General features: G+C 32.7%; 2 protein-coding genes across 3 annotated transcripts; one reads left to right on the top strand and one right to left on the bottom strand.

Annotated features, from left to right (window-relative positions):
- The first annotated feature begins 4,182 nt into the window (after nt 1-4,182).
- Nucleotides 4,183-83,671, top strand: LOC143915142 (ankyrin repeat and sterile alpha motif domain-containing protein 1B-like). 2 transcript variants are annotated; one of them, XM_077436769.1, is made up of 19 exons: nt 4,212-4,507; nt 16,531-16,611; nt 20,473-20,629; nt 20,704-20,849; nt 20,929-21,045; nt 23,273-23,499; nt 26,657-26,843; nt 30,691-30,970; nt 31,933-32,091; nt 32,345-32,836; nt 37,134-37,266; nt 70,777-71,069; nt 71,144-71,392; nt 71,965-72,190; nt 72,273-72,472; nt 75,783-76,136; nt 76,212-76,370; nt 81,572-81,709; nt 81,784-83,671. In XM_077436769.1, exons 1-19 carry the CDS (start codon nt 4,404-4,406, stop codon nt 82,186-82,188), a joined length of 4,107 nt encoding a protein of 1,368 aa, XP_077292895.1. In that variant the 5' UTR covers nt 4,212-4,403; the 3' UTR covers nt 82,189-83,671. The 2 variants fall into 2 exon arrangements, with proteins under 2 accessions (XP_077292141.1, XP_077292895.1); XM_077436015.1 differs by lacking the exons at nt 37,134-37,266; nt 70,777-71,069; nt 71,144-71,392; ... (4 more) ...; nt 81,572-81,709; nt 81,784-83,671 and having other exon boundaries at nt 4,183-4,507; nt 28,276-30,970; nt 32,345-33,553.
- On the bottom strand, nt 76,429-80,595 carry LOC143909262 (uncharacterized). The gene is made up of 3 exons (XM_077427171.1): nt 80,348-80,595; nt 79,924-80,269; nt 76,429-76,503 (listed from the first exon to the last, which is right to left on the bottom strand). Exons 1-3 carry the CDS (start codon nt 80,593-80,595, stop codon nt 76,429-76,431), a joined length of 669 nt encoding a protein of 222 aa, XP_077283297.1.
- Nucleotides 83,672-120,320: the final 36,649 nt, after the last annotated feature.

Genomic DNA, 120,320 nt, shown 5'->3' with positions numbered 1-120,320 from the left:
GTAAATTAAAAAGAAATAAGCGATATGAGTTGTAAGTGATTTATACGAATTGACAATTTTAGAAAAAAAATGTGCCAAAAATTGAATTATTTAAATTATATTACATATTAACATAATAAAAAAAACAAAAAAAAAACAAAGTGATTGATTGATATTTCACATTACTCTTACGATAATATTGTAAATAAACCAATAAAAATAACATAATAAACTGTGTGTTATATTAACTACATACATATGTATGTATATGTATATTCATGAAAATGATTGTGAGAATTCGTTTATAATTAAGGCAATAGAGCATACGAAACATGTACAAATTTGTATTACATTGATTGATAATCCAACATTATATAATTTATTATGTGTTGATACAAACCAAAAGTTTGAGCGGGCTCGAGAGATTTTGAAATAGTAATTTAGGTGCATATAAATGTACATTTGCATTGATTTAAAAATAGGTATTTGTTATTCAATATCACAAAATAATAAAACAGAAATATTTGTCGTAATGCGTGTGTGATGCAAAATTTTTTAAATGTTCTCTTGAGCAAGCTATAACAAATTCAAATTTTGTGAGGTTTTATTCAGTGATGGAAGTAAATAGATAGATAAATGAAGTCCCGATAATCTGTATCTATCAGTAGAACGCGTTGTAAGATTTCATCAGATTTAGGTGGATCCATATTAAATGATGTAATTATATTAAAACTTTCATTTTTATAACTACTATGGCCAATGGGTTACCGTTAATCTAAATTAACAAAAAGATTTATACAAGTTAAATTTCAACACGGTGAAAATTCATAATTTATTTTGTTAGCAAATGTGTTCATCGGACATATACATACATACATAAAAACAAAAGATTATGAATTTAATCTCACAACTTTGTAGATAGACAAAAACAACCATTCAAATTTCAGCCCCGATAATGATCAACAATGAATAACGACATTCAATTCTTATTGGTGTATTCAAGTAAGTTACCAAATCATCATACATATTATTGTAGGGTTGCTAAGCACGGATTAATTAAATTATGTTATTATTTCTTTAAAATTCTAACGAAAACAAATTAAAGGTCAATTAAAAAAAAAATTGGAAAAATAATGTGTATCAGAAATTAATAACTTCTTACCATTTTTTAATTATCATATGATAACTTGACAACTAATCGAATAACTTTTTCTTCACTTAAATGCAAATAGTTTTAACACACATACAATAGCCAGATACATAGTAGGAAATAGTCAAATTTATAAAATGTTCATCTGTAAATTATCATTTTATGTTAAAAGATAATATTTTCAATGTTGTGATTGATGTAATTATTTTTAATAATGACCGATTTTCATCGCTGTGATTAAAATTTAACAATTGAGTAGTCGAAGAATATAATTTTACTTTGTATTAGTAGAAAATTTTCAAAAGGAAGTGAAAACTATCATTTTCTTATTAATTTTTATTAAACGATCAGGGAAATTAAAATTATTGTTTATATACATTGAAAATTTACCATGTTTGAGTTTTAAAAATTGATAAATATCTATATATATGTATATGAGAAGAAAAATAATTAATTCGACGAAAAATGTTAAAATATGCACTAATTAATTTCATGTGTAATATTATACTAAGGAATAATATAAGTTATTAACAAATAAAGAAATATTATTGATTCAAATTGTGTTATCATTATTATTTACAGAGTATATTTGCAAACGAAATGTCAAAATCGATTTTTTATCGGTGTTACTCATTCAACTAATCATGTTCGTAATTTCTGAGCTACTTTATGTTTTTACTGTGTTTTCAATATAATATAAAACCTTGCAGCATTTTTTATCAAAAATCCCAATGATAAAATTTTGTATAAATTTAAGTATGAAAAAATAAAAACTTTGTGGTAAAAAAATATTTTCACACATGAATAGCATTACACATGTCAGTTTGAGGGGGGTGCCACTTTCTATTCATACAAGTTGGGGTGGGTTTAAAGCCCCCCCTTTTTTCTGCAACACAAAAGGGATTAAATAGGCACATCACATATATTTCCCTTCCACTTAGTCACTGAATAGCGTAACATTTCATCACAATACATTCGGAATAGACGGTAATACTTTAATTCAGTGTTGGGGAAAAATAAGTAATATCCTATATTGAACACTTAAAGAGAATTTTAGATAAACATCTTTCAACGAAAATTTGAATGGCATATTGTACAATCCACATATTTAATGTTATTAAAAAAATTAAATACCAAAAATTTCCGTATAGTAGAAAAACTTGTGATTTTACTAATTTTGAGAGGAATTATTGTAAATTGAATTCGTCTTCTTAAAATCTGAAAAACAAAGAAATGTCAATTACGGCAGATCGGAAATATTTTGTATTATTTCCAGACTACTAAATATATAATATAATATAGTATATACTATTCACACTTCTAAATGAATATAATAATACATAACAGTAGAGTGAATAAAGAATAATTCATTGGAAGTCTATTGAATTTAATCATTAAAAAAAAAACATTAACAAAACCTTTGAGGTTAGAATTTACATGTCAGAAAAAAAGACAATAAGGAATGTTTATAATAATCAAGTCTGAAACTTTTAAAAATGTTGGAGTTCTAAAATTAGATGAAGAGCTGTGTTATCCAGGCACTGACAGTTCAACATATTGAAGGTGTTGCCATAGTGGAAAATAATGAGAGGAATCAAATGAGACGAAGCCGTCGCACTAAGAAAATTGGTTTGGTGATTATTCCGCAAAAAGCAATCTCGCGCAAGTCACTAAAATCTCGATCACGGAACATCTGGCACCCAAAAATTACATCAATCGAAAGCTACGCATGCGAAATATTGTACTAACGAAAACTCGAGTGCCAGATATTCCGTATTCACGATTTTTATGTGAAATAAATTGACACCGTAAGTAAATTTTTAAATCACTCTTAAATGTTAGCTTAAAGCATTGTAAGAAATTATCATAAGTATTACTCCTCCTCCCCACTTGATTGTCATATTTCAACATCAAAACAAATCTTAGTCCAGTGGTGTATCTGAAACAAAAAGAAACTGCAAAAACTGCTAAAAACAACGAATTGGATACTAAATGTATTGTTCGTGTACGGCCATTGACGTCCCTAGACTATATGCCACCCTTAGGCAAAATTCAAAATGCCGCCATTTCTAAAAATATGTCAAGATAAAAAATGTTTATGGTTGTAATATATATTTAAAGGTTTCATATTATATTGTGTGTTTAAATAAAAGTAACTAGAATCCACTCACTTCAGATCAGTTAATACCGGGTTGACACGATACGAGTAATCTAGACCGAGTAGCTCGGATGTGACTGTTTTTGGAAGCTGACATTCAACTTGAGTATGTAGGATAGCTTCTCGGTCTAGGTTACTTGTATTGTATCAACTCGGTATAAAGATTGGCGGTAAATATAGATGGAATACAGACATTTCAATTAACAATTAAAATAATTTGTGATATTTTTTCCTTCTTTGATTGCCACCCTTCCAAATATGCTGCTTTTAACCACTTAATCGCCAAGCGCGCACCAGTGCGCGCTCTTTCGTGTTTAAGACTATGATTCGAAATTCATTTTGGTTTCTTCACAGTGACATCTAAAAATATCTTGTGATACTAATGAAATTGAAAAAATTCAATATTTTTCCTTAGTTTGTTATATATTCGAGGTAGCGTCAAGGGTTGACATAAACATAAAATAATTGAATCGGTGTCTAAAAACGCGTGGTGATTAATTGGAGTTTAAGGGACGTATCCATAGAAGTAGAATGCATAGAATCGCTCTCAGCCTCCAAAAATGTTGCTACAAAAACTCTGCGCGGCAGAGTTTGTTCATTGTTTGCTAAACTTCGTTTCTCTCTCACTTGTCTCTCTTCTGACTTTCCGTCTCTCTCTTCGATGGCTCGCTTTTAGACGATACTTTTGTTAACAATGACCATTCTATGTATTCTACTTCTATGGACGTATCTGATAATTGATTAGTTTCCATTTTAAAATTGTCGTTTTGCAGTGCATCTTTCAAAAATTTCAGCCGTATTATTTTTTATGTAAAAAATAAGATGTGAAATTGATATATTTGTATGAAATAAAGAAGGAAAATGCATATGAAAGGGATATTCAAGGGTGCCCAGTAGCGGTGGAAGTTGGCAACGCGTAATGTCAGTGTGGCAGCTGGGCGCTGGGAAAGGATGGGTTGGCTGCAGTGCGTGTGATGGCTGGTGGTTGTGGGCCCGTTGACAGGCCCGGGGCCGCACATCCGAAAGGCGCCACCGCCACTGCGCGACACGCAGCTCTCCCCCGCCCCCGCCCCCGCCCCCGCCCCCGCCCCTCGCCCTCGGAGCGCCCCCGCAGACATGGGCAAGGAGCACGACCTGCTCGAGGCGGCCCGCGCCGGCAACTTGCCTCTGGCCGAGAGGATTTTGGCCGCCAGAGCCAGGCTATCGGGACCGCTCGCCAGGTGAATAGTAAACATTGAGGCCCCCGCCCCAAGTGTACAGGGGTAAGGGGGCAGAGCCGTCGAGCCTGCGCCCCCCCCGCCCCGCCCCGCCCCTGCCCCGCGCTCGCACATGACAATCTCGCTACTCGCCAGTGGGGTTATCGATCGCCGCCCCCGCGCCTCAGCCTCTCGCCCTCCCCGCCCCGCCCTCGCTATCATCTGTTCGTTAACCTACAAAATACTACCAATTCAATTGTACACATTTCGTATTGCCTCTGTATATATGTATGTATATGATATTTTACCACGAACTGTCAACCGTGACAACTTATCGCATGATCCGAGCATACCAAATTGCAGCCATGTACTTACATATATACATACATCTTATTATTGTATAAAAAAAAACAATTGAATCTTTTATTTTAAAAATGTGTGTTTTGTTTATTTCGTGGGTTTTTGCGACATCATCAACGATTAAAAATTTAAGTGTGGGCTGGGCGAAGCCCAGTACTCGAGAGATAATTAAAGCGATAATGTGATTTCGACGAATGATTTAACAGCTGACGAATTGTTTTGATTGATTAGAAAATATAAATTGATTGTCATTTCCGGTCGTTTTAAAAATTCCAATTAAAAAACTGTACTCTCATTGAAAATTTCATGTATTTATTTATTTCAGTTTTTGATGTTTCGTAAATTGTGCACGTGTATACGTGTGTTTTTGTGTATGCATGTGTGCTAACAAATCAATCGATATGAGAGCAGATAACGGATGTTTGTGTGTGTGAGTGTGTTTTGCTACGAAAGTGTGATCCGTGAAAATTCGCTATATCGCGTGTGCGCCATTCTCGACTTTACGACTCGTATGCATAAGGGTTACTTTCGTCTGCAGCGCTGTTCGATCGTTTTCGATGCTATGCCGTTTACGTGGCCACGTGACACGCCCCATTATTATTGGCAGCTGTCATATTTTGCGTAATTAAACAATACCGAGTTGTTGTTATTTCTTAGTTTCGTTGTATTTTGCGATTGCTGTATGAATTGATTAATGGTTTTATTTGTAGTTGCCTACGTGCATATATATATATATATATATATATATATATATATATATATATATGTATATATGTATGTATGTATGTATGTATGTATGTATATATATATATATATATATATATATATATATATATATACATACATATATGTACATATTCATCAGTGGCGTGCGGTGTAAATTTCTCTATTTCTATCGCACAGTTTTATTTCCATTTGCGCGAGTAGGATACAAGAGGATGCTGTGACGTCATACCGCATCCTCTTGTGTCCTGCTCGCACACACGTATGTAAGGCTGTGCGATGAAAACAGGGAGAATTAGACTGCACGCCACTGATATACAAATATATATATAAAAAAAAATATATATATATATATATATATATATATATATATATATATATATATATATATATATATATATATATATATGTATATATATATATATATATATATATATATATATATATATATATATATATATATATATATTTATATATATATATATATATATATATATATATATATATATATATATATATATATATATATATATATATAAATATATATATATATATACAGCAGCAGTCACATAAAACGGAACGCTTAAGCGAAACATGTTTTTGCGTGAAATTTCGGTAATCTTATATAAAACCAAAACCGAAAGTCATTTAAATGATAGGTTGTATCATAGTGCATTCGTGTAACACCAAACGTGAAAATAAAAGGTGATAAAGATGAGTTGGGGAGAAATTTAATGGAGGGCAGATTTTACGACCGTGCGTTGACTTCACGGTTAAATGAAATTTGAAATGAAAATAGCACTATACATATACATTTTTAATTTTATTACAGTCCCATATTATTATTTACAACTTATAAAAAAGAAATTAATATTTTGTAGCGGCTCCTTTCGATTTTATAACTTCTTTTATTCGGTTTGGCATAGAATCTACTAAAGTTTTTAAATTTTCGATTGGGAGGTCTTCGTACCATATCTTTTCTATTATTTCTTTCAACGATTTAAGAGTAGAAACATTGTTCTTCCTTATCCTGTACTCGATACACATCCACAAATTTTCGATTGGATTTAAATCGGGACTATTGCCAGGTCATGGTAGTGTCTTTACACCCATTTCTTGTAAATAGTCTCGAAATTAAAAAAAAGTAAAAAAAAAAATTCAGTTTTTTGATTGAAATTTTATAATTTATATTCAATGCTATCAAATAAAATGAATACTCACCAATTTAGCTCGATGACAAGGGGCAGAGTCATCTTGAAAAATTATATCATCGGAATATGAAAGGTGGTTTTCCATCGATGGGACAAAGCTTTCTTCTAAAATTTTTTTATATTTTTTTCCATCGATGGCACCTTGTAGAAACTCCAATTGTCCAATGTTATGGTACGAAAAGCATCCCCAGACCATTTGACTTGGAAGATCCTTAACAGTTTTAAGGGTACAATTTTCATTATACCTTTCGCCAACTTTCCTTCGGACATACGGAAAACCATCAGGACTATAGAGGTTAAACTTTGATTCGTCGGAAAGTATCACTCGTTGCCAATCTGATGGACTCCAATTTTCATGTGCTTTCGCCCATTCCAATCGATTGTTTTTCATTCTCTTGGTTAGTTATGGGTTTTTTGCAGCTTTCCGACCGTACAGTCCAGCTTCTCTGAGTCGCCTTCTTACTGTTGAGTCGCTGATTTCCATGGAAAATTGTGAAGATACATCTGTTCTTAATTCTACAGCAGTTTTGAATCGCTGCTGTAAAGATAATCTGGTTATTACACGGTCTTGCCTCTCCGATGTGCATCTTTTCAGTCCGGTCCCCTTCTTACGATCAAAACTTCCAGATTCTCTTTTTTTTTCCAGTAATCTCGAAACAGTCGATATAGAACATCCCATTTTCTTGGAAATTGACCGAAAGGAAAATCCTGAACTCGCCAATGTCGCGATTTTTACACTCTCCTGCAATGATAACTGAGCTCGTTTTTTCATGTTGACGTGTTAAAATTCGAAATTGATGCTTTCTCCTCAAAAACCCACACTAAACTGAACTCAAATCTTAGAAAACAATCACATTTAGAATATTTGGTCGTTAAAAACCCTACACATAAAGGGATAATCCTTTAATGGCCTCGAAGTCGTAAAATTCACAAGCGTTCCGTTTTATGTGACTGCCGGTGTATATATATATATATATATATATATATATATATATATATATATATATATATATATATATATATATATATATATATATTTCCGAATTAAGGTCAACTGAAGTTACGCAACAGGAGTGGTAAACTTTAAAGAAGTAATTGCAACAAGTCGCCCATTAAGTAGTTGAATATTTATTGCTTAGTACAGCGGTTCCCAACCCGTAGTACACGTACCACTAGGTGGTACGCGATAAAAAGTCGGGTAAAAAAAAGTAGTAATTAATAAACATTATCTTAATTAATCATAGTCGATGTCAATATGTATGTATATAATACAGTATATGTATAAAATACAGTCGATGATCGAAAATCCGGCAAACGATACCGTTATCGTTTCATCCAGAAAATGGTCAAGGAGGGGGCCATATTGGAATTGATAATGGCCTAATTCAGAGCATCGTCACCTCTGGATATTCGCGACACACATTGTTTACGGCACACATTGTTTACTACTACGTACAGACATATTGGCCGTCGCTAGTTATTCCGTATATGCATAGGGACAAAACGCTAACTAACATCGGTTTTCTCCCTCACACGCGATCTCACTCGCACGCATTAGACCGAAGTGTTGTTCGGGGAACAAATATTGCCGCGGTACACAGGTTAAGATGCTCTGGCCTAATTGAACATAATAAATGAAAAAATATGTGATTTTAAATTAACATTGTTATGACAATAATAAATAATAGTAAACATGATACAAACTTATATACTTGTGTATTTTTTAAAGAAAAAACTATTCTAGTGTAAAAAGTATTATATTAATAAATTAGAAGAATCTTGTCTCGATTTTATTTCAATTTAATTACATAAAATATACTATTTTTTACCTATATCAGTTATTTCTTGTATATTAGATAGATTTATATACACTTTATATTATAATTACGTAAAAATGATTAGAATAGAGTGAATACTCGGAGAAGAATTAACTGAAATGAAAAGTTTTACAAAAAGAGAATATAAGTATGAATTGACTATCATTTTGTCGATAGAATTAAAAACACATTTAACATTTTTTTGTTGTAAATTACAAACTATATTCTAATTTTGTTTTACGATGCGAATCGATTCAAGATCTGTTCAGGATCTAGGTCTATTTCCTAATAAATGTGTAACAAAGCCGTGCAATTGTTTTTGTTGCTTTCCAAATTTCAAACAAACCTTCTTTTGCTAAAAACACTGCCATAAATGATGAGAATCTTAACAGTACGAATGGTTAATTTCATCTTGCGTTAAACTTAGCCCGCCTACCTGAAAGTAGAGGTTGTGATTTCTCGACTTTTTTTGATTCTCGAGATTCGAGAATCTCCTTTTCTCGGAATATTTGAATCTCGAGATTTGAGAATCTTATTTTCTCGAAATATTTGAATCTCGAGAATTCGAGATTTTCTTTTTTTGTTTCTCGAGATTCTCGAGAATTGATATAAACTTGACAACATACAAAAATCAAAAGGACACAAACACTACATATGTGTATTATATCAGGGGCTTACAACTTTATTAAAGACATGACGAAAGAAAGATAAAGAGAGATGCAATAGAACATTGAATAGAAAAAAAAATAAAATTATATAAAAAAAATATTTTAAAAGAAGGCATGAAAAGAAAATAAAAATATACAAAAGTAATTTAAAATAGAAAAAATAACAATATGTAAAAAATAATTTTATAAAATTCCCAGTGTTACTACCCGGCTTTGCAAAAATATTGACCATCTATGCATATTAAAATACTGACTATAAATTGATTAATATCTAAGTGTGATTTCGTTGTAACATGTGTATATGTACTTATATGATGACCGAATAATAACTTACCGGACAAATAATAAAAATACTGACCATCTATACATATTACAATACTTCACAAAATTATTTACGAGTTAACAAGTATACAAATCAGTCAGTTTATTGAACAAAAACATGTAGATAAATTAAGAATATTCTCGATATTTTCGAGATTCTAATAAACGATTTCTCGAGATACGAGAATCTCGAATTTTCATAATAAAATATTCTCGAGAAACGAGAATCAAAATTTCTCGAGAAATCTCGAGACGAGATTTCTCGATCACAACCTCTACCTGAAAGGGACGTGCAGATATGCGATCCTTAATGTTGCGGATAACATTGAAATTATGATTAGAAATTTAGATTTTTGGAAGCTTTGTATTGAAAATGATCAACCTGAAGTATTTGAAACCTTACATAATTTCTTATCTGAAAACAAGATTCAATTGTTTCGGAATATATGAAAAAATGATTGAACATTTTAATAGGGCCGAAAATGTCTTTTAGGCAGTACTTCCCCAAACCTGAAGAAGCATATAATTGGATTTTAAACCTTTTTGATAATGAAAATCAATCAAGGAAAAGGAGAACTTGATTGAACTTTCAAGTAATAGCATTTTAAAAGCTGAATTAAAAACGCTCATTCATTTTTGGCTAGATATTAGTGAAGAATATGAACAGCTTGCTGATAAAGCGCTTAAATTTCTGTTGCCGTTTACTACCACTGAACTGGTTGAGAGAGCTTTCTATTCATATATTTTTATAAAAGACTATTGAATGCAGCTCCAGACTTAAGAGTATATCTCGCATAATTTGAACGGAATTTTAAAAAACTATGTTCCTATAAACACTAGAATATCATTAAATTTATTTTTTAAGGAGATTTAATTAATAAAATAAATATATTATATGTACTTTGTAATTTTGTGTTTTTATTAAAACCATTTATCGGTAATAGAAGTATGACGAAATAGTAGATAAATATATTAAACTTTGAGTATATTATAATTTATTGTGACTCCGCAAATAAATTTTTTCCACAAAATTTCTTAACGAAACGAATTCATTGCGTCTACACTCATCTTCACATTCCTTATCATGCAAATACTATATACTAATTGCACTTGCAATAACAATTTTCATGAAATATTTTTATATGGTGGTACAATTTAGCGTAATGTACTACCACGCAGTACTCGAGTCAAAAGAAGGTTGGGAACCGCTGGCTTAGTACATTGTACATACATATGTACAACTGTGTACGTAATGAGCGTATTCGTTTGAATACGCTCATTTTGTGCTATCTAATCTGCACATGGCATAGGATATCGTCATATTTTCACATTGTTTACACATTCCTGAAATTTAACTACATGGAAGTAATCTAGTTAAATTTCAAGGTCTTATAATGTCAGTGTGTGGGAAGAAGTAACTGCTGAACCATTTTTACAGTACTTTAGCAGAAAAATTTGACGTTCGTAATGGTAAATTTTGACATTCGTGTGGTTGTGTATTTTGCACTATATTTAAAGGCCCATTTTCCGTGGTTTTAAAGACCAATCACTAATAGTATGTTAATAATTTTCGGTTTATTATATGTATGTAGATTAAATTTCCTTAATTCTCGCCTATTTCAACATTAGCGAGCATATATGTAATTCATACATACTTTTTACTTTATCTATGTTTCCCCTTTTAACTATGTATGTATGTATTGTACATACATATATATGTACACACATATTTGTGTTAAAACTCGATGGCAATATTTTTAATTGATTTATGCGGAACCTTTTTTGTGTAAGTATGCATCTTTTTTTTTTAACATTTAAATTATCTCATTTTAATAAATGAAATAACTCAAACATATTTTTTTCCAAAATTAAAGAGAAATGGAACATATTTTTGATTGATCGAAATAGTCAGATTACTTACAAATTAAAAAAAAAATGAAAGTACTCATGTAAATATTAGTGCATTTTTTAAATAAAGGTAAATAATATATATTTTTGACTTTTAAAATTCGCTATATAATTAGTTATAAGTATTTTAAAGCAATAAAAAATCACAATCAATAGTAAAAGCATCTGAATTGATTACAATAGTACTCACTTTTGGCACATACTAGATTTTGAGGTAAAGACTGCAAAAGCCTAAAATCTGTAAAAGTTGCGCGTTTTTTTTAAACGCTTGTATCTCCCAAAAAAAAAAACAAGAAAACCATTGTCATATTCGAATTTATTGGGTCAAACTCAGTAAAGATTCAATATCTATAGACTCATTTTCCCAACGTTTGTATGTACATACAGTGCCCCACAGAATTAAGTGGACACTTCAAAAAAAAAACTTCATGATACTTAGGTTTAAAAAATTATACAAAAATATTTTGAAAAAACAATGCCGTTTATTAAAAAAAAAAATGAGCAAACTACGGAAAAATGAGCAGTAAAGACAGAGAGAAATTGAGATATATATTTTTTTTAAAACTTGTATGATATCCTTTGGAATTAATTACAGCCTGCAGTCTATTGGGTGTGCTTTCAACTAATTTTTTTCAAATAGTGGACAATTCATCAAAAAACATACTTTTATCGTTGTGACCGTTTTTTAAAATTTTTTGGTCCATTATATACCACTAATTTTCTATGGGATTAATATCTGGTGATTGGGGAGGCCACTCAATTAATTAAATTGTATCTTCATTGTTTTCATTGTATTTTCATTGTTTTCTTCGATTTGTATTTTAGGTCGTTGTCCTGTTGAAAGATGAAAGTACTCTCCAGACCCATTTTTTTCGACTGATTCTTCTAAATTGTCTTTGATTATATCGATGTATATATCGGAGTCCATTATTCCTTCTATTTTGGCTGGACTCCGACGCCCTTCCAGGAAAAACAGCCCCATATCATAATTGAGCTACCACCATATTTCACCGTTTTCTCAACACACTTGTTTTTGAGAGCTTCACTGAATTTTTTCCATACTTTTCTTTTACTTTTTGTGCCGAACAGCTCAAATTTACGTTCGTCACTCCACACAATTCGTTACCAAAACGATAAAGGCATTGCAATATAGTTTTTGGCGAATTTTAATCTCTTCGCTCGGTTCACCTTGCTGGTTAAAGGTTTGCGCCGCATTCTACATTTTTTTAAGCCAGCTTCTTTTAATCTACGCTACACTGTCTTCTCCAAGATATTCAACAACAGGTTTTATTTAATTTCCCCGACAAGTTTCCGTCGGTTCTTGCTTTACTTTCTGAAAAATCAAACGATCACCCCGTCGATTTGTTCATTTTTTTCTTCCTCTTCCCGGTAAATCCTCAACAGTGTCATGGTTTTTGAATTTATTATATTTTCGGCAGCACTTTGAAATACAATATTTACTCGCGATATCACAAAAACTCACACCAATTTTATCATCTTCTACCACAAATTTTCGAACTTAAACATGAATTTCAGATTTTTTTCGACATTTTATTTTTACAACACTAGACGGGAACAATATTAACGAAACAACTGTCTCCTACCAATTCAAAAGATAGAATGATAATTCACAAAAAAATTGAAGAAATCGTATCAGTAATAACTGAAATACAGGGTCCCAAACGCATTCGTCCCGCAAGAACGCTCGACCCAATTTTTGAATTGTGACGAATGCGGCAATGTCAACGAAACAGCTATAAAGCGAAAAAAACGAAATGTCTAAATTAGGATCATAAAATAACACCCTTTTAATTTTTGAAAACTATAATGCTCTATGTTAAATACTTTTTGAGAAAACCGCGTTCTTGTGTACACATATAAAGTGTCCACTTAATTCTTTCGGGCACTGTATATGTATATACAAAAAACATATACGAAAATGTTTTACATAGTGCAATACTTATTTTACCAGATAAACATTTTAGCTATTAAAAAAATATAGCAAGAATTGACTTTTAAACGTCTTAAATATTTTAAAGGTGTATTAATAGCTTAAAAATCTATGAATTTTCACAATATGTCTCGTATATCATAGATGTTACATACACGTATACAAAAAACATTTTTTTATACAATATACAAACTTCTGTTAAACGCTTTGAGTGCTGACGTCTTTTCTGTTGAAAGCCCGCCACGTTGGATATTTCGCCAACATTTCCAACTAGATTTATTTAGAAATCCAATAGAAAGCAGGTATAAAAATTGTAGCTGATACAAATAAACACTAGATAACTACCGCCTAGAATTTCGAGTTTTGTAAAGGTCTATTAAGAATATTACGAAGTCTATTAATGAATCTATTTTTTCAAACCAGTTCCATGTTCTTCATTGTTGTTAAAATGTAATACCAAGCCACAATCTAAACTACTCAGCAGTTAGGGATTTCCATCGGGAAATTCTGATATGGTTATAAATTCAGAAATTCCGGTATAAACGAGTCTTTATAAACGTTGACAAATGAATGACTCGGATTAAACGACCCATGTTCAATGCATTTTTTTTCAATGCTACCTGGAAAGGCTTAGCGGGTAGTATTCTTGTTTATTTTGTACATACAACGCCTTTCGGTGTTTTTCAGGCCCATTCAAAGGGTTAAGGAGACGAAAAGTTGAGGAAATGAGTTTCGAGATATTGCAAGTTGGTAGAAAGGAATGCACCGCTATATAGCGTTGAATATTTTCTATGAACCACGAGTACTAAAATTCTCCGTTTGACTATTGAAAATTAATAAATATTGTATGTTCCAAGGACATGTTTAGGTTGACAGTAGAAGAAGAGAACGCAGTTTGTTATATTTCCGTTAAGCTTTTAGATAATATGTATTTAATTTTTGTAATGTGGCAACTTGTCGTGCCCCAAAAATATTGTATATTGTCCTGTTCATAATCCGAGGTATACTTATTTAAAATATGTACATATGTATAGAATTCCTGCATGCTTACTCAATATTTACACAATTTCCACTTATTTTCATGAGTTTCGCATTTTTTTTTAATATTCATTTATCACAATAAGTTTTGATAATGCATATCTTCATATAATGCGATAAGATTGGACTTGCTCGCTTCTGACAAACCTTTTGTGCGAATTCCGACATTGTCTCCTAATTTACGAGTTCGAAAAGTTACATTTCGATGACGCCATCAATTATTCGGGCGAAATATAATAATTTATCTAAGCATTTCCTGTTTGTATGTATGTATTGTGTCGTTTTATTTTTTTTGTAAATGTAAAATAATGCAGTTTGTGGTCGTAGAATAAATACAATTTTCTTATAATAACAATCGGCTATTGTCTGGACGAGTATTTAAATATTTCTTAAATTTCAAAAAAAGTTCCATACAAAAAAATCACGTTTGACGTTTCGGTGTGCGGTCGGTCGCACGTGCTTTGAATGTGACACTGTCACGTTGTATTTGTAGGCACATATGTATGTACATTTGTACAAATGTATAATAGACTTATTGAACAATGGTCCAGAGTTTCAAATTCACCATTGTGATGTTAATTGGATTGTTAAGGTTAACCTTTTACATTGGAAAGCTTTATGTTTTGTACATTACATGCATTTTTGACGTTATTTTTGGTGTGTTTTTACATGGATATTTTATCTATTGTCACACTTTTAATTGCGCTTTCGTAATGGAGATATTTTATCTTATCGTTTTATTGACGATGTATTCATTTTTCAACCCTCACAAAACGGTGATTTTTAATGTAATATATGTAGATCAATTAAAAAATGTATGAAATATTATACAAAAAACATAATATAAATTAAAAATTATACCATATTCAATATTTCTTTTAGTTTATTTATCATAGCTCTATTCTAATAGAGGTTTTGTATATACATACATATGTATGTACCAGTGGCGTGCGCTGAAATTCTCTCTTTTTATCGTACAGCCTTACTTAATGTGCACGAGCAGGATACAAGAGGAACAGGCTGTTCCTCTTGTATCCTGTTCGTGCACATTAAGTAAGGCTGTACGACAAAAAGAGAGAGAATTTCAGCGCACGCCACTGGTATGTACATATCTGTCAAAGTAAATTAACGTTTTAACCCAACCGAAGCTAGGTACATTCACTAGCTATACGTACATACGCGTTTTTCCTAGTTAAAATCGGTTTGTTAGTATGGGGTGGTTCATAAACGTGGCCAAAGTAATCAATGCCCCCTTAACAAAGCACGTCGGGCGTTGGCTGATGTTTATATGCACTTTTATCACTGTGTATTTTGTAGTGTTTATTTGGAAAATGTGTCTTTTACCTAGGCATGTGTATGCCTGAATTTATCCGTCCTATTTTTTTGTGGATTTGAAAACTACTAGATTTTATGAGATTTTGGTTGAATTGATTTAGTTAGGTAAAAACTGATACTTTTGTTGGGTTCGTAAACGGCGTTAACAGGGTGACGAAATTGATCGAGTCTAGTTAGTCGAGATGAAAATTATCTCTTGGTTCTTTGATGTCGCTGTCTGTTAATTGGCTCAATTTCGTCCGGCTTCGAATGCCACGCTTGAAATTTGCGCGTGATGACTTTTTTAATTGATCATTTTCACTTTGGCACTATTTTCTCGTTCGATCTCGGCACTTAGCGGGTTATATGCATATACATATGTACATATGTTCATGTGTGTGTTGTTCCGACGAGAGAAAAAAAATATTATCTTTTTATTATGCCATTTCGCTAACGCGTATACGAGTCGCCATTTTTATTAACGCTGTTGAGAAATTAGCTTGGAAATTCGAAACATTCGCAGTACAGTCTGTCAGGCATGCAATAAAAAGGCGTGTTTTTCGTTGCGTGTGCGATTACGTTAATTTCATCGCCAATATTAGCATATATCGAGTAAGTATTTACGATGCGAATTGTCGCCTTTTAATATTACGTATAAAATTGAGGTTTTTTGTGTGTGAAAATTGTGTACTTTATGTTCTAGAATTTTTATTTATTGATTGAAATATTGTTTTAGCCTTCGTCGCGGTCCTGGAGCTAATGTCCAAGATAGTAGCGGTTATACGCCGTTACATCATGCCGCGCTAAATGGACACAAGTGAGTATATTTTAATTTTTTATATCAATTTAGCCCCTGTTTCTTTGATCACAGTAAAAAATTAAATTAAATTCGGTAGAAAAAGAATCACCTTTTCACTATTCAGCTTATCTGGTCTATTCCTTGTGCTTACTTTTGATATTGTACATATCAGAGTAAAGAAGAAGAAATAAAGAGTATGAAATTAGGATGGAGTGTATTTGGATGAATAATTCTACATACATACATATTTATTACAGTCAAGTTATAGTGACATTACAGATATACTCCAGGGCGTCATATATATGTACATGAAAAAACAATTAAAAGATACAAAAATTAAAAATACATATTAAAATGTAAACAAAAATAAAGCATGAAAATAATGTTAAGTAAAGAACAAAAATAATAGAAAAAAATAAAGGAATAAAATAAAATATGAACAATTAAATGTGAGAAACACATTTACGATCTCAAATTAAATATTTCCTCAACCAAGTCATCATATTTTAGATTGAACAAATCCAAGTTAACAGGAATCTGTTTTGAGGAACGTGATGCCCCGAACAACAGGCGACGAAACCAAATATTATATGTATCAAATATGTATGTGTATGTACTGGGCCGCCGAGTGAAATACCGGGCCCTGTGAAAAATAATTCCAGGCCCTTTGACAAATTTATAAAATTATCTTAATAGACATATGTATATTTTATATTCGAAGAATCTATCAGAACTATTTGAAAAATACCTATACCTATGTTGGTTGCTATTTTTTTAAAATAATTGAATAAGAAAGTATGATACAACAGGTACGATTTCCGACACGGGGTTCCTCCTGTAGCCCGGGCCCTGGAACTCACCCCGGCTCCCCCCCCCCCTCTTGTCGGCCCTGTGTATTTAGATCAGGGTTGCCAGACGTCACTATTTGAGCGGGACTGTCCCGAGTTCAACAGACAAATCCCGAGTCCCGCATTGCCTCTGAAAATCCTGACTTAACAAAATTTGCATATGTACAAAAATGTACGTAAATAGAAATGGTTGACTTCAAAAGTAACAGATTTCCATCCATTAAAGTCTTGTCCTTAAACCAAACATGAAAATCGAATTTTCTTCAATTGAAGAATTAACAAAATTATTTGCAATGTTGACCTTCTTTGTATATATATAAAGACGGTAATCTGTGTGTGTGTGTGTCCTAACTCTCGCCGAACATAATGAATGAGTCGATAAAAATCGATAAATTCATTTTTCGACGAGACGACTTTGTCGCGACTCGAACCGATAACCCCAAATAGCCTGAATATGGATCTAAATTGAGCTAATGGTCACGTGCATCACGCCAAATCCAATTCTTCATTTCGCATTTTTTTTTTAAACATTAATTGAAATATTCCTTCTCGCCATATAAAAATACGTAATTATAATAATTTTATTTAGCAAGGTTTTGAACCATTTTTTTTTCTTTTCATATAAAACAATTAAATATATATTTTTAATTGAAATTATTGAAATTAATTTATATTTTAGCGATATTTGAAAAATAAAATTAATTCCAAATCACGGAATCGAACTAGGGCCCCCACGCCCAGAACAGGTACGCTAGCCATCAGACTACGGCCTCGACAGAAAATACGCTCTAAAATTACTTAATATTCGATTATCCTTTAGATGTATGGGGAACCAATCATTCGCGTATCTTCGGCTTTCGTCGGCGTCGTTCGAATCGATTTCCGATTTCTTATGATCAACCATCAACCAGTATGGGGAACAAATTTTTTTTTTCATATTTTTCATTATTTTCATTTTTTTTCATTTTTTTCAAATTTTTCATCTTTTTCATTATTTCCATTTTTTAAATTTTTTTTCATTATTTTCAGTTTTTTAATTTTTTTCATATTTTTCATTTTTTTCATATTTTTCATTATTTTCATATTTTTAATTTTTTTCATAATTTTCATTTTTTTGTGCCTTTGTCTTTCCGAAACCAGTCGATTCCATATATTTAACTTGATTTTTATTCGAAATCAACGGGCCCTACACTAGTGTATATATATATATACGATGATGTCTATTTATTAAATTTTTTTTTACTAAAGCAAACGAAAAAATAACACAGAAATGGATAATATTTTTTAAAGATCATTCCGCTTGCAATAATTTGTATAAAAGTGTGTCTCACATCTTCTCAATTCAACATTCCATTGCAAATAATATTTAGTCTAATAATACTGAGTGCAGTCTGGAGTCCGGAGATTATTATTAAAAACCGTAGAAGCTAAATTAATGCAATCAGTGGCAGAACTTCAAATTTTGGGCCCCCCCGCAAAAAAAAATTCTGGATGGTGGATGGTGAAACTTCAGCAATAGATGCAATAGCAACTAAATCGTTGTGTATAATACGAGACTCGTCTGAATTTGGTTTTCTTAAAAATGTGGTTAGTTTTGGTTGTTTAGAAATAGCTTCGTTTGTTTTTTTTTAATTTTCTTTTTTTTTTGCCGCACCACTGGTCGTACTTAATGTTTTTTTCCATTATAGTATGTTTTCTAAAAATATTTTTAATCGGGAAATAAAATTCCGATACTTTAAAATCATTTAAAAAAATTCAATTCAAACCACCCATTATGTAATTTTGGTAAGATCAAAGAAAACAAAATGAACATGGTAAATTCATTAAAAACACGCATTTTAATTGAATGGTGTAATTTTGAGAATTATTTCATTATGATACTACAGTTTTTCTACAAAACGATATATGTTCATAGAGATAATTTTGCATTTACAAATACTTGAATGATTCTTATGATAGATACTAATTTTATCCGGGATTATTGGTTTAATACTGGAGTAAATTGATTAAAACCGACATACCTCAAGTCCTCAATAATTGAAACAATCACCACTGTCATTCAACAAAATAATCCACAAAGATTTGAACACAACTAACAATTTTTTCGGGGTAAATTTTGTACGTCGAGTCTTCGGGGTGCGGCATTAAACCTTTCATAATTACTGGCTTTCCCGGGAATTGTTGAATTTTTGTTCGACGCAAGACGGCAAAATCGACAAGCGGCTATATATGTATGTACATATATGTAGTGTCTAGCTAGTCGGCATGGCATATACCTTTTAGTCACCGTTAGGCGTTACTCGCAATTATCTGTTTTAAACACATGTTTTAACAAGTTGGAACAGAATAATGTACATAGATAGAATTTAGAATACGCCTATTTTCATAAAAAAAATATGTTTGACTGAAAATGGGCGCCCGGCGCTGCGGGGTCTGCTACCCCCAAGTTCCGTCACTGAATTGTAATGAAATGACTTAAGAAATTTTTTATCAAGCAAAGCTGCCGTACAAATTTTGAAACAGAATTAAAGCTAGGAATTTTTTTTTAATAAAACTGTTTTGATTGTTTATTTTTTTGCATTTAAACCAAAATGTAATTGTACCCAATATATTTTAATAACTGATTTCTGTGGATCATTAAGTGACTATTTTTGTTATGTTCTCTATACATATGTTCTCATCTACATATATATGTACATACTTATGTTGGTATGTACTTATTTACATACATTATAATTTAATTAAAAATATATATGTATTTATTAATTTCTTCATTAATTCTTAGCCTTTTTTTTTGATCATGCGAAATAATGAATGTCCCAATCTGTAATTTGAAAAATCTGGCAACCCTGATGTAGATAGATATATGTTTGTGTAAAATATTATCTGAACAAAATTGCAGTGATAAATGAATTTAGTAAAATTATGGAGTTACACCTTTGCGCTCGAAGGATATGACATATACATACAATATGTACATATGTATGTTGTGTAATACTTGTCGTCTTCTTGACTTTATTTATTTATTTAGGGACATTGTTCAATTGCTGCTGACCTACGAGGCGTCTCCGAATATATTAGACACTAAAGGATCTTCTCCGCTCCACTTGGCAGCGTGGGCGGGACACACTGGCATAGTTAGACTGTTGCTCTCGCACGGACCCGCATTAACTAACGTCAATCTAACAGTTAGTATATTCTGTATAAATTGACCTATTCTCTCGTCAACCGAAACGTTGTTTAGCATATTTTTTTTTGGCAGACACGTGACAACGAATCCGCGCTGCATTGTGCCGCTCAGTATGGGCACACAGACGTGGTTTTCATGCTGCTTCAGCACGGTGCAGATCCCACAGTTCGCAGTGTTCGAGACGAGACCGCTCTAGATTTGGCTTCTCAATACGGCAGGTACGTGTGTGAACCGTGTATAATTTGATTGCATTTCTTGAATAGTAATGGTATGCGTGTAATAATATTGTTTTATTAGATTGGAGACTGTCGAGTTGCTCGTGAAAACACACCCTGAATTGTTAGAACCATATCGGAATCCGCGAAGTATACTTCCTCACACGCCCCTGCACAGAGCTAGTAAAAACGGCCACAAGTAAGTTTATTTTCATATGTTTCGAATTATTCATCTACATATGTTATGTAGATGGTAGAGTTTTTGTCTTGGTTTCACTTAATTTTCATTTTTATCAATGATATTGATAAGCGATTTATCTATTTCGCCATTCGTAATGATATTTAAATACATACATAAAATAGATAAAAATATACAAATGAATCGCCAGCCAAAAATAACGTGCTTGCGGGTAAATACTCAGAAGATAGTCAGTTTGATAAATAGGATTAAGATATTTTTATTCAAACAACACTAAAAGAGATCTAACTCGGAATTTCGTAAGTCTGTTGCCGGGTTTAAAAATATTTACGTATACTTTGGGAAAGGCGGGCATAACCGATGGACCCAATTTTAATTTTCCCATGATGCCGTTATCCGGTTATCGGATTGCCCCTGAGCGACATGACATATATGGTATTATAAGTTCTGAAATAATATTCGAATATTGCTGACACAGTGGGAGGATGGTTTTTGCCAATTTGATGAGGAACCGTTTCAAAAATGATATCAGATAAATTGGCAAACTCTGATAGGAAACGATCGATTTGGAGTCACAAATATCCAAGTATGATCAGCAGCATTACAGTTAATACTCGGAATAAATTCTTTTCAATCAAGGTCAACCACGGGATTGAACGTGGCAACCTCTTAGCGCAACCACCAAGCTTTGCTGATGGCTTAAGGATACAAACATACTGGACACAAGAAACAATGCTAAAGAATTGGATTGGTTTGTCGAGATTCGTCGTAATCTTGTCTCCTGTGTTCAATTTGTCTCCCATTACCTATGCAGATTTAATTATGGTTTCGTTTTAGAATTGCAAATCGCGACCGACTCAACGTTGAGTATTCGTGCATAAATTTCTATATTGATGTTTGACGTCGTTTAAGATTCCTTTGAGAGTAGTTTCATGGTCTCAATTCCATGCCCAGAATGTGAGAAATAATAATTTTGTATAATATCAGTTACGTTGAATTCCCTTGAAGGATACTCAAATAATCCAAAGCGATGATAGTTTCTTGTTTTTTCGTTTTGCTTCGCTTTTCATGGACGCTTTTAAGTTCATCAAACATTACATTAGCATGTTTCAGGTATATGTATATGTACATATGTATAGCTATAAAATACTTGCGCACCTACATATGTATGTATGTATGTACGGATCTACGTGACGAGACAGAAAGTTAAATGACAGAAAACGCAAATATCGGAAGGCAAAGATCGAAAATCGAAAGATCTTAAGTCTAAAGATAAAAAAAAATAGTGCATGGTAAACGGTACATACTCACGTACATACTCACTTAATTTGCGCCAGCAGGATACAACAGGAACGAGAGGAACAGGCTTTTCCTCCCGTATTAATGTGCGCGCGCAGAATACGGGAGGAAAAGCATGTTCTTCTTGTTCCTGTTGTATCCTGCTCGCGCAAATTAAGTGAGTATGTACCATTTACCATGCACCATTTTTTTTTTGATCTTTCGACTTAAGATCTTTCGATTTTCGATCTTTGCCTTCCGATATTTGCGTTTTCTGTCATTTAACATTCTGTCTCGTCACGGAGACCGGTATGTACATATACCGCGCACGTACATACATATATTCGCGTATTTACATGAGTCGTTATATTTGAAAGTGGCGGAAGTAGTTTTCAGTTCCAAAAACACTATTTATGTTGGACTTAATTCACAAATTCTTATCATTTATTTTAATTCGATATGTCTAAAATCTCGGAAAAGTAGAATAAACGTATTACAGGCCACCGGTATTTTTAAATATTGTTAAACGTAGAACATTATATTTAATGTTTTGCGAAATATTTCTTGAAATGTAGAAAAGTGAACTTACGCCACTTTCAATTATAACGGCTCATATGTCGAGCTACTACTCACGAACTACTTGAATATCATCGAGCATAATGCTACTACGTAATATGCATTATCACTTCAATTAGCTATTGTGAAACGTTGCTGGGGCGTCACCATGGTGTCTCGTGTGTGGTGACAATGCTTATGATTACAATCATGTGGTATGTACAATACATACATATGTACAATGAATGGGTCGCAGCTTCCTCTTTAGTGCATCCAAACCGCAATTGACTCAAACTTGCTCTTGGGTTGTTTTTTCGATCATCCACAATATTTCTCAAGTCTCGAAGTCACTAATTGTGTATTTTTATAATTTTGTTGTTTTAATTTGCGCCAGGAACGTGGTGGTGGTACTGCTGAAGGCTGGACACGCTGTCAACGCATTGACCGGCGCTGGAGCGGCTTTGCACGAGGCTGCTCTCTGTGGCAAAACTAGTGTTGTGCGTGCTCTGTTGGCACGTGGAGCAGATCCTCGTATTCGTGATCGTGCTGGAGATACTGTGTTGGATGCTCTCGCCCGTTTTCCTCCTCACGTTACCCACGACATCGTCGCCCTCATCAATAGTATGTATTCACGATAGCATTTTACAAACTGGGACGCGCACCCTCCTCTACGAGAGATTTTTTTCAAAAAAATTGTTGATATACTTCTTGAATGATGGACGTTTTGACTTTTATTATTGGATAAAAAAAAGCTCTGTCTCGAAAGTCCATCTATTGTGGTCATATTTTTTTCCGTTTATACATTTATATATCCATTTATATAACACTTAGGACACAAAAGAAGCTTCTTTGATGGCGGTCAGTATAGTAGAGTTAATTTATCGTAGTAGTGCGAGAAAACAAAAAAAAGCTTTTTAGAATTTTTTGTCCAGAAAAATCGATTGGTTTGGAGGCACAGAATATTGCTTAAAATCAATGAAATTATTTATTTAACGTTAACGTAAAAAAAGTTTTCCACTAGGTCCAAAAATCGTTTTTCGCTCCGGCCTAATGTACATATGTATAATAATACATATATATGTACGATAACTAATAGTCCTATTACTAACCTATTGATGTCGTCATCTACTAGGGTCGCTTGGTGGTTTGAAAAATATTAATAATGGCGAAAAAACATCTCGATCGTAATTTATGACTATTGATTATATTCGTCTGTTTTGCTATTTTTTTTTCATTCATTCTCCGATTGGACTCGGGTCTTTAGTTATCTCCCACAAGTGTTGAGATTGTGCTTCGTACTTACACCTGAGTTTTATCTGCACACCACTCATACTACTATGAACCACTAGGATAAATTAATTATACTATATAAACCTTTGCATTACTTAAGCACACAGTATTGTATGTATGTATGTAAGCTCTCTCTCTTACATATTTCATACCGGTCTCAGTGACGAGACAGAATGTTAAATGACGGAAAACGCAAATATCGGAAGGCAAAAATCGAAAATCAAAAGATCTTAAGTCGAAAGATCAAAAAAAAATTCGGGTGTGACCAACCCATGACTTTATCTATGTATTTGAGGAATATAAGAAGGTTACAAAACAAAATTCGATATTGAACTGATGACTATGATAGCGATACAAATTGATGGAAATTTATGGAAACTTGCACAAAACAAAAGTTCTACTTCCGGGTGTTAGATTTTGTTCAAATTTTTTTTATTACTAAAAATTACTATCAGTATTATTATACTCATTGAATATCAAAAAAATAAAAATAATTTTACAGGTCAAAATAAAATAATGAAATATTGTTTAAAAAAAAAATACTACTTCCGGTTTACAAATTCTGACCAAAACCCTACCAGCTCTAAGTTAGTACATAAAGGATACAAATATAAATTTTCAGCTTAATACGTTCAGGGGTGTGGACAGAGTAGTGGGCACAACATTTTTGACGTTTCTACGAGGAAAAAAATCCCACTTCCGGTTCATTAAATTAAGTGATTTTTTTTTTATTTTTACTTAAAATCACTATTTTTATTATACACAATAAATATCAAGAAGCTTAAAACAATTTAAAAGGTCAAAATAAAATAATGAAATATTGTTTTAAAAAAAAATACTACTTCCGGTTTACGAATTCTGACCAAAACCCTACCAGATCTAAGTTAGTACATAAAGGATAGAAATATAAATTTTCAGCTTAGTACGTTCAGGTGTGTGGACAGAGTAGTGGGCACAACATTTTCAACCTTTTTAAGAGAAAAAAATCCCACTTCCGGTTAATAAAATTTAATTTTTTTTTTTTATTTTCATCACATTGCTACAAGAATTATACTTGAATTTTTTTGTGACGAACACACATGTTTAAGGGGTCGAAAAAAATAGTGGAAGAAAAATTGAACAAGAGTAAACTGCCACTTCCGGTTGACATATGCTTACTAAATTTTATAAATAACTTGGTATTACGCTTAAACTTCTAGATATGAAATTTCAGTTCAATAAACCAAAAAGTTTTTGAGAAAAACATAAAAAACTTCGATTCTCTAGAGTAAAAGTACTACTTCCGGTTCAGATAGAAATATTTAAAAAATATTAGGTTATAAAAATTATTATTTATATTATATTTAAAAAAAATTCAGTCTGATTCAGTTAGTGGTTTGGGAGATAATTGAATTCAAAAGCTTAAAAAAAAGAGGACACCTATAAGGGGAGGTACCATTTCCGGTCAACTAAAAAATTTGAAAAAAATTTACGTCGTGTCGATAAGAATTTCAGTAACCGACACTAAGTTTCAGTTCGATAGGACTAACGGTGTTTAAAATATCCCCAAAATACACACACACACACACAGACACACATTTTTTCTAGATCATGAAAACGTGATCAGTGATCGATTCTGAGTTCGAATCAGTCAAAATCTCGAGTTCGAATTTTCGCATGATCACAAAACTTCATCTATTGTTACTACGTACATAGATAAAGTAAAAATGGTGCATGGTAAACGGTACATACTCGCTCGCGCAAATTAAGTGAGTATGTACCGTTTACCATGCACCATTTTTTTAATTATCTTTTGACTTAAGATCTTTCGATTTTCGATCTTTGCCTTCCGATATTTGCGTTTTCTGTCATTTAACATTCTGTCTCGTCACGTAGACCCATATATATATATATATATATATATATATATATATATATATATATATATATATATATATATATATATATATATATTTAAATGGATGAATTAATGTGTACGTAAAAGTGTGAAAACACACTGAGTGGTATGGGACGTCATGTGTCCTTGGCTTCCCGCTGTGCACGTGCAGAATGAATATTTTTGGGAGGTCACACGTGTGTATGCATATCCAAATGCAACCGACAAGTTTCTCCTTCATTTCTTCAAATATGGGATTCACCGTTATCGACCACTCTCTAGCAAGGATAAAATATCACTAAAAACACTATATGGGCTAGGGGTACTGCGTTTTTTCTCATTTTTTCAAAGTATTAGGGCGAAAACACTCCAGTGGGACGTGTGGGACTACATAGAGTGGGCTCCAAGTTTTTGAGCTAACTCTATGTAGGTCCTAGCGTGATCTAGTCTAGTGTGCAGCACCTGACGAACATATTTAATTACAACCGGTTAATATATAAAAAATGAAAGAATGGGGCGTTGTTCCTTTTTGTTTGGAGAATGGTTTTGTTCAATATGCCGTCAATGTGTACGGTGATAGTTTGTAAATGGTTTTCTAATGTTATTGTACAGAATATCGACTGTCGAATGGATTCGACAGTGACATGGAAGAACTACCACGAATACCTGTCCACCAGCACGATGGTCTCAATAGTCCCTACGACAATGTCCAGCCCTCGGGAAACCTTCGTGCACACGTCTGGGAGAGGCGCGATGGCGACGACGAGAGGCGGGTCTCCGGTACTTCAGCTATATCAATGTAAGAATCGACAACATTCATCAGAAGGGATGAAAGCAAGTCTACATTTTTTTCCGTCGTTTAACGAGGGGCATATTTTAATTCGTCGAAAATAGTGAGCCGCTGAATGTCTGTCTTCGACTTTCCCTGACGCTCGCTTAATGAGTGTGGCGAAGGCGTCAAAGGCCGCGAACGTCTGCTTTAATCGCATCTCTTAATTATAACACCTTGATGTCCCGTGTAATCTCTCTCGTGGACAGAACGAGCTGTGAAAATTGTTGCATTTGAGCTCTACCCCTTTTCCTTTCGACATTTTAAATTAAATTTAAATGTGCACGTTGTCGACACGTTATGTGCGATTCGACTTCAGAAACATCATACTCGTATATGAGTGAATCGCTCAAATTAAAGTAATACTTCGTAAAAAAAAAACTCTTCATGTGATTCAATCGTTATAAAAAGAAATTTGAACCTTCATTTAACCATTTCAAGGAGTAGTTTGCTTGTAAGTTTGTAATTTTGGGTCTTAAGAGGGCTGGACCCCAGCGCCTTGTCCATACAAACGTATTAGACTTCTCCTTTCCTCAATTATGGCACTAGAGAAATATTATTTTTAATATGCTATTTATACCCACCATATATTGTTTCAATTTTTTTTTTTATGAATTATCAAAAAATCAAATAAATCAATTAATCAAAAAAAAAAAAAAAAATAGAACCATGCCTATGGTGGATATAAATAGCATATTAAAAAATAATTTCTCTAGTGCCATAATTGCGGAAGGGAGAAGTCTAATACGCTTGTATGGACAAGGCGCTGGGGTCCAGCCCTCTTAATGAGCGATATGCTTATATGTACATGTGTAATTTTTCATTTATCATGTAACTAGAGGTGGGGTTGGAGAACTGGCTTAACGAGATAATTTGACTTATTTTATTAAATAATAAAGTTATTGGCCTTTATGGTGCATGTGTGTGGAATATTTTGAATTTGTTCATGGTCTATGCCTGAAAAAAGGTTTCATCAATGACTTACAGTCAATAGCTAGTCCATAAGTTTTATCTCTAGTTATGAACTAACGCAAGAGCATTTATGGTCGCACACTTGTTGATATATTTTTTTATGAAGTTTACAGGGTGTTACTGTCATCTTTGGCTAATTTGTTATATTTAATTAATTATGAAATGAAATGAATACTTACATCGAAATCAATTTTCGGTCTTCATAACTTGACTAGGTTTGCCACAACCTAAGGTTGTCAAATGCCGCAAGTACCCGATGGTGCAATTAAAAATTATTTTATTTTGTCTATATACAGACATATACTACATATGTACATATGTAGTATATGTCTGTGTGAATATGGTTTTATCGATGGTAAAAATTGAGTAATTCTGAGCTGAATATGAATATATGTATGTACGTAGTTGCTTTATTTGAAACGTTTTACAGAAAATCTCAAACACCTCCTGCGATTCCACCACAAACTAAAAAAGATATTCAATCCAAACCTTCCCCATCCAGCTATATGCTTTTGCTCGCTTCCAAATGCTTTGGCGGTAGTAAGAAACACAAGTCGATAGTCAGTGGTAGCGCATCACCAAATTCGAAAAAAAAAAGTTCTAGTCAATCCAATATAAAAATGAATAGTTCCACAAGTCCCACAACTCGGGTCGGTAAAAGTTTATTTTTTCGACGGGCTAAATCCGGAATTATAGATACTACTTTGACGGAGAGTCGGACTGAAGATGACAGTGATTTGCAGGGTCGTATGACGCATGCAACTTCACTTCCAGATGTCTTAGAAAGTTCTGACAGTTTCATGGAAGATTCAAATTCTGCGTCGTCGATGCTTTCAGTATCTAATTCAATTTACACGTCCAACTTAACTAGTAATTTGGATGAACCGGAAAATTCGAAGAATGGTTGCAGCATATATGAAGATTTTGTTATAAATGATACGGCTCCTGCAATTCAACTGTATGTAGATTCAAATCCACCCACCCAACCAGTTGGAAATAAAAGTTCGTATAGTTTTAACCAGCCTGGTTTTAATATTAGACGGACAAAAGATAAAACCCCGTATACGGAAATAGCATCTCAGCAGACTGTCCATAATCTAAGCACAACAACGAATATTCCAAAAAGCAAATCTTACAATTTCGAAAAAATGGAAAAACCGAGATTAAAAGTTTCAAATTCAGTACGAACGCTTAAGAACTGGACTTCAGAAAATATAGATTTTAAAAGTCTTAATCCTGTATATTCCGATTTTAATAAAGATGGGAAGTTGTCGAATTCTAATAATTTATATTACGCCATGTTAGATTTCCACGATTCCAATGTTGAAATATCTCAAAACTCTAATAATGATTATGAGCAGTATGATTTTGTGAACGAACAAAACAAGAGAGAAAACACCTTCAAACCAATAGAAATATTCCACGATAATAGCACAGTGTTTATTGAAGTCGACCCAGTTTCTGCAAAGACACACTCAGATACGAAAAGTTCCCAAGACGAAGATACATTTTATTCTTTAGATTCAGTAAGTCGAGATGAAAACATTTCACCTTTAATCAGTTCAGAGTCTAAAATCGTCAATTCGCCAAGTGATGTGTTAATGCCCACACCTACTCCTCGTAAGATGTTCAACACTACTCCAAGAGTCACAACTCAAGTGTCAAGCACTAGTACAAAATTTACCTCCTTTTTGGAAGAACATGATTTCAAGCATATTTTCGATGACGAAGGAAAATCGTGGACCATGCATGCACCCGCTAATGCTGTTGAGCAACGACACTATCATAATACGGTAGTACCTATGTCTTCTACAAATGTGATTCCTGGTTCAGTTCGATCGAGTGTTGGTACGTTAGATGTACGAAATTCTAATGTCAGTTCGTTATATAGCGTGTCGCCAGAAGCTACAGATTACATCGATATGGATACAGTTATGAGCTTCTCTCAAATATTCTCACAATTGGCTACAGTATCTGACAAAACTCCGAATATGATTTCGACTCTTCGACAAATCGGCAACAAAGGCGATCCCGTTTATGAAAACATACAATATATAAATCAGACGAAACCTCCATTTTCACCTAATTCACGATATCGTAAGGATGTTTATCACTTAAAAGGTTCCGAAAATTGTTTTTACGACGTGCCTTATCCTACTGAGTTTATTTACATTTTCAACAAAGAGTCGCTCACCGATTGTAGCGTTTATCCATTCAAGAAAGTCTCTCGCGAGTTGACGTCAGGTTTGAATATTAGAAATATCTGTTTTTGCGATCTCGAGGAGCAAAGTATTTACATGGAGGTAGAAGACGTCACGAAAAGCACTGTCCAGGAATTATACAAACGCTACAAATTACGTATGGCTGAACTTTCGGATTTGGACTCGTTTACATGTTATTGTGAAAGTAGCACTTGTAAATTTCATCACACGAAATCATTGTTCAGTGCCAGTTCCTTCGCTGTGTCATATTCTCCCCTCACTCATTCCGTATCTATACCTAATCTCAAATTTTCCGAATTTTCGAATAACAGTTCGCGAAAAGGTGAGAAGAGCGTTCTAGAGAGCAAATATCATCTGTCCGCTTTTGTGTCGTGTTCTAACAGAAACAGCTTTGAATGTGACGCTTCCTCATCTATCAGTTTCCGTTCGGTTCTGGAAGATCCTTTGGATGTGAGCAACCAACTGAATCGTTATTCGGGTGCTTCTTTGCAAAGCAACGCCTCCAGTTTCAGCGAATTTCACCGAATTCCACCAATTGAGAGTGGTGTCGTTGAAATCACTGGAGGCGGATCATCTGTGTTTTGTTCATCGCTTGAGGGTGGTAGGTCATTGTGTGTTCGCAGTGGTTCCGATGGTGGCCATTACCTTTACTCCAAATCCTCGGGAATGGACGGCAGCTACCATTCCGAAGAACTGTCTTCTAGTTACCAGTCGAGCAAGGTGAGGGAGGCCGACCAGCTGAGCATATCTTCCACTACGTCCAGCACTGGCGGTCCTAGCCCCAGAGAGAGGCAGAGATGCGGCACCAATGAGTCCTCGGTCAGCGGGCAGGGAATCTACATGTCCATGGGCACTTCACAAGGATACCACGCTCATAGTCCCGGTTCCAACACCAAAGTTTCGGTGAGTACACTTCTTGGCTCCGGACCAAATTAATTACGACGCTTTTTGGCCCACGCGTCTCCATCGTGGTTTTCTAAAAGCGTTTTATTTTGTAAATCTTACTTCAGTCTGGCATTTTTGCAAGAGGCCGCCTGTCGTGTGTTCTCGCTTTGCACGAAGTATTCGTATATCCTAATTGTGTCGTGCGTTTAATCGCTGTTAAGTGTTTCGAATTTGATTACCGCTAATTTGAGTGGTGCGCCTGAATTAATTCAACCACGGATTACATTTGGGATTGTTGGATTATAATAAAAAGGAAACGTGTATGTATGTATTAATGATTCCTGATAAAATTTTGGGTGGGGTTTAGTTTTTCTGTTTCTGCTTACGTTTCGCGAAAGTAAAGCGAAATTCGTCGAAAAATGAAACAGCTTGTTTTCGTGTATGTATGTATTTATGTTGTTGTTCGCAAACTTTTTTTCCTTAAATGGAAATTATCATTTGATTATACATACATACATACATATTTCCCGGAAAACGGCATTTTTTGTATAATTTTTTTTAAGATGTAGCCAATATTTCTGGTTGTATTGACAAGAGCCATGTGAGGTTTCAAATTGCATATGTAAACTAATTTTACTCAACTTAACCGAAAGTGTATTTGTAAAAGTTTTAGTGTATCTGAATCTTAATCTTAATTTAATAACATTTGGATCTACGTTATAAATGTCAAAAGTTTAGCTCGCTATCATGACGCAGAGAGCTAAATTTCGTTTATTAGTTTGTAATATCTAAATCGGGAAGTCTAAATTGAAATGTTATTGAAACTATTTTTGCCCTTTGACGTACGATTTATTTTTTGCTCGGAAAATTCGTGAATGAAAGCAGCTTGCCAAGTTTAAAGTAACGAGATTTCCGAGAAATCGAACGTATTTTTTTTTATTTTAATTCAACAAAATCGTTTTATTTTTTTTTTCGTTTAGCCTACGCCACCGAAAAAGCCACCTAGACGCAATCTGTCAGTTTCGCCTACCCACCTTCTACCTCCTGGGTGTGTCTTGGATGGTAGCATTTCTTCTCAGCGATCCCACCAATTGGCTAGGACCGGTCAGACTAGGAGTCAAGACGATTTGGACGATTTGGTGAGTTTTTTTTTGAAAATTAAAGCAAATGATATTCGTGCAGGTTTTCCGGGATATGGCATCATGGACTGACAACGAGCGCTGTGTTAGACCGTGACCGCATTTTTTTATCGTGAGAAAAACTGTATTTAGCAATTAACAATGATTACAATGTACGGAAGGTGCAAAATACACTAGACATTTTAGAATACTTGTACGTTTAATACTCTACCTTATATTTTTAGTTATGCGTATTATAATTTTGTCTGTTTAGGGACCCGAGGCGAAACCTTCAGGCTTGCGACACGGCCGATCTGTAGACCAGTACGTGGATAGCAAAGTTTCTCCCCGCACGAAGCCCGTGCCTCAACCTCGACCCTCTTTGGCCCTTTTGGCTTCGAGGCGCGATCAACCGGTCGCCATCAACGCCATGTACGAGAACGTGGTGATCAAGGAGCAGAATCCTCGCAGGAAGCTGCGGCGACCCGGTCAATACGAGAATTGCCCACCGCGCGAATCAAACAATAAATATCACTCGTCACAGGAGAAATCGTCGTTGGAGAGTTTGCTAGACGATGTTAGCTCTTCGTATCATGGCGGGACGCCTAGCGACGGTGAACCTGTGGGTTATGGAAACGACAGGTCTTCTCATAATACCCCACTGTCGCCGACGCACTACAACCAGCCTCCTACTCCAGACCATCCACCACCTTCGGCCAAACAGGCCGAGATGAGCATACACGAACGAATCAGACCTCTCAGCCAGGTCAGTACGTAATTTGTATCCTTGAAATAAGGCGTACCCCACCTCTAGTTTCGTCTTCCAATACTTCAATTGCACGCACAAATAGTCGTGGAAAATTGTGTATTATATTTATAAGCTACTTGTATTTTCCACTTGAGTTATGTATATGAGTTTCCTTCTCTTCTTGTTGTTATTCCTGAGTTTGCTCGTATCTGATGTGTTAAGTATTGGAATTCGGAATGTGGCTGATTGTATATACGTATGTAATAATGTGATGCAAGCTTGTAATTTTCATTTTGAAGTTATATCGCTTGAAGTTTGAATTTGAACCATGCCACATTGCTTCCACACTATGTGAGAACATTTTCTGACTTGACATTCCTTAAACATGACCTTATTATTTTTAATTTCTTTAGAATTAATAGTAGAGTTTTTGATTTCATAAATTTATTTTTTTGGATAATATTGTTATTTTATATTTCCAATTTTTTCTTTGTTTGAACGAGCACATTCTATTATACTTTAAGTATTAGGTGTGTAGTGGAAAACTATTTGGTGATATGTACTTAATGACCACTTCAAGCCCACCAATGTAAAATAAGTATGTATGTATATTTTATACCTACTTATAGGTATACACACACCGCACAGCATTATCGCACATTTTTCTATGCAATATTTTTTTATATTTATATTTAGTGTACATAATTACTATTCTAGTATTATAATCATATCGACAAAAATCTTGGCATGTGCCTTTCTCTTATAAACACAATTCTTTTCTACTTCGAAATTTGTGTTTAAAGTTTGATTTTTCAAATTTTTATTAAATAAATCAGTCAATATATCTAGTTTTTATAAAAATTATATCTAAAAAATTGTTGTGTATTGAATTTTAAAACATTTTAATAATTTGGATGTTATTTATTTTTAAGAAACTTCTGCAGTTTATTTAACATTCCATACTAAAATATATTATTATATATTACTTTATCTTTATATTATTTTTATATCGTATTTTAATTTATATTAAAAGGTATTTATGATACACGGTGTATGTAAATCAGTCAAGTGAATGATAAAAAATAATTTGTATACATATCACTATTTGTAAATACACATTCAAAGCATATAATGAAAGTAATGTATAATAGCTTTTTTTTCGTATTAGTTGAGAATGTTTTTAATTTTACTAAAATAAAAAAACCATGTTTAATCAAATAGTGATTTGTTTTGAATGTATGTTTAACATGTTTGTTTTAATTTGACTGTTGCACCATACTTACTATGACATTTTTTAGCATGAAGCACTCTTTATGCCAAATTTGCATTTTATTGCTCAGGGTTCGAGGTGGGGTAAAATATATATTTTTTTATTAAAAATATTTTAAAAAAGAGCAACAGAAACAACATTTTTAAAAGAAACCTTCGATGCTTTTAACTTATTCATTCTTCCACCTCAAGCACTGACTATATTTCCTTATTTTTTTATTTAGCCACTTTTCACTGTATATACTTTTTCTTTATTATAGTATTATATTTCATGTATAGATTGCATGTGATGTTGTCCAGTCATTCCAAAAGGTGCATTATTTGGAATTTATTGTTTAATTTTATATTTTATTGCTATTATTTTGTATAATATCATTTTGAGTTACCATACATTTCATTTTTGAATGATTAAACCAAATTACAAATATTTTTTGTTTTTTCTTTTTTTTTAATATTAACATGTACATACATATATACACACACATATATATTATTTTTAGGGTTTTTTTACTCTATAATATTTCCATTCCTTTTTCCTTCTTTTAATTTCGAGTAGCTACTTCCTTGAATTTTGGATTTAGTGCTGATATGTGAAGCTAGGGAACAATAAGGCTTATGCACGTGTCATATCTGTGGATCTAGAATCCTCTATTCGAAATTATTGTTCATCCACGTACGACACCGATTTTGTATTCAGATTGCCTTGATACAGATATTAATTTGATTTTGACATTATATTTCGAGTTTGCTATATTTATGTGCAAAAAGTTCGCCTCATTCAGTAATTTTTAATTGATCTCGGGCGAGTGTCGTCTCCACCGGCCTTCGTGAATCATTAGCAGTTAGTTAGCGATGATTAAGGCGAAATTCACAATACGACCTCGTTGTTCGCGCTACGTACCGTTTTGCGGTTTAAATTAAATTTAGTTTCGATGCCGTGGTCCTTGCCGGCTGTCGCGTTTCGTTCGCTCGCTTTTTGCACGTCGTCTTTATGTGGACATTTCGTTTGTTCGGTGTTTCTCAAAGGAATACGTTTCATTTTGCGTGTTATGAAATCGTCGTGCACACAATGCACGCTGATGCAATATTCGCATTATGCACACGCAAAATAGGTACAGTGTGATAGCGAAATAGCGTGAGGTGAAGTCGCCATTGATTAAAAGTCCACCCAAGGTGCACACACAGGTAATACATTAACGGTACAGTTTTATTTGTTTTGTTTATTTTAAAGATTTTTTTAAATATTTCATACTTAATTGAAATGAGCCGTTCTGAAACTAAATTATAACCTATATATTATAGATGATGTTGATTTGGCATACTATATATACTATATATACATACATTTGTACATGAGTATGTCCATACCTTATTTATAGGCTTTCATTTTCATTACTTTATTTATATATGTACGTAGTATCCATTTTTATTTTTATTTTTTTGAACATATGTATTTTTTTGACAAATTGGCACTTAATTTCTGTACATACATACATATATAAAGTAAAATAATTTTGTTGAAAACTATAATTTTGTGGGTTGGATCTCTTTTGCAGTACTAAATATGTCCAAATAAATCCTATACGTTTTTTTTCATTTGTGGTCATTTTTTAACAAGTTATTACGTGGATTTGCGATTGGTCATCATTGAATTCTTAATGGCTTAAATGTTGAAGTGAGAAATGCTTGCTTAATATCAAAATCAAGACACAATCTCATATCCAAATGTTCGTATAAAGCCGTCAACTTAAAGAGCGTCATCGATTCCATCAAATGATTAGCAATCAGGTGATGAAGGAGTTATGTATGTATGTATGTTCACAAGCTTGTAATTTATTGTTTACGGTAAATGAGTTCAATATATGAGATATTACGACGGCTTATTTATTCATCGATATTGTTAATTTATTATTGGTTGCCATAGTTTCTCTAAAGTTGGTTAGCTGACTTTTGAAATTTATATATGATAATAAAAAACAATGAAAAACACTACTGTTCTATTAAAAAAAGCCAAAACTGAAATAGACGATTCGACTAGACACGGTGTTCAAAGATTATGTTTTCGATGCAGATTTAAGTTCATTGTTGTCTGTTCTAAGAAATTAGTTGTTTTTGTTACCCCCCCCCCCTGTGCACATTCATACAATTAAATAATTCATCATTAGATCATTTTTGATCAAGTTTTTTTATCTTGTTTACTGAATTATCTAATTATTTGATTAATTACATACACTGAGCAACAAAAAATCACGTTTTTGAGTTACCAGAGCGGAGACTAGCCAATCTTTACTAAGTTTGACCCACTGAATTCGAATATTATATTGATTTTTGTTGGTGGGTGATCGTTTACGAGATATGGGCGTTTAAAAAAATCCGCGATTTTTACAGTTTGTTGGCTTTTGCGGTCTTTAACTCAAAATTTAGGATTGTTGCGCTCAAAATGAGTATTGGAATCAATAGTCAGATATTTTTCCTATTAATTGTTATATTTCATTGCTTTAAAATACTTCTAATTAATTGTCTAGCGAGTTTTAAAAGTCAAAAATATATTTTTTTTTACAGATTTTTTTTCCGTGCTATTTTTAATTTATTTGGCAAATTTTTTTTTCACCACGTTTATAAGGATTGGTTTTCTATCTCAATATTAACAATCCTAAATTTTGAGTTAAAGACCGCAAAAGCCAAAAAACTAAAAATCGCGGATTTTTTTAAACGCTCATATCTCGTAAACGATCACCCACCAACAAAAATCAATATCATATTCGAATTCAGTGGGTCAAACTTAGTAAAGATTGGCTAGTCTCCGCTCTGGTATTTTTTTTTGTTGCTCAGTGTTATCAATGATTTATGTAATTAATTAAAAATCAATATAACGAAGTATAACTACATAAATATAATAAAAAAATATTGAAACCAGTCTAGAAATTTTTCTAGTTGACTGAATCTTAGTAGGCATTTATTTTACGAAAAAATTGCATCGTTTACATATTGAATTTATACGCTTCGATTCTTCCATTGAACGATTCTGTTTATTGTGTGATTTTAGGAGTATAAGCGGATGTCCAGAGACATGGAAACCGAGACCGATCCTCGTTTTCTGGCTAGATCTTCATCTCCAGCCAGCAGTGCTAGCACAGATCACTGTGTTGAAGAATACGTAGCAGAAGTACCATTCGCAGGTAAGTCCATCCAAAGGAACACATCCGTTACAAAACAGTCTGGCTAGTATAGTATGTAAAGTTTTGAGATCGCATAAATTAATAAAAAAGACTAGACCGATCAATCCCGAGTTATATTTACCAGGAATCTTGCTATTTTCGTTTTGTTTTAAGTTCACACATCCCTTTAAAGACTTGTTTTTTCATATGAAAAGATTCCACGTTTGTATGACGCAGGAAGTACACTTGCTGTGGAATTGTACAAGTGTTTTAACAGGATACGAAAAATTTAATGTGACGTCATGTCTGTATGGGGGAGCATCTCTACTAGTATACTTGTAGTTCTTACTCCCTTCTGATATTATACATACAGTGTGCTTTTTCTTTTTATTATTTTTGAAAGTGGTCCAGATTGTATCACAGCCAAAGTGTGTCAGCGGTGGATCGTTGTGCGGTGTCTAATTATTAGTTACACGTGCACAGGATATGAACGTGTAAACATGGGGACTGCCTAGGAGACCGCACTTTATTTGTAGAGTTGCCACCAAACAGCTGTATCAATAAACTACCGTATTTTTAAAATTTTGTGTCAACAATAGAACGGCCGGCAAATCGGCCTTCGCATTGATATTTTAAACTGAACTTCAGCTGTATTAAGTGAGCAGTGTATTTTATAGGTCTATAAAGGCACACACAGACAGCGGTCGAGAATAGGCGTAGGTTTTTTTAATCGGCTTATGAGTGTATAAAAAACCTCACCCAGGGTACCTCACATCTTGTCGAAATGGAGATGACAGTAATATATGTGTACTGTAGATACATTAGTACCATATTCTTCATGTACACGTGCACCCTGACCCACTCGGCTAGTATCCTAGCACATTCGATCGACGACCTATAACGTTAGGATCCGCCACTCTATGTTACAATTCCTTCACGTCCACATTTATCTGTTTCTGCCTTAAGAAATGTTTATTTTAAAGAAGTGTGATTCGAATCCGAAGCGTCCACCTTTGCAGTGATAATGTAAAAACGGAAGGGATGTATGTACCAGTGACGTGCCATGAAATTCTACCTGTTTTTGTCGCACAGCCTTACTTGCGTGTGTGCGAGCAGGATACAAGGGGACTAGGTGACGTCATACCGATTCCCCTTGTATCCTGCTCGCGCACACGTAAGTATGGCTGCGCCACAAAGAGGGAGATAGATTTTCACTGCACACCACATATCAGTGGAGTGCCGTGACTTTTAAAACAGGGGACTAGGTATGGACGAAAAAATATAGGTATATGTATATAAAAAGAAATATTTTTAATTATAATAATGTGTCTTGAAGCGATGAGTAAATTTTCTTTCGAGTATAAAAAAACCTTTCTGAATAACTTCTTGTTTGTCTTCAAAACTGAATCTTCTGAAATGATTTGTCATGGACAATCGATCGGGAATACAAGATTCCAAAGCATCGTTATTTGTTTCCACGCGCTCCGGACTGTTCTGAGGGAATCGTTTCGTGAGCCGAGTCCCTTGCCATATTTGTACTCAAGAAGTTCTGTGCTATTTTATCAAAAAAATAGTTCAGAATGATGTTTGATAGACACAAATCAGAATATTCGGTAAAAGTCGGAATTCTCGACAGGGCGGACCCTCAAGGCTCGGAAGCGAAGCTCGGTCGACCCGCTCCTTCCTGTCATAGGTTGCTCTTTGCGAGTACTCTAGTACATTTGTACGTGGACGGCTGGGCGAACTTGTGGGGATCGAACGAGGGGCAACGCGGGAGCAGGTCTGATGGGGTGATGCGAATTGACCGCAAGTTCTTGTTCGTGCTGAAACCGTTTATGACGATAGCGATATTGAGAGAGTCACCCACCCGTCGAGAGCCATCCACGCGAATTATCACGGTAACGAGAATTCGAATGTCAGATATTCCGTATTCGCGATTTTTGTGGCAACGATTTTCGTGTGTGAGATCGCCATGTGCGAAATTGTCCGTTTACCAGCGACAATAGCCTAGGTGTGGTTCATGTATCAATTCCTTTCCAAAATAATACGTTGGAAAGGATACAATACTAGTATGTAATAGTAACAAAATTATGCAAAATAAATGCCTAACATTTAATTTATTTTTATTATTAATGGGTTGCTATGTTATTATGTTAGGGTTATCGTGTGTGATGGATGTTGAAATTCCATTGACAATTCTTAATTTTTAGTAATTTGAAGTAAAGCTTTTTCTTCTCTTTTCTCACTGTTGAAAGTTTATTACGACAAAAAAATTTCGCTGACGACCAGTCGTGTGAGTAGATAGATCACGTTGAAGTGTTTTTGATCTCGGAATTTGATTTAGGCATAATCCTTTTTTCACCAGAGAACAGTGAAAGTGTTGAACGTCACGACATAAGGCCCAAGCTCTAAATAATATGATGCACATACATAACATAATCATCTTAATGGAAAAGTAAAATATGAGAGAAGTTGACACGTATGTGGAAGGAATGTCTTTCCATTGGTTCACACGTCAGAACTAAATAATTTATGTTAAATTTTATTTTCTCGTGCTTAATTTAAATAAATGAAGACGAGTATACAGATCTTTGCCGGTCACCGAACCTTGACTGAAATTGCGCTTTATATTTTTAAATATACAAGTACGCAGTAAAATGTCTCTGTGACAAAAAATGGAGTTAGTCTATGTACATCACAGAACTGCAATGTACATACATAGTTATATGCATATTATATTCTGTTATGTTGCGATATTCGGTCAAGCCCTTTTATACTAACTGGAAATATCGTGTAAAAACTTTTTTAAGCTACATGCTTTTTAATGTTTCATTTTTCTTCTCTCAACTCTTGTAAAATACTAGCATAACAACAAATTGGGGATTACAATCTACCGTCAAATTTCATAAACCGGAAAACGGTCAATGATGTTTCTTGCTACCGGTATACCGGTAAAAGAAGAAAAAATCGTAGATTAGATAACTGTATGTGGTTACTTTTCCTAAAAACGTTAACCTCGATTGAATCCTAAATAATTTAAAATTACTCTCAGGTTAAGAATGGGATATAAATACATTTAAGTAAATTCGTAATAATAAATAAATTTTATTTTTTATTTTTAACCTTTTATTTTATATTTATTTATTTAAAATTTGGACCAAATTGAAAGTTTGGATATAATTGAAACAACTGTCTGATCGCATTTATTTCGATTTGGTAGGTCTGTGTTGCCAGTGAATTTATCAATTTGAAATTGCCACATTTAATACTGAAAATAAACAATTTTCAGTCAACCTTATCCACAATACGCCATTAGCGACGACGTATTGTAATAATATGCCTGTATTTAATGTAATAATATGCCTGTATATGTACTTAATTCGCAATAAAATATTTTTATGGCAAATACCGGTAAATTTTAAAATTGACCGGTGTTTACCGATGGAAAATTTTTGACGGTTTATCGGTAAACCGTTATACCAATGGCGGAAGTCTAATTTTTAGTTTAGATTTAATTCACAAATCGTTATCAATTATTTTAATTTGATGTGTCGAGAATCTTGGAAAAGCAGAGTAAACAGGTCAGGTCACCAGTATTTTTTAATATTATTAAATGCAAAACATTATATTTCTTATTTTGCGAAATATTTATCGAAATGAAGAAAAGTGGAACATGGCTTACCGCTGCATAACTTGATATTTTACGACTGTGTTGACAGTAATGCTTATCTCATATTTGCGTGTACGAGTGCATTATGACCGACTCGAATAGTGCGTACTTCTCTGTTCACCCGGTCGATCCCCTACGGCGACTTCACAGTAGGAATTTCATCGTCCAGTGGTATGTAATTGTGCCAGAAGTTAATATTAACTCTTTGTGGCATGAGATTTGAAACAAAAAAAGTCACGTGTTGCACAGATTTTTTTTTTTTAGTTAGTTTAGGGACATAATATAAACCTTTGTGCTTCAAATAGTTTTAATTTTTCGAAGTGGTATAAATTACATCCCACTATGCAGCAAAAGATAAAAAAAAGATGGGTCATTTTCGATACCTCTATGCTTCAAAGAGTTAAACATATTATTGTGCTTGGCCGACTCCCAAATTTCATTGATGCATTTTTCGGAGTAAGATTTTAATGATTGTATATTTTGTTTTTTCATTATTTAGATTTTTAAATGCTTTTTATTATTACACAATTATGTTCACAATACATCTTATATCTATTTTAATAGCTACTGATCTACTGATCATTTTCTATTTTACAATTTTAATTTAATTATGTTAGTAATCATAGTATTAATATTATTCTAATGTTAATGTACAGCATAATAGGAAAAAGAGCACAAATACCTATTTGCAAGTATTATAAATGCTCATAATACATCTAAAACATAATATTAATTAAAGACTCTTAAGTCGATGACCTAAAGCAGATTGTGTTAGGTAATCTGTGTTTATACCTGAAGGGTATAGACATTTTGTTGTAATAAGTAATTACCGAGACTCTTCACAAATGTGCTAGTATGGTTATTAGTAGAGGTCGGAATCTGAAGGGGCCGGAAACGTGCCGCCTATTGTTCAATTGTTGTAAATCCTTTGTAAAAAAGTTTCGGCAAACCTTTAACAATGCATTTACAATCTTTGAACAATAAACAGCCCCTTCAGATTCCGGGCACTAGTTATTAGTGATTCTGTCATAGAATCTACTGGTTAGTTTGTTAGTAATGTCTGCAACAAACGTAATATTATATATGGCATGCAGTTTTTTCAGGTTAGTATAAATGGGTGTATTATAAATTATTTTGAGGGATTTACTTTGTATTACTTGGAGCTTGGAAAGGTTAGTATTCGAGGCGTTATTCCATACAGATGAAGCATAGGTCAATAATGGTAATATGAGCGCGCGATATAATTTTATTTTATTTTGAGTTGATAAAGAACTATGGCGATTAAATATTGGGTATATTGAGGATATACCCCGCATCGCCTTGCATTTCGCTGTCTCAATGTGAGGTGCCCATCTCATTTCTTTATCGAACGTTATTCCTAAATATGTTTTTTCATTATGCATGTCAATAATAGTACTCGAAACGTACATATGTATCAAGATGCTGTTGCCAATATTTTACGATTTCACTTAATGCGAATGAAATCAAATAATGTATGCTGGTTGTGCTGTACATATGTACATATACATACATACATAGATTAGCATATGGCATTAAGTCGTTGCGGTCAATTAGCATCGAATCAGAAACTTTTAAATTATACCGGTTCAAAGGTGACATTGTTGTCTGACTGGAATAAATTAATTCATAATCGAAACGCAAACGGGATGCTCATCGCATTTTATATACATACATACATACATATATATTATTCTTGTGATTTTTACCAACCCTGGTAGAAATAGAATCCCTTCAAAAGGTACTCAGACATTCGAGTCATATTTCCCCTAATTATTTTCTTCCACAAATGCAGACAACAATACGTCTCGACGGTCACGCCTTTTAATTCCAATTTCCGAGATCTTGATCTTTAAGACGGCTGGGGTAGTCACTTCCTCCGAGTTTATTATAGGCATTGTGGTAACCACATTACAGTAGCGGTTCGAAATCAAATTGTATGTACATATAATTAATTTTCGCGTACAAATGATTTTGTCGCGTTTGAGACTTTTTCATGTGGCAATGAAATTAGCGCGCGATGATGATTTCGCTGGCGAATTAATGGCATCGTGTACGTTCATCGAGTTTATTTGTTTATATCGCTTGGTGTATTTTTAGTCGATGAACTCGGCGCAATGATTCCTTTTAAATCCAATTAAGGTAAGCATCGGCGGGCGCGGTCATAATGTGGGTGGGTGATCGCTCGGGAGCATCGCGTGCCTTTGGCGATCTTTGACTACGTTGTTATTCGCAATTAATCCCCAACAATGCTGTTCATGTACATATTTTGAAATCTGCCTTTGAAAATGAAATTATTTTCAATACCTATTTTTAAAAACTGATTTGAATTTATAGTATCTATGTACATATGTATATATATATATATATATATATATATATATATATATATATATATATATATATATATATATATATATAATATATGGCGAATGGCTGTAAATGATGATGATGATATATATATATATATATATATATATATATATATATATATATGTATATATATATATATATATATATATATATATATATATATATATATATATATATATATATATATATATATATATATATATATATATATATATATGTATAATATATATATATATATATATATATATATATATATATATATATATATATATATATATATATATATATATATATATACACATATATATATATATATATATATATATATATATATATATATATATATATATATATATATATATATATATATATATATCATCATCATCATTTACAGCCATTCGCCATCCACTGCTGGATGAAGGCCTCTCCAACACGCTTCCACTCGTCTCTGTTTTGCGCAACACTCATCCATCTCATTCCGCACATTTTCCTAATTTCGTTCACCCATCTTCCTTGCGGTCTTCCTTTTACTCTTTTGCCTTCTCTCGGGTACCATTCAAGCACTTCTTTTGTCCACCTTTCGTCCATCCTCCTAGCTACGTGACCCGCCCATTGCCATTTCAATCTCTTCACTCTATCCACTATGTCCACTACCCTTGTCATATTTCTCACCCACGTGTTCCGCTTTCTGTCTTTCCTCGTTATGCCAAGCATACAGCGTTCCATACTTCTTTGAGTGCATTGGATTTTTTTTAGCATCTTGGCGTTCAGTGTCCAAGTTTCACATCCATACGTCATCACTGGCAAAACGCATTGATCAAAGATCCTTTTCTTCAGGCAGAGTGGCATTTTTGATTTAAAAACAGCATTCATCCGTCCAAATGCACTCCATCCTAATTTCATACGTCTCTTTATCTCTTCATTTTTACTACCAGACATGTCAATTATTTGACCTAAATATAAATAATTATTTACTACTTCTATTGGTTTATCATCTAAGGGGATGCTATCAGGCATGCAATAACTATTGAACATTAGTTTAGTCTTATCTACGTTAATTTTTAATCCTACTTTTCTACTTTCCCTGTCCAGCTGTGTTAGTCTGATAAGTAGGTCAGCTGAATCACGAGCTACTAAAACTATATCGTCTGCGAACCGAAGGTGACTCAAAAAGCGACCATTGATGCTTACTCCGGCTGTATCCCAATCCAAGTTCCTGAAAACTTCCTCAAGCACCGCATTGAATAACTTGGGCGAGATTGTATCTCCTTGTCTTACTCCTTTTCCTATGCTAAATCTATCTGTACCTGAAAAAATTTTAACCGAAGCTGTGGCATTCTTATATATTGCAGCTAACAGTCCCACATAGGGTTCCGGCACTCCCTGTGTTTGTAGAGCGTTAAGTACTGCATTATGACTAACTGTATCGAAGGCTTTCTCATAATCGACGAAACCTAGGCACAATGGCCGTTGATATTCGTTGGCGCGCTCGATTAGTTCGCCAACTACTTGGAGGTGGTCCATTGTGCTGAAATTTGCCCTAAACCCTGCCTGCTCTATAGGTTGGTTCTCGTCGAGGATATTCTTCAGCCTTTCTGTAATAACCTTCGTGAAGAGCTTGTAGACCGCTGAAAGTAGACTAATGGGTCGGTAGTTCTTGATATCGCTTTTGTCGCCTTTTTTGTGTATTAAAATGATAGTTGCGTTATTCCATCCTTCTGGTATAGCTTGGTTCTGGATGCATTTGCTGAAAAGCCTAGCTAAGATATTAATTAGGGGGGGGCCGCCACATTTTAGTAAGTCAATGGGAATATTATCTTCCCCTGGGGTTATACCGTTCTTTGCAGTTTTTAGCGCGGCCTCTACTTCGCTAGGCAATACTGCAGGAACCCTTTGGCCGTGTGTCGATTCCAGAGCGGGGAATTGGCCGTTGTCGTTCTCGTATAGTTTTGCATAGAACGTGTAAACTCTGTCTATGATTTCTTCTCTATTCCTAATTATTACTCCGCTCTCTGATCTGATTGCGATCATTTGGTTTTTGCCTAAGAAAATATCCTGTTTGCACTTTTTCAGGCTACGGTTATTCTTAATGGTATTTTCTATTAGCTTGCTGTTAAAATCCCTGACATCCCTGACTATTCTCTTTTTAATTTCCTTATTTACTAGATTGTATTCTTGCTTATTATTATCCCTATCTAAATTCCTTTTATGCTTAATTAGGTTTTTTGTTTCCGCTGAAATTTTGCTTAATTTAATCTGTTTCCTGAATCCACCTAATTTCTTACCTGTTGAGGTTAGAACCGAACTAATTACATTGTTCAATTCCTCGATGTCTGCTTCTGGGTTTAATTTCCCGTATCGATTTCCAAGTTCGAGTTCGAATTCCTTTTTCCTAGACCTTAGTTGAGCGAAATCTGGAGAGTTACTGCATCCTTTTATTAATTTCCTACGTTCGCAATTTATATTAATGGCCATCTTGGCACGGACTAATCTGTGATCGCTACCTATATCTACTTTACTTAAAACACTAACGTCTTTAACGGAGTGCAGGGCATTTGTTAGGATGAAATCGATCTCGTTTCTGTCTCCTTTAGGACTCTCCCAAGTCCACTTATTGTTGGTGTTTTTCCTGAAAAATGAATTAGTGATAAAGAGCCTGTTGTGTTCTGCGAATTCTATGAGGCGATCGCCTCTGTCGTTTCTTTAACCGGTACCAAAATTGCCTACTGCTCTTTCTGTATTTGCCTTTTGTCCTATTTTTGCGTTAAAGTCGCCCATGATTATTTTAAAGTGGTGACGGCTATTATCGTATGCGTCCTGTATTTTTTCGTAGAAGTCTTCTATTTCCTCGTCTGGGTGGCTAGATGTGGGGGCGTACACTTGGAAGATTTGACAAGTGTACCTGCTCGAGATTCTTAATACTATATAGCATATACGTTCCGATATGTCGCTTATTTCTATAATATTTCTTTCTATTCTCTTATTGATAAGAAACCCTACTCCTCCTATTCTACCATTTGGTAGCCCTCTCCAGTAGAGACAGTTACCACTTTTTAGGATTATTTGGTTTTGCTGTTTTCGTCTTACTTCACTAAGTCCTACTATATCCCATTTGATATTTTCTAATTCAATCTCTAATGCAAGCACACTTCCTTCACTCGATAACGTTCTTACATTGTACGTGGCTAAATACAGGTTTCTATTAGCTAAGCTATCATCCATCGTCACTCTTACCTTGTTGGAGGTTTGGATATTATTTTTCTCGCATTTATCCAAGATGTGTTGAGAAAAAGGCGGTACTTGAGAGAGATTTCCATTCAAGGAGTGAGTTCTTACCGCCATAGACTCTTCTCTGTGGTCAGCTTTGACAGATAGTCATCCTAGGTATCACTTGGATCACTTATGAGTTATTACATGCCATTTAACAGGGTTACTTTGTAAGTGAAAGTAGTTAGTTATGATAATAATATATTAGCAATTGTTATACTACTTTTTTACAGATCTTTATCGTGAGACGCCTCTTTGGAGACAACGGATTTATATATGTGAGTGCGGTTTGCAATTTAATATTTTAATAATAACTTTAGTAAAGAATATAAAATTACACGAATTACTTTAATATAATTTAAATATGAAAAAGAACTGATAGACAGTTGGGAAACACCGTTTCTGTTTGCTATTATTCTATTAAGTAAAGTTCGTTAAAGATTTTTGGCTGGAAGCAATTATGTGGAAGATTTATTGCTTCTGTGGGACCGACTGAAGGACCCTTTTTTTGTATTCAGGTAAGGAGATGTATCTCGTTCGTATATTCTTTTGCTCAGATTTGACACAAAAATTAGCACAAAATTTTTCGAAATAACTGATATAAAACCGCTTTTTACGACCGATTTGCTGTTTATTTTTACACTTAAATTATACTAGGATGCAATTAGTAAAATAAGTGATTAGATGGTTAAGTTTTTAGATTAAATTTTGTGCAATAGCCGGGTTTAAGCGAGTAATAGCGGGAAGAACGCAGAAGCACGTCTTCCCCGCATGACACGAAAGACCGAACTCCATATATATATATATATATATATATATATATATATATATATATATATATATATATATATATATATACATATATATATATATATATATATATATATATATATATATACATATATATATATATATATATATATATATATATATATATATATATATATATATATATATTATATATATATACAGGTAGCATTGAAAATAATACATTGAACACGGGTTGTGTAATCCGTGTCATTAATTTGTCAACGTTTATAAAGACTGGCTTACGCCGGAATTTCTGAATTTATAAACATTTTAAGAATTTCCCGATAGAAATCCCTAACTACTGCTGAGTATTTTAGATTAGCTACAATTTTTATGCCTGCTTTCTATTTGATTTCTAAATTATTCTTGTCGGAATTGCTGGCGAAATTTTCAGCGTGGCGGATTTCAACATAAAAGACGTCAGCACTCAAAGGGTTCAAAGAATATACATAATGTAGAAATCTACCACTTTGCTGACTTTGGGCGTTGATTTACTGTAAGATCACCTAAAAACAAGTCACGTCAGTCACAGCCTATTTGTATTAAAGTATTTAAATTATTTTACACGTACATAAACGTACTTCAATGTGTGTTCATTGAAATAATTGCAGGATGCGTCACATACGACGTATGCATTTTATAATCCCATCGTCATCCACGTAAACATCCTCGCATTCACGGAATTACACCGAGCGAAACCAGTCGATTGTTCCCCTCTTCATTTGCATTATTTCAAACTATTATTTCAGCGGTCAAATGTGAAAACAGAAAGTTCGTCATCATTATTGAACATCAGTACATACAATTTTCCAACGTTCGTGCGAGACACATTATCGACGCTTTTAGCGAAAAGGTTATAATTGAACGTTAGTGTGGGCTATATATTGAAAATGAATAAAAAAACTGTTTGGGTTCGCTGTGATAATTTTAGTCGTTGCCGACATAAATTAGTCGGATAATTCAAGTTCAGCGTTTGTGTTTATGTAACGCGTCAGTGGCGGTCAACGACGGTTGGTGATCTTTTTCCAGACGCTTTTCCAGGTGTAATCAACCGTTGGAAATTAATTCCAAAGGTGTTTTTACCTGTGACCGGTTGACTTTGCATTGTCAGTTATTTGAATGCGATTTTCGTCTGCAGACGAAATTAACAATTATAATAATGATCATCATCATCATCTTTTGACGGTTGACTAACTCTGGATTAGTCAGTGGCGTCTCGCCACGAAACTCACGTGTATAATAAAATGAACCGCTCAGCGTCTGCTGGTTACTTACGACGCGCTCTTAATGTCTCTTAACCGCAGGGCCGGTTAACCATTTCTCAATGGCGGTTAATATATTCAAATTGTTCGGTTAAATTTGAATTTATGACTCGAAAGTGTTAAATATTAATACGTGATGGGGACAAAAAAACAACAACTAGCGTCTAGATAAATCATCATAACTAGCCTTTAATATAATGTACGCGCTGATTAAAAATAAATGCGTTATCTATTGCGATCATTACTCATATCGATAACCGGACTTCAGCTAAGGTTATGGTGGAGTAAATATGTTATTAATTAAACGATGTGAATTATGTATATTATTATAAAAAATGTTATCGATACTATATTCTTTATAGGTTTTTATATTTTTTGTGTCGTAATACGATACTTGCGCGAGCGGTCTATCAGTTTTTTTTAACAGGGAAGGTTTTTTTTTTATTAACTCATATTTTCTTTGATATCTACATATATTTGATACATTAAGTCTTCTCAAAACTTTTTTGCGTATCGTTTCTTACTTTGTTTTATAGTATCTTAATATAAATATACAGGGCTGGGTTTCAAACCTATCCCCCTCCCTCTCCCATTTCTTTTAAAAAATAATTCGTTCATAATTCCATAATTCGTTCATCGTCCATTCGTATACAAATGGTCACTATAAATAATAAAAGGTCAGTGTTTAAACATAAATGGTCAATATTAATGTTAAATGGTAAGTTTTATTTTTACAAATGGCCAGTATTGCTTTTTGATTGGTATCAACACACGATTGATACGATCTTGATAGACAATTCCGTCCAACAGGCATTGCTATTTCCTCTGGCGAATGTACGTCAGATTTTTATACTGTGAAATTTAATAATGTAATATTGACCATTTGAAATAAAATACTTACCGAAATTGATTAAAATACTGGCCATTTGATTTGTTGCCTAACAAATTATACAATATTATATATATGTTTTTTTTTATTATTATTTTCGATTTGTAAATTTAGATTTTTTTTAATTTTTGATTTTTCAATTTTTTAATTCTCAATTTTTCAATTTTTAATTCTTATGTACAATTTTTTAATGTTTTATTTTATTTGTTTTTCTTTTATTGTTGTTTTATTTTTTCTTATGTTTTTGATCTTTTATGTATTGTCTGGCCACAGTGTCATATTGGGGTGACCTGTAGAGACACTGTGGTATACTTGTATATTAAAATAAATAAGATATAGTTTGAAAAAGATAAAGTTACAGGCGCTTAAACAATTAAAGTCTGACAAATCGAGAGGGTGGCGGAAAGGAAAATTGATTATTTTTGAGGATACGTGCTATAATTTTCCGTTGACATTTCAAATGCAACGTAATTTTTCGTTTGGTCAATCCTCTTGAAGATAGCGAAATTATTTGCCACTTTTTCGCCACGTCAAGTTTCGCACAAATCATAGTTACTCACTCGAAATTCGCACAAAAACTTGATAGAATAACTTAAAATGTACCAATTTGAATAAAAAAAGAGTATTTTAGAAAGTAGGGGGGGACCTTCTACCGAGAAATATTTAGAGGTGATGCGATTTCCATGTACGGTACTGTATATAAGTCTACTTACCAGTAAACGTCAAGATGTTAAAAATTGTAGCATTTTAAACGTGTCTATTACGATTATTTTTCGTTAATTGGATTATTACTCACATTGTGGTGGTCACAAAGACAATTTTTGCCATTAAAATTGCGAATACGCATTATTTGGCACTTAAGTTCTCGTTAGTATGATGGACTTTTCGGCTGCCAGATGTTCCGTTATAGAGATTTTAGTGAATTTGTGACCAGTAATCACCGAACCTATTTTTCACCATCGAACTATCAGAAACGATTTAAATTTCCATCGTTCACCGAGTTTCAAAACCATCGTAAGACTGTAGGAAAAGACACTGAATCGTTTGCGAAGTACACTAAGAAGAGGCCTTGTAAAAACAGCAAGTCTCCATCAATGTCGATTCTTTCACTTTTACCTCACAGGTAAACAAAGAACCATTCCAAGTCATTTTGTATTATGCCATTAACAAAAGTGCATTGCGGTAACGGTAAATAAGACAAAATTTACCTGCTTTCACTTGCTACAATCATTTGGCGAGGCTTCAGTAACATCGTTGCACTTGACGCGTCCGGTCTCTCACAACGAGCACAGACATTCATACAACCGTATATACATATATGTATAGGGTATATAATCATTTTCAATCAGATCCACGTGCAGCACGGAAAAGGTCAACAGAGATCTCTCGACAGTGATTAACGTAATAATAATACATGAAAACAAAAGGTTGACGGTGGCTACCGGCGCGACCACGTGCACCCACTACACACTCACAAGAAACTAGCATGTACGTGGATCATACATACACCAACGTAAACACGATCGCTCACGCCTCACCGGCTGCAGTATTATCTAGTCAGCTGCGCGTGCTGCACGGCCCGTGCTCGTGCTCGTGCTCGTGCTCGTGCTAACGCGCGCGTCTCTCATGTGCGCGACGTCGCGCGAGCACGTGACGCGCGTGTCTCCCGTGACGTCATTGTGCGAATCTGTCGTCAGTGATGGTGTTCCGATTGTGCGATTTAACCCTCTTCTGGGACCGATCCTTGTGAATAGTGACACTTTTAAAACGTGAGATTTCACTAAGCGAATATTCTCAGATGATGCGATTATAGTGCACCAGTGGTTTTACCCGGCTTCGCTCAGTGTTTGTAATATAAAAAGGCTTAAACAAATGGCTAATCTAATAGTAAACATTCATTTGTTTTTTTATTAAATTTATTTGAATCGAAAAAAAATAATATTCAATGATATCAATATCGTCGGTATAGAAACTTTGATTTGTTCGATGGCGTCGCGGACTCTTAGAACCAAACAAACAAACATACATATGTACATATAAAGTCTCTTTCGAAATTATATAGATATATTAGATGTATGTGCATATGTTGTAGGGCAAATTGAATTTACAAATTCGTTGTCACTTCTCTTTATTGAAAAATATCCAGAAATCAGTGTTTTTATCCCACCATTTGAAAAGATTTGATTGACCACTAATTAATTTTTAATATTCGTGTATTTGGCATGTTTTGTATGCACTCAAAACATGCCAAATAGAACATTCCGCTACAAATGGTTGCAAACTACGCGGCCGCATGCTAATATCGCTATATGCTTATTTCATACTTTTGTCTCGGATTATATATATATATATATATATATATATATATATATATATATATATATATATATATATATATATATATATATATATATATATATATATATATATATATATATATATATATATATATATATATATATATATATATATATATATATATATATATATATATATATATATATATATATATATATATATATATATATATATATATATATATATATATATATATATATATATATATATATATATATATATATATATATATAATTTCGCTATTCTGTGTGTCTGTCTGTCTGAGATAACGCTCATATGTTAGCCACAGCTAAACCACTGCCAAAACGCATACGAATATAATAACAAAATAAAAAAACTTCTATATATATTGTTTGCTACCAATGTTTCCTCTAGGCAAATAGACGGCGATGGGCGTTAACCGCCATTTATTGAAAATACATTTAATTAATTAAATTTTCTATTGGTGTTTTATATTGTTTATATGTAGGTAGATAGGTAGTTTTTACCATTTTTTTTTCATATTAAACAATCGGATTAAACGGATCGAACACAACCGACACATTTATTTTAATTTTTTTTTTAATAACTAAATATGCTAACACCGATGCGATGATATTCCATCGGGTACAACACTAGTCGTATATAATAATTATCTAATGCGTGCGTGCGTGTGTTTAAAGTTCTGTCAGTTAACATGCTCCGTCTCTCTTTCTCCCCTTGGAATCGTATATCGTGGAAAGAGACGCGGCATAGTTTGGGCTTTGCGGCATGTCTCTTCGTTCACATTTATAATATTTAAAACTAAATTATTTTTTTTGAAAAAAAATTCGTATTTTATATTTATTCTTTTGTTTGTCGGCCGATCAAATGGCGGGTTCCGTTGATCCGAATTGCGATATTTTACCGAGTGCACAAGGAAGTGCACCCAGACAACTAGTATGTAATAATAGGGATGGTATGTAGGGCAACATTGACTCTAGCAATTCAATATATTTAATGGTAAATTAATATAAATAGCTTTGTAATTTTTTCTACTGAAGTTGAATTAACTGTGGTTTGATCTTTTTGTTTCGTATATGTTATAAAAAATGAGCAGAAGTGACCTAAACAATGGATGTGAGCTATTGTTTGTACATAGCTAGCTGCTGGGCCATTGGGGAGACAGGAAGTTCCGATTGGGCTATCATTGAAAAGAGCGTAAATTTCTTTTGTAAATATTCACCATTATACATACATATATATAGAAAAACGCGTCTGTAATTTTGAAGATGTAATTGTACATTTATATTTTCGTGATAAGTGAAGGAAAGTTTCAGCTCTTTTATATTTCATCATCAATGAGAAAATTATGTTTTATCAGTGTTGCCCTTCAGCTCCAATGAAAAGTAATATCGATAGCTAATAATATGTACTGTATTATAATATAATTCAATTTGACGTAAAACTTCAATGGAAGTTTAAATTTAATTTTTAAATATTATGTCAACATCACTATGAACTTTCTTAGTAATGTAAATGTTTAGCTTGGGTATCCCGGAAGTTACCCCTCTTTGAAATATTTATTTTCAGAATCTTCCCCTAAAACTAGTCTGTCGACATTTGCAAGTGTTGAAAGTCGTAATTTGTTCACTTAACTGCTTCTATATGGAATTTTAGAATACCTACAAAATTATCTTAATCTTCGATGCTTAGAAACACTACTGAAGTCTACCAGCATTACTTTCAGTATACATATATATATATATACATATATTTCCAATCGATCGATTGATTCATTTTACGATACGAATTATCCACAGACTTGTTTGTTGATATTGAACTTTGTTATCAAAATTCATGTTCACTGGTTTCTTTCTGGTTTTCTGTGTTCGACTCTTGAGAACAGCGTTGGGACAATCTCATGACTAATCGTAGACTTTGGATGTTCCTAAACGACACATCGTCACAACGTGTCATGGATACGTGCTATATTATTTATATCCGTTTCGAAAAAATTGTGTCATCATTCAATTTGAACTCGGTTCAAATTTATTTCACCAGATATTCAACCTTGTTCATGTTTTGTTTATTTTAAAAATTGAAGGATATTTTTAAAACACAAATGTGAGGTTGCTATGAATATTAAATATCAAAACGAGAATGTTTGTTTTTTTTGTTGTTTTATTTGATTACTAATAATATCAATATTGCGATATTTGTTGTAGGAATTTCATAGAAATTAATATTTACGTATGTATGTATATATGTATATTATATACTTATACGAGATTAGAAATTTTTGTACTTTTTTTATTGGAGGTTATCGAATAGCATTTATAAAATATTCACGTCGTAATTATTTGTGGCGAGCAATAGTACGTGCTTTGCATAAGTATTTATAATTTTCACGTGTAAATAAAAATTACTCGCGCGTTATCTTTTCATGTATCATCCTCCTGGACATCCTTCACGCCTTTTGACACGATCGAGAGTTGAGTTTTGATATATACCCATTAATTTACGAACACATTAGTTACGTGAGACCGCCTAAACAACCGGTCGACCGTCAATGTTGACTGTTATCGTGATTTCCTACCGTGTAAATGACGTCGTTATCGAATCGTTTTCGTTATGCAAATTCGACCCGAAATACACGTACCTGTTTAAAATGCGATTACACGCAGAAATTATTTATACGCTTCGTCTCGATCGTGCATTTATTCCTTTTTTCTCGTGGTCGTTGTGTGTTGTCGTGTTTTTTTTGTTCATTTTATTAACGACAAGACGAATGGGCCTTTCGCGGGAATCCTTGCGCCCTTGGTATGTCGGGTTCGAGGACTTGAAATGGCGCATTGACCCTTTGGGGTCGGAGCATGAATTTCATACCTCATGAATATTTCTCGCCTGATTGTTGTCAGATTTTATACCTATGATCGAGAATATTTTATTTGAGGGAAATCTGATGTTTTTATCGTAATCCTTCCACGAACTTTCAAACTCAAAATTTTTGGATCAAATCTTAAGTACAAAGTTTATGATCTTATCACTTTTAATTGAACTATTATATCGAGTACGATTCGCAAAATTTGCTTTTTAAAACAATTTCAAATGTGACTACATTAGAATTTCCCGTTCTATAGTAATTGTTGAAACTTGTGTTTTTTAAAATAATTATTTATATGAGCTTTTTTAAAATTATTAGGTATATCAAAAACTAGAGGTAAGAATTAAAAAATAGTATACATTTTCGTAACATGAAAATCTAAAATATAGGGTGAGTTTCAATAAATGGTATGATATTAGGGTGAATTTATCAAATACATAGTTTACTTTGGGAGATTTCGAAAATAGCAATTGTTCTTCAGCAATAATAGTTTAACGGATTAATTGCATTCGAATTATTTGATGAAAAAATGTGTCTTAGCTGGAACATAAACAAAACACCGATCTTTTCTCTTTCAATATTTGGCATTCATTATAACGATTTCTTTCGAAATCGCTTATTTCGCAAGATTATTCCGTACATATGTAGATTGTACGTATTGTACTTATGCGATATTTGGGTCTTGAATGCGAAAATTCTGCATGAGATCCCGTGTACTCGTGTATTTATAGATGTGTAGTATATTTGATTTAACTAGAATATAGGTGAGAAGTATGAGAAAGATAGAAGACATATTGAAGTGGAAAATTGATTACTACGGTAGATGAACAACAGAGATACTTGATACCTAAGAGAATTTAATAGCAAGTTATGTGGCCATAAACGTGCGAACAATATGTCGAGTCAATTGATGAATGTATTATATAATATGAGCTGTTATACATATTTGAAAGGGGTCTACGTGACGAGCCAGAATGTTAAATTACAGAAAACACAAATATCGGAAGTCAATGGTCGAAAATCGAAAGATCTTAAGTCGAAAGATAAAAACAAGGGTGCATGTTAAACGGTACATACTCACTTAATTTGCGCGAGCAGGGTACAACAGGAACAAGAGGAACAGGCTTTTCCTCTTGTTCCTGTTGTACCTTGCTCGCGCAAGTTACGTGAGTATGTACCGTTTACCATGCACCCTTTTTTTTGATCTTTCGACTTCAGATCTTTCGATTTTCGATCTTTGCCTTCCGATATTTGCGTTTTCTGTAATTTAACATTCTGGCTCGGCACGGAGACCGATTTGAAAGTGGCGGAAGTCCAACTTTCAGTTCCAAAAAAACTATTTCTGTTTGACTTATTTCACAAATTGTTATCACTTATTTTAATTCGATATGTCTAGAATCTCAGAAAAGCAGTATTTTTAAATATTGTTAAACGCAAAACATCATATGTAATGTTTGGGAAATATGTATGTCCCGGAATGAAGAAAAGTGGACATATGCCACTTCTAAATATAACGGCGCAATAATATTATCATGATTTGTATTAGGGAAGAATTGACATGTATGTAGATACAATGTATCTGAAATACTGAAATACATAGTTGCAGCCGATGAAAATTATATGAATATTATTTTATTGTCTTCTATTACTATTAAATGTATAAAATAATTAAGGGAGAGTTGCCGAAGCTTTCTCAAACTGATAAATAATATAATAATCTAATACAATATTGTAAATGGTAAATATGTCGACATCTCGAATAATGAAAATTTACCTATTCCACTGCATTTAATTGTGCATGCTTAAGCTCGACATACATACTTATCTTATCGCACCTACGATTTATAAGCCATTACTAAAGATTTCTTTAGCAATGTTTACCAACATTTCTACTCTTAGTTAAAACTTACTATTATATCAACACGAGATGGAGTCGCTCAATGTAGGGATTGATTCGTTGCGAACACGTTTTATTTCAAAATCGTGACATAGTTGGCACGCAATGCGTCTTTTGTGGTCCTATCGAAGCTGGGGGGCCCAAAATAACGTCTCTCTGTTTTCTCCATTAGCAATTTAGTACTATCGTTGGCCAACTCTGTTCATACGTGTACGTTGTTGTGCTTGTAATTCAAAACTCGTTTTTTACATCCTCCGTCGAATTGATTCCTAGATTTCTTTGAAGATGAATCGATTTTTCGGCTTAAAGTCGACATCAGCAGTGTCGTCGATTTCGAAATTGACCGGATTGTGCGTGTATATTTAGATTTTCGGAGTCAATAAAGGAGATCGTTAAGTGTATAAATATTGTTAGTTTTGCAATTCGATTGAATTTCAACAGGAATATTCTCGTTGTGGGCACGAAAGTCTTACGAAATCGGAGCGTGATGATACTCAATATAAACAAAGTATTGCGCATGTTGTGTATATCAATCAACTCCCGATGAAATGAATAATGATGTCGGAAGAAACTGAAAATGTAATTCTGGCATTGAAATTCTTCAAAATTGAGGAATGCCAAACTAAGCTGGGCTTTCGTTTGTTGTTGTTGCGTTACAAAAAAAAATTGCTTACGAAAGAAGAAAGATAAAAGCGTCATACATAGAAAATTTGGATGGATACCAAGTATTAAGATGGATATGTATATTTCTTTGTTTTTAGTAAAAATACATACATTTGTATGTACGTATGTGTAGACATTGAACGCCAAGATGCTACACCAAGTCCGATGCACTCAAAGAAATATGGAACGCTGTATGGTTGGCATAACGAGGAAAGACATGAAGTGAAATACATGGGTGAGAAGTATGACAAGGGTAGTGGATATAGTAGCTAGAAGAATGTATGAAAGGTGGAGGAAAGAAGCGCTAGAATGGTACCCGCGGGAATGCAAAAGGGTAAAAAGAAGACCGCATGAAAGATGGGTAAATGAAATTAGGTAAATGTGTGGGGTGAGATGGATGAGAGTCGCGCAAAACGAGACACGATTGTGAATGGCTGTGGATGACAATGATGATGATGAAGATAACAAAGGCATAAAAAGTGCGATTGTATCAGATGGTTATTAATATTATGCAATACACAAACAATATCAGTATTACACTCATACATTGATCGTACTATAAGTACTATCAACATACCTATGCAAATATACATATGTATGTACGTATGTATGACTTCTGGTTGTTTCGTTTCTGTAAGTTTTTAAGATGCATTTGACAAATGTATGTACATAATATCAACAAATGAAAAGCAAATAAATACCTTTGTAATATCAGCGATCTTCTTCTGCATGCATAAGTTTCCTTAGGAGTGTGTCCGATTGAATCACCGATTTCCTGGAATTTATATCGACTTTATAGAGAAGCTCGGATTACAGGTTCTATGCGCTTTATCAGTTGTTAACCTTGACTCGTTTCAAAAATGGTAGATATATTTGCTTATCACAAAATACGATAAAGTTTAAGATAAGAACGTGTCCGACGTTGATAATACAGAATGAAAATTTGAATTAGATTTAGAAATACTTGTGCAGTTCACGTATACATATATTTTGGTTTTTTCGTAACGTGTCTACGTGTTTCGTTGCGTTGTTTTACCGGTTATTACGAACTGTAGGTTAATTATAGGGCCGTTGGTTTATTTTCGAAGTACAAAATATTAATTACGAATTTTCAATCGATGATTAAATCGTCAGTTAATATTTGACTGGTGAAAGCCGATCTTTATTGTAGGTTTAAATGCGCGTGTTGAAACCGACCGAAAGTTTGAAATTGACGTTTATACGGTAACAAATTTATATAGTATTTTATGATTTAAATTATGTATATATTTACATATGTATGTATATAGTTGACGTTTACTTATTTTTCGATGATTAATAAGCGAGATGAATGTGTACATTCGAAAAAAATTCCTTTGTTATTTATCATTCGCTTAAGCAACAACCACAAAGAAAATATGCTTCATTATAATGGTTTTTTTCTGAGAATACATGAAAAATTAACACATTGTGTTACAATAATAATAAATAGTTTTGTTTCAAGAATCAGTTTATCTGTGATTAAGATATGTTTATTTTTATTAATAAAGCAATAATGTGTTCATAATAAAACTCAAATAAGAAGAAAGTGTTTGTGACAAAAATGGCTCCTGAACATCAAATAGGTATGTAAAGATACCATTATTTTTTATCATTAAGCAGTTGATTAGATGTATTTATGTACTACTATAGTACACTAAAATGTTGCCACGTTCATTATTAAACTTTTTTTTTTGAAAATTTGATTTTTTTGGAAATTAAATCTTTGTACTAAGCACGTGTATATTTTACATTATTCGTTTTTATACGCTTGATTTTCGGAACTATAATAATTAAATAGGAAAAGAATTTCAATTTACGGTTTCGAAGTCGGCTTCCATAAATTCGTCCCAAAAAAGTGTTACAAAGGAAACCTATTTTATAAATTTATATAAGCTTGTATTTTACTGGTAAGTATTTTGGTTTATTTTTGTCAGTATTTAAATATGAAAGGTCAGTATTTATATTAAATGGCCAGTATTTATATTAAATGGCTAGTATTTATATTAAACGGATAGTATCTGTCATTCAGTATACAAGTGGTCGGTATAAATAATAAATGGTCAGTATTTCCATAGACTAGTGGTTAGTATATAATGCTTTGAACAAAGTGGTCAGGGGTTCAAATCCCACTGGTTTCTGCTGGCCAGACCTTGGATTTGTGACTCCAGGTCGATCGTTTCCTATCAGAGTTTGCCAATTTATCTGATTTTCATTGAAACGGTTCCAACAAATTTGAAAATTTATCCATTTTCTCGCAATTATCGAGGTTTCGGCAATGTTGAAGTTCGCTGAATTGTATATATTATTTTGTAATTCTTAACGTTATAATATATCTCTGTGGGTGTGAATTGATATTGTATTTATAGTGACATTTAATAATATAATTCTGACCATTTTGTAATAAAATACTGGCTGAATATATACCGAAATTGAATAAAATACTGGCCACTTTAATTTGTTGCCATTTTACGTATCTGTGGTTACATTGAGGAAATTCTTTGAATTCGAAACTCACAATCTGAAATGTGTCGCATTGATCCATTCCACAATATTTTAGATATCACACCCATTTTATCGTATATATACCAATATTTATATAAGTGTGGAATGTAAAGCGAGTCGAATTCAAGCGTGAACTTCGTTAATATAACCAATCCCGAACCCAATGAGACTTGTGCATTCCGAACGATTCATTGTACCATCGAAACCTGATAATAAGTGTACATGGGATTCGTGTGAATGCTTCTATTGTGCGGGCATCAAACGATTCATTGGAATACAAGTGCACTCTGTTGCATCCGTATTGCACGAAAATTTCAAATAACACTCGTAATTGTTGTAACTTGTGCATTTAATAGAACGAACCATCTCCGTATCTGACGTGGAGTACGACCGAGCTCAAATTTATATCTGGCATTATCTGCTCGCACTTCTGTTCTTTATCTAACGGTCTACTCGCATTTGACACGGAGTTTCTTCTTGTCTCAAATCCAAAACCCGGAGATCATCTTTGACATCGGCCATGAATAACAGCTTTGTTATTTAAATAGGTCTAATTTAAAGCAGCCGAAACGATACACGGTGCACGGTTGCACAGTCAAACGCGCCCGGCACTAACAAATCAACGCTAACAGACGGCCCGTCACCGAGCGTTACCTCAGGATGCTGCAGACTAATTTTATTTGTTGTCTTTGCTTTTAATTGCATCAAAAATAATAAAAAAAAAACCATGCGTTGATGCATTGACCGCATCGTTCGTGTGTCAGTGTGGAATCATCACCTGATGCACGGATGCACGGTGCTTACATCACATTCTTCTGGATCAGCGACGTTGCTGAGGATTGAATTTCTGTATAAGAAGAATATGTAGTGGAAGTAAAAATGACAATTAGACAATGGAATTTTCATTCATCGTACCTCGAGCGTTGCCTATAAATCGACAGAAGAAAGGATAGCATTGAATAGATGACCTGTGGAATGTCAATGGATGAAAGTTGTGTCATATTCACTTTTTCTATGTACATATGTACATATGTACATCCGTAGTAGCAATAGATGAAGTTTTGTGATCATGCGAAAATTTCAACTCAAGATTGTTTATTTATTTATAGTTTTGGACCATTGTGGCATTACAGGAAGAACCTAAGGCGCCACAATGGCCTACAAATGACTGATTACATTATGACTGATTCGTACTCAGAATTGATCACTGATCACGTTTTCATGATCTAGAAAAAATATGTATGTGTCTGTTAGTATTTGTGTCTGTGTATTTTGGGGATTTTTTGAACCTATTGTTAGTTCTAACGAACTAAAGCTTAGGATCGGCTACTAAAATGCTTATCGATATGACATAATTTTTTTCAATTTAAATTTTTTTGACCGAAAATGATACCTCCGCTTATACATAGGTGTCCTCTTTTTTCAAGTTTTTGGATGCAATTATCTCCCATACTGCTCAATGGATCAGACTGAAATTTTGTATGTGTAATATAATTTTCTAAAATATTTTTACCCCAACTGGAAGTAGTACGGAAATATAATTAAAACGTCAAGGTCTCTAGTAAAACGTTTCTAGTATCAAGTAAAACGTCAAGGTCTCTCACACGATCAACCCTAAATAATTGATTAGTAATGATTAAAGAGCGGACCCAGAGCGCGCTGTTCATTGTTCACATGTTGTAAATGCATTGTTAAAGGTTTGCCGTACCTTTTTTACAATAATGGAACAATCGACGGCGCGCTTCCGGTCCTTCCTCTAGTAATGGTAAGAAAATTACACAATATAGGGGATGTATGTAAGTTACTAATGCAACAAATCTGCGTTTTTAAGTTATAAAAGATCGATATGAGGGTTTTGAAATTTTTACTGGATTTTTAAAATTTATATTTGAACTGTACCTCAAATTATACATTATATTTTTGCTCGCATATGATTCTTTCAATAAAGGCACAACGTTGTCTATGCATGTGCGTTGGTAGACAGTGGGTGAATCGACCATGTGTTGTACATCTTGTCTGCTTTTAACTTGTGTAAAAAATGTCGAGTCGTCAATTTTTTTCGTCATATCTTCGACGAAATTTCCGGTAATATCTGCCTTTTTAAATTCGGAAGTCTCATCTGGAAAGCTTTTAATGCAAAGTTTTTAGTTAAAACTGTGTCACGAAATATCTATAGTGTAGTTGGAGGTGCTCTTGGTAGAACAATGGTGGTTCAATTATGGTAGACGGGAAATGGTACCGTTGATTGAATTGTTACACAATTTAATCGGAGAACACCTGTCTGCTTAGCAGTCATTGTAACACTCGCCAGACTTAATCTAGACTCTAAGTCTAGAGTGATTTATTAAGAATAGGTATATTTTTATTGATCATTTCGTTCATACTTTGAACAAGTACATATGTACATATAATGTACATATATTATGTATGTTGAGTTATTCGTTTCCGATGTTATGTATTTTATTGAAATATACTGGTTATTTGTGTTAAATATTTACCTAAATTAGACCTCCAGGTTACATGTTTAAAACTAGGATCGACTGAAAATGGCGCGTTAAGATTTGTGTCACATTATACATTTTATTAAACATTTAGTTGTGTTTCAGGTCAATCAATACTGATGTGATATGTCAAAATGGTCACAGTGCAAATGTCTCTAATGTAAAACAATGCTTCAGGACAGACAGCATTCGATATTATTCATAGGTTTTTTATAAAAGTAGTTTTGAGAATGCAAAAATCTTTAACGATGGCTTTCTGGTGGGGTTTTTTCCCTATCTTTACGTGATATTTTACTATCGTATTGACAGAGATGACTGTGATGGATTCCGGTGTGACATTAGTACCATATTTGTATTTAAATGTGCACTCTGTCCAGGCCCGGCCCGAGGGTATATGGCACCCCTAGGCAGATTGGTTTCAGCACCTCCCTCTTAAATTTTAATAAATAAATTTCATGAAAGTTCTTGAAATTTTATGTTGAAAAAATAAAAGAATAAAACAAAATTAAATTTACAATTTTTTTTCAAAATAGGCACGTTTTATGTATAAAAAGGAATCAATTAAAAATTATGTAATGAAGACATTATTTTTATTCTACAATGAATATGATTGGTTAAGTTATTTAATTTCGTGAAGTAAATCCATTCCTGCATTTCAGCGGTATTTTATATAAAATATAATCCCAAATTACCATTTCTATCGACGACAGTTTGCTGTTTTACAAGTTTTATTCGTGAGTCGTTGATATTTGAACGTCAACTTCCTGCGTTCCTCGTAAATTATAATATTTTACAATCAGTATTGTTACTTCGAGTAGAAAAATTAAGTTAAATATAGAATGTTTCATAAGTTTACAGAAAGATAAATTATTTTTTCAATTTAATAATCAAAAAAATAAAAATGGAGGCGCCTCGCAGCGCCCCTAAGCACGTGCCTAATCTGCTGCACCTTTAAGCTGGTTCTGACTCTGACCTATTGGACATGGTTCTCCCCCTTTGCCGATTTCATAGCGAATTCGTCAATATCATCGACGGGTTCACCTTTATCTGTTTGTGCCTTAAGAAATACGCACAATAATTTCAACTGAATATCACGATATCGAAACCAGAGTTAATTCGGGAAGAGACTAGTTAAGAAAATATTATTCTTATAAGTACTAAATATAAATATGTTTTGGCGTGCTTGGTTCATTTTCGTTTCGTGCGTTAGAAATGTGTCACTTGTGCGAGGAAACGTTAATGCACAGCGACTTCAATTTGAATCTGTGTCACTTTGACTAATGGAACTATTGACGTCGTCGATCTCCACTAATGATCCCAGTCGACCACTAACTAATGTACACGTGCAACAGTTTCATAATACATAGTTGCGTTTCTTTTAAATTTTCTTTCTTTTCGATGTAACATGTGATCAAATACCTCGTTCAAGGAGCTTGAAACGAGTATCCTATAAACGACAATTGTCGTAATATTTTTTAAATTGTATTTAATGAATGCCTACTATTAAATCTTCCCAAACGAGCGTGCACGCATACACAAAAAAGAAGTGCACATAAACGTTACTTCGACCGAGATTACTTTCGGAGGATTAAAATTTACTGTCCCATAAAATGTGCCTCTCTTTCTTCCTACACCCACACTTAAAAAAAATTCTTGGGACTCGAAACCTTTTTCTCGGTCTTACATAGATGCTATTTTTATTATTTATATATTTAATTTATAGTAATCAATTGCAAACTTTGAAAACAATCTTAACACCAACCGGTATTTTGCTTATCAAAATTGACTATTGCTTTAATTTAATTTTATCGCACATAAAATTTACATATCATACATATGTATGTACATTAAATAAGGCAGTATTATTTCAGAGAACACGATTTCCTTTAATACCTGGGTATTTTTCTATTGAATTCGAATTCATTTTAAGATGCACACACACGCACTCAAAGGTTTACATTACCTTATAGATATATGTAGGCTAATAAACCTTTACCTGTTTTAAGAGATAGGTCGGTATTTACATTTGTTTTCGGAGCATCACGACAATGGCAATTGTATGAGATTTCCGTACCTGTCTTTGAGATAATTTTGTGATACAGAATACCCAAAAAATGTCACCTGAATCTTATTTATATTTAAGGTAATTGAACGGAATAGGATATGAGTGCTTGGTTTTGGGTGTATAATTTATTTAGTTATTTTAAGTGCATAGTGTTAATATTATTAATAGCCGTCACTTAGAAATGCACGCTTTAAAAATGAATGTTAAATATATTTGTACAATTGTAAATTAAAAAAAACACGACGTTAAGATTATCATTTCATTAACGAAAACAAAGTTTCAGTGTGATTTGATTATAGCGGTGTTAAAATTATACTTATAATTATACACACATTTTTTAAAAACCATGAAAACGTGATCACTGGTCGATTCTGAATTTAAATATCAGTCAAAATCTCAGAGTCGAATTTTCTCATGATCACAACACTTCATGTCATGTAAGTATATGTTGATACATAGATAAACTATAAAAAATCTATAAAAAAAAATCAATGGTTGTGAACTTGGTTATAGTAATCTCATACTGCCAAAGGAACCAAAGTTCATCCATCTTAGTTATAAATATCTATTATGGTTTTATGTTAATACTTTATGGAATTCCACATTGAAGTTCACAGACAGGATTATGTATGTACATATATCAAACATCATACTAGGATTTGACCTGTGTACTTTTGGGTCAAATAGATACTACTGACAATGAGCTAGATATTTAACTGTAAATAAAAAAGAACATTCAGAAATCTACACTAAGCTTTTTGTTATGTCTGATATTTGGCTTCCTCAACATGTTTGTTGACCTGTCGATTTTGTTACCGATTCGACCGGATCGTCAATTTCACTTCCTGTGGCTCGTTACAAGTATACCGGATGGGTGTCTCCTGATCATCATCAATTCGTCGCGGCTCATTGTCGGTCACTTTGATTGTTGGACAGGTTGTCGAGTGAACAGTCCATTATTGGATATGGATGCGAACAGCGGGTACATGTTTTTGTCCATTGTGTCACACTTCGTTGTCACGTCCGTGTTTTGATTGGCTTTCGTTCCTCATCATTTTTATGCAGATATGTATATGTATAATAAGAATACATGTAATATATTATACAAATATGGGCGTTCGACGGATGCTTTTCGCACAAAAACGTTTCAATATTGTCAATTTCTTACAAAAGCATGCTTTTTTGCTCTCTTGCTTTAAACACTAATTAGGCGGTCTATTGTTATTTGAAAAGTATCCATCCAACGCCGATCTCTGGCAATGTAAAATTTTGCTATGTTATGTCAACCTGGCTAATCGTCTTACGGATTATAGCATTTTGACCTTTAATGTGTAGCAGAGTTGATTGCCTTACCAAGTATACGTAATTTTTCAGCTGAAGCCTGTGTATTGGGCTTTGTTTATTTGTTTTTAATAAAAGTTAAAACATCTGACGGTTCTTTAATTGAATAACTCTGACCTTTCGTAAAAGCTCTTTAATTGAATAACTCTGACCTTTCGTAAAAGCTCTTTAATTGAATAACTCTGACCTTTCGTAACTGTTGCTTATTATTCGTTTTACCGACTTACGTATATATATTTTTTACTTACATAAGTTGTTCGACTCAAATTTGATGCCATTGAATTTATGATTTGATTATGTCACTCAATTTCGTGACATTTTCATAATGTTTATTTGAAATGTGAAATCATAAACGTTTACTTGGAATGTGGCAAGGTCACATAAATTTGTTTAAATATTGTCATTAGTACTTGACCTTGTTGATGAGTAGATACACACAAATTAGACATAAAATAAAATATTTCCGATTCATTATCAATTTTATATTTGAAATGTTATAGATGTGGATATGAGGCCCCTAGTATCGAAGATGGCCAAAGATCCCTTATGTTTAATACTAAGAAAAGTTTGATAATAAGATACTATTTCACAAGAGTTTGATACTAAGATACTATTTCACAAGTTTTGATACCAAGTCTTGTTTTAAAAATTAATTTAATACCAAGTTTAGCCGGTTTTTTCAGAATTTTTAATTACGGTTTGTCACGATTCCTAATGACTGGGAGAACAAAATAGCATTAAAACATAAATGAACGAAGTGAAACTAATAAAAACCTTTTAATTAAAACCAAATAGTGCCTTTGGCCATTTTTGATAACAAGAGCATAATATATGTATATACATATATTATATAATGGAATACAATATCTACTTATATGTAGCATATATTACATACAAGTAGAGTACAGGTATTACTCGACTTACGACGGAGACACGTTCCTGAACCTCGGTTGTAAGTCGAATCAGCCGTAAGTCGAATCTATATGTAGATATATTTTTTTCGGTAGTTTTACTTAATTTTATTAATACAAAAAAAATTAAACATCTACAATGTAGATTCTACATCATCCGTACTTATAAATAGATTGAATTTTTTTTTATTTTATTGAATTTATTTTTATTAATACAATAAGTCAAATGAATACATATTCAAATTGAAGGAAAAATTAAAAATCTACATGAAAAATAATTAATTAAAAAAATATATATTACTTTTTTTCGGTCTATATATATTACTTTTTTGCGAACCGTCGTAAGTCGAGGACTACCTGTATTTCAAGTTTCAACGTTGAAACACGCGTTCTAATTTAATTGTGAGAAATCGTACAGTATTTGAGCAACTTAATTACGTTAAAATTTATTATAACGAAACAATAGATTTAGTATATTTATTACATAGTATGTATATATGTATACAATGTACATTAGGGTACATACATAATTATAATATATATATACATACATATGTACTGTACTTGAATAAATTGCCTCCTCGTTATGGTTCGCACAATCGCGATTCTTCATCCGGTCTGTAGTTGGGTCAGTCTGTGACGTCACACAGTCAGGTTTATCATTTAGTAGTCGTTTTACAGGGTGTTCTAGATTTTCCGCTGTCAAAATATATTTCAATGAATCTTCTATTTTCAGTCAGTGTGCGTGATCCGTGTTGTTTCAGGTGGTTTCATCGGTTGTTTATTTTAACTGAAACGTTTCACGTTTAAAAAATATTTAAAACAAAATGCTGTTTTTGAAATTTACATGTCGATCGTATAAATTAACTATTGACAGTTGATGTATAGTAAAATAAATAAATGCTAAAATTCCAATAAAATTCTAATAAATTTATAGTTTCATATATATATATATATATATATATATATATATATATATATATATATATATATATATATATATATATATATTATTATTGTACAGAAAAATTTAGACTATTATATCTTTCTTGTTAATTATTATACATATAATATACAGTTCCTTTCACTACTCTTTCTTTATTTTGTAGACGCCTGTACCTTATTATTGAGTCTGCAGGTGCTAACGTTAAGCTGCCACATGCTTTTGATTACTTTATCGGCTGATTATAGCATAAAATGTGCGGTTTATCTGACATAAACTGAAGTTTTGTCATCTGAGTTCAACACCCAAAATGGAAATTGGAGACTTCGATTTGAAGCGTCAGGAGTTTTGTGTAGGGTTAGTTGGTAGATTAATCACAAACAGAGTTACCCCATAACTTGCTTTAGGAAGTTAACCTTTTTCGGATTGTACATATGTGTTAGTTTCATGCGTGCATTTTTTCATAAATCTCATCTTATTTTCCTAGATTTATCAGTATTCAATACCCATAACCATGTTTGTGCGCGCATCAAAACCGGTATTTTTGCATATACATAGTTGGCTAATAATTTCTGAATTACACTGTAGAATAAACAGTATGCATTTGACGAATGTTTGAATTGGATCAATTTTAATCATCAGTTTACTCGCAACTGTTCGGGTGACCGCATATCACCAATCATACATACGTTGACATATGTAATATTACAAATTTATATTGAAAAGTGTTTTCCGAGAATACTCCTACAATGATCATTAGTCAATTTCGACAATTCGATTTTCAATAATAATTTTTTTTGACTTGAAACATTATTTATTGTTATTTCGTCGACGTCACTCAGACTGATTCTTTCTAAAAATCTTAGTTTCGTAATCAAAATTCACCACAATACTGCATTATATGTACGTTATCGATGACTAAAAACTGATTTCCACGGTGCGGTATTTATCAGTATAGATTAGTGAAATCGGAGAAATGCCTTAGTTTCATATTTCGAACAAAATTGAAGCAGACAGTGCCGTTGCGATAAGTGTGATAAGTGCACGCATAGTTGTAATAGTTTTGTGTCGTTTTTCTATATCATTTTCGGCGTTAGTGCCATTCGATCTCCACAGCTGAAGTATACATATTTATGCTCGTTAACATAGCACTAATGAATTCATGGGGAATTGTAATGTTCATGGGTACTGTGAGTATATCTATCATTATTAGGTTATTATATGTACATATATATGTACGTCTCTTACTTTTGACTATCTGGAGGTGGTTGCACTCTTACGACGAACGCCAAAATTTAGGCAATCGTCATTGGCATGACAGTAAATGCGTCCAGCAAGGTTATATCCATCAAATGCTTATTAGCGATGAATGTATGTATGTATGTATACGCATATAATAAATATATGATGCTGCTTTGAAATAATATACAATTTATCTAATATTCGCTCACTTTGCGAAAATTGAATAAGTATGTATGTGGCAATATATATTTTGTTTAATGTCATAAAAGTATAGCAATTCATATATTGCCCGATTTAGTTTATTTCAAAAATTGAACGATTTAGTTTATTTCAGTGATAATTACATGTACTGAAACAAAAGAACTTTTTTTTTACACAGTTCATTGCACGTATTTTGTATTTTTTTTTTATTATTGTATTACGATAAATGTAGGTACATATGTGGAAAGCTATCCGAAAATGGTGGGATTTAAAGACAGTCAGAGTTGTTAACGATTTCCTCTAAAAGAACTATCTGCGAAATAAGTAAAAGTCAGGTGAAATGGCATAAATAACATTTATGTAGGAAATAGTCCATTCGTGCAATATTGACTGCAATGAATCAACGCAATAAGGAAACTATACAACGTTAATATAAGCTTAGCTTCTCGTTAACAATATCGTAAGATTATAACTTATAATAAATTGTTGATGCAGCTTAAGATTCATGACAATTCATCGTAGAAAGGTGTGTAAATTGAAATATTTTTTATGTGTATGTAAGTAGAAATCCGAGATATGTCATTCAATTACATATTTATATATGTACTGGTATGACAATACTTACACACATTTTTTTCATGTATAAATATATTACATAAGTAAATATATTTTATACGGTTAATATACATATAAAAGTCACTCACTATCATTGTACTGATATATTTATCAACAGTTTCCTTTCAGTTAAACTATTTTTTCCGATTTTTCCTCATACATCATTTTGTTTTCCATTTATCATTTTATAATGACAAAAGTAACCCAATATTCACATCTGTAAGTCAATTTCAATGTTTTAAATTCAATTACCTTGTATAATTTGTGATCGCAGTAAGTATTGTATTATTAATAAGAGCATTTGAAGTGTACATATTGACGTAGTTGTATTTATTCACAAAAGTTATTTGACACCGTATAAACTTGAAATGATTTCGTAACTTTTGAAACGGCAACAGGTTGGATTAGTTGGAATAGTTCGTGAGTGCCATGACCCGGCCTTCGCACTTGGACCAAATAGTACTGACTATATTTACAAACCCACACAATTTCATTCGTGATTCAGTAGGGAACTTTGTAAGCATAGAATAGTCATCTTTATTCACACAGTCGCTGTAATTGAAAGACAGTACCATTCAGTACTATTTACCAGTATGTGAAAATTTTACAATGGCCAGCATAGGAACTTTCGCTGACAAATACAAACGATATGTCTGCATTTCGGTAATAACTAGCTTTTGTTCAGAAGAGTCGTGTATGCCGTGTTTGATTGAGAAATTTATCTAACAAAAACCAATTATATTTGAAAAGGTGAATTGCTTCTTTTACATACACGTACATATATACATATATTGTATGTATATGAAATGTCCATTAAAATAATAATATGGTAACCGAAACAATACTGTTGCAGATGATATTTCAGAGGGGTCTTCAGCTACCATATGATTTGATTCGGATAAATAATAGACAAACATACATATTTACATAGGCTCTTATTTGTATATTATTTTGACTTGCTTGATGTTAAATTCTACCAGTGTTTTATTGGGATATCACTTTTTTTGCTTTATTCTTTCACACGAATTTTCCATAATGCGTGTTGTCAGAATACACATCTACTATATTTGTATTGCAATTCGTATGTAAAAGTTAAGCCTTCTGTATTACATAATATATTTATTTTATTTGTTACAGGTTTATTCAAAGGATCTACAACCACCTTGGACGGCATCGGTGTACGACCAGTACCAGCCGAGAGACCAAAATCCTTACGCAAACTGAAGAACGTCTACGATAATGGAATCCAAGCGATCGGAATTGGCACAACAGGTAATAGACACAAAGAAATTCAACCCGGAGCCAGGATAGACCCCGATGTGAACCCATGGCAATACAGACACACTGAAGATAAAGAGAAAATCAGCAACCCACCTTCCACTGCCAGCTTAGACAAACCTCTATCAATGCTCAGTCCTTTTGATGAACAGGTAAATCATTTGCGATCCATACGTTTGGATAAGTTAGTAGGAGTATGTGACTTTAAATTTAACATCGATTTTAGGAGGAGTGGGCGAAGATCAATGAGATCATGGCATCGTTTGGTTCAAGACTAGTTAGGGAGAGTGTCTTCGCTGAAGAATTGGAACAGGAGTTCCAGTCGAGACTGGGAGCTCGGTTCAGTTGTTCTGAAAGTTCACTAAGTCCCTGTGTGTCAGCAGGTCCTTCTATACTCAGTTGGCTCACAGGACTTGGTTTGCAGCATTTGGAATCTAACTTTATCAACAATGGATATGATCATGTCGATTTTATTGTAAGTAATTTACATGGTTCATTGAAATTTTTGTGACTGTTATATGTATGTACATATATGTATATGTATGTTGGTTATTCATTTTACTATCCACATTTTAAAGTGTAATATTTATTAATACCGAAAAAACAATAGTTATTATTATACATATATGTCTCATAAGTAGGTAATTAGCATGAAATCTATAATTATGTTTTGGGTCGTTGGAGCTACACACGACACTCGTTGTAACATTTATTTGTTATCTGCACACAATTACTGTTTTAAATTATTCTCTTGTGCACTGACTATACATATATTAGTCCTGCCTGCCTTGTAACATAAAGATAACATTATCGTTCAGCGAAATGTTTATTTCAAATACAAATACGTATTCTTTGTGTCCAACCTTTACTAGTGCGCTTGTCGCTGAATAGTACTGTCGTTTCGCGTCAAAATGTGCTCTTTTGTTAAAATAAAATATAAATCGTTTAGAAAAATCGTATCAAGAACTGCATCCTCGTGTGTGGTAAGGTTCTTATATCATTCAAACTTTTAAATGTGTGAATTAATTAAAAAATGCATTATTGTAGAACGGTGTGATCGAAGATAGTGATCTGGCCGAGATGGCGATAGAAGAACCGGAAAAGACAAAAGTGCTAGAATCTTGTAAATCTCTACCAAGCAAAATAGATGACGTGTTATCAGTGGCCACCGTGAAGAATCACAACAGTATTAACAACAATAATAACATTAGCAGTACTAGTATTGATAAAGAAAACGATCCAGAAGCAGTTAACAAATGGCTTACGTCAATAGGTAAAATGATTTTCAGTAATGATTTTGTATGTTTGTATGTAGTTCGTCAATGAGTTTTTCAATGACACATTTTTGCTATCAGGGTTAGAGTGTTATCAAGATACATTCAGAAAACATCTGTATAGCGATATGGAACGGGTAAGGAGGATATGGGAAGTGGAGCTGACAGCAGTTTTAGAAATACAAAAAGTCGGACACAGGAGAAGAATTTTGGCCTCCGTCGCTGGAAGACAAAATGGACCAATCAACAACATGGACGATTTGAAAGCACTCAATACTCTGGTAAATACTTATCTTCTATTTTTCTTTCTATTCTTTTTTTTATAAGTTCATGTTGCAAAACGGCATATTAATTCAAACACATGTTTATATGTATGTACATATGTATATACATACATACGAGTATATTATTACATATATCAATTTGAGAAAACATTCTTCAGCGTTTAATTTAACGTTTGAATAACCTTCAACACGTGGGATGACGAAAACGATGTGGAATGACCTGAAAATGGCTTATAAAAAGTTGTATTATATAAAGTTCGTAAAATATCGCAGTTCGGATTGGACGCTCTCAGTTCAAATCAAGCCAGAAAGTCGAAACCATAGAGTTGAAAACAAAGATAGACAAAACCGAATAGAGAGACATCCAAAGTAACCGTTGGCGTGTTGGCGTTTAATCATTGATTTACTTTTTATCATTGATTATATGATCTATTAGTGAAGTAAAAGTATATATTTTGATTATTAGTTTATTTATTTAAATTTAAGTTTGGACCACTGTGGCATTACAGCGCCAGAGTGGTCCAAACTTAAAGCGCGTAGAGTCCTTAAAGCGCCACAATAGTCGAAAAAAAAACGAGAAATGAGAAAAATAAAAATATATGTGTGCATACATGTATATACACAGACAAAAATACGTAATTATAAAAAAACAATAGCATTATAATAATAGCAGATAAAGTAAAAATATCAAATAATAAAATACAAATGGAAGAGAGAAGATCAAAATTCCACTCATACATCACATTCAATTATGAAAATAATGATGAGTGCAGGCTACCAAGCAAATAGGTTAAAATAATCTCCGATAACCTATGCTCAATGAGGTGGAAAATATGACATTCAGGCTCAGCAGCAACGATTTAATTAAGAAGTCGGATAACTCTTGGAATAGGAGCCATTCGATAAAGAACTGAGAGATAGTGAGATCATATAATGCAAATTTTATAAGATAAAGTGTGAAAAAGATAGGCTTTTAAAAAGTTATAGGCGTTTAAACAATTAAAATCTGACGTCAAGTCAAGCAAACAAGGCTATTGGTTATTGACAATGGATTAGCTGTCCCGTCTCCACAATTTTCGATCTTTTAAACATGTTTATGATGATTAAATGTCACCATCCACTTAGCGGAAACAATTGAAATCTCTATCGGTAGCCAAACCTCGCAAAATGGCAAAGGTTCAAAGGCGATCGGAAGAGTTTAGGAAGTTTTTCCATATCCTTGAACAAAGTGAAACTAATGAAAACCTTAAAAAATAATCACGTTCATGATTTAAACAAGCATCCATATTTTATGTATGCATGTATAATGTATAACTATATATGTAGCTCTAAAAAATTAGATTAGATAGATCTAATAACGATATCATTAGATGTAAGGATAGTCGACAGTTTACTGTACATATTTAATTTTACACAATTAATATGCACAAGTTCTGCTACCCGTAAAACATATTAAATTCGTAACATTGTCGTATAAAATTATCGACTTTCTTTGAGTCTTGAGATTGATTACACTGTTCGACAAATGTCGACTTTTTCTTTGGTTCAGAGACGAGCTATGACTTTTCTTATAGATCTATGCTCAGTGAACACGAATATGGTAATAAAAAATGTTGATTGGCTCGAGATTCGGAGATATGTGTTTTTTAAATTGCGCGATTTTTCTATATCTTTTTTTGAATTTCGTATCGTACTTGGTATTGTTCGGTCGATGTCTCAAAATCACAAAATCTTTTCTGTTCAAAATGAATATTGGAATGTCGGGTATTTTATCTTTCATTTGTAGTACTTTTCAGCTTTCAAATCTCTCTAAGTAGTCATCCAGTTCAAATCAAAAGTCAAAAGTACGTATTTTCACTTGGGATTTTTTCCCACTGTTAATACTATTTTATATTGAGTATTTTCTATTGAAACATGTTTATTGGGATAGTGTTCTGACCACACTATTTTTTGTTTTCGTTTAAAAGGGTTAATTGGAATTGTGCTGAATTTTAAATCGGTAAAATTGCGAGCTAAAAAAACGTATGTACATACTAGTAGAACACGTTTTTGTGTTGTGTGCGCTGTCTAAAACTTCGATCCTTAATATTCTACGGTTTTGTCAACACCTTCCGACCTGGAAGACTTATCGAAAGGAACTGAAGTACAATACGAAATTCAAAAAAAGATTTTAAAAAGATATAGAAAAATCGCGTGATTTAATAAACACATATACATATCTCCGAATCTCAAGCCAATCAACATTTTTTATTACCAGATTCGTGTTTACTGGGCCTAGATTATATAATAGGGTTGCAAATTGGCAGGTCGAGGCACTGGTGCATTAATTTACTGTACGTAGAATCGTACTGTAATTATTTCGAATGTATCCCCAGAGCTTGGTGTTAAAGATTCACACAATAATGTATGAAATTCTCGTCGCATCATGGCATAACGGGATAAAAGCGAAATTTTGTAGTGTGCGTAATTAGCAGGTATTCCGCGCCAACGGATCGGTACCTGGCCGCGTTTGTTTCGACTATACGACACACGCAATCAAAGCGAACTGGCTGGGTAATTAGTGGTTATTGCGCTTTTTTTGCCACTTCACTGACAAGACAAAGAGAAGCACCATCGTTGTCGTGATGAGGCTGTCTGCTGCACTTCGTCACCTTTTGTTCGCTCGTCATTATCGAATCACGAAACAAAAACAAATGTGTGCGTGTGGAAAGCTTTTGAAAACATATAAAGCTCATTCGTACTTGCCAAAGTACAGTCGAATTTTCATACGAGCGTTCCTCGATTAAAATTTATTTATATATATTTTACATTCGTGCATATCGGTGCGCTCCATTTTACCAACTTTTGTAGTATGTATATTGTATACAAAAATGTTTTTTGTATACATGTATGGAATATGTTTAATATACGAAAAAATACTGTGATCATTTTTAAGCTACGCCTTTAAAATATTTTCAAAATCAATTATTTTTGTATTTCACTATCTAAAAGATTTCAATTTCAAAAATCCGAAAGTTTATTTTAATATAATTTATTTATGAATGTATTATTTTGTTGATTATGTTTTGAATATATTTGAATATTCTCCACGATTATTTTTCATACCTTCCTCAAATGACGCTTGACGACGAGTGACTATTAACGTTGTCACTATTAAAAACCACAAAGAAATAAAAAAAAATATATATACATATGTATATATAATATATATATATATATATATATATATATATATATATATATATATATATATATATATATATATATATATATATATTATATTTTAATGTTTTTACTTAATTAATAGCAAAAGAATATCCAATCGTTGAATGCTGAAATCAAAGAGAAACTTCCGGATTTGACCAACACTCAAAATATCCACGGTCAGCAGGCGAATCCAGCTCAAGATCAAGTACCCAAGCCCGCTCAAATTTTAGCTTCCAATCAGAGTCAAACTTTGTCGACTTTGACTCCTGGTGGAGAGACTCTCAAGAGGAGTCACAAAAAGAATCGTCCTCCCCCACCCCCTCCTGCAAGAGGGGCTGATCTCGAAATTAGAGCACCCTGTGCTCTTATGGTTGGTGTACCAGGTACTCTATGCACCCAATGGAAACATCAACCGCTGGTTTTGGTCACTGGTTCTGTGATGTACGTCGCCAATGTAAGTGAATTTTATTTGTATCTACCTGTGTGTATGTTGACTTTATCGTTATTTCAATTTAATCGTGTTTTACAGTATTTGGGTTCAACTATTGTGAAGGAATTGCGCGGGAAAGAGTCCACGCAAAAATCAATACAAAAGTTGAAAAAGTCGACGAACGAACCTAGAGCGTTGCCCGATATTATTCTATCCATATCGTATAGGGGTGTGAAATTTCTGAATACTATCACAAGGGTAAGTTTTGCAATCAATCGTATTATTTCGTAGACCGCGTACAGCTCGCGAAATTGTTTTATTTTTGCGGCCCGCGAACAGTTAGGGCGAAAACATATTGAATAGTACGGAATTTCACGTCCTCAGTTACACGCTATGACATTGGATGTTCCCCAAAACGAATTCGGGTGAAGTTACACGTGCAGAGTGCATATGTTTCTCTTACATTTCTTCATATATGGGATCACCGTTATCGATTAATGTCAAGCATGGATAAATACAAGGGTGATTTTTGGGACTGTGTACCATGTACATATATTTTATTTATTTATTTATTTTATTTTAAAAAATCAATACCACAGAGACTTGACAGGTTGCCCCAAAGCGTCAATGTGATTTTAATACAAATAATAAAAATCATAAAAATTACAAAAAAAACATCATAAAAAAAATAATAAAAATCATAAATAAAAAAAAACATAAGAAAATAATAAAAATCATAAATAAAAAAAACATCATAAAAAAATAATAAAAATCAAGTAAAAAATATGTACACAAAATAAAAACAAAGAAATAAGATTGAAAAATTTATATCGTGCTATTTAGGATGTGTTCCACCAACTCAACATAACTGGCATCGAATAGGTCCAAGTATTGTGCCAGTAAGTTAAGGAGTCGAACAGCTCTCGAGAGGGGGGAGTTCATGAGCACGTTTGATTTAGCCCTAATTGGTAAAAATATATCATGTTTTCTTAAAACTCTACGATTTTCCGGGGCCCAGAATTTTAGTTTCTCCAGGATAGTGGGATTGTGAATCTCTCCTCTAAGTAATTTTACGAAATGTTTCCCAAGAAATAAATCTCTTCTCTTTGCCAGGGAGTTGAAACCCAAAGATCCCAAGACAAAGGCACTAGGGAACAGATATGGATAAAATCCAAATGTCTTCAGATATAAAAATCTAAGGAATTTCCTTTGGACTCGTTCCAACATTAGAGAGTAACGAAGTTGATAGGGAGACCATATAATGGAGCCAAACTCGAGCACACTGCGAACTAATGTACAATATAAGAGACGAATGGCAGTGAGCCCTAGTTCAGACGAATTACGGATTACGAATCCAAGGATTTTTGTTGCCCTATCACAGATATTCTCAATGTGAATGTTGAAACTCCAACTATTTTCGAAGACTATTCCCAGATCAGATATAAATAATTCTCTCTGAAGAAGAGAATCATGAAATTTATACGGATATTTAATAGGAGAACGAGAACGAGAGTAAGAAATGACCCGACACTTTAGGATATTGAAGGGAAGTTTATTAACATTAGCCCATTCATAAATAGAATTCAAATCCTCTTGCAAATAAAGAGCGTCAGGTAAATCAATTATTCTCTTATAGATTTTTAAGTCATCCGCATATAATAAAAATTTAGAATGGTGAATAGAAGATTGAATATCGTTGATAAATATTAGGAATAATAAAGGGCCAAGATTTGATCCTTGGGGAATCCCAGAAGTGGCAACATACTCATAAGAAAAGCAACTCCCAAACTTAACGAATTGACGTCGATCCTGTAAATAAGAAATAAAAAGACCAACAAGATTATAAGTAAATCCAATAAAACTTAATTTACTAACCAAAATTTTATGATCAACTTTATCAAACGCCTTCTCAAAATCAGTATATATTACATCCATTTGATTATTACAATCCAAAGTGCTGGTTATGTCATTAGAGAAACATAACAAGTTGGTAATAGCTGATCTGGCCGGACGAAAGCCATGCTGCTGATCAATGAGCATACTTTGAAAGTGATTAAAAATGTATCTGTGTAATATTACCTCAAACATTTTGGCTGGCGCTGACAAGATAGTTATTGGTCTGTAGTTCCTTACACAAGATTTATCGTCCTTCTTATGAATAGGAGTTACTTTAGAGCATTTCCATAAATTGGGGAATGAAGAGTTCCTTAGAATTAAATTAAAAATGAATTTTAAAGGTTCTAAGAGACTAACCTCACATCCTTTTAGGATGTAATTAGGGATGGAGTCAGGACCGGAAGAATAAATATTTTTTAACTTTAGAAAGCCATATTTCAGATCGGAAGAGTCAAGATGATTAATCGCTAAAGTGGGGAAAGTAAATTCCGAGTCATTGGTAGGTTCCATGGAATCAGTAGGATTATTGAAAACTGATTTAAAAAAGTCGGCAAATCCATTAGCAATGTTTTGATCACCCTCTAACAATCCAGAATCATTGTACATAATGGTCGACTTTACACGATTTACACGTTTAGAATTGATGAAGTTCCAGAATTTCTTAGGGTTTTTAACTATGGAACTTTCACAATCAGCTACATAAACATTATATGCATTATTAATTAATTTCTTAATTTCCGTACGTAAAATACGGAAATTATTTAAGATAAGAGGATTGCTCGATTTCTTCCAGAGTTTATGTGTTTGATATTTACTTTTTAAGAGATTAATAATTTCTTTAGTAAACCAAGGCGGATAAATCCTTTTACTCGTCACTAATCCTTTCAACCGAAAACAATCATTAAAAATAGAATATATAATGTCATAGAAATTAGAGAGGGCCAAATTAACATCTTTGCACTCATAAACTCGCTCCCATTGACAATTACAAAGAATATCATTTAAATATTTGAAATCAACATTTGTAAATAACCATCCATTTAGGACAGAGGTATTAAGACAGTTATTTATTAAACGAAGTGAGGAATAAGTTATAGTTAATTTTAAATGAATATCAAGAGCAGGATGATAGCTGTCTTCAGGAACCAAGGAATCAACTGAATTTGAAATAATAATATTCTGACAATCTAAATTTGTTAATAGAAAATCCAACATGGAATTATTAAAATAGTTTCGAATAGTATTAATTTGTTTTAAGTTGAATAAAGATATAAAAAAATTAAGGTCATCAGGAAAACAGTTAGAAGAATTCAGATTAAAATCTCCAGATATAAAAATGCGACCATTACTAAAATGTGAATAATTAGATATAATTAAATCAAAAAATCGCTTATAAATATTTGGTGGAGATCTTGGTGGAAAATAAATAGTACATATGTATATAAAAAAAGGAATGTTAACAAATCTTAGTTTTAGCCATACACATTCATGAATGTCCTCAAGATGACTAAGTCTTTCAACCGAAATAATATTTGTATTTTTAACTGCTAGAAGAACACCACCACCTCTGGCAGATCTATCATGGCGATATATATTGAAACTGCTGTCAAGTACTTCGGCATCATGTACAGATGAGTTTAGCCATGTTTCAGTAATAGCAAGGACGTCAATAGATCTAGAAGCGGCGTTGTTGTAGAATTCCTTGAGTTTTGTATTTAAACCCCGCACATTTTGATAATAAAGTTTAATGTTACGGGTCACGGGTTTGGGCAATCGGTTTCGAAGAGATTTTTTTGAGAAATAACCATTCTCTTATGCAAGTACCCATAGGCCAAAATTCAGGATTGATAATTATATTAAAAGTTTCAGTATCTACACTAATTTTAAATGACGAGCACATGTCAGTTTTAGCAACCTGAGAAACGTTGATTCTTTTATTTTTAATTTTATTTAATATGAACTGTTTCACAGTATCACAAGTGCAGTTATTTGCCAAATTAAAAACGTGTACATTCTTCAATTTCGGAATAGTGGCCACCTGTAAAGTTTTATCAGGTGCTCCAGATCCACGAGTGTATGGCAGTCTCCCGGAAGAAGTCCCAGCGACCTGACTGAACGAATTTGAAGGATCTACAGTAGAAGCAGAAGCAGGAGCACAAGAGACAGGAACATAATCAGATGTTGAAGCAGAAGCTGATGTAAGTGTAGCTGAAGATGAAGATGGCAGAGGTGAAGCAGTAGAAGATAGCGCTGCGACCTGACTGTAAGATTTCGCAGGTTTTATAGGAGAAGGAGGAGAAGCAGAAACAGAAACAGTAGAAGCAGAAACAGTAGCACACCCAGGAGTAGATGCTGAAGCTAAAGCAGACGCGAGTGAAGTTGAAGCTGAATAAGGCGGAGGTGAAACGGTAGAGGATGCCGCTATAACGTCATACGGGCATCTGACAGGTGTTTGTTTATGTACTGTAGTATTGTTACATTCAGTTGACAGTGTGGAGAGTTCTCGTAATGTTACCTCGCCCGATTGCAGAGTTGTAGGTTCAACAAAAACAGCTGGAGCCAGAGCTGCTGGAAAGGGACGACACATCATCCTCTTTATTTCACCGACATCAGTGTGGATAGTCTGGAGGGACTCCACAGCGATTTTTAGCGAGGCCATGTTATTAAAAGCGACGCGTGCGATGGATACTATATTTTTAATTTCGTCGCTGATGTATCGCACCCTGTCCTTGGTAAGGACATTGGCACCAGATCCTTTTTTTGAAAGGTCCGCGAGTATTCTCTGGCTTATAGTAACAATATCCTCCATGGTAGAATGCGAACGATTTAACACGTCCAGACACAACGATAGCACACGATATACACACGTCCAGATACAACGATAGCAACGATATCAACGATGGGGGCGCTGCGTTTTTTTCGCATGTTTAAAAGTACATATCTAAAAAACACGTACCGCGTACCACTCAGTGTGTTTTCGCTCTTAGTTATTTTTAAAAAATGTGTAGATAAATAAAAAAATAATGCTAATATTTTTTTAAAATTTGTTTTCTGATTGTATTGTATTTGACATATAAAATCAAATGACATTTTAAACGCACATACATATATACATATCATACAATATTTAAGGATTTTCTTAAACAGTGTTTGTTGTTATACATATTGGAAGTTAATATTATGTTTTTGATATTATAATCTTAAAGATTAGCCTACTTATATAATATTTTCCATAAAATTTTTAAAAAGTATTCCTCGTAAGATGAGTAGATTTTATAATATAAAAATGTTTTGCGTCATATTTCATCCAAAAAGTTTAAACATGTACATATGATATAAAGTCCATCCCCTGTAGTACGTACAATGTTCTATTGTCTATACGAAATGCTATTGGTCGATAGGCGGTGAAAGAGATAGCATGTACGTTTTTTCTAAGTGTCTTCCTACAGTGGACCAACTATAATAGGACATTTTTTTCTATAATTTTCTGAGCGATTATTTATTTTTCGGAAGAGAGTTTTTTTTAATAAGAGTATTCTTAACATTTATTATATTCGTTGCAGAACTTAGTATGCGAACATGAAATTCGTAATATACATTGCGCTTGCCAGGATGCAGACGACCTCACCCATTTTGCTTACATCACAAAGGACATAACAACAAAGAGTCACTATTGTCACGTGTTTTGCGTCGCTACAATGGTACTTTTGATTCCGTTTCGCAAGTTTAACAAAAATTAAATTAACATTAATATAATACAAATGTCCATTTTTAGGATCAAGCAACCGAGGTGATTTTGACGTTGGGTCAGGCGTTCGAGGTTGCTTACCAGATGGCTTTGAGGGACTCCGCATCGAAGAACAACGCACTCCACCCTCAGCAGCAGCAGCAGGGTCAGGTTAGATCGCAGTCATCTAATCAGATTTCGCAACCGGCGAAGACCCCCACACACGAAAAGACGACGAACAACAGTGCGGCGAAGGACAGGCCGAATCCTGTCCACGGCAGGTCACATTCGGTCACCGAGATAAAGCTGAACGGCCATCAATTGAAAGTGGCTCCAATCACAGTGTCACTGTCCAATGAGGATTTTCAATCATCGTCAAAGAACGGGGACACTCAAAAAAGCCCTAGGACGCCTTCCTCAAAAGCTCCGATAGTTCTCGCCGACGAGCTTTAAAGTGTGCTTCCAAAAAAAGCTGTCCGGTTTTGGTTTTATTGCCTTTTCGCTAATACACAACTGCGGAATTAGTGAATTTTAACTACATTGTTTAACTTCATAATGCGGTAATTTGTTTAACACAAATATAGGTATTATACATAGAGCGCGTGGCGCACGTTGTGCCGTTTGACTGAATGAAAGCGAATCATTTGAATTTTTTTGCACACGTTCGAGACTATTAGATTTAATATTACATACATACATAATACATAAATATATGTATATATCTCGAATACGTCGTTTACTTTTGTTAAATGTCAAAACTAAGTACATACTATGTCGAGTGTTATATGTACTTGAATATATAGTCTTATTTACCGTTACCGAATCAGATGCATATTGTGTGTGATATGCATATCATTTAAAGACCAATTTATAAGATAGTTCTTCTCATATTGAAATAATGAGCAATACGAATATTGAGCAATTACAAATAAACTCAAATGAACGATTTTCTAGAGGCCATTTGTTAGGGGAATTACAACATTGATATTTACCTTTTCAAAGTAAAAACAAGGTTACTATCAAATATAAATTTAAATATTACATTTTAAGTAATCGTATGGGAATATCGTCTATACAATGTGACGTGTTTTGGTAATGTAAAGCTGATATTAAACTCGATTTAAAAATAGTATACATAATTAGTTAAATTTCAAACCATATTCCTTTTACTTTAAATTAATTTAGCACATATTTTTTGTAAGTTAATGTTCAATGATTGCAAGTGGTGAAAGTTAAGGCAGCAAATAATTATTCCTTTAAATTGTTTTATTTATTTATTTCGTAAATTTCTGTATTTCGTATCTCATTTATTATAATAATATTTGATTTCCTTTAATATATAAGAAGGTTCGTGATATAAGATTACTAGTCTTACTTACGTATAATGCTATGTTGTAATTATTGTCATCGAATTTTTTGTTCGTTAAATGGGTTTAGTTCGTTTTTTTTAAATGGTAGTTCGATTAAATTTGGTGCCAATGTTTTTTGCCAAAACAAAAAATTGCATTTTTCATTTTTTTTTGACGAAAAATGAAAAATCAAATGAAACCCTAATCAAACTGTAGATCTTATTATTATATTGTATTTAAAAGAATTGCACGACTGATTTTTTCACGTTAGTTTTTAAGAGTTGCTTATCTTAGTTTAATGTATTCGATGTAAGTCTTAATATTTATATTTAAATTATTGCATTTATTAATTCTTAAATTATTCGAAAATTTGCATCATATTTAAAAAAAATATCGAATCTCATTTATTTTTACTTTCATTTTAAATTACAGTTGTTTTTTTTTTCAATTTGAAATATCCTGAATAAATAACACCAAATTTTTATTTTACGTAATGTAATAAATTATAAATTAGAAATATCAGACATGAAAAGTTAGTGTTATTGCTTTTGATATCTAGTCTGATTGTAATATTATATCTCATATATAAAAATTATATAAATTGAAAATGTATAAATTAAATTACTTGATTATTACATGCCAGACACTGCCATGTTTGTATGTATGTGTATATGTTTAATATTTACTATATTTAAATACACACACACACACACACACACACATATATATATATATATATATATATATATATATATATATAAATTTATATATATATATATATATATATATATATATATATATATATATATATATATATATATATATATATATATATATATATATATATATATATATTTACACAATGATGTTTTTTATCATAAAAAACGTAATTAACGTGTATTTAATGAAAAATATCGATTTGGTATGCATTTGATATTTATTAAAAAAATAAAAAATAAATTATTAGAAATCTTTACAATGAATTTTCAAACCCTTTTTCTACGCAATTTTTATATGCATTTTATTGGAAATTTTTATTATTGAATTTGAAACGATTTATATTAAAAGCATAAGCTTATGAAAAATTATGAAATTTTATGTTTATTACATTTAAATGTGTAAGATGAACTGACCTCAATTTTTATGATTTTATTTTGAAAATTTTTGTCGAAGCTTATATATAATATAATAGTTGATAATCAAAGGGCTTTTCCATCTTAGTGTTTATTGGAGCTATTGATGATTATTCTAAGATTAAAAAATATTCCAACATTTTATACTATAATGATATAAATTATTATATTATATTAAATATAAAAAAAATATAAAGTATAGGTAATTGTGATGATTTAATATTTATTTCATTTAATATTTGCATATCTGGAATGTACCTTCGTTTTATTATATAGTACCGTTTTAAACTATCACTTACATGTTTGTGAAATACGCATGAATGTATGTATGTATAGATTAGGTAATTTTATTATAATTTTTTTATTTTCGCGATGGTATTTAAAAATGAATAAATATACGTATAATATATGAAAGATTTCAATATTCATGGAATAAAATTAGACATTGGAAAATTTTAGATTGGTAACGATAATAAAAAAATATATATATTAAAAGCATGAGAAGCATCAGATGTTTTTCTCAAAGTATTAAGAAATTGCATTATATTGCATATACTCGAAATTATATGGTTAAAAAATAAATGTTTTTTCTTTGTAGCTTGTATAAATAATGAAAAAGAGGAATATTATTATGTATTGCGAATGGTGCAATTATTGATTTTATTATATATATGATATATTATGTATATTTATGGGCTCAAAGCCTTGCTTTGTTTCGATTGTAGACGAATGTGGCGTTCAATAATGGTGGCTTTAGCTTTTTCACTGTTGGTTTTCGACGTTCAATGAAAATTGTTACGAATTTTGTTATCTTTTTGAAATTGAGTAATCAGATAAGTTTTGCGATAGTAAAAATATACGATAATAATTCTCATATGAAAAAGTAAATATAGACTCGTTCCATTTATGTAACAAATTTTCATTCACGATCGTCGTTCTTACTGTTGAGAAAGCGTATGATTGTTCTCGTTACGTTGCTTATTATTATATAATATTATATTATTATGTAGTGAGAAAATGTTCCAGGTTTTTGAACATGAAACCCTGACAATGCTCATTTGTTTTGTATATTGTATTCGATTAAAGATTATGTAAATAAAGATGAAAATGTTATGAACAAATCAAAGTCGATTTTATTTCATTATTTGTATCCGAGTTCGCCTATGTATAAATTATGTTCGATGGCATAAATGAGCTGTGAAATTGGGCGCGGTCATTTGCAAAGCTTTTGACTTATCTTCCTCTCCCGGTTCTTACACTATTATTGCTATGGCACAGTGAGTTAACTAAAGTGATCGCATGCTGTTTCGCAAGCCTCCCCCTTTGCAAAGCTCGTAACGAGTGGCTCGTGTGTGGGCTGGGGGACGAAAGCTCACATTGAAAGCTCGACAGATATCTCCTCGTGCGCCCCATCCTAGTACCCCTAATTAATTACATGGGGATGATTATCCAAATTGGACCCTCTCCTATTGAGGATGATAAAAATGTTAGATACGGTCGGGGTACCCAGCCAACCCCGGTCGAATCTTTGTCTACTTTTGTACGACAAATTGCCACTCTTGGCGAGCACAATCGCAATGGATTGCATCGACGAGTGCAATCCATTGCAATTGGACCCGACTCTGCAAATGATGCTGCCGTGTAATGTGTACGATGTGTTTTAAAGGGATGACCTTTTGATTTTACCGCTGGACTCAATAGGGGCGATCCGAACTGTCGAATAGCTCACATCTAAAATATGAATTTCATTGAAAAGTAACTTGATTTACAACAGTTAATTGAAAAGTTACGTACATATGTTGCAAAGGTTATTTTGTTGCAAAATCTAAATAAAAAAATTGAATTACATAAAAACTAATTAAAAAATGGGAAAAATAATGAACTAAAATAAAAAAAATAAAGTTTACTTTCGTCTGACATGTTTCGTCTCAAAATTGAAATATTTCTAGTATTTCAATTTAAATGAATATTCTTTCTTCCTAACAAATTTCTTAGGAATATTCAAATGTATCTAGTAATTTAATATTTCTTTATACATTCAAAATATAAAAGCTTGAGGCGTAAATTTTACCATTAAATCATTAAAATATTTCTAGTAATTTAATATTTCTTTATACATATGTACGTATGTCCAAAAGTAAAATCTTGGGGCGTAAGAACATGATTTAACGATATAATATTATAAGGGTATGACATCGACTACCCTTATACTACCCTTAAATTACTACGATAATTTTTTCCACCACGACATCCAAAATATCAATGTCAAAAGATATTTCAGGCAAAAGTATATATGCGAAATATTGCATCGATTTAACGATCAGAAGTGGTACCTTGTCCAACGATGCACATAGTAATCCTAAGTAAAAGCTTTTAAAAAATATGACAGTTCGGAGCTTTATAGGCAAATTGTCTCGATGGATTTGGTAGTAAAATCTATAACATATGTAACTTGTAAATGGGTCTGCTTTAGAGCAGTGCTACTCAAACGCTGGTCCGCGGCCCAGTACTGTTCCATGTCCCAGTACTGGTCCATGTACCATAAAAACTATTATCGCATGCTGCTATACGTTGGTTATCAAGGGGTAAAGGGGATGAGATCCCTATACTTCTCCAAAAAAACCAACAACTTATATCAGAACTATTTCAAAACATAAACTGGATAGCCAAGCTAGCTTATTTGACAGATATTTTTTTGCATTTTGACTTACCTTAACTTATCCATGCAAGGCAGAATGTCATCTTGTTTTACAATAGCAGACAATACAGATGAGTTGAAACGAAAACTAAAAGCATGGAAGGTTCGTGTTTCAAAAGATTGCTATGACAAGTTTCACAATTTACATAAAGACAACGTCTTTGCGCGATGTAATAAGTTGTCATTTGACAAATTTATCAGAGGGATTCGATTTATATTTCCCACCACATGACAATCCACGAAAGGGAAAAATGATGGATACGAAATATATTTTTGCCAAGGAATTATATTTTAGTAAATTTGGAAGATAAACGAATTGATTTGTCTACAAATCAAGAATTAAAAATGTGTTTTGAAACCACAACTTCACTTGCGTCCTCTTGAATCAAATTGAAAGCAGAATTCCCAGATCTTGAAGAACTTTTACTGGAAAACTCTTTTAGCATTCGCATCAAATTACCTTTGTGAGACTGGCTTCTCAACCATGAGTTTAATTACGACAAAACATCGTAATAGTGTGAGTATTCATGATCCATTTCGTGTGGCATTGTCTTTGATAAAACCACGACTGGATATGTTATCTAAAAACAACCAAGCTTAGGTCTCATTAGTTTTTTTTTTCATTTTTCATCGTTGTGTAAGTATGTACATATTGTACTTCTTTGAATTCAATAAAATAAATTTTACTACTTATATTTAATATTATTTTTATTTGTTATACAAGTTTTCACTTTTAATTAAAGATATATGCTGGTCCGTGAGAATTACTGACAAATATATATGCTGGTCCGCCAACTGAAAAAGTTTGAGTAGCACTGCTCTAGAGTATAGTCGATCGTTTGCTAAATGTTAGCTAGGTTTAAAGGATGAGATCAATTACTACTTATTTATGTAGTTACTAGTTACAAGGCAGTTCGATCAAAAGTAATTATGCCTAAATTATGCCTACATAAATAAATACTTATGATCGAACTGCTTGCTCGGGTGAACCGCTTGTAAATTAATAGTTGAGTTTGAAATTAGAGCTACAGAAATGCATTGACTCACTGAAAGGATTGCTTAGTGTTTATTTGCCTAAATATATATTTAGTATGAGTAGATAAATCTAATAATTAAAAATACATATATACATATATTGATTACATTCTTTTTAAACTTTTTTGAATCGTTTTGATATTTAACAGTTTTTTTTTAACATTATATGTATGTACATATGTAAATGCCAAGTAAAGTACAAGTACCTACACAAAATAATTTTGACTAAAATAAATTTGGTTAAGAAACGATTGTCATAAAATATTTATATTTTTAAGTAACATTCCAGGGTGCAAAAAAAATATTGTGAATTGAATTATTTTGTGCTTACATCATATATATAAATACTTATGTATATAACCAGTAGTGAAGTGGGGTGGGAGCGGCCCGGCGTGGCGCAGGTACATATTTTTTGAGCCAAATTGCGTAAAATATATATTTTTAAACAAAAATATACAACTTGTATTTGCTGAAAATTTATTTTTTGCAAAAGTTTAACGATCGCTGTATACTTTTACATATGTACATATATGATTTATATTTTAACATCCATATGTGCGACTACTTTCGCAACATGTAGGGAATCAAAATTCAAATCAATTGACTTTTGAACGAATTCGACCCGTCCGAAAATGACCAAACGGAACAAGTGTTATCCACAAAAAAGTAGAATAAAAGACGACTCTCGAAAGTTCTACGACAACCCCTATACTGCAGATGTTTTCCCGGTCAGCAGAATTCCTATTCAACCACCAGTCAACTAGTCGACCCAGATAGCACCAGAAACTCGCGCTAAATCGTTAAATCATGCTGAAATCGATTAAAATGGCGTATTGTAGATTAGGTTGTCGGGAGTTTTTTTATTTTCAATATTTAATGTGGCTATTTAAAAATAACAAAGTCACTGGCAACACAGTCCAACCAAATCGTAATAAATGCGATAAAACGGTTGTTTCAATTATGATCGAATCTTTCAAATGGTCCAAACTTTAAATAAATAAATATGATTGGTTAATAATAAAAAAATAAAAATTTACTGTTATGAATTTGCTATAATGCATTTATATGACATTATTCACCTGATATTTATTACTTTATCTATGTATGTACGTAGTAACAATAGATGAAGTTTTGTGATCATGCGAAAATTAACTCGAGATTTTGACTGGTTCGAACTCAGAATCGATTACTGATCACGTTTTCATGATCTAGAAATAATGTCTGTGTGTCTGAGTATTTTGGGGATTTTTTAAAACCGTTAGTCCAATGGAACTGAAACTTATTATCGGTTACTGAAATTCTTTTATCGATACGACGTAAATTTTTAAGTTGACCAGAAATGGTACCTCCCCTTATAGGTGTCCTCTTTTTTATAGTTTTTGAATTAAATTATCTCCCAAACAGCTAACAGAATCAGACATTTTTTTACATGTAATAGAATTTATAAATTTTATTCTGTTATATTTTTTGAATATTTTTACCTGAACCGGAAGAAGTACTTTTACTCTAGAGAATCAAGGTTTTTTATGTTTCTCTCAGAAACCTTTTAGTTTACTTAACTGAAATTTCATATCTAAAATTTTAGACTTAATACCTCTTGTTCGATTTTTATTTTTAACTATTTTTTTCGATCCCTTAAAGATGTGTGTTCTTTACAAAAAAAATCAAGTATAATTTTTGTATCAATGTGATGAAAAAAAAAAATCACAAAATGTAATCAACTGGAAGTGGGATTTTTTAACCTCTTAGAAAGGCAAAAATGTTGTGACCATGATTCTGTCCACACCCCTGAATTCACTAGAGCTGACATGTAGAGCTGATGTGGTTTTGGTAGGAATTCGTAAACCGGAAGTAGTAATATTTCATTATTTTATATTAACCTTTTAAAATATTTTTATTTCTTGATATTTAATGTGTATAATGATTATAGTCAATTTAAGTAATAAAAAAATTTAAACAAAATCTGACAACCGCAAGTAGAACTTTTTTCTTGGGTAAGTTTCCCTACATTTGCGCTCAATTTGTATCGAAAATACTTTCATAACCGGTATGTGTGAACGTGTACATATGAACATATGTTTAATTATCCAATTTTGTTTGTGACCATCTTATATTTCTCAAATACATAGATAAAGTCATGGGTTGTTTACATACGATTTTTTTTAATTATTTACGATTCAATTTAGGTTAACGTTTTGAGGATAAGTAACCTTATACAGTTACCTTATTAACGAAAAATTTACCGATTAATGCCGGTACACCGGTAGTAGGAAAAATCATTTACCTTTTACCGGTTTGTGAAATTTGGCGGTTAATTGCAACCCCTAACCCGTAAGTACGACACAGCCTGTCCTACTCACACACCAATCACTTAAACGACGCAATACAATATTGCATTCGATTTACTTTCTAAGTCGAAGTAAATTTCAAATTTAAATTTCCTTTATCTGGTGTTCCAGCTGATCTTGATCGTGTGTTGAAAAGACTGTTGGTGAAACGTCGTGAGGGCGAGTGCAACGGTAGAATGGCGATAGGTAAGGGTGAGCCAGACGCGTTAGCCGCACTTCACTGGCCACAGCCCTCATGCTAAGGCGAATCGTATTATATTATACGACCCTTGCTACCTACCCCTACTTGATTCGGTTGAACCAGAGCTGTCCAAATGCAATCGACTCACCCTGCATCTGAGACCGGAAACGTGCATATGTACAGACTACGGATTCAAATATGTGCCTCGATAAGTCACGGTCGAATTTTACCTCCATTACAAAATATACATATAATAATCGAAAAATTCCACATGTAGAAAGTCTGAAATGAAATATTTATCGTCATAGAACGCTATCAATACAAAAATGGACTAGAACAAGAAAATAAACGATGTAAAATTTTAAAGTTGGATGATCTCAACAATCTGTTCCTTATGATGGTGATTTTTTATTTACAGTAGAAATTAAAGGAGTGGTAGATATTTTAATAACACAACTAAGATTACGGTATGACAAACTGTATGACTTTTGTAGGCTTTTTAACATCCTCTTTTTCAAACGGTGATCCATTGAGTTTTTCTCAAACATCAGAAAAAAAATTGGTTTGCGGCGCAAGCTTTTGTTATTGAGCATATCGACTAAGGATAATATTATATATTATTGACATATACATATGTATGTTTATTCATTATTTACATACATATATTTATTTACTACAGTAAATAATGAATAAACATAGTATGAAATATGTTTATTCATTATTTACATACATATTATTTATTTACTACAGTTAAGCCGGTGTCAACACAAATCACTCACGGATTTTACACTCAACTTAAATCGATAAAATACAGCAAATAAATTTTCAATATACATAAAAGCATTGTCAAAAAAACGAATATGGGTAATACACTCTGTTGTCGTCACTAGGGATTACAATACCGAAAGTACCGATACCGGTGGTATCGGTATTTGACCGAAAACAAGTTTTTGGTACTACCGGTACTATAAACTAAATGAAAGCTTTTGAAAATCCGCAGATTTATTAAAATAATTGATCTGACTTTTACAAACGATTGCAGTGATCATAATTTACACGTTAATTTGAACTCTATATGATTTGATACATGTGTTATTGCATCGATCAAAAACTATAAACCGTTGAGTGTAAAATACGTGAGTGATTTGTCGCGGAACCAGTTAAGCCACAGTGACATTACAGATATACTTCAGAACGTCGCTATAGTTAAGCATATATTATATATGAAAAAAATCAATTAAAAGATTTAAAAATGAAAATGAAATATCTAAATGTATTAAAATATAAACAAAAAAATGCATGAAAATAGTGTAAAATAAAAAAACAAAATAATAGAAAAATAAAATTGAATATTAACGATTATATGTACATATATGAGAATATATTTACGATCTCAAACTAAACAATCTCTCGATTAGATCATTATATTTTAGGTTGAACAAATGCAAGTTAACAGAAATCTGTTTGAGGAGATCAATGCCCCTAGAAATAGGCGACAAAACAGGTGACGAAATACTAAAATTCTAATATAAAAACATTACAAATATGTACATATGTATGTATGTACAACGAATAAGAAACAAAAAAGTAAAAAAAATAAATATTATAGATATCGATCATTGGATCTGTAGCTATTAAAGTATATGTACTTATTATGAACAATAAAAAGCTTTTAAAAACTAAATCAATTCATGAGTTTAATAGATTGATGTGAAGTGCCATAAGTGTACATATGTGAGACTGCACTCGGCGTTAAACGAGAAAAAATTACTATTTACACTTGACATGTGACTTCAAACATTCAAATGGTATTGCAATTTGGGCGTTTCAAGTGATTTCGAGCACTATTTACCACATGTCGCGATATGAAATCTATAATATGCACTCGTGCAAGCACTTGTTAAAATATTGTGAGTGTGTTTGTGTGTGCTTTATTTTGAGCGGGTATGTGGATCGTAGGATGGTTACCGCATCAATCTGCTAATAGGAAATTTGCTTGTGAAATGAACTGTAAATATTATCATCAGATGGCTTGATGGGAAATTGAAGTTCCGCATACGACACATGTGCCACATCTCCAGGAAAATCCACTCGAAATAACCATCGTCTTCGGTTTATATGTTCACAGTTTATTTTTATGATATTTTACACGATTAAAGGTAAGGAAGATGAATTCAAGTTACCTATAAGACGTAAGATTTATTATAAATATTGTATATGTACATATGTATGTAAGTACTTGCATTTTATTTAAATATGTAATTCTATGAAATGAAAGTTAATTTACGTAGAAATCTTAACGCAAAACTTCTTTAAATATACCTAACTGTGAAAAATATTTTAATTTAGAATTCATTATTCTTGCTTATATAAATAGAGGAAAAAAATTTTAATAGGTGTTTAATTTTAATATGCATTTCAAGTATTAGAATCTGTGTATTTTGCTAGTCGGTCATTATATTTTTTGTAAATAATTGAATTATATTGTTTATGCGACTTAAAGTGGTTGTTGAGTCATATTTATGATTTATGATCATTTTGGTCTACCTTTTAAATACTAAGTGACCTATGTACGAGTGTTTCTATTCGAGAGGGTAAATATGCACATTCAGCATGTTGTAGCGCACGATAAATAAATAAATAAATTTTAGGTCCTCACTAGAAGGGTTGCCGATCCCTCGCTTAAGTGTTCTCCAACTAAAATATTTGCTAACACGTTTATAATTCGATTTGTATGCAAATTTTCTTATTTCGGCCGTCGGTGGTGGGAAAATTGCTCGAAATGGAGACGGGGAGACGCTCGCTAAAATTTAGACCATTCCGTACGGGAAAAAGGCTTCTATTTATATTTTATCGAAAATGTGGGGCGGGAGAGGTGTTTTATTTTTTTTAGCCGGGTGTGTCATGTTGTCGATAAAAAGTCTGCTACGAGGCGATAAAGCCTACATTTTTCCGAGTACTCGTTTCCTCCCGCTCAGCTTTCACATTTATGATAAATGCCAACATCCGCTACAATGGCATTTTTAAAAGAGAGCAATCTCTGAAGAAAATCCCTTTTCAAAAAAAAAAAGAAAAATAAACCACAAACCCTGTTGCGTGAGAGCTTGAATTTGAAACTGCTTTGTTGATTATATTTTCAACAATACTCTCATTTTGAAGTTTAGCTGTAGAGCTTCTTTGTTAACGATATTTAATCGTTAATCATATAAAAATAATAAAATGTCGTAATATAATCGATTTCGATTTTTGTATACGTACATATGTACATATATTTCACATGTTTTATGTAATTTTCTTTTACGACATTCGAGGCTGTATTCTAAGTTAACTTTACTTAAATTATGTTTAATTTGTTACAAAATGTCAAAAAAAAAAATCTGTATACCGATTTGGTTGGTTTTGTTTGAATAAAAAAGCAATTTCATTCTAGATATTTCTGAAAGTTTTTTTTTACATTCGTACATTTTAAGAAAATTGAAATTGGCTTTTCTCGGAAACACGATATTGTATTTATAAATCACTGTGCACAACCCGCTGAGTTTTCCCCACCGACGCGGCCGGAGGCTTTATGCGGGAGCTTTTATCAGCTTTTAATCTCTCGACATAAGAGGCGGACCCGAACAGAAAAAAATAATTTACATTCTGTCAGTCAATGTCGAAAGGCAGCACTTTGTTTTCTTGTCATTCAATCACAAACTGTCCGAAACTCCGACGGAGGAAAAATTGTGTTTTCCAGCTTTCGTCGGTGAAGTTTTCAACGGTAAAAAAAAGGAATGAAAAATTCACCCTACCGAACTAAACTTTATTAAAATTGGTTTTGATTATATTTTTTTTGAAAGTAAAATTTTATCAAATTTTTTTTTGATACATATGTATGTATATTTTTTGTGTGGTGTTATATGCAAGTATGCATTCCAAAAGTTCTATACATTCTAAAATTATGCATTTGAAAATAATAAAAATTATAGTTTGCGCATCACTCTGTATAAATCTATTTTGGCGTCAGTCTTTTACTTTTTTTTTAATCTTCTCCATTTAATGTTATCAACCCTCTTGCCAGCAGAAAAACATAGCAGTGATTGATGAAAGCTTAACCTCTTTTGTATGGGGGAATTTGTGCTTGTCGATTTTACATACGAGCCCATATATACTCCATTATGTATATGTATAAATATATAAATATAATATCATAAAATACATACATTTAGTATGTATTGTTTATGAAATTCATAGTTTGTTTCAAATCAATTTATCTACCATTTCAAATAAAATTTTATCTTTATATAAAAGATTAATTTCGTCACATATCGCATCACGCCGATGATTGTTCGTACAGAAGTTACAGTGACAATGCTCAGGCTTTTAATCACAATTATTTTTCGCAAAGACGCGTCACAACAACAGTGCGCAGTTTTTTAAATGGTGCTCATTTTTTATAAGTTATGCTTAAAATTCGCCGCAAGTTTTCCATTAGGTCCATCATGGAAAATCCAAAATTCGTTTTTTTCACTCCGGCCTAATGTTCATATGTAAAAACATACTATTCATATACATATAAGATAATACAGTGAAACGACAATTTAAAACAAATAAGAATTCAAATAATTTTGTCTATATAATTTGTTATTTTACATCAATAATATTTAATATATAGTTATCCATTAAATAATATTTTTATATATATATATATATATATATATATATATATATATATATATATATATATATATATATATATATATATATATATATATATATATATATATATATATATATATATATATATATATATATATATATATATATATATATATATATATATATATTATATATAAATATTATATATATATATACATACGTACCTACGAACAACATTTCATCTATTTTTAATTACATTTTGAAATTCACATTACTTTTGATGACAACATTTATAATAATTTATTGTTAATAATCCATGAATTATGGTAATTGTTATTATTTCGTATTTTGAAAATGAAATACATAGTTAATATTTTTCATAAACAATTTGTCTGCGAGAAGGTACATATTTATTTCCGAATGGTATGGTTAGTGACATCTACAGAAAAAAGTGAATACTATTTTTTGTTAAATATTTTTAAAATAATATTTTTTCTTTTTTACTTAATGAAATTTTATTTATAAATAAAATGATTATTTTAGAAGCGAAATTTTTCTCTATATTAATTCCGCACAAATAATCAGGCTATAATACACATCGTAATGGTACGTGAGAGACAATAGGAACAATCTATTCTGGACAATCATCCCTGGTTATACGACTCCTCCCCATTTCCCCTACTATCTTTCCATCCGTTTTTCTCATTTTCCACCGTGCTTTCTTCGGTCTTGATTTTTTTATATTCCCCCAAAAAACGGAAAGATTCTCCGTACGCTAAATTAACCTTCCACAAATTACGCTATTGCAAAATTTTCTGTTTAAATTCGCGAACTCGACAGCATATTCATATTTTACGAAAAATGTTTTCAATATTAATATATTAAACACACTAAAACCACACATCTAAAAACACACCACATTCAAACAAAGCAAAAATTTCATAAGATTTTTGAATTCATTTTATTTATCTAAAATTGTAGTCGTAGGTATACGAGTTTAACCCCTGGTAGTTCAAGATAACCGGTAAATCATATAACTGCTGTCTACTCCAGTAAAGCGTAAAGCGACAGTAATTTGGCATTTGCACCCAGCTTCTTCGCTTCGTGAGGTATTTGCACACTAGCTTGCCGCCATACCAATGTAATATTTGAAATCTGATTCAACCCTAGAGTTGTCAAGCGACGATATATCACCGAAAAATTGTAATGAACATTCTTTGATTGCATTTTGTTTACTAAATATCTAGATAATTTGAAAAAATATATGTATGTATATTATTACACATATTTTACAATTATCTAAATTTTACACTAAAAAAATCATTTTTGAATACGTAACAGATGGATGTGAGGATAAGAAAGTCGTTGGAAGAGTTTGTCTTGATGCTCTTTCCGTTCCAGTGACACCTCTGTTCCTCGTTGGGGCGCAGGACACCCCCTTTCCTCTGGCGGCCCACTAACCCGTGAACTAAAGTTTTCCTCACGGTTAACTGGTCCACGAAATTTGGGTTTTCAGGCATGGAGCAACGGCGCGCTGGTCTCCTTCGGGCCGGTTAACATTTGGTCGGATGGACGATGAATGCTCTCTCATGCAGCTGCTCCTCATGGAATCAGACCTATATAAGGCAAGAGGATATCACTTGCCAGGGTCAGTTCTGGTCTGGTCATGGACAACGATACTCCGATTCGAATTCTTCACTTGGTCGATACGTTAAAATCGTGCATGTGTGTGTTAATATTTGAACTTTTCAAGTGATATTGTAATTATTCAGGTAGTCTACCTATCATGTAGGTACTTATGTATATTCTTTTCATAAGTAGGTACATACATATATCCAATGTGTGTATTTGTGCATATTAATATATTAGGTATATTAACCAAGTGAAAATAATTATAACCATACTGCACTTCTTTAAGTCACTACATGAAACTTAATTAAAATAAATTATAAACATACGTATTCAATGTTTGTTTATTAATAATCTGTTTATTCATTTTTTTTTTACTTAAACTATAATCTAATACTATAAAGAATAGCATTGGAATATCATGTAAGTTATTTTCCTTACAAATGTGCGTTCACTATAATTAAACAATTGAAAAAAGTTTTGACTATTTGTTCCGTGTTTCGAGAAGTTCTTTACATTTTTAAAATTACCTGAGAATCTTATATTAGTATACACTTACATACATATGTTAATAAATTGTCACTAAAAGAAATATACATTACTTAATTAAATGAAAATAAAAATTTGTTTGATCGGTATTTTTATATATAAAATATACAGTACATGTCAGTATTGGGCTTGTTTGATGTTTTGTATTGCAATTAAATATATTGAGAGTGTATGGCAGGTTATTATACGATGTCGGGTGGATGTGTAAACACGAGTTTGAGTAACTCCGAGGGTTTGATATTTACATTGACACATTTGTCAGCAAGCCAAAACTGTCTGCAAGATGAAATTCAAAAATAGTGTAAATCAACAGGAGTGCTTTTCAAATGTTTAATGATATGTATTTTTTGGTTTGAGAATCCTCGGAGCGAAAATAGTGTTGCCGAGTTTGTGCGAATTGTTCGTCGCCGAGATTGAACATGACAGAACAATGAGTTCGGAATCCTTTGTGCCGGTAAGAAAAGGGACTTAAATAATATTGAAACTGGAAGATTCGCGAAGCATTGTTTCAGGATTGCGTAGCAAATTAGATTTAAATCGCTTACATGCCGCAAGCGTCTTCTAGAATTTTTGCTTTTAAATAAGGCTAGTCGCTCGCTTCCCCTTTGTTTTCTCCAAATAGAAACGTTCACCATTAATTTATTGCTATTTTACCGTCAAATATTTTATGTAAACGACAAGCTTAAACCGTCCTTTCCTGAGAAATATTCAAAATTCAAATAAAAATATAATATTTACATACTGATAAGGAAATAAGTTAAAGTATTGATACTGAAATTGTTAATAAATTTTTGATGGCAAAACCAACAACCGAAAATTTAATAATATTATACGTATGAGCCGTTATATTTGAAAGTGGCAGAAGTCCAATTTTCAGTTCCAAAAACACTTTTTCTGTTTGACTTTATTGACGAATTGTTAATCACTTCTTTTAATTCGATTTGTCCTGAATCTTGGAAAAGCAGAATAGACGTATTACAGGCCACCAGTATTTTTAAATATTGTTAAACGCAAAATATTATATTTAAAGTTTTGCGAGATGTTTATCGAAATGAAGGAAAGTGGACTTATGCCACTCAATTATATCGGCTTAATTATGTATATGTATTGGAGGCCGGAAACAAATATCGTAAAAAAATTAGACGTACATTTATTTTGACTGAAATAATTTGTATATGTAGTAATTATACCGACAAATAATCAACAATACATTGATCTGCAAACAACTTGTAATATGTCTTAGGAGCATAAGAAACTCAAATAAAAATGTATGCAAAATATGTTTCACTATCATTTTTTTTTGTCTGTATCCTTAATTATAAGATACACCATGTATAGAAAGGTATGTATGTATATATAAGTAATTAGATATGTTATTTAAAACATATGCACGTATATATATTCATATATATAAAATATGTACATATGTCAAGTTCAATAAATCAATACGCAATGTGCTAGTCATCAGCGCGTGATTCATCAGTTGACTAATTTGTATTTATTTATTATTATAATTACAGAAACTTATAGCTATATATTTATCATATGAAAAAACTACATATTTCAAAAAATCTATCATGATGTTTCGAATAAACATAAATACGTAGACAAAGTAATAATAATGGAACCGTAACTAAAGTACATAATGGTTACAATTTAAACTAGTAAAAACAAAATTGACATTATCAAGCGCTTTTTTTTAAATAAGAATATGGAAGGAGTTGGTAAAGAAGTTTAAGAAATTGATTATAAGGTATATTTAAAATTAAAAAATAAATTCCAGTTAGTAAAAATGATTAAATAATCGATTATAATTAATTATACATAGATTAAAAGTATATAAAAAGGCAACGGATGTAAAACTGGGCCAATATGTGCGGGTTTATCATTAAAGGATTGTTTTTTTTTTTTAATTTAAATAATTTAGTATGCATTTGCAACGCATAATAATATTAATAACCGCAGACATTAATTTTTTAACCCTTTGGCGTGGGGAGGCATCTTGTGTATCCCACGTAGCATAAACAAGAGCGACGGAGCTATAACGCTCGGCGAGTCTGATGCGAAAAAATGAGCAAAACGATGTGAATGCGAAAAAACAGAAATGGCGAGATTATCAGTCTGGCCCTCCCCATCCGGCGGAAGATAGAGGGAAGACGGGAGGAGCAAGAACCACCCGCCCAACCAGAATGGGTGGAAATTGAGGTTGAATAGGGGGTGGGCGGGTACGACAGTGGCGACAGGAAGTCGCGCGAATATCAAATCACTATTTAAAAGAAACTTCCTCGTACATAAATAAAGTTCGCGTAAATATATATCTATATATGTATGTATGTAAGTACATACGTATATTTTCGGAAATGTGTAATGCCAAATCGATATTCGTATTTCAACACTGAAAGAATAATAATAAAAACACTACAACTCACAAAATATGAATTTGGTATTGGAGTTCTATTAGTTTATATTATATTGTTTAATATACATATTTTATAATCAAAATATTTTTCATATAATGTTTTAAAAAATTTCTAATAATATATTAAAATGATTGTTTGTTTGCCTTACATGCATATCTGCAGATTTATATTGCATAAGACACGTTGCTTGCATCTTGACACGTTGATTTAGGAATGCAATTTACTACCAAATTTCAAAAATCGGTCAACGGTATACTATCGGTATACCGGTATTTACTGGGAAATGAAAAAAAAAATCGTGGATTAGATAACGGGATGTGGTTATTTTTACTAAAAACGTTAACGTAATTAAATAATTAAAAAGAAATCTAATAAAAATATTCGTAAATAATTAAAAATAAATTTCGGGTGAATAATCTCATATGTAAATACATTAAAGTAAATTCGTAATAATAAATAAATTTTATCACATTTATTTATTTAAAGTTTGTACCATTTGAATGTTTCAATCATCATTGAAACAACCGTCTGATTGAATTTATTACGATTAGGTTGGTCTGTATTGCCAGTGAATTGGTTAATTTGAAATATCCACATTTAATACTGAAAATTCCAAACAACCTAATCCACAATATGCCATTTGCATCGATTTAACTTTATTTAATGTAATATCTTGCCTGTATATGTACTTAATTAACGATAAAATAGTTTACGGTAAATAACGGTAAATTTTAAAATTTACCAGTTTGTACCGATGGTGAAATTTTGTCGATTTACCGATAAACCGGATTTTGCAATCTCTAATACATACACAGTACTTTAGACGTGTATATAAAATTTTATAAAAAAAATCAATTTTCCGCTTCACTCGTCCGAGAAACGTCGGAATATTTAATTAAAATCTCTAAATCTAAAGATTTAATTAATTAATTTAATAATCTTCTTATACATATGTATGTATAAAGTTTTATGTCGATTTTCTGTTCATCCTATGTATGTAAATTTGCAGTTTTTAATTTAAACATCTAAATTTGGTATATTATCCGGGCAATTCGACTCGTTTTTTCATTACATATGTACATAAATATATACGTATACACAATATTTATATGTACATATTATACATACATATATAATAATCTGCATAAGGCAACCGTTGTATTCGTTTCATGATTGCAGATTCAATGTTTCGTAGTGGTCGACTAATGTATTCGTAATTCGAAATTTTTACAATGTGTAATTATAATTTCTCAAATAAAAATTTAAAATGAATTCATTACGTATTATCTTGAATATATTCTGATTTGTGCGAGATACTGAACTTTACCGAAGGTCTATTAGAGTGGTTCAGCGAGGCGTATTCGGCCCACGTGGAGCCGGAGACCTTTTTGTATTATTGCGGCGAGCAGCCCCTGGATATAAATTCCTGCAGACGACTCGCTAGTACCCCCCGGATGCTGAGATTTTACCTTGATTTATTTTCCCGTACAGTTTTCCATGGAAAACTCCGCCGAGATTTATACGCGCTACGGACAAAATGCACACGCGGTGAATCGCTGCACCCCTCACTCAACCTCCAAACCAAATCTCACACGATTTTAATTTTAATAAACATGTATGATTATTTTGTTTTCAACTTCATTATGACTTGATTTCTTAAAATATGAAATCATCAGTTTTTTAGGTAAAAGTTCTATAGATGCCTCATTATTTAATTGCCCCATTATTGGAAGTGATAAATATGTACATATGTATATGAACCGCTATATTTGAAAATGGCGGTAGCCCAATTGTCAGTTCCAAAAACACTATTTCTGTTTTGCTTATTTCACAAAGTGTTATCACTTCTTTTAAATCGATTTGTCCAGAATCTCGGAAAAGTAGAATAAACGCCACTAGTATTTTTAAATATTATTAATTTAAATATTGTATTGAGATATTTTTCGAAATGAAGAAAAGTAGACTTATGCCACTTTCAATTATAACGACTAATACAATGAATGTTTTGCAGTACGTATTTGAATGACGCGATCTGCATACATATGTACATATGTATTTACATCGGTCTCCGTGACGAGACAGAATGTTAAACGATAGAAAACGCAAATATCGGAAGGCAAAGATCGAAAATCGAAAGATCTTAAGTCGAAAGATCAAAAAAAAAAATGATGCATGGTAAACGGTATATACTCACTTAATTTGCGCGAGCATGATACAACAGGAACAAGAGGAACAGGCTTTTCCTCCCGTATTAATGTGCGCGCGCAGAATACGGGAGGAAAAGCATGTTCCTCTTGTTCCTGCTGTATCCTGCTCGCGCAAATTAAGCGAGTATGTACGTGAGTATGTACCGTTTACCATGCACGATTTTTTTTTGATCTTTCGACTTAAGATCTTTCGATTTTCGATCTTTGCCTTCCGATATTTGCGTTTTCTGTCGATTAACATTCTGTCTCGTCACGTAGACCCGTATTTACATATATGATATCACCTTTTGTCGATAATTTCTGCATTGTGCCCTACTTTATGTACTAATTAATTCGTGTATCTAATAAGCAAAACGTGTAAATATGTATAAGGTGTATAAGGTGTAAATATAATGTGTATAAGGTGTTTAAGATTTGCAACACCTTAACTATGTACATATATGTAAGGTGTTGCAAAATCTCTTTTTTATATAAAGAATAATGGGAAAATAATCTTACGTATACAATGTTATTTATTATCAGTTTTGGAATCGTATCTAAATATAGTGTGCATCAAATCATAATGTTGTTTATGACAAATAGTCATCTTGCCGTTTATACGGAAAAAATGATTTTATAACGTACTGGCAATTATGAATAGGCATTGAATGATAACACTGAAAATAATCAAGTTAATGGAAGTCCACGAAAATAATATACTCCTGTGTACAACATTTATTTGAATTAATTTTTCATTCATATATCTATATATTATTTTCGATTTCGATTCTCATTTTAATCAATTTGTTTTCAAATTATATATTAAATAATTTATTTTTAGCCTCAAAATTCTTCTTTAATAAAAGGGCAATAATGTATGGGATTCATTTAGTTTATTTATGTTGTAGGGGGCTAATTTCCGTAATTGAAATCACCAAATGAGTTTTATCAAAAACGAGATTTTTTAGCCAAAAAATACAGAAAGGAGGTAAAATTATTCGTCAAAATCAGTAGGCCAGATTTTTAGATAAAATTAAAAAAATAATAATACAAACATAAAGTTTGATAAATAATTTCAGGCACTACCAAAAAGAAATAATTTTTTTTTTAATGATTCAAAACCATTATTAAAGATTATATTTTTCCCATTCGAACATTCCGATAGCAAACACGTAGACATAGTGTAATCATGTTTAATACAAATCGGAATATCTACTTTATAAATTATATTTATATAAATGTATAAATTTATAGATTATTTAATTTTTTGTATATTTATATATAAATTTTATTAATATTGAATGATTAAGTTAAGATTTTATTTTAAAAAAGCACTGTACAAACAGATCATTTTCGCTAAACAAATTAAGTACTTTCATTTGGTACATATCGTCTTTAACACCAAATAAGTTAAGATGCATTTTTAAATATTCCAAATCAAGTTTTATGAACCTAACATCGTCTCAATAAGATTCTGATAACATCTTATATGTCACCATAACCTTCCCAACACTCGAATCCAATCAAGACTTCGCGGAAAAATGTCGGAATTCTTTTATTTGTATAAAATCACACGAGTATTGTCTTCCATTTGTTCCTGTTAATATAACATAATCCAATTAATTGCTTGACAAATTTTATAGGGTGGCAGTCGCCTACTGGCATACCCTTTAATTACAGCACTGTTTACCGTTGCAGAACATTAATAGTGGTGTATTTCTGCGATAACGAACCTGTGCATCGAAACACCTATTCAAAGATATACATACATAAAGATATACAAATTATGTATATCTTTGAATATGCATCATGCTGCACTATGCACCAAGTTAGGGCGCGATCACACAGCGAGGGATGCGGTATGCTGTACGCAGTGGCGTAGCCAGGATTTTGTCAAGGGGGGGGTTTTGACAGGAAAAACAAAATTCAAATAAAATAAAAATAATGAATTCACAGATCCAATCTTCGCGTCTTTATTGTAAACATATCTAATATTTTTTCTGCACTAACATTTATATCCCTATGAATATTTAATAAAGCAAGTAGTGTGGAAAAGCTCCGTTCACTTGTGGTTGCTGTCACCGGAAGTGTTGCTAGAATTTAAGTTGCTAGAAGTATGTAAATATTGGGGAATATTGAATGATTGCAAATTGCAATTGCAGCTAGTACGTTTTTTGGTCGATTTTCACTAGTACTTACATATATATTGTCACCACATTTCCAACTCTCCAGATAGAATGCAAGGCCCACAAAATATATCTTGGTTGTAAATTTCCCCCAAAGTATTTATCTCATTTTTTAAAACACTTGATGGTTGAGAGCTTTTTCCATCAGGAAGCAAACATTGGAAATTTTCAAGTATGTATATATTTATGTCCTAAAAATCTATCATGGATTTGTGATAAAAAACTATCCAAAAATGGTACAAACGATTAATTGCGACAGGAGTGGGATATTTTGCCGCCGACCGCGATCCGCCAAGGGGGGTCCAGACCCCCCGGACCCCCCCCCCTTCGCTACGCTACTGGCTGTACGTGGGATATATTTTTTAGATAGTTTAAGCTCCGTCCGAAGGGTCAAATTGGTATATATCACCGTCAAGTTAGTATAAACAATTCTATAGAGTTTCAACGAGACCGCTCCAATGAATAGACGATCCCATGTATATACCGCACGATACCGCGTATACGAAATATTTTTTGTTTGTTTGTTTAAACTATCTAAAATGTTTAAAACTATCTAAAAAAAATATCCCACGTACAGCATACCGCATCCCTCGTTGTGTGATCGCGCCCTAAGCGCGTAAAATATAAGAGCGTCACATAATTGTAAGTCAGTTAACTTATGAATGTGTGCATACTTGTGAATGCAGGGGATGGCAAATGAATATTTGCTCCGACATTACCGGTCCGGTGAAGCTATGATCGAATCATATCGCCGTTGCGCATATGTACATATGTAGGTATGTTCGTACGTACAACCGGTCCAGCCCTGCACTCGCCAAACATCATTATCTATGAAAACATATTAGGGAGAGAGAGGGCTGGTTCAGTCCAACGTCCCGTGAACATCACAATCACTCACACATGTGCAAGAACGTATGCACGCAGACTGCACTGGAGAGATTCAGGGACCTTGTACGGGTGGAATGAGGGGGAGGAAGTAGATGATCCGGCTTTATTATAACTGCATGTGTTAAATACAATATGTGCTTAAATACATTTTAAATAGTTTAAGAGTTTAAGTATCCCTATGTTTTCTTATGAAGGCGTATTTTATATCACGATTTGCACAAGTAAAACGACGTATTTTTTGCATCGAACATCCCTCCATTAATGTATTCAATATACAAAAAACTAAAAATTATTATTGTTTATAAATTTAGTTCCAATGAATATTTTTTAAGACCGGCTCAACAGAATTTTTAAATAAAAATAGAATATATTTATGTATATGTATATGTATGTATATTTCTGACTGAGGAGAATTTAATTTTTTAAAGTGTAAACTAAACGATCAGCAAATGAAATGAATTGGCAAACATTCACCTAATTTCACATTCAAACAAGGGCTAGTCAATAAAATTCAAATCCAATTATATCATATACATATAAGCATAAGGTACGCATGTATAATTTGATTTTTTTGTTTTTTGATTTTTAAATGCTTTTTATTATTACGAAATTATGTTCACAATACATCTTATGTATATCTATTTTAATAGCTACTGATCTACTGATCATTTTCTATTTTACAATTTTAATTTAATTTTGTTAGTAATCATAGTATTACATATATTATTCTAATGTTAGAGTACAGCATAATAAGCAAAAGAGCTCAAAAACCTATTTACAATTCTTATAAATGCTCATAATACATCTAATACATAATATTAATTAAATACTCTCTAGAGTCGATGACCTATGTATAATTTGAACTTGAATCTTTGTATGAATACGAATATTTGACCTAATTTAGACGATGTTAAATTGAGTTTACATACATGCGTGTAATAGGGTCCAAATTTACCATTTATTATTTACAAATTTACCAATTTATTGGTACATTAGGAAAAAACATATGAATTTTCATTTTTTAGATGTTTCAATTTTATCAGTAAAACGCACTTTAGCCGTTAAATTGTGTCACCTAGTCTAACATTAGTATTTTTAAATTATTGCATCATTCCTTAAAAATATTTTATGCTTTACAGATTTATTGGTAGAAATACGGATTAACTGCTAAATTTACTGACCATATACATATTTGAGCTATTTACTTATTAAGTGTGTATGAAACAATTTTCATATTCGAATTCACAGAGAGCAAAATAATCGTTATGAATATTATTAATTGTCGATTACTGTGTCAATTTAAGCTGCACCGAGTTTCCTAGATCCAAAATGGAATTAATACAAATCAAATATTGCTACTATTGAATGAAATGACATTCTATGAACTGTGAATACCGGTTAATGTAGTACGTATGTAGGTCTGTGATCATCCTACTGAAATGAAATGCCTTTTGAACCATGTATTTACAAGTAACTAATTATTAGTTTCGACATCACTAAACCATAACATAATGTGGGTATTTCAATTAAAATTGTTGCTAATTAGTAAAAATATTTTTCAAAATACCAACTTATATTATTTAATAACTTATATTAGAAACCGTAAATATCAACAAGATTTTCTTATTATAATACTAAATGTATATATGTACATATGTATGTATATAGATATATACATGTGTCTAAATTCTCATGTACTATGTACATATGTACGTAGATGCCGAAATTTGCGTGGGATGTACATATAATATATAACTAATTCAAATTTCCATTGTAAAGGCATGTGCTGGGCGTTAATTTGCGGTCAAGCGTCGTTTCAGCAGAGTCAATATACATTCTGATGAGCGAATAATGAAAGCTAATGTAACACGTAGGCAAGTCTACACGTGACTGCTACGCCATAGAATGCAATTAATTACGCGCCGTACGAACAAAGCCCATAGTTGTTACGACATTGGAAATTAATTCTATTTGGGTTAATTATATTTGGATATTTTATGATCTTTGAATATAATTTAAAATATAATGTAAATGCTTTCCCCAAAATTTACTGAAGTCTCATACATTGTACATGCATACTTATATTAGTCTCAAGTTTTTATACATATGTAAATATTATATTTAAAAATGACAAAAGTGCAATTTTCTTCATTTTGCCTGACTTCGGACCCTCTAGGCTCGGAAGCGAGGCTCGTTCGACCCGCTCCTTCCTGTCATTGGTTGCTCTTTGCGAGTACTTTAGTATTGCCGTGCCCTGAATTAACTCTTGTTAAATTGTTATAAACCATTCGATAATTGTCGATTGCTTTTCAAAACCATCCTCCAGTTCTATTGTGTACTAAAAACAAAAATCAAAACATGCATGTGTTTAATTATTTGCGGAATTTCGAAATGGAAAATATTGCGGTTCGGATAGGAATAAAATTGGTGGCTTTATTCGGCACGGCCTTAGAATAGTAGGTAAGTTTGAAGCATTCAGGGTGTAGGGCCTCACCCCACGGAGGCTCGACGATAGATAGCTACGGCGTAGACGGGACCGGGCCCCATATGGGGTAAATTCTATTCGTAGCCAGCGCTGTGGAAGCGTTTCCAAACCACCGCATCGCATTGCATCGCATCGCATTGGATTGCAGTGGGTGTGCGCCCTTACATGTTCCACGGCCCGCGCAGCTACGCCGTAGCACTGCACCAACTCCACCTCGATAGCTTGGCTTGGCTGCTGCACCACGGTTACGTGACGCGCTTGCATCTCACTGCACCGCCAATGCACACGAAAACGAACGGCAGCCGTGTCATGAATACATCGCAGCCTTTTCAAGTTAATCTCACCGTATTTACGCTGAATTATTAGAAGTTCCGTTTAAATTTTATTTGTTTATTTATTTTTTTATTACGTATTATTATTTATTATTTATTTGCCAGCAGCATAGCTCGATCGTTAGGCTTCTGCCTAACACTGGGTTCGATCCCATGTGCTGACCTCGATTGAAAATAATATTTCTGCATAAATCTGTAATTAAGATGTGTAAAATACATTTGTTTGCAGATTGATATATATATATATATATATATATATATATATATTTTTCATATTTAATTTATATTAAAGTAATTCGTGTAATTTTATATTCTTTACTAAATTTATTATTAAAATATTAAATTGCAAACCGCACTCACATATATAAATCCGTTGTCTCCAAAGAGGCGTCTCACGATAAAGATCTGTAAAAAAGTAGTATAACAATTGCTAATCTATTATTATCATAACTAACTACTTTCACTTACAAAGTAACCCTGTTAAATGGCATGTAATAACTCATAAGTGATCCAAGTGATACCTAGGATGACTATCTGTCAAAGCTGACCACAGAGAAGAGTCTATGGCGGTAAGAACTCACTCCTTGAATGGAAATCTCTCTCAAGTACCGCCTTTTTCTCAACACATCTTGGATAAATGCGAGAAAAATAATATCCAAACCTCCAACAAGGTAAGAGTGACGATGGATGATAGCTTAGCTAATAGAAACCTGTATTTAGCCACGTACAATGTAAGAACGTTATCGAGTGAAGGAAGTGTGCTTGCATTAGAGAATGAATTAGAAAATATCAAATGGGATATAGTAGGACTTAGTGAAGTAAGACGAAAACAGCAAAACCAAGTAATCCTAAAAAGTGGTAACTGTCTCTACTGGAGAGGGCTACCAAATGGTAGAATAGGAGGAGTAGGGTTTCTTATCAATAAGAGAATAGAAAGAAATATTATAGAAATAAGCGACATATCGGAACGTATATGCTATATAGTATTAAGAATCTCGAGCAGGTACACTTGTCAAATCTTCCAAGTGTACGCCCCCACATCTAGCCACCCAGACGAGGAAATAGAAGACTTCTACGAAAAAATACAGGACGCATACGATAATAGCCGTCACCACTTTAAAATAATCATGGGCGACTTTAACGCAAAAATAGGACAAAAGGCAAATACTGAAAGAGCAGTAGGCAATTTTGGTACCGGCCAAAGAAACGACAGAGGCGATCGCCTCATAGAATTCGCAGAACACAACAGGCTCTTTATCACTAATTCATTTTTCAGGAAAAACACCAACAATAAGTGGACTTGGGAGAGTCCTAAAGGAGACAGAAACGAGATCGATTTCATCCTAACAAATGCCCTGCACTCCGTTAAAGACGTTAGTGTTTTAAGTAAAGTAGATATAGGTAGCGATCACAGATTAGTCCGTGCCAAGATGGCCATTAATATAAATTGCGAACGTAGGAAATTAATAAAAGGATGCAGTAACTCTCCAGATTTCGCTCAACTAAGGTCTAGGAAAAAGGAATTCGAACTCGAACTTGGAAATCGATACGGGAAATTAAACCCAGAAGCAGACATCGAGGAATTGAACACTGTAATTAGTTCGGTTCTAACCTCAACAGGTAAGAAATTAGGTGGATTCAGGAAACAAATTAAATTAAGCAAAATTTCAGCGGAAACAAAAAACCTAATTAAGCATAAAAGGAATTTAGATAGGGATAATAATAAGCAAGAATACAATCTAGTAAATAAGGAAATTAAAAAGAGAATAGTCAGGGATGTCAGGGATTTTAACAGCAAGCTAATAGAAAATACCATTAAGAATAACCGTAGCCTGAAAAAGTGCAAACAGGATCTTTTCTTAGGCAAAAACCAAATGATCGCAATCAGATCAGAGAGCGGAGTAATAATTAGGAATAGAGAAGAAATCATAGACAGAGTTTACACGTTCTATGCAAAACTATACGAGAACGACAACGGCCAATTCCCCGCTCTGGAATCGACACACGGCCAAAGGGTTCCTGCAGTATTGCCTAGCGAAGTAGAGGCCGCGCTAAAAACTGCAAAGAACGGAAAAACCCCAGGGGAAGATAATATTCCCATTGACTTACTAAAATGTGGCGGCCCCCCCCTAATTAATATCTTAGCTAGGCTTTTCAGCAAATGCATCCAGAACCAAGCTATACCAGAAGGATGGAATAACGCAACTATCATTTTAATACACAAAAAAGGCGACAAAAGCGATATCAAGAACTACCGACCCATTAGTCTACTTTCAGCGGTCTACAAGCTCTTCACGAAGGTTATTACAGAAAGGCTGAAGAATATCCTCGACGAGAACCAACCTATAGAGCAGGCAGGGTTTAGGGCAAATTTCAGCACAATGGACCACCTCCAAGTAGTTGGCGAACTAATCGAGCGCGCCAACGAATATCAACGGCCATTGTGCCTAGGTTTCGTCGATTATGAGAAAGCCTTCGATACAGTTAGTCATAATGCAGTACTTAACGCTCTAAAAACACAGGGAGTGCCGGAACCCTATGTGGGACTGTTAGCTGCAATATATAAGAATGCCACAGCTTCGGTTAAAATTTTTTCAGGTACAGATAGATTTAGCATAGGAAAAGGAGTAAGACAAGGAGATACAATCTCGCCCAAGTTATTCAATGCGGTGCTTGAGGGAGTTTTCAGGAAATTGGATTGGGATACAGCCGGAGTAAGCATCAATGGTCGCTTTTTGAGTCACCTTCGGTTCGCAGACGATATAGTTTTAGTAGCTCGTGATTCAGCTGACCTACTTATCAGACTAACACAGCTGGACAGGGAAAGTAGAAAAGTAGGATTAAAAATTAACGTAGATAAGACTAAACTAATGTTCAATAGCTATTGCATGCCTGATAGCATCCCCTTAGATGATAAACCAGTAGAAGTAGTAAATAATTATTTATATTTAGGTCAAATAATTGACATGTCTGGTAGTAAAAATGAAGAGATAAAGAGACGTATGAAATTAGGGTGGAGTGCATTTGGACGGATGAATGCTGTTTTTAAATCAAAAATGCCACTCTGCCTGAAGAAAAGGATCTTTGATCAATGCGTTTTGCCAGTGATGACGTATGGATGTGAAACTTGGACACTGAACGCCAAGATGCAAAATAAAATCCAATGCACTCAAAGAAGTATGGAACGCTGTATGCTTGGCATAACGAGGAAAGACAGGAAGCGGAACACGTGGGTGAGAAATATGACAAGGGTAGTGGACATAGTGGATAGAGTGAAGAGATTGAAATGGCAATGGGCGGGTCACGTAGCTAGGAGGATGGACGAAAGGTGGACAAAAGAAGTGCTTGAATGGTACCCGAGAGAAGGCAAAAGAGTAAAAGGAAGACCGCAAGGAAGATGGGTGAACGAAATTAGGAAAATGTGCGGAATGAGATGGATGAGTGTTGCGCAAAACAGAGACGAGTGGAAGCGTGTTGGAGAGGCCTTCATCCAGCAGTGGATGGCGAATGGCTGTAAATGATGATGATGATATATATATATATATATATATATATATATATATATATAATTGGAAAGAATGTTGATGTAATGTCTGAGATTTTAAATATAGAATTAAATTATGTGAATGACTGGTTGTGTGAAAATAAATTAAAGTTGAATGTGAATAAAACAAAAAATGATGTGGTTGAATGGTAAAAATAAAAATATATTGAATGAAATTAGAATTGATGATAAGTTAATTGAAAAAGTTGAAAATATAAAATACTTAGGTGTATACATAGATATACGCTGACTATATAATAAAAAAAATGGCTAGGAAATTTGGTGTATTATGTAGATTAAGAAATATTTTAAGTAAAAAAAGTAAAATTTTAGTGTTTAATTAAATTGTCTTGCCACATGTGGTTTATTGTGCCACTGTGCTTAATTTGTTTAGTGGCCAAGATTTAGAAAAAATGCAAAAAATACAGAATAAAGCTATGAGAGCTATTTTGAATGTGAGTAGATTTAAGAGTATTGGAAGTATGTTAGATGAATTAGGATGGATGAGTATTAGAATTAGTCTAAATATTAGTACATTGTCTTTTGTTTATAAGTTAGATCATAAGTTATTACCTAAGTATTTTGATGATTATATAATAAGGAATAGAGATAAACATAGTTTTTATACTAGAAATAAGGACAAACTAGTTGTAAGTAGAGTAAGAGAGAATAAGACGGCTGGGGGTGTTTTTCACAGGGGTGTGCTTATGTATAATGCCCTCCCTGAGTGCGTCAGGTCTGCTAAAAACATGGATGCATTCCTGCGAGGTGCGAAGAGACGCCTCTGTGAGGGACAGTACATATAAGTTAATTATAAATTTTAGAGTTAAGTATAAAAATTAAGATGTATTTTTAAATTAACTTGATAGCTAAAATATATATAAATAAATAAATAAAATGTAGTGCTGCTGGTCAGACTTGGATATTTGTGACTCCAGGTCGATAATTTCCTATAAGAGTTTGCCAATTTTCTCTGATTTCATTGTTGAAATGGTTCCCGATTAAAAATTGGCTAAAAACCTTCCAACCTACTATGTCACCACTATTTGAGTATTATTAATGTACAATAAAATGTATGTACAATTCATAGATGTCTCGTTAATTCTCCCGAGTTTTCAGTGTCTCGTAATTCAGCGACTTGTATAATAAAAATGCTGTATTGTTTGTAATTGGCCACGAAGGCGCATTTGGGGTTTCCCTGTAAGGCCTTCTTGGTATAAAATGTAATAAAAAAAATTATTGATTTTTATTACATATTACTGGTCACCAAGGGAGCATTTTTTGGGCGTATTTCAGTTTTCCAGTCTTATTCTACTAGCCATTTTTTTCTATAGATGCAGTTGACAGGGGTATTCAATATAAAATATAATATGTATTTTTATAAAATAAATCAATAACTATGTTAATAGTATCGTGTAAAATATTTTAGATTACATTAGTCGTTTCCTTTTTTTCTTTTTCGGGGGAGGTTTATACCTACTTCTGTATTAAGGCTTGCACGTATATTTAATGACATCGTTTATAATTTCCTGTTTATAATTATTTGGCTCCTTTGAGAGTATTATTTTTAAATAAAATGAACATCCCTGCTATTCCATCGGACACAACACTAGTGTCCGACACAACAATAGTGTTAGAATAATGGACAGCAGATGGATGAAGGAAGTGCTCAAATGGTTCCCGAAAGAATATGAAAGAATGAAAGTAAGATGTGCGTGGTGAGATAGAGAGATGCCCAAACAGAAATAGATGGAAACGTGTTGGACATGTTTTCATCCAACAGTTGATGGTGAATGGCTGTAGATGATGATAAAAAAAGATAAAAATGGGATTGTGTTTTACATTTTTTTGGCAACAAAATATTTGTTGGTTAGTGAGTAATTTTTAAATTTTATAGTCAGTAAATTTATACGAAATTGGTTATTTAATTCACGAGGATGCTCAGTAACTACATATACAATACTTCAAGGACTCATTTAAATATTCATTAATTATAATTAGGAAATCACTTACGTGTTTTCAGATTCAAAAATAATTTTATTACACATAATTGAACTTCATATCTTCATAAGAACCAATTGTCTAAATCAAATAAAACTTAATTAAATGGTCAGTTTAAGTTAGTGACCAATGCTTATATTTTTCAGACAACAAGCTGTTTTTATTGCCAAAATCATTATGCATATGTTTGAGTATAAAGAGTTTCGTTATATGTCGTACGCCATATTATGAATGGAATGAGTCCACTATTGTTTATAAAAATTCAAGTCTATTAATGATGAAAATATTTTTTGCAAATATTCATGCAAGACGAGATACGGTATTTAATTATTTCAAAATCTTTTTTAAACATATCACAAAAATCAATCTTCTATTATACTTGAGCTGTAACAAAATTTAAGAGTCTTATAAATCCCTATATTCGTAAATACGTATGTAAATTTTCTGTGTCTTTCTGGAAATGTTAAAAGTTAAAGGTAAATATATAATCCACAATGAACACGGTTTATTTTCTATTGAACTGAGTGTTCATGAATGTATATATTCATGAACACTCAGTAAAATACATACATATTTCAAGTGAATGTATATATGTATGTATTTTAATTCCAAAATTATTACTTATATACGTACATATATACATATATGTACGTATATTCATATTTCTCCCATAACAATGTAGACATATTCATTGTAAAAAGTAAATATTTTATATACATATAATAGGTACATATATTTTTTTAAGCATGTGCATATGTATGTAATCACATATACATATGTACATATACATATAGTGGACTCCTATTGTATGACAACCCGATTCGGTTCCGTATCAATATTATTCAGAGTAATTCCATACACGTCTATAGCGGCCAGTTCGATGTGGTATTCCATATACTCGAGTATATGGAATATATACGAATAAATGAAGTAATATATCAATATTAAAAATAATGATTCAAACTTGGGGTTGGTCCTTGTGATCAATATTTGGGATGGGAAATGTTGGGTGATAAGAAAATCTTGATTTGAATTTTATATGGAACCAACCAGGCGAAATGCCAGGGGTTTTTCGGATGGGTGAAATAATTCATTCTAAAATTGTAGATATGCATAGCAAACAAAAATATTATCATCTTCATCTGTACCTAATTAATAATTCAAATTAAATTTAAGGTATGGTTTTTCTTATAATTGGCACTAGTAAAACAATATTTTTGACTTTATTTGCCAACATATTTATGTACATATGTACATATAATGTACACATATGCTTAAAAATTGTTATTTTTGAGAAAAACACAATTTAAAGTAAATATGAAAATATTTTAATAAAATAGGGAAGTTGATTATAAATTATATAATATTAGTCAATATTTGCAATTAAGTGGAGGTTTTCCAAGATTTAAATTGATAAGATTATGAAAATCTGATCGCGATGGGATGACCTAGAAAAATATTGGGAAAATCAACATTCCTGTCAATCTGACATTCCAGTAGAAATGTAAGTTAGAGTTGCAGTTAGATTTATCTCGAAATCATTGGAAATCAGACTGAAATTTGAGGTATCGGATAAGTAGAAAAATAATCGATAATAAGACCAATATTTTATCATATTAAGTAATCAAAAATTTTTTCCAAAAATATATTTAACGCTTATTTAAGTTTTACCAGGATTTTTTCTTTAGCATTATAATGTACATATGTATGTATTTACATACATTAGAGGTTGCCAGGCGGGCTTTTTTTGGGCGTAGTACATTTTATTGTATTGGCTTATTTTTTGTGTAAATGCAGTTGTCAGGGGTTTTCAATTTAAAATATAATATTTGTGTTAATAAAATAAATCACAATAAAAAATAAACAAATACTATGCATTGTAATAAAATAAATCAATAACAATGTAAATATTTTAGTGTAATGTAGATAAGATCCATCGTCTCCTTTTTATCTTTGTTGGGAAAGGTTTAACTTTACTTTTGTATTTAGACTTGTAACATTTAACAACATCGGTCCGTCTAATCGTAATACATTTTATGTATTTCCTGTTTTTAACTATTCGGCTCCTTTGAGAGTATTATTTTGAAATAACATGAACATCCCTGCTGGCAGTTAAATAATTTCCGGTTTATAGAAAAAAATATTTAGTTAATTTCATACAAAAATAGTCTCAATGAACGGGCATAGCAAGTACTAATATACTTTAACCATCGCTGCTTGTTGACCACGTATTTTTTAGAACTGATAAAATCGAAATAAAAAAAATACTATCGATTTAACTTTTTTTTTTACATACATATTAGTGAGTGTCCGGGTGAGTATTTTTACATACATACATGTCCGGTTGGGACATACATTGTACTTATGATTTATTGAGTAATGTCAATTTTAGCAAATAATTTTAATAAATTTTATACGAGTACCTAATTTATTTTATTACATTTTATACCAGGAAGGCTTGACAGGAAGACCCCAATGCACCTTCCCGGACAAGTAATTACAAACAATGCAGCATTTTATTATTACATAAATTACCGGTTTTCCAGAAGCTGAAAAACACGAAATAACAATTAATTAATTAATTAATTACATAGTTAATCCATTGAGACATCTATGGATTTAGATTTTGTACATAATTTTTACAAATTATACACACAATAAATACAGAAGACTTGTGACAACAGGACAGATGATTTTTTGCCTATTTTGAGGAACCCCATTCAACAATGATCAGATAAAATTGGCAAACTCTGATAAGAAACGATCGATTTGGAGTCACAAATACCCCCAAATCTAATCAGCAGTATGGCGGACCGAACCCATGATCACTTGGTGCTAAAGATACACGCTACCATTATGCCATGCTGCTGGCTAAACAAATCGACAAGAAACATTTCATTTGGTTTTTATAATACGTCAAAATGTACGAGTAATGGAGATACAATACGCATACTCATAGAGAAAAACCACCAAAACCTCAAAAGGGCTTTTCGAAAATTTGAAATTTAGGTGTGTACATTTATCAAATAAATTTTCCACTGATTTATGTAATACCACAAAGTCAAAATGGCACAATATCATGTATTTTGTCACGTTTTGTGCCTTTAGTCAATAGTGTCGTGCAATCGAGTGCACTGGACTGCACTGGTTGTTCCCGGGTAGTAGACGGTCGCCTGGGGGTGGCCTCTGGGTGGTTAAAGAGCTGTGTTGAAGGGTTGGCCAATGCTATCTGACATGACTGCTGTTCGTTATCTCCATTCTTGGCTGTCTAACACAATCTGAAACCGTACTGTCTACCTAGTAATTTACCTCAGGGTAAATTGAGCTAGGTAAAATGTTGACAATTAACGAAAGCAATCAACGGCGATACACTTTTCGTACCACTCTTACTTCTGCAATACAGAAGACTCGTCAGTAAGAATGAACCTCATATTCGTATACCCAGTGGTGTAGTCGGCCCAGGTCGGGTCAGGTCACCGCCCTGGCACTTTGATTGATATAAACATTGTTTTTCGAGTACAATTAAAAAATATTTTCACTAAAATTTTGTATTCCAAATACTGTGAGCAGACTCTCGTTCTAACACTCGATGACCACAATCGAATAGTAATCTGAGCACATTCAAAACTTAAAGGAAGTTTAATGAAATTTATTGGCTTTTTTATCTACAACCACCCAAAAATTCGAAAGAAAATATGTGTATTGACCGTGAGGATAAATAAAATGAGGGAACTCAGCTTAAATGAATAGTCATGTGTAAAATCACCAGTTAAAATATGAGTTTTTGACATACGTACATATGTATAAATATGTATATGGTTTTAGCGGGTCTACGTGACTTGACAGAATGTTAAATTACAGAAAACGCAAATATCGGAAGGCAAATATCGAAAATCGAAAGATCTTAAGTCGAAAGATCAAAAAAAAAATGGTGCATGGTAAACGGTACATACTCACGTAGCATGTTCCTCTTGTTCCTGTTGTATCCTGCTCGCGCAAATTAAGTGAGTAATATAATGAGAATATTTATTTAATATTATTATTTGATTTTTACTTTATCTATGTACGTAGTAACAATAGATGAAGTTTTGTGATCATGCGAAAATTCGAACTCGAGATTTTGACTGATTCGAACTCAGAATCGATTACTGATCACTAAAGTCCGGACCCTGAGGGGGCTGTCTATTGTTCAAATGTTGTAAATGCATTGTTAAAGGTTTGACGAACCTTTTTTACAAAGGATTTACAACAATTGAACAATAAACGGCACGCTTCCGGTCCTACCTCTACTGATCACGTTTTCATGATCTAGAAAAAATGTGTGTGTGTGTCTGTGTATTTTGGGGATTTTTTGAACACCGTTAGTCCTATCGAACTGAAACTTAGTATCAGTCACTGAAATTTTTATCGAAATGACGTAAATTTTTTTCAAATTTTTTACCTGACTGAAATGGTACCTCCCCTTATAGGTGTCCTCTTTTTTAAGTTTTTGAATTAAATTATCTCCCAAACCGGTAACTGAATCGGACTGATTTTTTTTACATGTGATAGAAATAATAATATTTATAAATTTATATTTTTTAAATATCTGAACCGTAAGTAGTACTTTTAGTCTAGAGAATCGAGGTTTTTTCATGTTTTTCTCAGAAACCGTTTTGTTTATTCAACTGAAATTTCATATCTAGAAGTTTAAGCATAATACCAAGTTATGTATACAATTTGGTAAGCATCCGTCAACCGGAAGTGGCAGTTTATTTTTATAAATATTTGGACTACCAATATTAGGATTTTTATAAATATTTGGACTACCAATATTAGGATAACTTTTTTTTAGTAAGGAAAAAAGTGGGAAGGGGAGGGGGTCGTAAAAATTAAACATCGACCTGTTTATTTTTTATTTAGCAATACATCACTGGTCATACCTATGTATATACATACATATTTACTTATATATAATTTTTCTTCTTTCTATAGATGGATGATATTCTCTTTTGGGTGAAAGCTCCGTCACGCGAAAGTACGAAAGATACATACATTATACCGTGTGACAAGCGTTTAGGTATTCCATATATGCTATTATAGATAGATATATTGTTTCTTTGTGTCGATGTCAAGTCCACTCGCATCCGCAAGACGCCATCGCCGGATCGAACGCCATATTTCACTAAATTCGGTAATGCGTCATCTCACCCCCGTGAACTGTCAGTTTTTCCATCGTTGAAGACAACCCCTCGCCCAGTGCTAACAATGCTCGCAACGCGGGAGCCAACCCTTGCGCCATAAAATATGCAAATGAGGACCATTTGCATATTATTTTCCAGACATTTTCTACGAAGTCGGGAGTCGGTAACCTTTTCCACGTGAAATGAAAGAAAATGTGTACATATATATGGATTATTCACTCCAAATATTGTATATGATATAAATACAGATATGTTCAATACTAAAATGGTTCATTTTTCAGAAAAACGCATTTAATAAATTAGCTTGAATTCAACATCTGGATTCGATTTTCGATAGATTTGAATGGATTTCTTTTAATATAGTTTTCCGTACATCAATAATATTATCATAGGTATGTAGATTTATAGACATATGTACATACTTCATTTATAAAATACTAGTTGTTTTACCCGGATTCGCTCAGTATTTGTAATATAAACAGCGTAAACATGGCGAGTCTAATAGTATATATTCATTTGTTTTTTTATTAAATTTATTTGAATCGAAAAAAAAATCGACTCGTCATATAAATTTTGACTTGTTTACGAATCCCAACCAAAGTTACTTATAAACATATATATTTACAAAGTCTCTTTCGAAATTATATATTATATTAGATATTCCTGATCTTTATGAGATAAAAAATATAAAAAAATACATTAGGTTTTCTAATGAAGCTATAAAAAAGTATAGAAGAGGCTTGTAAAAACAAATGCATAATACAATTATATTGACACTTAATTAAAATTTAATTTTTCCAGGAGAGACTGAGACAGGCACAGGAAACACTTTATCCATTTTATTTTGTATAATTTTTATAATGCTTACTTTATTTTGTTTTAACACCAATACCTAATTAAAATATTTTGCAATGAGGTGAAATTGGAATGGTTTTAAAATTTGGGTCGTTTTGATTTATGAGGCTTACTTGTTAAGATTACGATATGCTAATATTTTAATAAAAATCAATTTTTCATTCTAAAAATTAAATTATTTAACTATGCATCTTATTTACATACTCAAAGTTTTCTGATTGATTGTGATATTGTCAAACATTAACGCAGTATTAAGCATGTTAAAATTGCCATAATTAAACTTGGAGTATAGAAAATTTGGTGCCACTTTAGTATGCGGTCTACCTTCACATATCTACTTTAGTATGCGATCTACCTTCACGTTTTTACTTTAATGTGACAGTGAGACTAAGAATAATACCGCGATCCTAAAAACCTAATCTTAAATGAATAGGGCAAACCCCAACTTAATCTAACCTAACCCGACCCTTCAATAAAGAGGTGTTGGCTGCTTAGATATGTTCTTTTTGGGAAAATATTGATGAAATAAAACATAAAAAATGGGTCTCGATTGATTCGGAAGGCAAAGATCGAAAATCGAAAGATCTTAAATCAAAAGATCAAAAAAAAAAGGGTGCATGGTAAACGGTACTATGTATATACATATAATATATATCAGTGGCATGCGTTGAAATTATCTCTCTTTTTGTCATACAGTCTTGTTTAATGTGCGTGCGCAGAATACCGAAGGAAAAACCTGTTTCTCTTGTTCCTGTTGTTTCCTGCTCGCGCAAATTAAGTGAGTATGTACGATGGGGGGGAGAGAAAATTTTGCCGCACGCCACTGACATATATACCACCCTTTTTTCATATGTATGTATGGTAAACGAACATTTTCGACTTTTTCACTGTAGATTTTTTTACGTTCACCCAAAAAAAATGGGTATATCTTAGCAGCCAACACCT

The sequence above is a fragment of the Arctopsyche grandis genome, chromosome 1 (genome assembly GCF_051622035.1).
Source record: "Arctopsyche grandis isolate Sample6627 chromosome 1, ASM5162203v2, whole genome shotgun sequence".
Classification (NCBI taxonomy): Eukaryota; Metazoa; Arthropoda; class Insecta; order Trichoptera; family Hydropsychidae; genus Arctopsyche; species Arctopsyche grandis.
The sequence above is the reverse complement of the archived record's forward strand: the minus strand, read 5'-3'. Positions and strand labels throughout refer to the sequence as shown.

Coding starts and splice junctions, on each gene's coding strand:
- LOC143909262 (XM_077427171.1), bottom strand. CDS start 80,595: ATGTGTCGTCCCTTTCCAGCAGCTCTGGCTCCAGCTGTTTTTGTTGAA. Junction 80,270..80,347: donor GCTTCAGCATCTACTCCTGG/GTGTGCTACTGT, acceptor GAAATCTTACAG/TCAGGTCGCAGCGCTATCTT. Junction 76,504..79,923: donor AAAGAATCAACGTTTCTCAG/GTTGCTAAAACT, acceptor CCAATGTCATAG/CGTGTAACTGAGGACGTGAA.
- LOC143915142 (XM_077436015.1), top strand. CDS start 4,404: ATGGGCAAGGAGCACGACCTGCTCGAGGCGGCCCGCGCCGGCAACTTG. Junction 4,508..16,530: donor CTATCGGGACCGCTCGCCAG/GTGAATAGTAAA, acceptor ATATTGTTTTAG/CCTTCGTCGCGGTCCTGGAG. Junction 20,850..20,928: donor TTGGCTTCTCAATACGGCAG/GTACGTGTGTGA, acceptor TTGTTTTATTAG/ATTGGAGACTGTCGAGTTGC.